Source organism: Sminthopsis crassicaudata, chromosome 2 (assembly GCF_048593235.1).
Source record: "Sminthopsis crassicaudata isolate SCR6 chromosome 2, ASM4859323v1, whole genome shotgun sequence".
NCBI classification, from domain to species: domain Eukaryota; kingdom Metazoa; phylum Chordata; class Mammalia; order Dasyuromorphia; family Dasyuridae; genus Sminthopsis; species Sminthopsis crassicaudata.
The window spans coordinates 494,547,823-494,661,304 of NC_133618.1; the positions used below are offsets into that span (position 1 = coordinate 494,547,823).

The 113,482-nt window shown below is 41.3% G+C and overlaps 8 protein-coding genes across 22 annotated transcripts; 4 read left to right on the forward strand and 4 right to left on the reverse strand.

Annotated features, from left to right (window-relative positions):
• The first annotated feature begins 20,503 nt into the window (after positions 1 to 20,503).
• On the forward strand, positions 20,504 to 26,248 carry SNX21 (sorting nexin family member 21). Of its 4 annotated transcripts, none has more exons than XM_074293556.1 (4): positions 20,504 to 20,766; positions 21,535 to 21,832; positions 22,281 to 22,438; positions 25,097 to 26,248. In XM_074293556.1, exons 2-4 carry the CDS (start codon positions 21,541 to 21,543, stop codon positions 25,769 to 25,771), a joined length of 1,125 nt encoding a protein of 374 aa, XP_074149657.1. In that variant the 5' UTR covers positions 20,504 to 20,766; positions 21,535 to 21,540; the 3' UTR covers positions 25,772 to 26,248. The 4 variants fall into 4 exon arrangements, with proteins under 4 accessions (XP_074149657.1, XP_074149656.1, XP_074149659.1 ...); XM_074293555.1 differs by having other exon boundaries at positions 20,514 to 20,766; positions 22,281 to 22,447; XM_074293558.1 differs by having other exon boundaries at positions 20,516 to 20,783.
• On the reverse strand, positions 26,246 to 31,603 carry ACOT8 (acyl-CoA thioesterase 8). Its single transcript, XM_074293559.1, has 6 exons — positions 31,329 to 31,603; positions 30,013 to 30,149; positions 29,040 to 29,265; positions 27,831 to 27,979; positions 27,315 to 27,509; positions 26,246 to 26,479 (listed from the first exon to the last, which is right to left on the reverse strand). The coding sequence occupies exons 1-6, from the start codon at positions 31,436 to 31,438 to the stop codon at positions 26,361 to 26,363; spliced, it is 936 nt and encodes a 311-aa protein (XP_074149660.1). The 5' UTR covers positions 31,439 to 31,603; the 3' UTR covers positions 26,246 to 26,360.
• A 287-nt stretch (positions 31,604 to 31,890) lies between these two features.
• Positions 31,891 to 51,723, forward strand: ZSWIM3 (zinc finger SWIM-type containing 3). Of its 5 annotated transcripts, XM_074293541.1 has the most exons (4): positions 32,059 to 32,191; positions 41,578 to 41,687; positions 44,690 to 44,754; positions 49,206 to 51,723. In XM_074293541.1, the coding sequence occupies exon 4, from the start codon at positions 49,210 to 49,212 to the stop codon at positions 51,196 to 51,198; it is 1,989 nt and encodes a 662-aa protein (XP_074149642.1). In that variant the 5' UTR covers positions 32,059 to 32,191; positions 41,578 to 41,687; positions 44,690 to 44,754; positions 49,206 to 49,209; the 3' UTR covers positions 51,199 to 51,723. The 5 variants fall into 5 exon arrangements, with proteins under 5 accessions (XP_074149641.1, XP_074149640.1, XP_074149642.1 ...); XM_074293540.1 differs by lacking the exons at positions 41,578 to 41,687; positions 44,690 to 44,754 and having other exon boundaries at positions 31,891 to 32,191; positions 49,206 to 49,423; positions 49,565 to 51,723; XM_074293542.1 differs by lacking the exon at positions 41,578 to 41,687.
• On the forward strand, positions 32,118 to 64,476 carry ZSWIM1 (zinc finger SWIM-type containing 1). 3 transcript variants are annotated; one of them, XM_074293553.1, is made up of 2 exons: positions 32,118 to 32,191; positions 62,357 to 64,476. In XM_074293553.1, exon 2 carries the CDS (start codon positions 62,441 to 62,443, stop codon positions 63,821 to 63,823), a length of 1,383 nt encoding a protein of 460 aa, XP_074149654.1. In that variant the 5' UTR covers positions 32,118 to 32,191; positions 62,357 to 62,440; the 3' UTR covers positions 63,824 to 64,476. The 3 variants fall into 3 exon arrangements, with proteins under 3 accessions (XP_074149654.1, XP_074149655.1, XP_074149652.1); XM_074293554.1 differs by lacking the exon at positions 32,118 to 32,191 and adding an exon at positions 61,051 to 61,250; XM_074293551.1 differs by lacking the exon at positions 32,118 to 32,191 and adding an exon at positions 61,898 to 62,056.
• A 270-nt stretch (positions 64,477 to 64,746) lies between these two features.
• SPATA25 (spermatogenesis associated 25) lies at positions 64,747 to 66,026 on the reverse strand. Its single transcript, XM_074293562.1, has 2 exons — positions 65,860 to 66,026; positions 64,747 to 65,414 (listed from the first exon to the last, which is right to left on the reverse strand). Exons 1-2 carry the CDS (start codon positions 65,912 to 65,914, stop codon positions 64,771 to 64,773), a joined length of 699 nt encoding a protein of 232 aa, XP_074149663.1. The 5' UTR covers positions 65,915 to 66,026; the 3' UTR covers positions 64,747 to 64,770.
• Positions 66,027 to 66,864: 838 nt separating this feature from the next.
• NEURL2 (neuralized E3 ubiquitin protein ligase 2) lies at positions 66,865 to 69,525 on the reverse strand. Its single transcript, XM_074293560.1, has 2 exons — positions 68,479 to 69,525; positions 66,865 to 67,179 (listed from the first exon to the last, which is right to left on the reverse strand). Exons 1-2 carry the CDS (start codon positions 69,206 to 69,208, stop codon positions 67,064 to 67,066), a joined length of 846 nt encoding a protein of 281 aa, XP_074149661.1. The 5' UTR covers positions 69,209 to 69,525; the 3' UTR covers positions 66,865 to 67,063.
• On the forward strand, positions 69,384 to 75,106 carry CTSA (cathepsin A). The gene is made up of 15 exons (XM_074293550.1): positions 69,384 to 69,651; positions 69,823 to 69,998; positions 70,172 to 70,283; positions 70,491 to 70,541; positions 70,639 to 70,725; positions 70,836 to 70,991; positions 71,263 to 71,354; positions 72,139 to 72,223; positions 72,510 to 72,601; positions 72,701 to 72,779; positions 73,040 to 73,179; positions 73,502 to 73,577; positions 73,838 to 73,927; positions 74,112 to 74,216; positions 74,558 to 75,106. Exons 2-15 carry the CDS (start codon positions 69,823 to 69,825, stop codon positions 74,639 to 74,641), a joined length of 1,425 nt encoding a protein of 474 aa, XP_074149651.1. The 5' UTR covers positions 69,384 to 69,651; the 3' UTR covers positions 74,642 to 75,106.
• A 1-nt stretch (position 75,107) lies between these two features.
• PLTP (phospholipid transfer protein) lies at positions 75,108 to 91,488 on the reverse strand. 6 transcript variants are annotated; one of them, XM_074293549.1, is made up of 18 exons: positions 90,532 to 91,488; positions 90,093 to 90,152; positions 89,072 to 89,180; positions 88,881 to 88,992; positions 88,549 to 88,648; positions 85,623 to 85,751; positions 85,127 to 85,282; positions 84,127 to 84,190; positions 83,895 to 83,958; positions 80,367 to 80,458; positions 80,063 to 80,239; positions 79,426 to 79,485; positions 76,562 to 76,726; positions 76,405 to 76,472; positions 76,279 to 76,321; positions 76,119 to 76,182; positions 75,490 to 75,566; positions 75,108 to 75,402 (listed from the first exon to the last, which is right to left on the reverse strand). In XM_074293549.1, exons 4-18 carry the CDS (start codon positions 88,978 to 88,980, stop codon positions 75,274 to 75,276), a joined length of 1,488 nt encoding a protein of 495 aa, XP_074149650.1. In that variant the 5' UTR covers positions 88,981 to 88,992; positions 89,072 to 89,180; positions 90,093 to 90,152; positions 90,532 to 91,488; the 3' UTR covers positions 75,108 to 75,273. The 6 variants fall into 6 exon arrangements, with proteins under 6 accessions (XP_074149650.1, XP_074149647.1, XP_074149645.1 ...); XM_074293546.1 differs by lacking the exon at positions 90,532 to 91,488 and having other exon boundaries at positions 90,093 to 90,280; XM_074293544.1 differs by lacking the exon at positions 90,532 to 91,488 and having other exon boundaries at positions 89,072 to 89,183; positions 90,093 to 90,280.
• Positions 91,489 to 113,482: the final 21,994 nt, after the last annotated feature.

The window sequence follows — 113,482 nt, forward strand, 5'->3', positions numbered from 1 at the left end:
CCTCATGAAAGCAATGCTGGCAATCGTGCGCCGAGGGTACAGAACAGACTGAAAAGAATCTTTGCCAATCTAGGCTATCCTCTCCTGTAAAAGGAATTGGGATTAAAGCCCTGCCAGCTCCATGGTTATATGACACTCCACAAATAGCCACCTCTTCCAGAATTAGTTCCTAAGAACAGCCTCTGCCGCACCCAGTCCAAGAGAATGCAGAGCAGATACCATCAGAGCCAGGGCAGACTTCTATAAAGGAAACTCCTCATAACCAGCCCCTTCCTACCTTTCCAGTCTTCACACACTTTACTCTCTACCACATCTTGTAAGTTTCAGCAAGATGTACATTCTTGCAGTTCAGTGATCTTGATACCGTTTCTCTGACTTTATACTGACTGTCCCTCGTTCCTGGTTCTTTGATTTTCCCAACTAACTTCAAAACCCAACTCACATCCCTGCTTCTTCAGGGCTTTGTCCCCTCAGTTGCTGAGATCTCCCTCTCAGATTGACTTCTGCTGCTTCTGCACATGCTGTTACCCACCTAATCCTTTGTATGTTGCTTCTCCCTTGAGAATACACAGTGGTTCCAGCGTCTTTTGCCTTTCTTTGTATCTTCAAGGATTAGAACTCTGTTTGATACATAGCAAAAAGCTTAACAATTATTATAAAGTGCCAAGAACTGTGCTAGGTGCTAGGGATACAAGAATATGAAACAGTGGACAAGGAACTTATATTCAGATAGGAGAGAACGTAAGGACACACAAACTGTATACAATACAGAGTCAGGCAATTAACAAGCATTTATTGTGAGCATTTACTACCCAGCAAAGCATTGTAAGAACTACCTGCAATAAAACAATGGATAGAATAGAGATAATTAACAGAGGGAAGATATTCACATTAAGGGAGATTGGGAAAGGCTTCTAGAAGGTAGAATTTTAACTGACATTTGAAAGAAGCCTGAGATGAGAGCTCCAGGTGTTGGGGATCCAGGCTTAGGGTGTATAAGACAAGGCGCAGGTCTAGTGAGAGCATTCACTCTCAGTCAATTCTCTGGCAAAGAAATAGAAAAGTTTATTTCCCAATAGCACTAAGAGAACAAGCCTCTTAGCGAACAAAAGCTCCCAAGATGAGATTAGGAGTTTTGCAAGGTGGTTCATCCAGAGTACTTAGTTTTATGATCAGAATTCAGGTCTTAGGGGCTATTAAAATAAGAGGAAAGTTTGGGTTGAATAGGCTTCAGTTCAACTCTATAAAAAGTCTGATTAGTTTTAGTTCAACTCTATAGAAAATTTCATTAGTGGTAGTTCAACTCTATAGAAGGTTTAATTAGTGGTAGTTAACATCAGTTCAGCTCTATAGAAAGTTTGATTAGTGTCAGCTAAACTCTATAGAAAGTCTAATTAGAGGTAGTTAACAGAAGTGGGGGGGTTGGTTTCTAGAGTGAGATAGGATTAAGGAATCTGGGTGGGATAGGAAGACAAAGTTCGAGGTGATTGACTTCTAGGAAGAGGAACCTACCAGCCTTAGGGTTTCTCAGGCCTTTCTCACACCTCATCATTCCCCCCTCAAGCAATCCAAACCCAAATTCTTTTTGGGCAAAAGGGACAGAGATCTCATCCTCTGGAGCTGCTTCAGGCTGATAAGGGGTATAGAGCTGGTCCTTCCTAGCTAAATTCAGATTGAGGAGGGGAGGCTCCATGGTGGCAGCAGCTGTTGAGTTTTAAGATTAGGAATCCGGTGGTAATTCAGGTTAGGAAGTTCATGGCCTGAAGTCTGGAAGATACAAAGTTCACCAGTGGTAGGGAAGAAAACAATTATCTCAGAGAAGGTAGAGGATAACAACACAAAGAAAGCTGGGATGAGGCAGATCTGTCTAATTGTTTGACCAGTGAAGATAACTTTGCCCAGGGATTGGGGATGTTCTTTCCCGAGTGAGTAGCATAGACCAGAAAGAAATTTCCCCTGTCTGACCTCTTCGATTAGAAGCTGGCCTGAGGGTGTTTGAAACCATCCAGAAGGAGAAAGGGTGTATTCTCTTTCTTTAGAACCACAGCTTATTCCTGGGAGCTTTGAGGGAGTACAGGAGTTGGGGAATCAAAGGTGCCATGGCCAGTGGTACTTGGGCAGCAGTAGGAGTGGCTGAATCTGCAAGCTTGTTTCCCTTGGAATGAAGTGATCCCCCTTTTGGTGTCCTTTACTGGAGAGGGACAGTATTGAATAAGTCCATGTCCAGGACAAGTCCAGTTTAGGTATTACTTGAAACTTGCTCTTTGTAAGGGCAAACAATTCAAAGCATTGCCTCACCACCTCCCTTAACAATGAATGAAAGACATACTCAAGATAAATTTAGGATTTTATATATATATATATATGTTTGTTTTTTTTTGTTTTGTTTTGCTGAGGCCACTGGGGTTAAGTAACTTGCCCATGGTCACACAGTTAGAAAGTGTTAGATGTCTGAAGCCATATTTGAACTCAGGTCCTCCTGACTTCAAGGCTGATGCTCTATCCACAAATTTAGGATAATTTTGATGGAGAATGCCTGTGACAGGAACAAAGAAGGATCACAAGTATGCTATTTACAACTCTGTTTTGACAAATACCTTGTTGTTAATAGTTTCTACTATTTGTGACTATGTTTTGTCAAAACACTTTATTATTGTTAGTTACCATTATTTATGACCCTATTAACAATGGATAAAGTAGAACTAAACTGTTAAAGTATAATGGTTTATGTATTAATCCTGGACTGTATTACCTGGAAGTAGCTGGTGTTAAAGCAATACTGACTAAAGAGTATATAAACCCTGACTTTCAGATTAATAAACAAAGATTGTAAATCATATCTTCCTCCCAGCCTCACATGGTCAATTCAAATTCATATTGTTGGTATTTATTGGAGCTGGACAAAACATAATGGAAATCTGTCTAGGTCCATGGACAGCTTGCAGTAATTGTTTCCCTGCATACTTAATGGGGGGAATGTTTGATTGTCAAAAATTCCCTTTCTTTCCATATACCCCCATAAGCACACAATCATGAAAGGCATATTTGGTGTCAGTATAGATGTTCACTCTCATTCATTTCCCCAATTCTAAAGCTCTGGTGAGCAGAGGTCCCAAGGTTTTGAGGATCACCACAAAATTATCTATTTTATTTTCCCTGTTTAAATAAGGTAGAGCTAACAGTGGGGCAGAGATCAGTTTAGGTTTCTTTGAGGTAGGTTCAGGGAGTGACAAGATCACCTGCTTCCTCTCTTAGAGTGAAGGGAAGGTGGGAATTAATTCATGGCCCAAATATCTAACAGACTAACAGACAATGTGGGCCTCAGCAGTCTAGAAAGTTAAGGGTTTTTATAGCAGTATAGTGAAGCCTCTCAGACTGGGCTGCAGATAATGAGGCTGCCATTAAGGAGCTCTAGGTTTCTTAAATCATTAGCCAATACCAGTCCAAATACACTGGAGGTCTGAGAAAAGAAATCTGGGTTCCCAATTTCACCACTGAATCACACCCCCAACTAGGGAGCAGGACATGATAAGAAAAGAATGTTTGAATAACAGGCCATCAAACTGGCAGAAAGGTCTAAAAATAGTTCCCTTCAATTCCTATTACCTTAAGTAAGAAGGGGTGGGTGGAGCTAGAATACAAGGACCGGACAGAAAAATAGGCTCCCATAAAGTCAAAGAGAAATTTAAGAGACTTATCTGCCACATCCAAAGTTACTTTGGGTTCAGCCATTTTGATAATGTAAGGGGGAACCTGGTCAAACCCTGAGCACCATTGCCTGGTCCTGAGTAGACCAGAGAACTGGGAAGAGATGGCTTGATCCCACCATGAGCAGTTTCTCTTCCTCTGCACTTGGGTATGGGTTTGGGGTTTTTTCCTCCAAGAACACTCATGAGACCAGTGGCTCTGGCTATGGTATCTGGGGGGGGGGGGAGGCAGCCACAATTTGATGGTACTTTCTGATCCTCACCTTGGCTCTGTCTTTGTTCTTTGCCTCAGTTTGTACCCTATTACTAAAACTGCAAAAGTTATGCCTGGGGAGTTTGAGTACCCAGAGCCAACTCTTTTTTTTTTTTTTAATAGTTTTTATTTATCAGATATTTGCATGGGTAATTTTACAACACTGACAACTGCCAAACCATTTGTTCCAATTTTCCCCTCCCCCCCAGATGGCAGGTCAACAAATACATGTTAAATATGTTAGCGTATAAATTAAATACAATATATGTATACATGACCAAACAGTTGTTTTGCTGAACAAAAAGAATCGGACTTTGAAATAGTGTACATTTAGCCTGTGAAGGAAAATGCAGGCGGACAAAATTAGAGGATTAGAAATTCTATGTAATGGTTCATAATCATCTCCCAGAGTTCTTTCACAGGGTGTAGCTGGCTCAGTTCATTACTGCTCTATTGGAACTGATTTGGTTCATCTCATTATTGAAGATTGTCAAGTCCATCAGAACTGATCCTCATATAGTATTGTTGTTGAAGTATACAATGATTCTGAAGTGTATAATGGCTTCCTGGTCCTGCTCATTTCACTCGGCCTCAGTTCCTGTAAGTCTCTCCAGGCCTTTCTGAAATCTTTCTGCTGGTCATTTCTTACAGAACAATAATATTCCATAACATTCATGTACCACAATTTATTCAGCCATTCCCCAATTAATGGGCATCCACTCAGTTTCCAGATTCTGGCCACTACAAAGAGGGCTGCCACAAACATTCTTGCACATACAGGTCCCTTTCCCTTCTTTAAGATCTCTTGGTGGGGGGCAGCTAGGTGGCGCAATGGATAGAGCACCAGTCTTGAATTCAGGAGGACCCGAGTTCAAATCTAGTCTCAGACACTTAACACTTCCTAGCTGTGTGACCCTGGGCAAATCACTTAACCCCAGCCTCAAAAAAAAAAAAAAAAAAAAATCTCCTTGTATCTTTTTGATCATAGTTCCAAATTGCTCTCCAGAACGGCTGGATGTGTTCACAGTTCCACCAACAATGTATCAGTGTCCCTATTTTCTCATATCCCCTCCAACATTCTGCATTACCTTTCCCTGTCATTCTAGCCAATCTGACAGGTGTGTAGTGGTATCTCAGAGTTGTCTTAATTTGTATTTCTCTGATTATTAATGATTTGGAACATCCTTTCATATGACTAGAAATTGTTTCAATTTCTTTATCCAAGAATTGTCTGTTCGTATCTTTTGACCATTTATCAATTGGAGATTGGCTTGATTTCTTATATATTAGAGTCAATTCTCTATATATTTTGGAAATGAGGCCTTTATCTGAACCTTTGACTATAAAAATGTTTTCCCAGTTTATTGTTTCCCTTCTAATCTTATCTGCATTGATTTTGTTTGTACAAAAACTTTTCTATTTGATATAATCAAAGCTTTCTATCTTGTGATCAATAATGAACTAGAGTTCTTCTTTGCTCATGAGTTCATTCCCAGAGCCAACTCTTAAACAGTTTTCTCTGAATGGCTGGGGCAGACTGACTAATAAAATACATGCTAAGGACAGTGGTATCTTTGGAGAAGTGGGGTCCAAGTTGTTATATTTCCTTAGAGCCTCTACAAGGCACCCCTGAAAGAGTATTTTCCTCAGTTCTTTGGGTAACTTCGTTAATTTTTTTCATAATTAACCCTGCTTCTTCATTCCCCTTTTCATGCCTTCAGTGAGGCAGATTAGAAAATGATCTCTTCTGTTTCTGCTTCCTTCCAGATAATCCTTCCTGAGGTCTGAGACTGCCACAACAATAGCCCCTGGCAGGGTATTTATCAGAGGAGGAAGATTTAGCTTTATTTCCACCAAACTTCTGGGCTAGATCCCAGATTCTCTTTCTCCTCTATGGTGCACCATAACAAGATACGCCTGGAAATAATGTTAGCATCTCACCAGATTAAAATAGATTCAAATTAGAAGGAAATAAAGCCCTCAATACATCTATAAGGTCCTCAAGAGTAACAGCCAAGTTTTTCCTTAATTTGGGAAAGGTCTGACACTGAAAAAGGCACATGCACACTGATTGTTCCACCCCAGGAATTTGTTAACAACAAAAAGAAAGCTACTTTTCTCAATGGGTTGTTTAGAAGGGGTGACTGAATCAGGATCCTAAGGGACAGAAAAAGAAATTCTGTTTTCTTAGTGTGGGAGGGACTAAGAAGCTAGGGCAGGGAGGTTTCAAACTCCAGCTGAAAAAGTGAGGGTTCAAAGGAAGGGTACTGAGTTGAAACATTGCTGAACATAGGGACCAGATCTTGATAAGGGGGTGGTCCCAGAAGGGACTCTTGCATTTCTAATTTCAATTGCCCTTCAGCATGTGTGGGACAGTGACCCTTACCCAAATTAAAATCAGAGACTCTCAAAGTAAAAAGAAATAAAGGATTTATTACTATCTCATGAGAAAGGGCAACTCCCAACAGACAAGGTGTCAGTAAAAGAGTTGTTGTAATGGGAAAGTGAGGACTTCTCAGTATAGTCACTTGATAATTCCAGACCCAGTTTCAAAGGTCTGTTTGTCATTAAGGCTCTGGGAAGAACAAAAGGCTTCCTCTTCTAGTAGAAATATCTGAGGTGATCTCCTGGACCTTTACTTAACTGCTTAGAAAAGAATCTAACTATTTAATAGCCTGGAGATATTCTGAGAGGTCTATAACCTGACTAATCTTTATTTGTTGATTGAGGAAGCCAGAGGTAAACTAAGTCTCCTTGGTTATTCTAGCTTACTACTTACCTCTAAACAAATCTCCTTAATGTGTGTGTGGGGGATTATATGTTGTTGTTGTTGTTTAAATATAAAATTATTAACTAAAGTGTTTTGCCACTGACTCAGTTTCCCTAAATTGTTCTGCCTCAGTTTATAATTGTTCTGCTCAATCCTGCCCAACCACCTCTCCCTCTTAATCATGATGATCCAGATAAGGAGAAGACCTTCTATCTTAAGCATCATCAGAATGTTGGGTGCCTCTCCCCACTCTGTAATTCCAATTATCAGATATCCCCCATGCCTCCCCTCACCCTGTCAGAACTGGATTGTTAGTCCTGTATCTGCCCCTGCCTCGATCTACCCCCTGTCTGAGCCACATGTATATAGGTCATTGAGAACTCACATTGTTTGCTGGATTCTTGGAGACTATAGTCTCATTCAGCTCTGGGACCAAACCATGGATCCATTTGTTCCCAGTACATCTCATCCTTTTAAATAAATTATTAAATACTCTCTAATCTGTTTCACTGTGTTTCTCTTTCCCATAAAGTTATCTTGCTTTTGCCCCTTTGCTAGATTCCCTAGGAACTTTAGCCCACTGTTAAGCAGCATAATAAATCTTTGCCCCTTAACTTGGAGACTGAATGTATGAATTCTTTCTCCAAACTCATGACACCAACCAGGGGGAACTCCAACCTTTTGGGGGTGTCTTTAACATTTTTGGCACCCAATGTGGGGCCCCAGGCCCCCAATTTTATGCCCTTTTTGTTAGAGTGAATCCTTTCACCCCAATTCTATAGTTGAAGGAATACCCCAAGTTCCTAGGAAGTTTACATAGGTTGTTTGAGCTTTGCAAATTCTCCTTGCCAGGGATACCTGACTTGGAATCTCTTGCCATTTCTCAGCAAAGTTTCTTCTTGCCTAAGGAACCTTTGCCACTTTTTTTCACCCTCTTTGGGATGCCAAGGAGGTGAAGAGGCTAAAGGCCTGGAATTCTAAGGCTTGTGGCAAAGATAAGACAGTTCACTTCTATCCCTAAATCTACTTTCCTTCACCCCTTTTCATTAGTATTTAAGTATCTAATAGTATATTCTGGGGTGGATTAAGTTGATTTGCTAATTTTAGGGTTTAGAAATACAATTGCAGAGTGATAGGGGTGGAGTAGTTCCTATCTTTGAGTTACAGACCAACAGAATCAGTATTGAATTATTGCGACTGGCCAGCATTGTTTGTGCTATTTCCAAGGCACAAGCCTTAGGGTTTTTCAGGCCTTGACACTTTTTCACGCCTCTTCAGGGTGACATTTTCCATTCTTAACCAATTTGGGACTTAGTTGAACAAGGGCAAAGTGTGCCTGAATTATTGTATTAATATGCTGAAGGGGGGAAAGAGGGAGAAAGGTCTTCCTGTCTCAAGTCTCTCCCAACTCCAATCCATCTTTCCCTCAGTGACTAAAGTGGTGTCCCTAAAGTCTAGTTTTGATCAAGTTAGCCCTCCCACTCAATAAACTCCAAAGGCTTCCTAATTTTTTCTGGAGCAAACCAAAATGCTTTGTTTGGCATTCAAAGCCATATTTAGCCCAGTCCCCTCCTACCTTTCCAGTTTCCTAACACCTCACTCCCTAATATATATTCTTTGATCCAGTGACCCTGAGCAGATTCTGGCCCAGGAACAAGACAATCCATCTCCTATTTCTAGGCATTTGATATGACTGTCCCCTATGCCTAGAATATTTTATCTCTTCTGCTGTGACTGACAAATCCCTTCCCCGATCCATCTTAATTATAATATTTTCTGTTAATTATTTCTATTTATCCTATTTATTCCTATTTGTTAATTATTCCCATTTATCCCATATATAGTTCACTGTATTTGTTTTTATGTTGTCTCCCCCATTAGATTGTAAGTTCCTTGAGGGCTTTTTGTATACTCAGGGCTTAGTTCAGTGCTCCTTATGTAATAGACACTTAATAAGTGTTGATTGGTAGGTACTGGGGATTCAAAGATGAAAATAAGACAGCCCCTGTCTTCAAGGTATTTACTATTATCCTGTAGTGTAAAAAAAAAATTTTTTTTTTAAAATCAACCTCTTTGTATATACAAAGTAAATACAAAGTAATTGATGCCTTTAGGGGAAAGAGTAACCAAGAGGATCAGTAATGATTTCATCATGTTAGAAACCAGTTGACACTGAAAGTCAGGTATCAGGGAAAATTTATTGAGAAAGTCCAAAGGTTCTGCCTATCTAACAGAAAGAGGGAGTGCTAAGCAAAAAAGCAGAGAAGCTTTATGCTGTTAGTTCCATCCCTCCAGAGAATGGATTATTCAATTACCTTTGGGGTTACATCATGTTACATGCTTCCCCTAAGCATGTTCCCCCTTCCCCATCATACATGCCATGTTCTGTTAATGAGGTTCTAATTCTGTGAAGGGTGTGTCAGTTTATGTGCATGAGGCTTATTAAACAAGTACAATAAGAAAAGCCTTTTCTAGATCATTGACCCTAGTGTCTAGCCTAGACACCTTTATCAAAAATTTGGAGCCACGTGAGTCTCTTCTTCTGAAAGTTCATTGATCAGTGATATTTATTATCTTACATTACCTTGAGGCTCTTGGCATTCTGTGAAAACTTAATTGTTCAGTATTCTCATTGTCTGCTCAAGGTTTCAGAGGAATCAAAATTTAACTGTTCTGTGGAAACTTGCCTTTAGGTTGTCTCTCACAATCAGAAACCATTTCACCTGGGCAAAGCCTTCAAAAAAGCTGAGGACTAATTCTAAGAGGAGAAAGCCAAGAAAGAATTCATGACCTTGATGAGGTTTGGCGCAGGGCAGAGTTGTGGGAACCCCTTCTGGTCAGCGCAGGTCAACATGAAAGAATTCACGAATCTGAAAAGTTAGACTGGCAAAAAGTTTATTGGCACTGAGAAGCTTTTGCTAGGAGGTTAATTTCCTCAGTGGCAAGATCCTGCTAGAGAAGTAAAGGACTAGCAGAGAAATCCTGGCAGGGAGAGATAAAGAGGGGTTAACGCTTAATCCCTTATAAATCAAGAAGCAAATATTTTATTGTGCTTCTGACAGTTAATTTTCATAAGGGTTTTTTTTTTTTTTTAGCAAAGAAATAGGCTACAAGTGGGAGTTTTTAATAGGAGAAAAATAACTTGGGGATTGACATCATAATTTGATTTTTTGATTACACTAAAGGTCCATTTAAGACAACAAAAATCCTACTTAAGAACAAAAGGCCAATTTAAGTACTAGATAATCCTGCCAGTACTCTTCTTGCTTACCTCAGGAAAGAGCTTAGACAGTAAAATTCAGTCCCTTTCTTATGACTGTCCCTCTCTATGGCCCATTCATCTACCAAAGAACTGGGATCTTTTCCCCAGGATCTTATTCACTTCATCATCCTCTCCAAAGATAAGAACAAATGAGAATATGAGAGGTAAAGAGAGATTTTGAAATTTAGAACAGGAGAGAAGAGAATAAGCATTTCTGTTATACCTACTATGTGCCCAAACTGTGAATTTGATTAAGGACAGGTAGCTCATTACAGATGGTCTCCATTTTCTCAGAAAATCAAATAGTAAGGCCTTCTGAGAACAGGACTGTTTGGGACAAAAAAGACCTACCCAAACTGACTACTCAGAGATCACTCATAAAGCAGAATTATTTATTAGACTCTCAAGAAGCCGACCTCATCCTGGTCTGTGAGCCAAATTCACAGCAGGAGAGAGCCACTCCCTTGAAAATGTTCACAATTTTTATACATTTCAGACAAAGAACCTCCCAAATCCAACCCTCTATATGTTGTGATTGGTCATGTGTCTGTATTCCCCTATTTGGTCAGTGAAATGTTGTAGACAAGTTGATATACAGCCTCTTTGGCCACCCCTTCTTTGGACAATGGAATGCCTTATCTAAAATCACATGACTAGGGCCTATAGGCCCTAACAGTTAACAGTCTAACAGTCTCTGATCAATATGTGCTTAATCTGTAAGTTCTTCACCTTTCCACATGGGACAGAAGTATGGGGATGATGTTTGAAGAGAGAAAAAAATTGGAATAGTCGTTATCAGAGTCTATCAAGAGCGGCATTTCTTGACAAGGATGAAGGGCCCATCAGAGATGAACTGACAAACCAACAGTGGAGCCCATAGGCCGGGGAGGGGGGGGAGAGGGAGAAAGGGGACTACAAAGTAGGAAAAAAAATAGGTCAGTATAGAGGTGATGGATGGACTAAGAGAACAAAGAGAGAGAAGATAGAGTGACTCAAGGTCACCATGAGGATGGGCAATAGGTAAAAGAAGTGAGACAGAATACAAGGCTGTGATGAGAGAAAATTTTGGAATTCTGACAGCACAGAGATAATGTTTAAAAAGCAGTCAGTGTTAAATGAGTTGCTCAATGTTGCACTGATAGTATCTGAGACTGGATTTGAATTCAGATGTTCCTGATTCCAAGGCAGGTGCTCTATCCACTGTGCAAACTAAGCGTCCCATTTATAAATGTTTAATAGCTCTCCCCTCTCTAAAAACAACAACAACAAGTATATATTTTTAAGTTTAATCTGAATTATTTTCTCCCAGTTTCTAAAGATCAGACCATCACTAACACAAGTGCTGATCTATAGATATTTTTGAGGTATAAATTCTCACACAGAAAATTTAGTAATTAACTCTGAAGAGTAGGCTCCAGCATAGTTATGCTCAAATTATCCTTGCCTCTATGTATGGCTAAATTGGAAGAAAGGTATAGGTCATGGTGATGTAATATAGCTTCTAGGGCAGACAGTAGTAGGGAGGTTCCCCTGACCTTTGGGTCTTCTGTTCTAACAATCTGTCAATGATTCAAAGTCCCCTGGCTTTGGAATCTGTAATCTCCTCTCCCTCCAACTCTGGAGTACTAATGTACTAGCAATCTGTCCATCAATGATTGTAAAAGTCCTCTGGTCTAGGAATATAATAATATTTCTTCCCTTAGAATTTAGGGAAGATATATTAGTAATGCTGAGGCCCTCTGACCTAAAAATGCTATTATTCTAACAATCTGTCAATGATTTTAAAGTCTTCTGGCCTTAGAATAGTCCTACAAACATTACTGCCTGTCAGATAATCTGTTGGTCAGTGATAACCAAGTTCCTGAGACAATAGTGAATAGACCATCCCTCAAACCTATTTGTAAACCATAAAATTAGCAAATAAGTAACATGAAGCTCTGATCAACTTTGTCCTATAAATCTATTTCTTTTCTCTTGGGTCCTTTGCTAAATTATTTTGGAACTTAGCCCGCTTCAATTAGTGTCACAATTCCAATAAACTTTGCTCCTTGACTTGGATATGGGTTTAAGTCTTCAAATTCTTTTAAGAAAGCTCGAAATAACTTTTCAGGATCTCTTTTCAACCTCAACATTGGGAACTAAGGAGACTGATGGAAATGGGAGGCAGGCTCATTTGACAGTCTGTCAACAAATATGAAATTAATAAACACAAATATACAAAATAACCAAATAAGAAAATTTGGGAGCAAAGGCACTAAATCTTAGGGGATCTGGAAATGCTTCATGAAAACACTGGTGCTTGAACTCATGAGGGAAAAGAGCATCTCTATGAAGTAAATTAGAGGAAAGATAATCAATTAGTAAACTAAAGCAATGAGGTAAAGGGGGCCTGAAATAAAGTGGTAGACATGTAAATAGAGAAGGAGTTGCATTAGAAAGGTTATGAAGGGGGAAATGGCAAGGTTTGACGATTAGTGAATATGTGGGCTAGATATGAAGTTGGGAATTGAAAGATAGTGCTAGTTCAACAGAAATAGGGAAATTTGGAAAAGGGGATCGTTTAGGGGGAAAGATAATAAATTCACTTTAAACATATTGAATTTAAGATATCTACAAAGTATCCAATTTGAAATGATCAATAGGAAACTGGTGATATGGGATGGAAGCTCAGGGGAGAGAATGGGATTGGACATATAGATTTGAGAATTATTTGCATAAAGTTGATTATTAAGCCTATGGGACATAGATTGCCCAGATTAAAAGTCCAGAGTGAGAGAGTAAGGTAGAATCTTGGGGAACAGCCACAGGTAGGAGGCAGTGTGAGAACATTCAGGGTTCTTGCCAGCCACTGCACAACCAGTGGGTAAAGGATATATGCATCTCATAACTTTGGAAATTACTTATATTCTTTACTTTTGAGCTACAAGACTAAGAATAACTGACGAGATGAAAAAATGATGAGAAAATGTTACAAAACAGTTTTGGCAGGAAAAAGATACTAATTAGTATCCTCCAATTGTTACATAAGAATGTGTTCTTATGACAAAGCCATTTACTCTAGATCAAAAAAAAAAAAAAAAAAAGGTTTGGATGGTGGAGTAAATGGAGCAGTGAGAGCACTGAGTCTGGACTTGGGAAGATAGGAGTTCAAATCTGACCTCTGATATGTGTTACCTTTGTGACCCTGAACAAGTCAGTTAGCCCTTCTAATATACATAAATTGCTCATCTATAAAATGGGGACACATTAGAGACAGAAATTGCAAACAAGGCCAGTATTTTTGTCAAAAAACAAAAAACAAAACAAAAAAAATCCATACAATTCCAACACACTTGTGATGGAAAGTGCCATCCACCTCCAGAAAGAACTATGGAGACTAAATGTGGATCAAAGGATAGCATTTCAACATTTCTTTTTATTGTTTATTTGCTTGCTTTTTTTTTCTTATTTTTTTTCCCTTTTGATCCAATTTTTTTTTGATACAGCATGACAAATATGGAAATATGTTTAGAAGAATTGCACATATTTAGCCTATATAAGATTGCTTGCTATCTTGGGGATAGGGGAAGGGAGAGGGGATGAAGAGAAGAAAAATTTGGAATACAAAGAATGCAAAAATAAAATACTATTGAAATAAATTTAAAAAAAAAAAAAAACAAACTTCATGGACTTTGTCCATGGGGTCATACAGAGTCTGATACCACTGAACGACAACAGAGAAAACTTTATTTTCTTTTAGTCATTTAGTAAGTTCATATTTATTAAGTTCCTACTAGGTAGGAACTGGCTTTCCTTTGGCTTTCATTGATTGATCAATAAAAAATTCCAGGCCAAGCCCACTTAGTCTTTGTTTTGTTCTAATACCTCACCTTTGCTGTTTTGGCCAGAAAACCTGAAAATCTTCCCTTGCCAGATTGATTTTTTTTTTTTTTCGGACTAGATAAAAAAAGCCATTCTTTGCCTCATTTCTTTCTTATCTAGCTTTAGTTACTGATTGAGTATTGTTTCAAACTAAAAGCTGTTAAAGACCTTTAGCTTAAAAAGGCCAAAGTCTCCTACTGCATCCATGGCTATCTCCAGTCATCCTAATCTATATCTGGCCATTGGACTCAGATGGCTCTGGAGGGAAAAATGAGGCTAGTGACCTTGCAGAGCCCTCCCTCACTTAAATCCAATCACTTTAAGTCATGACACCATCTCCCTGATGTCATGGTCCTCCTAGAGAACAAAGGACAAACAACTACTACTACACTTTATTAGACTTGGGGGTGAGTTCCTGGAATTATTCAAAATCTTATGAATTTTCTTTTGTAATCATAAAATTAATGAGGAAATGGAGAAGCTAGGTAGAGCAGAAGATAGGGCAGGGGCCCTAGGGTCAGAAGGATCTGTGTTCAAAATCAGCCTCAGACACTGAACCGAGGAAGCCACTTAACCCTGATTGCCTCTCCAAAAAATAAAATAAAATATAATAAAGGAACGAGGGAAGAAAGGTAAGGAAGGAGACATTCAGTATCTGCCAAAGAGGCATCATGCAGAAAGGGGAAAAAATGAATGGCAGCAAATAAAGGATAAAATGAAGTTAGCTAATCCCTAAAACCTTTCAACAGTGTGTGCTGTCAATGATGGCCCAGAAAAGGAGACATATAGGAAACGAACCAAGATGAGATGTGTCACAAAAAGCCAAAATAGCACTAGGAATCAGGAACACATGAGCTCAAGTCCTGCTTCAGCTACTGTGAAACCGAGACGGTTAATAATTCTTACTAACCACTTTGATTTGCTCAAATTCCCCTACCATCCAGAAGAGGTCACACTGACCTGGGAATCAGAAGCTGTAGACAAATGAGCATTCCATAAGTTGGAGCACTTCAAAAATTCCTTGCAGTATTTGTGTGTTGACCCTTGAACTCTCCCTACTATGCCACAGAACTCAGCCCAATGGCTAAACCTGACACTATTAAAATATGTCTTCTGAAAAAACAGCCCAGCCCAGGGATAACCTGATAAGACTATTACTCCCAGCCTCAGATCTGTATTTTTGTCTTGATAACTTTATTATATCACTATGTAATTATACCTGTCCTTTGTTATTTTTGTTTTATAACCCTTGCTCTGAGCTCAGTACTATGTTCCCATGCATATATGCCCACCTTCTTGGGAGGAATAAAGCCAGGATACAAGCCAAATCTGTCTTTCTTGGATTATCTTAATATTTGTATTTTCCTCAGTTACATGTAAACCAATTTTTTAATATTTGTTTTCAAAATTTTGAATTCTATGTTCTTCCCTCTTCCTTCCTATATCCTTTCCCATTGAGAAGACCCATGTGAAATTGTGCAAAATATTTTTATAAAAGTCACATTGCAAAAGAAAACATAGATCTCCAATCTCTCCCCCCCTCAAAAAAAAAAGTTTAAAAAAAAAGTATGCTTCAGTCTGTATTCAGATACAATCAATTCTTTCTCTGGATATGGACAGCATTTTTTTTTTATCATAATTCCTTCAGTTGTCTTGGATCATTTGCTAAGAAGAGCAAAATTAGACCAAAATCTGAAAAAAATGTTGACAATATTTACTTGCTTTATAACCATACAAGTTTCTCTGAACCCTTATTTCCTCACCTGTAAAATGGGAGATTTTGATTCCCTTGGCTTCTAAGATTTCTTCCTGCAATAAAGCTAAGATCTTATCATGGTGTCTTCAAGAGCAATAGGGAAATCTGGAAGAACCAGATAGGTTTAGGTCACTTTATGACCCATAAATAAATCTTGACCTCTCTGAATCTGTTTTCCCATCTGTAAAATAAACATATTCCTCTGCCTCTTCTCTGTGACCCTTGGCAAAGTCAACAAAAGCCTACTTGTCCAGCCTTATCTCATGATATTACTATCTTTTACATATTCCAACTTTTATTAAACTTTCTTCCCCACCCCAACTTCCATTCCTTTTTTCCAAAAGCATACATTTTTCCCCTTGAGCCTTTGACTCCTCTTTGACACAGAATCCCTAATCTTTAAAAGTCCAACTTAAATGCCACCTTTTTCATTAAATCTTCTCTTAGACCCCCAATTAGTAAAGACTTTCTCTGGATCTTTCATAATACTGCTTTCCATCTTTGTACTTAAACTTTACTTAATAAGATATGTATTATATGTATATATTATATGTATAATATGTGTATATATATATATGTATATATCTTATCTCTATTGTTTCTATCCTATTACTAATGTGAAACGATTTTTAAAAAACTTTTTTATTTCTCTAGAAATACAAAGAAATAACATTTCTCAGCTCTAAAAAGCTCTTTATGGATTCCTTGGATTCCTTGGAAAAGACCCTAGGAAAGGTGAATTGTAGGTCTAGGATAAAAAAAACTTTTAAGGAAAAAGCTTAGCTTCCCAAGAAAGAACCCACCTCTTTTCATAAGAAAAGGATTTAGATATATAGCTGAGAATTTTTCCTTGTTGGCAGAAATTAATCTGGGACTGAGAGTATGTCTCAAGACATGTGTCAATTTAATCATCTTTCTGTCTCCAAACTGGAAATGTTTGACTATTAATATTAAATAAAATTATTTCTGGCTGAAGAGCTTAAAATGTATAATATAGTGTGCGTATTAATAGGTTTTTTCCTACATTATATATAGTAAACTCCAAGAGGGTAGGAATTGCCTCATTTAAATTTGACACTCTCTGGTAATCTAGCCTTTCATGGAGGACACTGTATGAAATTGTTGAATAAATGAATGAATAAAGTGAAAAATATTGTTCAACTGAAGGAAATAAGTGTTTCAAGAGACAAAGTCATACAATTTGGCAGCCAAATCCAAGTTTTCTAACTTCTGTTTAGGACTCTTTCCACTACATGCTAGACAATGCAACATCTAGTTACCAATACTGTCGAAATCCACGGGGACAGTTCCATAAATACTAAGTATTTAGGAAAAAAATACTAAGTACTTATGGAAAAAAGAAAAAAGATTAAAGCTTACGAAGAACTTCCTAGGGGCTAATTAAAACCTCAGATTTATTAAATTTCATATAGCTAATGTACTGAATAGTCGGTAAAGCATTTATTAAACAGCTACTATGTGCCAGGCACTATGCTAAGTTCCAGGCTGACCCTTTAACTTCTGTGCCATGTAGCTAGCTGCTCTAGGAGACTGGGAGGACAGTGTAGGAGGGGGAAAGTTTAGAGGAAAGGTCGTGGGTTGGGGTGAGAAATTAGTTCAATGTTGGTAATGCTGAAATTAAGATGTCTAGAGGTTATCCAACTTGAAATGTCTGCTAGACATTTGTAGATGAGAGACAGGAATTCAGTGGAGAGGTTAAAACTGTATAAACAGACTTGTGTTAAGATCAAGTTAAATAATATAAAAGGAAGAGAGAAAGCCCTAGATAGCACTGTGGGAAACCGGTAGTTAGCAGACCAGATCTAAGACCTGGGGGAAGATCCAGCAAAGAGGACTTGATCAGGAAACTTCAGACATGCTGGAGAATACTAGAGAGCACTGTTTTGAAAACAGAGGGAAAAAAAGAGATGATGAAGAAGAAAGAATATCAAGAGCTGCAGAGTCAAGGATAAGGAAAGGCCATTGGATATAGCAACTTTAGAGATAGCAGTTTGACTTGAATGATGAGGTTGGAAGCCAGACTGAAGAGAAGGAAAGGAAAAAAAGTACAAGTACCTATTGCACATAACTTTCTCAAGGAGTTAGCTATAAAAGGCAGGAGAAATATGGGACTGTAATTAGCAGGGGATAAAAGGATAAATGAAGGTTTTTTGAGGAAAGGGAAGAAATGGACATGTTTCTAGACAATAGGAATACAGCTAGGGCATGGAGAACATTTAAAATAAGTGAGAGTAGAAATGTCAGAGGGAACAATCTGTTGAAGAAGATAGAATGAATGCATTAAACACATGGAGGGGTTAACCTTGAAAAGAGAAGGGCTACCTCATCATGTGAGACAGGAAAAGGAGACAAAGAATTTGAATAATATGAAATCGGAAGGGGAGAAAGCTCTCTGTAAAGGCCTCACATTTTTTTTTTTTCTTTTCCAAACAATATGAGTCAAGATTCTTATCAGGAAGAGTGTTAGGAGAGGGAACCAATTAAGGCCTGAGAAGGGGTGAAAAGATTTGGAGGGGATACTGTAATAAATGGGATTTTGAGGTAATTAATAATAGCTGAAGTGTTTTTTAAAAAAGAGGAGTGGTAATATGAAATAGATTTGGGAGAACATAATTGTAAAGAATTTTATGAAAATAGTATGATAGGAATTAAGTTCATGACATGGAGCAACTGTGACAATTGTGAAAATCAATTCAAAATTTGTGATTTCACAAATTGTGAAATCACCAACTGTGATTTCTCAGTTCTCTTTCCGTTCTGATTCTAATATTGCAACTATGTGTTTTTGTCCCCATTAGACAGGGAAACAGATCAAGAGAACGAATTAGAAACTGAGCAGAGTCTGATCGAAAAGATCTCCTGGCTCTCAGCCCATTGTTTTTTCCACTAGACCACAATTCACTGACATGGCTTAACTGGTTTCTGGGGTATTCTCATCCAAATTGTGCATTTGATTGCCCCTTCTAGTCCCTGGAGAATATACCGAAAGCCAGAGAGTGGGACACAAAGGTCAAAGACTTGTCTTTAACTCCTTATCAAATGCTATTTCTTTTAGTTTAAAGCTGCCCAGAGAAAAATAGGCTTTCTGAGGTCACATGTCTCCAGAGATTTCTCCCATGATGTCCTATCTGATAGATGTTCTATAAAATTGGGAGATAATGGAGATGGAACTAGAACTAGAGGGGAAGTCTCCTTTTTGATGATGCTACCTACTAACATCCTTCCTCCAGATCAGATAGGACCCTCCCTAGGCTGAGATTGCCAGGGAAAAAGTCAGAAATTTAGAGGGAAGCTTGTGTTCTGGCTGTCAAGGACTAGAAACATTATTCAGTCAAGTCATTTCACAATTCACTCTCTACTCCCACAGGGATCAGAAATCATGCCCTGAAGATTTTTGATTATTTTTTTTAACCCTTTCAGCTCTAGAACTTCTGCCCAGAAGCTTCAGAGGTCCTCTTTGGTGAAGTTTCACCTGGCCCACTATTGTAAGAAGGCTTTATACCCCCAATTGCTTCTTGCTGGTGGTGTTCCTCTTCCTCCAATTCTGAATTCAACTGTTTCTGGAAGAAGTAGATCATTTAATTCTTCTATGGCCCCCACTCATAACTCAAACTGACCCTCCCTAATCACCACTTTTCCCATGTTAGAATTAAAACTTTTTGAGGACTTGGATTGTTTTTGCTTTTGTATTTTGCATTAATGCTCAGTAAAATTTTGGCATATATTAAATGCTTAACAAATGCTTAAACAAACAAATGTTCATTTTTTTCAGACTCATAGAATGTCAAAACTGAAAAAGGGTTTAGAAAAAAAAAGCATCACAGCTGGAAGAAAAAGACTCCAGAAGCCACCCAATATAAACTTAAATTTTATAAGGAAAGAAAATAAAGATCAGAAATGTAGACAACGACTTCATCAAAGTAAAAAACAAAACAAAACAAAAAACTAAGTGACAGAACAGGGCTGGAACCTGAGGCTTCTATCTTTTAAAATCTTGCAGACACTCATGTCTTCTGAAGTTTCTACCCTTGTGGGGGATTAGGCTTACTCACAAGAGGTATTGAAATAATAGCCAAGAAAATGCTATCAAAGAATTAAAACAAAGCAAAACAGCAAACTACTTAACATCCATGTGAGGGATTATAGGATTTTTACTTTGTTAGAAACAGCTTCAGAGAGACTGCTCTTCAGTCTCTGGAGACTGGAAACCCCTTCAAACTATTTCCAATGAAACTGGCTTTCTTGTTCTTCACATGATACAGTCCATGTCCTCTCAGTGTCTTTTTATATAGTTTATATCTGGATGTTTTTCTCATCTCTACCTCACAGAATCCCTAGTTTTCTACAAAACCAAGCTCGAAATGATGCTTTTCTTGATTTTCATCCCTCCTTCCCCCATTCCTTTCGTTCACACTTTGTATTTATTCTGTTCTAACACGAATGTTCATGTCTGTCCCCCAAAAACATAAGCTCCATGAGGCCAGACTAATTCATTTTGACTGTACTTAGTGTAAAGTCCGTGCTTAGTAAAAGTTAACGATTGGTCGCTCTCAGGAGAGAGAACAGGTACTTGAGCTTTGTCTCCGAGGTGGATTCCCGGGTGAGTGCCCATCCGGAAGAGACAGATAGATGTAGGTCAGTCTAAGTAGATAGATCCCAAATTCCAAGAGATCGAGATTTTGGATTTGGCTTTTCACACCTATCATAGGTTCAGGATTCCAGGATTTACACTGCAAGATCCCACATTCGCAAACTCATTATAACCGTTTTCCCATCTACACTAAAGAGGCCCAGGCCCAGGGAGTCCGGTGTCTGACCCGGCCAGTGGTTTTCGCTCCTGGGCTTCCAAGGCCAGTAAGCCCGGAGCAGGCGGAGTCGGGGGCGGGGCCGTGGCAGGAAGAGACCGGAGGGAGCCGCGGAGCCCAGCCGGGAGGCCATCCCGTCGCTCGGGTTTCGGTGAGCAGCTGTGGGCCGGGCCGAGCCGAGCCGAGCCGGACCGGGCCACCGGGCTGGAAGGGCCGGGAAGGAGGCCGCCTGCCTTCGGACCTCTGACCTCCAACCATCCTAGACTGCTGGACAGACAGACTGTCGGGTTGAGAGCACTGCAGCCCGCAGCCCCATTCCCAGACTCTCGGGGTGAGAGACGCTCCCAGGTCGGACGTCTGGGACCCATCATAATCTCGGGCTCCCGGGGAGGGGCGGGGTGGGTGGCCGCCTCGGCTGCCCCTATAACTCTCCCGCCCTACTCGGGCTGGGACGCCTGCTCGCCTCTCCCTCCCTCTGCAAGCGTCTCCTTCCAGTTTTGGGGAGCGCTTCACCCTTTCTTCTAACTAGGCTGCGTCCCACCTCCCATCCCCACCCAGATGAGCTGGGCGAGGACTCCGGACTACTTCCTTTCTCCCCATCCTTTTCTCCCCCCGCATGGGGATACCCTCAGCTTCCAAACCGAAAAGACCACGGTCCTTCCCTTCCCGCTGGCTGCATCTGCCCCGCCTACCCTTTCACACCCTCAGCCCTCAGTCACCCCTACCCACCCAAAGTGGAGATCGCCTCCGGCCAGACTGAGGTTTTCCCCTTATTTTTTCTCCTGAGCCAGGCTGGGCCCTAGAACCACTCCTCCCCACCCTATTCCCGCCCTCAGCTAGAGTCACTTTCTCCGCCTCCCCTTTAAAACATTCCTTACTCCCCCTCCCCAATTCTGACAGACCCCGACTCCCTTCACTCTACTAGAGCTTCCCTCCCCGCATTCTCAATCGATTGCCCTTCACTCGTTTTCCTCAGAGAAGCCCTCGCCCTCTCCAATTCTCTGTCTTCATGCTAAGGCCTCTCCTGGGTGGCCAGTCCCCTCCCCCAACCCCATATTTCCCCAGCCCCAACCGTGCGCCCCCGACTGCTTTCTCCCAGGGTACCATGGCCTCTCGTCTTCTGCATCGCCTGCGGCACGCGCTGGCCCTAACTGGAGAGGGCTCGGGAGAGCCGGCCCCTGGCGCGGAGGCCGAGGAATTCCCGGAGAGTTCGGAGCTCGAAGAGGATGATACGGAGGGCTTATCCACTCGCCTCAGTGGCACCTTGAGCTTCACCAGTACCGAAGATGATGAGGACGAGGAGGAAGAGGAAGAAAACGCAGATCCTCTAGGATCAGGGGCCGCCCTGGGACGAAGACTTAAAAATCCTGGAGAGGATGGCGCTGGGGAGGACGGAGGCAAGCCCTGGGAAATGAGGTGGGAGGGCAGTCCTTAACCCCTTAAACCTGACTTTTATTCCCAGATTAGATAAACATATATAAAATCATTCAGTTAAATGTCCTAGGGTTTCAAATAATAATTTAAAGCTTTCTTAAAAGATCAGTTCTGCATTTGGTCCACTCCTATCCTGGGCTCACAGTCAACACAGCCCTTTTCACTTCATAGGTTTTAGGAATGAGTCTTCTAGATTGAGTAATCTGCATCTTTTCGGTTTTCAGAACTCTACCTTGGGGATCTAATCTAATCAGTTGGTTGCCAGATTTAGAGCTGGTAGGGACCTTAGAAACCATTTAGACTAACTACCTCATTACTGAAAAGGAAACAGGCTTAGAAGGAGCAAGTGATTTGATCACCTGCACAAAGCTAGCCAAATAAAAGCTGTGATCCCACCCTATCCCTAAACAGACCGGAATTCCCCATCAGATGGTCCCCGGAGCAGTAACCTCTTGACCCGACAACTACAGGACTTCTGGAAAAAGTCAAAAAGTAACCTGGTACCCCAGCGACTGCTCTTTGAAGTGACCAGTGCCAATGTCATCAATGAGCCACCCTCCAAGTACGTGGTGAGTGAGGCCCACCCTCCACTGGCTGGGTCCTGCTCTCTCCGGCCTGGGCCCTCAAAGTTCTGGGGGAGTGAGGTGATGGATGTGCCCCAAAAAGTCTAAAAGGCAGACAATAGTCTTCCTCTCTGCCACTCCACCCTCTCCAATTGAGTATGACATTTAGGAGACTGGAAGGCCAGTACCTCCCCACAGCTATTCCAAGGAACCTTGCTCAAGCTTGGGAAGAGTGGTCTAGATGGGAGTAATACTGTAGAAGAAAGGAAAAGGATTCAGGCTGTGAAGCTGAAGAGAAATGGCATGTATCAAGGGCAAACCATAAACAGTTTAACAAATGCTTTTAATTTAACTGAAGCAACTAAGGAAGAAGGGTGATAGCTGCAGCAGGTAGAGGGAGTAGCTAGAGGAGCCACTAGAATCTGCTCTGTAGGAAGGAGGAGGGGCTGAATAGAAGAGATATGAGTGAGTGAAACTTGACATGGAACTGAGAAACTGCTCATGAAGGAAGCTAATCCTATCTTAGAAGCAGTCCTAGAACTTGCTAGCTCTACATAGTTCCACTCCAGCCTATCCAGTCAGTAACATACTCACAAACACACACCCCACCCCTCTGGCTGCAATGAGGCCATGGGGACCTCCTCCCACATCTCCAGGTTCCCTCCCTTCCCTTCTGTTGTTGTAAATTACAGAACTCCCACCTGGAGACCTTCCAGAGCACCAGACTTTTTTGACTTTAGATCAGTAAGAATAAGCAAGCCCAGTGTAGATAAAGAACTGGGCTCAGATCAGTAGTATAGAAAGGCTCCGGGATGTAGCTGAATCAAGGAAGAATTGAGGAACTGGAAAGATAAAAAAAGTTTCTTTTGCATCAGGGAGAAGCAGTTTTGGTGGCTCCAGTGCTGGACCTGAGAATCTGAATGCTAGGACTAGTCATATAACCCTGGCCAAGTCCTAACTTCTAGGTTCCCCCATCTATAAAATGGGTTATAGATACTTCTTAGGGCTATTGTGAAGTAAATAAGCCTTCAAATTCTATTCAGCTTTTTATTAGAGTTGCTTCCTCTATCAAATGGCAATAGCATTTAAGTACAGGCATTATGTTGGCTCATTTGACTCTTGAGTCAGGTATTATCTCCCTAAATGAAATTAAGTGACTTGTCAGAAGTCATGCAGCTAATTAATATCTGACAGAATTTGAACTCAAATCTTGTAACTCAACCCCCCTGTTCTATCTACTGGGCCACTTAGCTGCCTCACTAGAATGAAAGACTCGGAGGCCATCTAAATCCAAACTACTTTTAATGTCCTCCCAAAATGGTCATTCACTTGTGATCTCAACTGTCCCATGATTTACTGGCCTCCAAGAGACAATTTAATATCTCCTGAAGCAGCCTATTCCCATTTTTTGATAGCTCTCTTGTTAGGGAACCTTGCTTTCTATCATGAGCACCTTGCCTATGGTCACCCAACTAGTAAATATCAGACTTTAGAATTAAGCCATTGTACAATTTATGTGAAATTTATATTATAAAGCATAACAGTGGATCCCAGGTGCCATGTTGACTGTGACCAGAATCATGCTGTTTCATGTCTACCATTGGCTGTCTGATTATCAGAGTGAGGAAGGGAAGAAGACTGTAATAAGCAGTTAAGCACCTGCTATGTCAGAGGCACTAGGTCTAAACCTTTATAAATATTATCTCATTTAATCCTCTCAACATTCCTGGAAGATAAGTAATTATCATTCCCTTTTTGTAGTAAGGGGATGTTAAAAATGTTAAAATGACTTTCCCAAGATCACCTAGGTACTGAGTTTGATTGAATTTGAACCTAGGTTTTCCTGACTACAAGCCCAGGGCTCTATCTACTGTGCTACCAGTTGCCTAGGTGCAACTTCCATCAGTGGAAGGCAAATTTTATGGTATAAGGAAACCTGAATTTGTTTTTTATCCATTATTAAATTATTATACTATTAAAAATGAAAAGGCCAGGAGGTCCAGAATGGAGTGGCTTAAGAGTTAAGAGTGGAGCCAGAGCCCCAATTCTGACACTTACTAGCAATAGGACCTAGGGCAAAGTGATTTCTTCTACCTGCATTCCAGCTTCCCCATGGACAAGATCAAGGATTCTAATGCTTTTGGGTCACAGACATACTCCCTTCCCCTTTGGCAGTCTGGTAAGGTCTGTGAACATCTTAAAAAATGTTTTTAAGTCCATAAAATACATAAAATTACAACTATCAAGATTTCTTTTAAAAACAAATTGATTGCTTTCTTGACATTCTGGACTCTAGGGTTAAGAACTCTTTGGATTAGATGGTATTTAGAGTTCCTTCTAGCTTCAGAGACCTAGTATTCTGCAATGCTAAGAAATTGGACTTGAGAGGGGGTGAGCACCATGAGCTGCCAGCTCTGAATCTCATCTCTGTCTCTTTCTCTCTGTGCTGCTATGTGACCCTGGGCAATTCAGAGGAGCCTCAGGTAAGTTGGGTCTGCAGGTCCCCTTGGTTGGGCCCCTTTTTCCAGGTCCTGTTAACTCTCTGGGGTGGAAAAGGAGATGAGGTGATAAAGCTGAAAGTGAGGGAGGTGGGCAAAGGGGATCTGGTTGGATAAAGACACTTTCCAGACAAATTGCCCTTTGGTTCCCCCTTTACTTCAACAGCTCTACACCATCGCCCTGATAGGCCCTGGGCCACAGGAACACATGCCAGCTCAGATTTCTCGGCGCTACTCTGACTTTGAACGACTACACCGCCAACTTCGGCAGCAGTTTCGTGGTCCTATGGCTGCAGTTTCTTTTCCCCGAAAACGCCTGCGGAGGAATTTTACTGCTGAGACTATTGCTCGGCGTAGCCGGGCTTTTGAACAATTTCTGGGGCACTTGCAGGCTGTGCCTGAGCTTCGTCAGGCACCTGACCTCCAGGACTTCTTCATTCTACCTGAGCTTCGACAGGCACAGAGACTTACCTGCACTGGTCTCTACCAGGAGGCCTTGAGGCTCTGGACTAATGCCTGGCGCCTACAGACACAACTGGGCACTACAGTAGGCACCCAAAGGACACTGTTGACTCTGGTAGGCTTGGCTGTGTGCCACCAAGAGCTGGAACAACCCAGTGAAGCGAGGCTGAGCTGTGAGCAGTCTCTGCAGATGCTGGGGACTAGTGATTCTCATCCTCTGCTGGGACCTTTTCTTGAGGCTCACGTTCGCCTCTCCTGGAGACTTGGCATTGACAAGCGCCAGTCAGAAGCCCAGCTCCAGGCCCTACAAGAAGCTGGTCTCACCCCTACTCCACCCCCCAGCCTCAAGGAACTGCTTATCAGAGAGGCCCTGGACTAAAAGAGCTTCTTTCCATCCTGACAGGATGTTGGGGGAGAAGCTAGGAGGACAAGGACTAACAGGAATCCAATAAAGGGTGGTAGGAACTAGAAAGATCATAGAATTCAGAAGAGATTTTAGAGATTCTCTAGAATAACCTCTCTGGATCTGCTTGCTTCTCTGTAAAATGGTCATATAACTTGCCCACGGGTCACAGCAGTTGCAGATCTTGAGATCCTCATTTCTTTTCTGCCCCTTTCTCCATTTTGCTGTGCCCTTGACCAGCCTGTGCTATGGTCAGTATTACCTGCAGGTGGCAGTCATGGTAAAGGAGCAAATCTAGCTTCTTCCTCTAGTTGCAATGGCCTCCTCCCCAGGCGAAGTTCATATCTCTGTTCCACCCTTTCCCATATGACTGAGGGACAGTCTCCTCAAAAGGCCAAGAGTAATGGAGCAATTGCTCTAGCCCAGGGGAATAAAAAGGCTGAAACCTCCAAATGGTACCTATCTTTATTATGTGCAAAGAATGGAAGGGGCACAGCCCCTGCCAACAGTTCTTGGTAGAAAAGAATACAGGGATGGATTCGAGAAGTCTAGGAGCAGCTTCTTTCTACAGCTTACTCTCCAGCTCCTGATGCTTCAGCCGGATCATACCCTCCTGGGCACATGTTACAGCCAGGACCCCGTCTCGCCGCCACAGACGCCCATGAACCAGTCCTCGAGAGCCACCTGTGGGTTGGCAAGGAAAGTGAGCATCTGGCTCGTATACCCTTTCAAAACCTCACTATTCTCCACCCTTGGAAAGACTGGGGAAAGAGTACATTATCCCATGGGTTTGGAGGCTAGAAATGGCAACAAATGGGCCTAAGTTTGCCTGAATAGTAAGAGTAGCTGACGTTTATGTAGTGCTTTTATATAACCTTTTTTATCCTCAACAGTCCTGTATGATATTAAAGGCCTACCAATATACAGGTATTATTGTCCAGGTTTTCAAATAAGGAAACTTTTTAATCACAGAGATTAGTTCTTCCAAGCTCCTAGTTCTTCCAAGTCAGAGAGCTCTTTCTATCACATGACATTCTTTCTCAATAATCTCCTATAGACCTGAAATCCAGCAATATCTCTCAAACTATTTCCACTTGCACTACCTCTCTTGTGTAAGCAGTTTTATGAGGTCTAGATTTGATGCAGTGGAAAAAGCCTTGTGTCTCTTATTAACTACTGGCATGATCTTAGATAAGTCACTTCTTTATGATCCTTGGTTTCCTCAAGTTTAAAATGAGAAGGTTGAAAACTAGATGAATCCCAAAGGCTGTTTCCAGCTCTGGATCCTGTGACTTCCCTGTTTCTTCATCTGGAGATATCCGTGCCACTTCCAAATGAGACAATAACACTAGATAAAGATGAGGTAACACTGCTGGAATTCCAAAAGTGCTTTTCCCCTACTTGATCAGAGCTACTCCGGTACTCCACTCAGCATTCATTTTTCCAAATGATCTTAATAACCGTGGTAGTTGTTTGTGAACCAGACCTCCCACCATCTTTCCTTTTCTTCTGAACTCACCAGCCCAGGGGCTTTCACACTCATACAGCATCCAATGGTCAGCTCGGAAAGGGGCATGGAACCACATGGAGTGATCAAGGGAGACCATAACCCGGACCTGGTGGCGATGCTGGTGGGGAAGCATGGCAGTGCCCAGAAAGGCATAGTCGGAGATGTAGGCAGCCACACAGCAATGCATCTTCATGTCTCCTTCCCCTGAAATGTTATCATTAGCTAGTGAGCCCACAGAAGCCTCAGGTTCACAGAGGAATGTAGGAGAGGAAAGAGATGGCAGCTGCTAAGCCACGGCACAGTGCAACAGAGAGGCAGAAGACCTGGATCTGAAATAGGTTCTTCTACCTACTCATGTTAACCTTTCTTGTACTTTCTGGGTCTCGTTTTCCTCTCATGTACAGTGAGGGTTTCTCCCAGTTCTAAAATGGGTGATCTTATAATTACCTATGAAGATCTACTCTGAAATTTCTGACTTTAGCTGCTCCTATCCATCGCCCCTTGGGAGGGGGAAACAACTCTTACCGATGTAGCCCCGAGCCCGAACCCAGAACATCTGTTTGGCCTTCTGTTGACCCAGGATGGGTAGGTCCACCAGCTTGATTTCAATGGGCACTTCTTGGGCAGCAATTCGGTTCAATCCTATTTGATACTTCTTCCGTAGCTCAGGGTCCCTAAAAAGAGTGAAAGGAGGCATTTAGTACATGTGCAGTCTAGAGAGCAAGCCTTAGAGATCATCCAGCCCAACTCCTTAATTTTATAGATGAGGAAACTGATCCCCAGAGAGATGTGATTTGCCCAAAGTTAGACAGCCTAAGTGGCAGAATTGGTGTCTCATAGCTCCATGCCCCAGGTTCAAAAGAGCTGTTGAAGTTCCTCTATCCTTTCACATCTATTCAAAATCAAAGTAATACAGAAGGGAAGAGATTTCTTCTGCTTGGTTACAAGGATCATGAGTAGGAAACATGTGGTAAAAGCTTCAGAGAAGATATATTTTGACCAAATATGAGGGCAAAAAAGTATTAACTGCCGGAACTGTCCAACAGTAAACTGGAACCCAAAGGAAGTACTCATCAAGGGAGGTTAATCAAGAAACTTCAACTTCCTTTTCAGATATAAATTTGAAAAGATGACCTCAAATGCCTTTCAACTGAGATTCTATATGTAATTTCCTTCCTACCTGGCCTTCTTTCACCCCCAACCAATGAATTACCATTGTCCTATGTGAATGAAAGCAGCCAGACACCTCTGGCAGTTTGTATTGCATTTGACAATCCTCTAGATAAGGGAGAAAATCCTCTGATAACTGTAGCCTTTCCTCCTTCCCTCAGCCTCATTTCTGTTCTTCTCCCAAGGCTGTCCAACACTGCATGAGTAGATAAAAGAGCTAGAGGTCCCAGTCACTAGAAGGTTTTAAGCATACTAAATGAGACAATAGACTGTTGTTCAGACAAGAGGTGGATTAGATAATGTGAGTTCCTAACTCTGAGATTCTAGAGTGAAGCTTGCCTTCAACCACAAAGTCCAATATCCCTGAGCCTCAGACTTCAGGATGCCCCACTTCCTAAAGTTTCTATCACTAATCTTTCCAAAATAAATGTCCACAACCTTGCCTTGGTCCTACAAGGTAGGTAGGGCAGAGGCTATTTCCATCTCAAAAGAAAAAGAGGACATAGTCTAAGGTCCCAGAGAAGAGCCCAGCAGTTAGATGTGCTTCCTAGGCCAACGCCTCACCTTATGCATTTGTCTATGAGCTCCTCATGGGTAAGAAGCTCCTCTGGTGGGGGGATGGGCGGCATAGAGAACTGATGCTGGACCGGGCTGGGCTGGGCCTGTTGGAATGAAGCCTGGCAGATGAAGATAGCCTTGCCATGCTGCACGGCTTTCACTGAGCGTACAGAGAAACTGGCTCCTGTGCGTGTCCGTTCCACCTGGTACAACACCGGCACCTTTGGGTCCCCTGCAGGGGACAAGGGAGCACTAGATGAGCCTGGGTGCAGCATTTCCAGTTGAGCCCAGAGAGTCACAGAATAGCTTTGCTGCCAAGGACCTCAGCACACTGAATGCTGGCACTACCAGGGACCTCAGAAACCATCTCTTGGTATAATGAAAAGAACACCGGTCTGGAATCAGGGCATCTAATACTGGCCCTAATATTTAGTACTTTATGGCCTGGCCAAGTGATTTTTCCTCCTTAGATTTTTCATCTGTAAAACAGAGTAATGCTCACAATACTTGCCTTATAGGGTGGTTGAAAAGCTCAAATTAGATAATGTGAAGTACTTTGTAAATCATAGAGGTAAATGTGAATCCAGTTATGATTGACCCTGCTCTTCTCCCCCCCAATTCTCACACTGTGGATGAGAGAACAGAGGCTTAGAAAGGAGAACTGACTTTTTCAACAAGTAGTAGCAGTGTGCAGACTAAAACTCAAGTCCCTGGATTCTTTTATACTTCAATGCCTCATAAAAATGGGTAGCAGAAGGCCTACCAGTCTCAGGGTCACCCATGCAGGAATGAAATCTTAAGTAATAATGTCCAAGTCTGTCTTAGCAATCTCTAGTTCTGCATTTAACACCAAATAGTTAACCATGTCCCCAGCATAGAGTACCGTATCCTTAGAATAGGAAGGCACAGATGGATGTGTGCTGTGTGCTGTTAATGGTTGAGGTAGTAGGAGGAAGTAGCAGTGAAAGAGGAAAGATACCTGCTCTCACAAAGTAGCAATGCAAGGAATGAACATGAACATCTTCGCTCACAGATTTGGCTGCAGCTACCAAGGCCTGGCCAACAATCTGACCTCCAAAGAGCCTTTTGGTTGTGGGTACCCAGTAATTCCTCCCCCTGTGAAGAGAGAAATAGAGGAAAAGGTCTACAATATAATTGCCTTAAGGATGCTTTCATCCCCTGCTTCTTATACTGTAATTCTCTATGTGAGAACTCCTAATTGAATGTAGAGATCGCAAAATATGAATTATTTAGATTTGTTTGATTTGTATGCCTACTTTATATAGTATCTACCTGGGTCATGTAAAAGTATTTTGGGCAAAAAAGGTTGTAAATAGAAAGTTTAAGAAATACTGATCTAGTCTAGTCTCATTTTACAGATGGAGAAACTAAAGCACAGAGAAAGGATGCAACTAGTATTAGCTCACACAAAGTCAGAAGCTTGTGCTAGTTCTCTTTTCACTGTGCGAACTAACTAAAGTTTGAGAAAAGTTACTAAGTCCCAGACTGTCTAAAATGAATAAACCTTGTCCTCCAGGTTTGTTAGAGCCTCTAGGTTTGGTCACCGGGTAACCCAGAGAGGGGTGAGGAAAGAATTCCATAAATATTAAGTGATTACTTATGTGCCTAGCACTGTGTTTGGAACTGGAAGGCCCTTGTGCCTTAAAGGAAACTTACTCTGAATTCAAGCCCAAGTCCTGTGGACTCTGGCCTCCGGGCTCTCGGAGTGAATTCAGAGCCAGCATTTAAGGCCTGGGCCTCTGGGTTGCTATGTAACTGCAGGTTTCACTCCGGGGAAGGAGCGTTAGTGATTAAGAAGTTCAGGACTCAGATCTGGGCCTCTTAAGTGCTTCAAACCAGAGAGCCGGGAGCCTTCCAGGTCACACTCTGAGGTTAGGGTCAATTACATTTTGTCTCAAAGAGCTTCAGCCCAGCCCAGGATCTTGCAACAGTAACCTTGTAGGTTGCTGGCCCGGAGGCCCATCTACTGAATACTGCAGCGCTCTAGGGGAAATCTCAAAGACGGCTGGGAAAGGTCTCGGCCCTGGGATCCCGGCCACCGCGTCCAGGGCTCCCCACCGCCGCCGAGCAGGTCCTTTTTAGAGCCGCTCATGGTCGTGACTCCCCCATCTCAAGGAGTAGGACGAGAATGAGAAGAGGGAACGGGAGAGGGAGGACGCTAGAGCTTTCCTGCCCCGCCGCTCCCCGGGCCCTCGCACCCGAGAAGGGCTCTACTCGTGATATAGGGGGGGACAAATGGAGACCTTGGGCGGAGTCCACCGCGGGCGCCACTACCTGTATAGATCTTCATCCAGCGGCTCCAGGTTGAGCACGCTGGTGACCAAGACGCTGCGGAGGTCCCCGGAGGGTTCCTCGGCGCTCCCCGAATCCAGCGGGGGCGACATCGCGCTAGCTCCGGAGCCGCAAGAGGGAGACAGAGCAGCCGCAGACGCTCCTAGCCCGCGCCACAGCGCCTCCAAACTCGACTCTCGGGCGGGGCTGCGGTGAAGAGCCTTAACCCGCCCACAGCCTTGCTCATCACCCCTTGTTTCCGGGATAAAAGGGGGAGGGCCTACGAATCCGGAAGTTGCCGGCAGGCTCGCTTGGAGGCGGGAGCCAGATTTACATTGGTCGACTCTTCCGTCCATCTTCAGTCATATTGCTCATGCTTCTTTTTGTAACAGGCTCAGGGAGAAGCCCATCTGAGGATCTAGTTTATGATTCGGTCTCCCAGCGAGGGGGCGGTGCCTTGGGTATGGATAATAAGCCCTGAGGGTCGTCTTCTCCCTCTCCTATTCCTCTCCAACAGCCAACCTTCCACGGCCCTAGCAAGACTCATTTTAACCCAGGTTTAGAGGAGCTTTGAGAGGCACCAGTTTAATGTCAAGTTCTTGGCCACAAGTACCCACAGAGTGCCATATATGGGTCTCTACCCCCTTCATAGCCTCTGGTGACCTCTGACCTCTTTGGTTGGGCCCCACTCATCTGGGGTAGAGGTTAGCAATGGAGCTGGGCAGCCACTTTAAGACCTTTGAGGACTTCAGAGAGTGCTTCAATGTCTACAAGAGGAAGAACAAATGCACCTTCGGTCTGAGGGACTGCAAATCCGTCCGCTTCCATAACATCAACCATGGCACCTCCATCCGTGAGGACATCACGTAAGAGTGCCTATCCTGCCTCCCCTGGGCCCGGGTGCAGAGGGTGGGGATGCCAGGGAAGGGAAGCAGCCTCAGCATCCCTTTGCCACTGACCATGGCACTTGCCCAGAACCCACCACCTACTGGGTTCCACAGAACTGAGGGTTGGAAAGGGGAACTTTGGACTTCGTTTAGGTCATACTGTCTGTTGAGCTGTAGAGCTTGGATGTGAGGCTCCCACAGCCCTCTGGTTGTAGAACCAGTGTTCTCTCCCTACACCACGTTGCTCATTGATGTGCTGACCACAGCACTCTTCCTGTTCTATAACCTGCCATAGCTCCCATGGTCTACACAATGAAATCCATAACCTTATTCCAATATACTTTTTACTATCTTAAATTCATTCTACTCCCTTTCAGGTATCCTAGTCTAGACAGAGGTAGCATGATGTGGACCAAATGCTAGATTTGTAATCTGCAGGACCTAAGCTCCTCTCCTACTTCAGATGCCCTCAGTTAGGCAGCCTGGACCAGGCAGTTACCCTTCCTGAACTTCCCGTTCTCCATCTGTAAAATTAGGAGGAGCCTGTCATCTATCTCAGAGTTTTGAGAAGAATGAATTTAAAGGGCTTCATAAATCTAATGTAGATCTATGTGAATTATTTTTATGGCCAAAGGAGATCACTTCCTGTTCAGGAATCATCCAGGTGGTGCTGTGAAATCAGGAAGCTCTGAGGTCAGTTACGTCCTCAGATTCTAGCCCTTCTTCCTTGGGCAATCAATTACATAGTACCTGCTTTGTGGGGATTGTGAGGCTACAATTTAGAGCACTGCCTGACACAGAACAGGTATTATATCAGTACTAGCTGTGCCAGCTCCCAGTTCATGCTCTCTTGCTGGCCATTTTCCTGTGCTTAGAGTATACTCTTCCTATGTCTTTTACTGTTGAAATTAGACTTATCCAAGATCCACTTAATGTTCCACTCATCATGAAAAACTTCCTTCATTCTTACATAATATACTTCTACAGCTGGGATTTGACTATAAATTAGTAATAGTCAGATTGACTTGAAATTGAACGGATTACTATCCTAATTCAATTCCCTTATAATGAAATCGACCAAACATTTGCTCTCCATTTTAAAGATGAGAAAACTGAAGCTTCACAAAAGGAAAAAAATTGCCTCAAACCTAAGTCTGTTTTTTTTTTAAATTAATTTTATAATTTTTTTTTGACAGTACATATGCATGGGTAATTTTTTTTTTTTTTTTACAACCTTATCCCTTGTATTCATTTTTCCAAATTGTCCCCTCCCTCCCTCTACTCCCTCCCCTAGATGACAGGCAATCCCATACATTTTACATGTGTTACAGTATATCCTAGATACAATATATGTGTGTAAATCCAATTTTCTTGTTGCACGGTAAGAATTGGATTCCAAAGGTATAAGTAACCTGGGTAGAAAGACAATTTTACACTCATTTCCCAGTGTTCCGTCTCTGGGTGTAGCTGTTTCTGTCCATCATTGATCAACTGGCACTGAATTAAATCTTCTTTATGTTGAAGATATCCACTTCAATCAGAATATATCTTCATACAGTATCGTTGAAATGTATAGTGATCGCCTGTCAAACCTAAGTCTTTAACTCAACTGAGACTTGAACTGAGGCTTCTTGACTTCATATCTCATTCACTTAGCATAATTAAGTACTACATCTCCCTTATATATGTTTTTGGAATCCTTAGTTTATAACCATATTAAAGCAAAAGTTCTTACTTTTCTTCTCTGTAAAATGAGGTTCTTGGGCTTCAGCTGGACCAGGAAATTTCTTGAGATCCTGTATAGGTCTGAAATCTACGATCCAATGAATTCTTAACTAGGGTACTCTGCACTGTGCTTCAGCATGCTGTGAAAGAAATGATCTATTCTCTGCTCTCTAGACTTATAGTTTGTCCCAAGGATCAAATGAATTACATAGTCAAGTTGTTTTCTCATCTGTAAGACTGAGATCTTAATATTTCTACCCATTTCATCAGGCTGTTGTGCAGAAATTACCTTCTAAAGTAGCATGGAAATATGACTCATAGTTTTACATCTACAGGAGCATGTTACTGTTTATATATCATTTCTTCATACATAGTTTCATTCAATCCCTGCAGCAGCATCATGATATGTAGGGTAGAGATTATTACTCCCTTTTTATGTAGGCAAGAAACTAAGATGGAGAAAAGCCTGGTAACTTGCCCAAATGAATGATAGACCAGAAAAAAAATCTGCATCTTCTGTGTTCCAGTTCAGTGTTCTTTAAGCCATGCTAGTAGCATGTTAAGGAAAGTGGTCAGGAAGTAGTATACAAGGGGAATCAGCAAAAGGAAAAACTATTGATTAATGCAAGGCATTAAACCATATTAACTAGTTGTGGCAAGGATACTGTCTAATGGAGAATTTATAGTCCAAGATTTCCTATCTTTTCTTCTTTTTTTTTCCCCTGAGGCAATTGGGGTTAAGTGACTTGCCTGGGGTCACACAGCTAGGAAGTGTTAAGTGTCTGAGATCAGTTTTGAATTCAGGTCCTTCTGACTTCAGGGCTAGTGCTTTATCCATTGTACCAACTAGCTGCCCCACGTTCCTACCTTTTCTAAGAAGGTAAATGGCTTTTTTTTTTTTTTTTTTTTTTTTAATGTCATGTATTTTTTGCTATCTTTGTCATCCATTGATAGAAAAGAAACTCCTTAGCACTTTAAAAATATTTGGATTTAATTCTTCACAAGTCTCCATACATTTGAAAGCTAGAAATATATATATATATATATATACACAAAGTAATCTTATTCCTGAAGGTGGTGTTTTCTTACTGGTCACATTCATTTAATTGAGCTTGCTATTGAGACTATTGCTGCTACTGTTTTGCCAGTTTATGAGACTGGTAAACTTGGTTGGAGTGATGAAAATTCCACTTATACAAACTTATGTTGACTTCAAAAACATCAGATAATTCACAGTTTGATTAGGCATGTCTGTCTACTTGGAAAGAATATATAGCTAGAAGTTGCTTGGGTTAATTTTAGGTTAATTTTAAAGAAGTTTTTTTTTCCTCCTTTTTGGCCAAAAATGAAGATTAGTTACATAAATCTGTGAACAGAAAGCAAAGAGTTTGCCCTGCTTATTTTGGTGGAACTAAAAATCTAACAATGCTTTTATGTGTTTGGGTTCACAGATCTTGCAACCAATCACTCTGATCCCCCACAAGTTAGGAAGCTCTTTTAATCAGCTGTGCACCTCAGTTTAAAAAAAAAAATTTCCCTACCTGATAGTATTTTATTTTTTCTAATCACATGTAAAAATAGTTTTCAACATTCACCTTCATGAGATTTTGAGTTATTTTTCTCCCTCCTCAAGCCCCTCCTTAAGATCAAACACAATCTTCCTGCTCATCATTTGTTATAGCACAATAGGATTCTATTACTTCGTATACCATAATTTGTTCAGCCATTACCCATTGAATGGGCATCTATTCAATTTCCAAATGTTGGCACCACAGAAAGAGCTACTATAAATATTTTTGTATATATGAGTCCTTTTCCCTTTTTTATTTCTTTGGGGTACAGACCTAGTAGTGGCAATGCTGGATCAAAGAGTAGGCATAAATTTGTAGCACTTTGGGCAGTTGCAAATTGTTCTCCATTATTAATCATTAATAATGATTGGATCAGTTTACAACTTTACCAACAATATATAAGTGTTCCAGTCTTCCCATATCCCATCCAACATTTATCATTTTCTTTTCCTGTTATCTTAGCCAATCTGATAGATGTGAGAGGGTACTTCAGAGTTTTAATTTTCATTTTTCTGATTAATTGTAATTAGAGCATTTTTTTCATATCACTATAGTTTGAGAACTGCCTGATAATATCTTTTGACTATTTATCAATTAGGGAATGAATTCTGTTATAAATCTATCTCAGTTCTCTGTATGTTTTAGAAATGCCGTTAACAAAAACACTGGCTAAAAGAAGATTCCCAGCATTCTGCTTTCTTTCTAATCTTAGCTGTGTTGGTTTTATTTGTGCAAAACCTTTTTAATTTAATGTTATCAAAATTGTCCATTTTGCATTTCTCTTGTATTGTCATATATATATAGATCTGACAGGTAAACTATTCCTTGCTCTCCTAATTTCCTTGTAATAACACCTTTTATGTCTAAATCCCAGCTTCTTAAACTTTGATTCAGGGCCCCATCTCAGTCTTGTAACTAAATGTGGGAGATGTCACAAAATTATTATTATCAGTAAATGTTTGATTTGTATACCTGTTTTATATATTTATATACCTGGGGTCATGTAAAAAGCCCTGGTCTAAATGATGTGCCCATTTTGACCCTTAGTATATGGTATGAGATGATGACAGTGCCTACTTTCTGGCATATTATTTTCCAGTTCTCCTAGCAGTTCTTGTCAAATAATAACTTCTCATCCCAGAAGCTGGAGTCTTTGGATTTATCAAACTACATTGTCTTATACTGGTACTGCTACTTGTGTACCTAATCTATTCTACTGAACCACCACTCTATTTCTTAGCCAGTATCAAATAGTTTTGATAATTTTTTTTCCCCTCGGTTACAGTAAAAACATTTTGGGGAGTTATACATATATTTCTTTTTTAACATATATCTTTATGAATCATGATGGGAGATAAAAATCATGAGGAAAAAAACAAGAAAAAAAAAAGGAAACATAGCAGCATGTGCTGATTTACATTCAATCTCCATAGTTCTATCTCTGGATGCAGATGATGTTTTTCATCCAGTTTATTGGATTTATCTTGGATCACTGAACCATTCAAAAGAAGGAAGACTATTACTGTTGATCATCACATAATCTTGTTGGCCATTGTTTTCCTGGTTCTGCTTACTTCACTCAATATCAGTTCACACAGTTCTTTTCAGGATTTTCTGAAGTCAGCCTTCTCATTTCTTATAAAATAAAAATATTAATATCCCATAACTTATTTATCCCTCAACTATTGGGTATACAATTTCCAATTCCTTGACACCACAAAAAGCTGCTACATACATTTTTTGTGTATATGGATCCTTTTTCCTTTTTTTATGATCTTTTAGAGATACAGACCCAGAATTGAGACTTCTGGGTCAAAGGTTTTATAGCAGAGTTTTATAGCTCTTTGGACATAGTTCCAAACTTCTCTGCAGAATGATTGGATCATTTCATAATTCCAACTATGTATGTTAAATGATGTAGTAATTGATTTAGTGTTCCAGTTTTTTTAGATATTCCAGTTTTCCCACATCCTCTTCAAATTTATCATTATCTTTTCCTCTCATCTGTTAGATGTGAGGTGGTTCCTTAGAGTTGTTTTAATATGTTAAAATATATCTACAGTTATTTTTAATGGAATTTCTCTTTCCATCTCTTGCTGTTAGGTTTTGTTAGTAATATGTAGAGATGCTTGTGATTTATATGAGTTTTTTAATGTCCTGCAACTTTACTAAAGATGTTAATTATTCCAAGTAATTTTTTAGTTGATTCTCTAAATATATTAAAACGTCATCTACAAAGAGTGATAGTTTTGTTTCCTCATTGCCTATTCTGATTACTTCAATTCCTTTTTCTTCTCTTATTGCTAAAATTAACATTTTCAGTATTACATTGAATAATAATGGTGATAATGAGTGTCCTTTCTTCACCTCTGATCTTATTAGGAAGGCTTCTAGCTTATCCCCATTAAATATAATGCTTAGATATTGCTACCATTTTAAGTTCCATTTATTCCTATTATCTTTAGCATTTTTAAGCTTTTTATTTTCAAAATATATGCATAGATAGTTTTTAGATTGTAATTAGTCTAAATCATTATCTTTTCATGTCATTTTAGCCAATCTAAGAGGTGTGTAGTGATACCTCAGTATTACCTTAATTTGCATTTCTCTGATCAATAGTGATTTAGAGCATTTTTCATATGACTAGAAATGATTTTAATTTCTTCATCTGAAATGTCTGTTCATGTCCTTTGACCATTTATCAACTAGAGAATGGCTTGTATTATAAATTTGAGTCATTTACTTATATATTTTAGAAATGAGTCTTTTATCAGAACCCTTGGATGTAAAATGTTTTCCCCAGTTTTCTGCTTCACTTTTAAATCTTGTCTGCATTTGATGGCTTTGATTATATAAAACCTTTTTAACTTAATATAATCAAAATGACCATTTTGCATTTCATAATGTACTCTAGTTTTCTTTGGCCACAAATTTCTTCCTTCTCCATGATCTTTAATACTTTTAATAGGAATAGGTGCTGTATCAGATTGGCTAAGATGACAGGAGTAGGTAATGATCAGTTTTGGAGGGGAAAACTGGGATATTAATGCATTGTTGGTAAAGTTGTGAAATGATCCAACCTGTCTGGAGAGCAGTTTGGAACTATGTCCAAAGAGTTATAATAAAACTCTGCATCCATTAGTCTCTGCCTGGTCTAGATCCCAAAGATATCTTAAAAGAGGAAAAACATGTGCAAAAATGTTTGTAGCTGCCCTTTGTATAGTGACAAAGAACTGGAAATTTAAATGGATCCCATCAATTAGGGAATGGCTGAATAAGTTAAGGTATATTAATATAATGGGATATTATTATTCTGTAAGAAATGATAAGCAGGCTGATTTCAGAAAAGCTTGTAGAAACATGAAATGATACTAAGTGAAGTGAGCAGAAACGAGAACATGGTACATAGTAACAAGATTATATAATGACCAACTGTGATAGAAAGTGCCATTCTCATCCAGAGAAAACTGTAAACTGAATGTGGATCAAAGCATAGTATTTTTACTTTTTTATAATTGCAGTTATTGTTTCTTTCTCATTGCTTTTGAGCAATTTTTTCTTGCACAATATATAGAATATGGAAATATGTTTAGAAGAATTATACTTACATAGGATTTAACTTACATTTTAACTTTATGTGTTTAACTTATATAGAATTGCTTGCTGTCTTGGTGGGGGGAAAAAAAAAAATTTGGAACATAAAGGTTTTTTTCAAAGGTAAATGTTGAAAACTATATTTGCCTGTATTTGGAAAAATAAAATAAAAATTTAAAAAGGAATGGATGCTGTATTTTGTCAAAGTTTTTTCTGTATCTACTGAGATAATCATATGATTTCTGTTAGTTTTTATTGATGTGGTCAATTATGCTGATAATTTTCCTACTATTGAACCAGTTCTGCATTGTTGAGGGGGTTTTTTAGTTTATTTTTAATAGTATTTTATTTTTCCAAATACATGCAAAAATACTTTTAAACATTCACCTTTGCAAAACCTTTTGTTCCAACCTTTTTTCCCCTCTCTGCTCCCTTTCCCTCTCCTGAAGATAGCAAGCAATCAGATATGGGTTAAATATGTATAATTTTTCTAAACATGTTTCCATGTTCATCATGCTGAGCAAGAAAATCAGATCAAAAGTTTAAAAAAAAACAACCCACAAGCAAACAAACAACAACAAAAGATGAAAATACTATGCTTTGATACACATTCAATCTCAATAATTCTCTCTCTAGATACAAATGGTACTTTCCATCTCAATATTGAAATTACTTGAATCACCTCAAAATTTTTTTTTTTTCCCCTTCTGAGGCTGGGGTTAAGTGACTTGCCCAGGGTCACACAGCTAAGAAGTGTTAAGTGTCTGAGAACAGATTTGAACTCAGGTCCTCCTGAATTCAGGGCTGGTGCTCTATCCACTGCGTCACCTAGCTGCCCCGAATCACTTCAATATTGAAAAGAACCAAGTCTATCACAGTTGATCACCACATAATCTTGTTACTGTGTATAATGCTCTCTTGGTTGTCCTTGCTTTAATTAGCATCAGTTCATGTAAGTCTTTCCAGGCTTTTCTGAAATCAGCCTGCTCATCATTTCTTATAGAACAATAATATTCCATTATTTTCATATACCATAACTTATTCAGCCATTTCCCAACTGATGAAACTCTGTATTCTTAATATAAATTTGACCTGGTCATAAATCATAGTAATCTCTTAGCTAATATTTTATTTTAAAATTTTTTGCATTGATATTCATTAGGGATATTGGTCTGTAATTTTCTTTCTCTGTTTTAACTCTTCCTGTTTTGGGCATCAGTATTGCATTTGTATTATAAGAATAACATAACAGGACTCTGCCTGTTTTTTCAAAAAGTTTGTATAGTATTGGAATTAATTGTTCTTTAAATTTTTGGTAGAATTGATTAGTAATTCCATCTGACCCTGGAGATTTTTTCTTAATAATTTCATTGATGGCCAGTTCAATTTCATTTTTTCAAATGGGGTTGTTTAAATATTTTGTTCTTTTCTTCAGTTAATCACGACAGTTTGCATTTTTGTAAATATTCATCCATTTTGCTTAGATTGTCAGGTTGTCAGTTGAGCAAAATAGTTCCTAATTATTGTTTTAATTTCCTTTTCATTGGGGTTGAATTCACTCTCTTCTCTTTCTATATTATTAATTTGTGTTTTTTAAATTTAATTAACCAAAGATTTATCAATTTTATTTTTTCTTAAAACAAGCTTAGTTTTATATATTAGCTCAAGAGTTTTCCTACTTTCAATTTTATTAATCTTTCCTTTGATTTACAGAATTTCTAATTTGATATTGAGGATTTTTTTCTAGCCTTTTTAATTGCATGCCCACTTCATTAATTTCTTTTTCTATTTCATTCAGCATTTAGAGAGATAAAATTTTTCCTAAAAACTGCTTTGGCTGCATCCCATAAATCATATCCTCAGTTTTGTAGATGAGGAACCTGAGGCTCAAAGAAATAGATTGATATGTCCAAGGTTATAAAGCTAGTAAGTTGAAGAGCAAGACTTGAACTTAGCTTTCCTGAGTCCAGTATTCTTTGCATTGTATCTTAAAACATTGTCTATAACCTTAAGGAAACTCATGACAATAATATTAATATAGAGATGTTGAAAGGAAATAACATTAATTAGTAGTGTTTTACCAATAGATCCAGTGAGGGATAAAAGAGTAGAAAATTAGTTATGAGGACTTTATTGTAAAACCATGAGATAAAAAGGTTGTTATTAAAACTAGTATTTAGGATTGCAGGAAATACTTCTATTACTATCACCACCACCACTTTCTCCTCCTTTTCCCCAATGTAGTAATGGAGTTAGAATTCAAGAGCAGTGCCTGACCATATAGTGTTTTCCAATATATCACCCTATGCATTAGAAATGGAAAAGGGACAAATCTGGGCAGGGGGTGAGGGAGGGAGTTATGAGAAGAATATTTAAAATGTGATGATGGGGAGGATTGTGGGAATATTGCAGAATAAGTCAGAAAATTTCAAGCTCCTCAGATTTCTCCCATAAACAGAATAAATTTGTGCCTAGACTGATGAAAAACAAAGAAGACTTGGGACAGAACAGGTGTCCAACCTGAGAAGACCAGAAGAAAGACCTCAGGACGGGGATTACCCAGTGTGAAGTGCAAACATCTCCAGGTTAGCTCCATAGAAACAGCAAGTGGAAAACTCTGCAGCTAGCTGGGTTCTACTTGATCCTCAGCTAAAATCACAAGAACTTTTACCTCCCAGGGTGGGGAATAAGGGTCTGAGTCTGGGAAGATGGAGGGAACTTCTGCAGAGATGTGGCCCTAGGTAGGCAGGAACCAGCACACCCGGTGAATGCAGAAGCAGGGGCAGAGATGCTCATGGCTGTGGGCTTTTGCAGGAGGGTGGAGCTTTTGCTTTGGGGCTCTAGGTCAGAGGGAAGTATTGAAGTGAAGCTAGGATTGGAGGTACTTACACTAGTAGTTCTTGTTAAAAAAAAGAAAAAGAAAAAAGTGAACAAGCAAAGAAGAAAGAACCCAACCATAGGGAATGGGAAAGAAAAGAATTCATCTTCAAAGGAGAATAGTTAAGTTTTTTTTTTTTTTTTTTTAATAGCCTCTTCTATCCCAAAGAGTAAGGTTAAATGGCTACCTTTCCGAAAAGAATTTATAGAAGAACTCAAAAAAGACTTTAAAAATCAAGTGACAGAGATTGAGGAAAAACTTAAAATCAAACAAACAAACAAACCAAAAAAAAAAAAAAAAATCCAAGAAAAGCAAGATTATGGAAAAAACTAGAAAAAGAGATAGATTTTTCCCCCTCCCCCCCAGGCTGGGGTTAAGTGACTTGCCCACAGCTAGGAAGTGTTAAGTGTTTGAGACCAGATTTGAACTCGGTCCTCCTGAATTCAAGGCTGGTGCTCTATCCACTGTACCACCTAGCTGCCCAAGAGATAGAATCTTAAAGAGGAAAAGAATTCTTTGAAAATTAATACTGCGCAAGGGGAAGCCAGTGAAGTAGAAGAGACCAAGAATTATTTAAAGAATGAAAAAATAGTACAGAATGTGAAACATAAGAAAAACAACAGATCTGGAGAACAGATCAAGAAAAGAAAATATAAGAATAATTAGATTACCTTGAAAGCTGTAATCAAAAAAAGAACCTTGACACAATGCAAGAAATCATCAAAGAAAATTGCCCTGGAGCGATAAAACACAAGGGGAAAGTGGAAATAGAAAAAAAATTCTGCTAATCACTCAAAGAGATCTTTTATGGAAAACACATAGGAACATTGTTGCCAAATTTCAAAACCCCAAGATCAAAAGGAAAATTTTGCAAGAAACAAAAAATTCAAATATGCTGAAGCTACAATTAGAATTGTACCGAATTTATTAACAGCCACAATAAAAGACTGCATGTGCCAGAAATAATATATATTGACAATCGAAAGAACTTGGCCTGTGGCCTAAACTATCATGTTCAGCAAATTATACATAACATTGAATGAAAAAAAATGGATATTCAATGAACTTTAGATTTTAGAACTTTGACTCAACTAAACTCAAACTTAATACAAAATTTAACACCTAAGAGCCAATATCAAAGACTAATTTAGAGGAACTCAACATGGTTTAAATTTGACATGAGTAATTGGGTTACTCAAAAGAAAGATTGGGACAGAGTTGGTATAATGATTCTAAAAGACAAAACTGTCTAGGAAAAGGTAAAAATTATAATTGTGTTATACAAATGAGGTGCAGAGGAAAAACGGAAATGAAGGCATTATGGGAGAGGGGAAGGAGGGCTCATAATTCTGAAAACCTACTTACACTGGGAATGGACTAAATAAGGAACACTACATATATATATATATATATATATATATATATATATATATATATATATATATACTACAAAAGGTATAGCACCTTCCAAAATCTATAAAGAAATAAGGGAAGAAGGAATAGATAAAATGGGGTATAGAAAAATATGTAAATTTATGCCAGTGGGACAAGGTGTATAGATAAATGGGCAAGGAAGAAAAAGGGAAGAAAGGGGAGCATTGGACAAGGGGTACAGGAGAATGTTTAGATTAACTGGAGTGGGATAAACTATGTAGCTTAATGGGAATCAGAATGGGAAGGAAAGGGTGGGGAGAGATTAAGTAGTTGCAAGGCAAGTTAAGGAGCAGAATTAAAGTAGAAGAGTTAGCAGTTATAAGAAGTTATACACTAACATTACAACAAAGATTAAGAATAGAATTTATTAGAAAAAATAGGGCTAGTAATGATTGATCTTAGACAAAGTCATACTTAAAGATTCAATCAAGAGATCTACATACTATGTCAGCTGTATTAATATTGCTTTAGATGCATATATCCATGCTTAACTGTAGCCTGCTTGGGGAGGGGAGAGGGGATGAAAAGGGTGGTGGTGGGGGGAGTAAAAGATTCATAGTATAGAACAAAAGAATAAGTACACGAAAATATGGACACTCATGAATGTAATTTCTCCTATTATTACATATGCTTTCTTGAAGTGGAAATTTATTAAATATTTGGAATCTTCCCTGATATTCTGCTGGGCACGTGGCAATGTTTTGTTTATTTTCTATTATTTTTCTATTCTGTTTTTTCTTATTTTGTATTTAGTTAAAAAAAAAATGTGATGACAGGTTAGCTGAAAAGGAGATGAAAGAAAAAGGAACTGAATGCTGTAGAATATTAGAACTGGATGGAATCATCATACATAAGGTGCTAGAGTTAGAAGGGATTTTAATGATCATCTATCCCAACTCCATCATTTTAAGAAGAAAAGAACTGAGACCCAAAGAGAGAAAGAGACTTAGTACTTCTCATACCTTTAAAAAAAAAATAAAAAAAAATTACTATCTTGTCTAACAAGGTCACATGATTTGGTAGTAAATAATTCCAAGGCTTTTAATTGGGGAGAACGGTGGTATCCTTCACAAACAGGGATCTTGGAAAGAGCCTTTGAGCTTATTTGATCAGTAATTTTGAGCATTTCTTCCTGGCTTTATCAATAGTCTCATCAACTATGTAGATGTCCATATATGGTATTTATAAGAGATGCAGTCATCTTTCAACTCTTGCTCTCTCCACCCTAGTGATGCCAACTTAGGCACATCCTGTTTTTCTTTGTTTTGTTTACAGCTAGTCTCAAAACCTGCCTTGCTGAGTGTCTGCAACTGGGAGGGTAAAATACTTCAGCCTTCATTGTAAGTAGTTGAGAGTATGTGTGGTAATAACATTCTCAAAAAGGGGGTGTGTGGCCAGCTCCACCCACCAATTAGTCTTTGATTCATAAGAATTGCAGGGGACCTCTGTTCTTGTTTAACCTGTACCCAAACAGGAATTCTCCTTACCTCATCCCTGACAAGTGATCATCTGACCTCCACCTGAAAGCTTCAAGTGAGGAAAGAATTAGCAACTTGCTAAGGCATCCCATCCTACTATTTAACAATTCAAATGGTTAGGAAAGTTTTCCTTACAGTAAACTGAAGTAGATCTATGACCCTGTTGATGTGGATATTCATAACTTTTTAATCTCTCAGGAATTCACCATTGAGGTCTAACATGGTAGGGACCTTTCCTACTTTCTCTTGACAACAAAAGGATACCAGTGGACAATGATTATTCTTTGCCATTGCTATGTGACAAGTCTACTTTTTAAATATTATGTTGTTTTTACAATGTTCTTAATCTTCTCCTTTTAATTCCATGTCCATGATGTATTTCTGCATTTCTTTTGCCTTCTGGGTGATCCTCATTTTCATTCTTCAGAAATGGTGGAGTTCACTAACTGAAACCCATACAACAGTACTCTTAATAATATTGAGATTTTAAAAATAGGCCTTTGTCCCAGGGGTCATTCCAAGTACTGTACAGTTTGTCAAAAATAATCTAGTCTACTCTTTTTCAGTTCTGGGCTCAACTTAAGATCCTTTTGTGATAGAAAAGATAGTACTTAGAAAGATAGAGGATGATAGCTGTAGAGCTGTCTAGAATGTTAAGAGGCCTTTCTTCAAGCCCAACCCCTTCATTTGAAATGTGAATAAACTGAGGGAACAAGATATTAAGTGCCTTACCCAGGGCACAAACGTGGTAAATATCTTAGGATTTGCCTGGATCTTTTTGACTCCAAGTTAAATGATTCTGTGTGTCATAGTGCTTCTCTATGTGTATGTACATATGTGTCTGCATGTATGTATTCATAAATACACTGAGGAATGAGCTATATCCATCTAACTAAATTGTTGAACTCTACCTCTTTGCAATTGATCCTTATTGTTTCTCATTCCAATCCGGTGCTTTTCCCCTGGCTATCCTCCATTCTTGGAATGTCCTTCCTTGTTTCCACTTCCTGACTTCCCTGGCTTCTTTCAAACTTAACTCAAATCCCACCTTCTGCAAGATACCGTATCTCCCTCCAGGTTAGTATCTTCTCTCTGAGATTATATCAAATTTACCCTGAATCTTTTGTGTACATAATTTGTATGTTATCTACCTGATTAGATCTTGAGCTCTTTGAGAGCAGAGTATAGGTTGAGATTTGTTTGTTTGGAGGAGGAGGGGTTGTCTTTCTAAAGGAATGTATACAAGAAATACATTTTAGTTCCTAAAGCCTGAATTCAGATATATAATTGCACTTTGTTTAGTACACAGTAGTCATCAATGCCTATGAAAATTGCTTCTTGAGACCTTTGAAAAATAGAATGTTAATTCAGCAAGCATTTACTATGAATGCCTGTAAGTATACCTTTGTTAGGTATTACAGAAAATGGGGCAGCTAGGTGGCGAGGTGGATAGAGCACCAGCCTTGAATTCAGGAGGACCCAAGTTCAAATCTGTCTCAGACACTTAACACTTCCTAGTTGTGTGTGACCCTGGACAAGTCACTTAACCCTAGCCTCAAAAAAAAAAAAAAAAAAAAAAAAAAAAGGTATTACAGAAAATACAAAGATGATTAAGACATTATCTGTATCCTCCTGATGTTTAGTCTAAGGTTATAGTATAGCTTAGTCTAGAGAGTGCTATGTAAACTTAAAAGGAAAAATATTTTTTGCTGGAGTTATCAAGAAAAGTTTCCTTGGAGAGTAAGCATTGGAACCAGAACTTGAAAGAAGAGTAATAGTTCAACAGACTTGGGAAGATGGTGCGTTAGTCATAGAAAACAGTAAAAGCAAAGGCACAAAGGTGGGAAAGTCCTAGATATTGTGAAAGGTAACAAGTACAGTCAGTCCTCAATATTCAAGGGCTTAACTTTTTCAACTTCAAACACTTAAAAAATTTTATTCATAACTTCATTTTCACTTTAGTATTAGCAACCCTAAACATTCCAGGCCATATATGGTAAAGGAAAATGAGAGGCAAAATGGATGAAAGTTTGTGGAGCAGCTGGTATTTTACTAGGTACTTCACTGATCTTTTTTGCCCTTCTGTTCTAAAGATAGCTCTTCACATTCATTATATATTTTCATTGTTTACCATTAAAACTCAAGTTTTGGGTTTTAATTATGCCTTCAAAGAGTAGTGCATGTTCTTTGGGCACTAAGTTAAAATGTGCAAAGTCACTGATATCACTTAGGAAGGGAAAAAAGGTGTTAGATAAACTTCTTGTCAGAATGTCTGCAGTTACCATTAGCCCTGAGTTTGGTGTTTGTTGTGATACCAGAGCCACTTGCCAGTGGCTGCTGGAGGTTTAACTCAGATCTGTAGAATGGATCTGTTCGTGTGAGAAGATGATGATTCACAGCTGTGGAGGCTCTCAAAGAATTGACCTGCCCCTTCACTTAGACATGATCCTTAACAGGTGTTAATGAATCAATAATTCATTATCTCCACAAAATGGAGAAAATGTTTATGGTATTATGGATTTCATGTGTTATATAAAGTGAATATTGTCAGAAGTCATTAGGTGTTTTTTGTTGTTGATGTTTTTTAAAGAATTGTATGCAGAAAGTATTTTCAGTGATTTGTAGTAAGAGATTACAGTTTTAGGTGGTCACCACAATTTTAACCTCCTGTTTCCCAAAGATTAAATTAATCAACATTCAAGTTTTTGACTTTCATACCATTTTCTAGCAAAACTTGCAAAAGTTGAGCATTGGCTATATTGCAGGTTAGCTAAAATGTAACAAAAGTGAAGTCATAGAGTAAGAGAAGGTGGAAAATGTAGCGGTTACCATATAGTAGAAGATCTTGAATACCATACTAAGGAGTTTGGACTTAGTCCTCTCTATAAAGAAAAACACATGAAAAGTTAAAGAATAAAACAGCAATTCAAGATATCAAAAGATAGTATATGATTAAATTATAAAAAGTATCCTTAATTCACAAAAAAGAAGAGTCTCCTTATAGCAAGGGTTTACTAAGGTTTACCAGGAGCCTGGTATTTGAAATAATTAGATAAGATCTGGATGTGTGGAAGAGGGAGTTTCTGTGATGACAATTGGGAGTCCTGTAATCTTTCTTATACAATAGTTTTCTATATTTAGAGAGGAAAGATGGTGACTCCAGAGGGAACTAAAGAGTGAGAAAATGGGCAGATAATTAATAGCATTGATCATAATACTTTACTTGTGCATTTTCCTTGATGCTATGATCCTCTGCTTTAGGCCTTGTGACCAAATCTTAAGTAGCCACAGATCAACAGAAATTAAATGAAGGATCCCATAGAAAATGAAAGATTGAGAATTGCTATATTCTATACTATATCAAGAGAATTAGAGATAGGTCCACACTGGGCTGAGTGGATTTTTTGTGGGAGATCATGAAAAAGAGGCATATATAACATTAGAAGGCTTGGATGGGATGGGCTCTGTACATCAAAAGGAAGAACTGAAATTTACAGCTAAAGAAGCTTAAGATCTAAATAGTAAAGTGACTTATCCACAGTGGCAGAGCTAATATGTGAAATATCAGAGCTGAGACTCAAAACTGGTTTAACATCTTTGAAAGGGATATGAGAGAAATGAATCAAATTCAGAGTTCTTGGCCTGGTTTTAGAATTCAGAACTAGAGCCAATGGATGGGAGACATAAGGAAAAAGATTTTAGCTTCATAGAAAAGAAAACCTTCCTTTCTATTTGAGCTGTCCCAAAGTAAAATCATCTGTCCCAGAAAGAATTAAGTTCCTTGTTCTAGAGGTCTATGAGCTATATAGCTCTCTGGCAGTGATGATGTTAAAGAAAATTGAGTCTTGGGGTAGGAAAATAACCTGGATGACCTATGAAGTCCTTCCTGCACTAAGTTTCTAGAATTATTTCTATCATAGCACATTAGATCATGCTAATAAGAACTAATAGACTTTACCTCTCTGTACCTCAGTGGTTTGTTTGGGTTTGTTTGTTTGGTTTTTGTTTTGGTTTTGGTGGGGTGCAGAATGGGGAAGCTTAGACTAACTTATCTCTAAGATTTCTTCTAGTTCCTAGCCTTCTGTATCATAACTTCATTAGCACTATTTGTTTATACTTTCTTTCAATGGCATTGACACTGCTTTAGCTGTGCCATCTCTCTTTATTTTCATATTGCTTGATATTGATATTCTTCAGTTCTTTGACTGCCCTCCTAGGATTTCCTAGGATGTTGCCTCCTTGGTCTTTAGATGTAAGGAAATCTAATCTGGCATTGTAGAATTCTTACTGTTTCTCTCTTCTTTCTTCCTCAGATATATGCAGGTGAAATTTGTTTGTACCCGGGCCCAATCATACAGAAAGCAGTCTCTAGAGCCCAACATGTGCCCAGCATACTTAGTCCTGCAATATGATGAGGAATTGGATAGACTATTTATCAGTGAACTGAACACGCAGCACATCCATGTTGAAACCAAAACTGCTACTGTCCCACAAGCTGGATCTTCTCCTGGACAAAGAACCTTAGAACTATGTAAGAAGTCCCAGGCAGATCCCTCTGCCAAATTTCAGTCAAAACTGTGGTGGGTAGACTCTGAGCAGGGGAAAAACACTTCTGAGGATGCTGGGATGGGCAAGAAATCCTTAGCTGAGTCTTCCTCTTTCTCCCATGAAGGCCCTGTTCTTCCTGAACTGAAGCAAGAAGGCATCACCTCTTTAGACTTGGCTCATGTGGCAGAAGTCATGAAGAATTTCCTCAAAGCAGACATGGGATCCATGGCCTCTCTCAGTGTGGGCAGCAACCAAGACCTTGACCGATTCAGTTTCCAGAGCAGCAAGATGCAGGACCTTTTTGTTCGCTTCCCAGAAAACCTCCTGCTGCACAGGGTAGAAAATGGTCATGGTCATGTGCTTTATGCCTTCCTGGTGGAAAGCAAGGAGCGGGAGGGACGGGTGGTACATTTTGCAGTGCTCAGGGAAGAGACAGCTTCCTCTGTAGCCAAGATGCTGAGTGTCTTCACTGAGTTCAATTCTGACTGGTCCAAAGTCAGGGTCATTTTTGTGGAACCATCCTTCCAGCACTGGGACGTGGTGCAGGATATGTTCCCATTAGCTCGTGTGCTGCTCTCCATTTACCACACAACCCGACTCCTAGAGAAGAAGCTGCAAAGGAGCCGGGCCAGTCAATCCTTTAAGCACCTGATGAAGGAGGCTTTGCGGGAAGCAGTTTTTGTTGCCTCAAGCCCTGGCCTACAGAAACTGTCTAAAATGGCAGAAACCCTTTTAGACAAGGATCTCTATAGCTACCTGCAAGTCCACTGGTTCTCTTGTGAGCTGCTTTGGTATATGCATGCCAGGAAGGGTCTTCATGCTTGTAGTACTTACATGGATAGCCTTGACCTAGTTACAAGTAAAGTATCTAGTCTCTTCAGGGAACAGCAGTCCCTAGTGGACTGCATTTTGCGTTTTGTGGATTATGTTGACTTTTTCAACACCAAACGACCGAAGAACTTGTCCCAATCTCTCCCTAGTGGGGAGAGGGCTAAGCCAAAGGGTTATGTTCCCTTGAGACCTAAGGGAACCAAAGATAGTTATGTATCTAACCTATCCAAGACCTCCAAGCTCCCTAATGAAGCTGCTCCCCTGCATCCTCAACAGCAGTCACTGCAAAAGCCACAGGCCTTTGGAGATAACATGCTAGAGGCCTTGCACAAGAATGGCTCTGATCTTGCCTACCAGCTCTGCCATAATGAGTGGGAAATTGTGCAGAATTCTACCCAGCTGGTAGAAGTGGCTAGCTGTGCAACAGAGGTCCAGTTACTAGAGGATTCCCACCAGGTTAGCAAAGATGGGTGCACTTGCAGTTGCTCCTTTCAGCAGCGCTATCACTTACCATGCCGCCACATCCTTGCGATGCTCCATACCAACAAGGAGGCTGTGAGGGAGGCCATGGTGTGTAGACGGTGGCAGAAGCGTTACCAGCACCTCCTTGGACCCAATGGGGAGCTTCAGGATCCTGTCAAAGACTTGAACATCAACCAGGCTTGGGAAGAGGGTAGAGAAGATGTGATCCAGAGCCTCAGCAGCGAGCTGGCCAATCTGCTAATGCAGAGTGAAGGGACAGAGCTGGAAGAACGCTGTTCCACTTTGGGGAAGATTGTAGACATATGGGCTGAGCCTTGTGAGCTGACAGAGATTGATCAGCAATTGGGAGACTATAATGATGTAGGGCATCTCCCTTTCCTCTGGGTAAAACAGGAGGAAGCTGAGAGGCTCCCTCTTTCTGGGACCACAATACTCCTAGACTGAGGCACCTAATAATGCCAAAGACCTCTTTAGAAAGGAGAACAGGAGTGGGACTAGCATACACCAAAGCCCCTCCTTTCTTCTTTTGTCTTGTTTCATCTCTATCTATCTCATGCCAGGCAAGGCAATTGATGAATTGGGAGATGAGACCCCACTTTTGTCCTTAGTTGGTCAGTACCACTGGTGTGTCTGTGCCCTTATACATGTGACTAGAAGTTGGGCTGGCCCTCAGGATTCGGAAAGGGCCTAAATGCCCTATTTCTTTTCTTGTCATCTTTCTTGTTCCCAAGGTTGAATGTGTTCAATGTTGTGTTCCTGTTGAGGGATTTCTTACACAGGTCTGTAACTACCCACTCTGAGGCTGAAACTCCTATCTCCTATCTGTCTCCACACAGATCTACTTTGGGACCTAGCAAGGGAGCTGTTCAGAAAAGGAGAAAAGGTAGTTTCTGGATGTTGCTGCTATACAGAGATTCTGTCACTATACCTGTCCTTTTTTGCAACATTAATAAAAGTTTTTTTTTTTTTTAATAACCCGTTTATTTGCTTTATAAATAGAAACAAGGAGGAGCCTTAGTGCTAATTAATTAGGATATCATTAGATCTTATGCAGAAAGAATTTTAGAAGTCCAATCCAATCTCATTTGAAGAATCACTAGTAGGAAAGGCCTGGTTTCTTAACTTTTAACACTTAATGTCGAGGGACTATGGGAAAATTATTTAACTTCTCTAAGTCTCAGGTTCCTTAACTATTAGACTAATAATTCCCCCCCCCTCTCCTGAGGCTGGGGTTAAGTGACTTGCCCAGGGTCACACAGCTAGGAAGTGTTACATTAGACTAATAATTCTTAAGGAGTTAGTAGGATTGACTAATGCTGCACTTGTATCCAGAAAGATCTGAAGCCTCCGACAATAGTTCTCTGAGCATGGACTCTAACCATAAATGATTCGTATTTAGAAGAATAGGTTTAGTAGGGCAGAAAGAGCTATGATGGTGGCTATTGTGATGTTACCATTGGTAATAAGTTCTTGCAGAATGAGTCATTTAGGCTTCACTTCTTAGGTAACTGAGAACTTAAGCTTCTAATAACTATTTAATATTCTGATGAGAGTCATACCAAGAAATCACAGCTTTTTGCCAGACCACACAGACTTGTTGGGAGAAGTTCTTGAAAATCTTCATGTGCTATAGAAATGTGAATAATTCACATGACACAGATCTGGGGAGGGAAAGTGGCTCAAAATTACTAATTCCTATCAGAAGACATGTAGATCTGATGGATCAGGCCATTTTTGGAGATCTTAATCACTTAGGAGCCATTGATTTATAAGACAGGATATGTGTGTAGTGGTCTCTTTGAAGTTTCTAATTCTCAGTCTTTAAATGGTGTAGAACAGCCTTTCACTCAGAGTTCAACAAAATCCTCATAGTTCGGATCACTACTTTATTATTTAGCTATTATCTCAGAATTATGAGATCCTGGCAACCTGGGAATCCGTGAGGTCTAGAACTTATTTCATGCTTTGTCATAAATGACTCTAAAGGTAGGTATCTACATAACACCATCAGTCTAACTAGTTCAGCTCCTGTTCCTTTTGTACTTATGCAGAGTTAATACCTATTTAAGCAAATATACTCTTTTCCCATCTTTCCCTACAATTTATCCTTGTCCTGTCCCTCTATAGCATCTTCTGCTTTCATTTGTCCCTCTGAAAGTCTTTGTAGTTGTTTTTGTTTTTCAAAGCAGTAGGGGTTAAGTGACTTGCCTAAGGTCACATAGCTAGTAATTATTAAGTATCTGAGACTGGATTTGAACTTGGATCCTATTGACTTCAGAGTCTGTTATCTATCCACTTTGCCACCTACCTGGCCCCAGTCTTGCAATTGTTAACTTGCTTCTCTTAATTCTGGTACTCTTCACTTTGGGCTTTCAGGAACTCCTTAGCTACCCTTTGCAGCAGATACTCCTTTCATTCATTGAACTAGACTAGTTAGTAGGAGATGGCATGTACTTTACTCCTCACTGCCACTTCCAGATCATTCCTTTGTCACCATCACTCAGCATCCTATTCAGAATGTTCATTCCATCCATGATTATCACCCAACTTGTTGCAGCTATTTGCTGACTTTCTGGTTATTCTCCCTGCTTTCTCTTGTTCAATAACTGGTTTTTAGTCTTCCTTTTCACTATAACCTCTACTTTCATATTTTTCTAATTAAAACATTTACAGTAATGTCTTCTCTAAGTACTGAGTTTATAGCCCTCCTAAAAATCTTTTCTCTAATTCATTCCATTGTCTCACCTCCATGATCCAGAATTCTGAAGTTCCTCTACCTAATCATAATGTATTCTTCCATTTCTCCTTGTGTATCTTTCCTAAACTTAATCTTCATTCTCATCACAACCTCATGTTAGTTGCTCCCTTAAAAGTTTTGACTTTCTAGTTGACCATATGCTGTCAGCTGCTTGTCTCCCACTTTATTGGGAATACAGGTAGAGAAGTAAATAGGTACAAAATATTATAAAGCAATTTTAAGGGGATGGGGTAAAGATGAGGCAGTGGCAGAAAAGACAGAGAGTAAATCAGAAAATACCAGTTAAATTTGACCAAATGCCAAATTTGTGTCATTCCGCTATTCTCTTAGATCATTCTCTTTCTCGCTTCCTGTATAAGCAGTACTTAGTTGGAGGAATTCATGCAATTGCTAATTATGTTCACTAAAAGTTATCTTAATATACACACAACTATATTTTTTCTCCCAATTGATAAATGAGCAAAGAAAAACAAAGTAAAACTAAGCTATATGGTAAAACAAATTTCTGCATTGACCATATCCAAAAATTACATGTCTCCACTTTCTGAGCCTTTTATCTCTCTCTGGAGGTAAGTAGTGTCATCTGGAATTGTGACTGGTGATTGCTGTAATAAGAGTTCTTAATTCCTTTTGTTTTGGGTTTTGTTTTTGTTTTTGTTTTTTTTTTAGATTTTAAAAATTCTTTCAGAATTGTTCATCTTTACCATATTGTCATATAAGTTGTTCTGGTTTTGTTTACTTCATTCTTCATCAGTTCATATAAAGTTTTCCCAGGTTTCTCAAAAACTATCCCCTTGATCATTCCCCCTATTTATGTATACCTTCCCTTAAGATTCCAATTTTCCACCTCAAAAAGAACTATTAATATTTTTGTAGAACTTGAGTTTATTTTTGCTTTTTTGTTTTCTTTTCCCCTTTAATTCTTCCCCTTTTTCTGCTTATTTTCCTGTTGAGTAAAATGCATTTATACCCAACTGTGTGTACATATGTATTTTCCCCTCCTTTGATTAGTTCAGATAAGAAATCTTTAACTTTCCAGTTTCCTATTCTTCCTTCAGCAAAGAATGTTGCCTCATTTACTGGAAAAATAAGTTTGTTGCCCTCATCTCCCTCACTCCAGGCTTTAGAAAACCCTGTTTATCCCACATTTTCATCTTTATTCCAGTCTCCTCTAGAGGCTGTGATGCTCAGAGGGGACTTCCACTCTTCCTTCACAAATCCCACAGTGGAGCCAGTTATTAATCATTACAAAATCACATACTGAACATGCTTCTAGCCTTCAAACAAGGTCCATGTGTCATCATTTTTTGTGTATATTCATTCCCTCCACCACAATCAAAGCTGGCTTTAGGATTTGAAGTTAAATCAGTACTATGATCTCTTCTGGAAAGAATCTATCAATTTGCTTTCTAATTGGTCAAGTCAATATGCCTGTGACTACTTTGATTGAAACTCCCCTATGTGTTGTCTTCCCCATCAGAAGATAAGCCAAAGGAGGGCAGGAACTATCCCAGTTTTGCATCTGCGCTTAATATAGGAGCACATAAGTGCTTAATTGTCTCCCTGGGTCTGACAAGGTGGGCTTCTACTATTTGTAATCTTGATTCTTCCCCATTGCCTTTTTAAAATTTTTTCTTTTTCTTTGCTTGTCTTTAGTCTCTCCTCTACTTTACTTTCTATAACCATGGCTAGATTCTTTACCTGCCCCCTTCTTTAAACCTCTACTTAATCCTACTATCCTAATCCTTTTAACTTAAACTTGGAGGTTCCCATTAGTGCAAATAGAGAATCCTCTGAAGTGGTTACATGCATTTGAATTCACACCATTTGAAATCATAATTATGTAAAACATCTTACCCAGTTCTAGCCTAGTAAAAATAGGCAAACTCCTATAAAGGGTTGCCTTTATCTTTTCACTGTGTAGTCACTACATAGTACCTTGAAATTTGGCTTCCGGAAAACACATCATTTAAAATTCCTCTCTCCATAATAATGATATATTTTTTCTTTTGTCCCTTCCACTCAATATTGATTTGGGGGGGGGGGTAGGGGGTGAAGAGTAGGTGGAGAAAAAAAAATATTCTATAATAAACTAGGAATTTCCAAATACGTAAATATAGTTTTCAACATTTTTGTAAAACAGTGTTCCAAATTTTTCTCCCTCCCCAAGACAGCAAGCAATCTGATGTAGGTTAAATATGGGCAATCCTTTTAAATATACTTCCATATTTGTCATGTTGTGTAAGAAAAACAAACAAACAGATGAAAATATCATGCTTTAATCCACATTCAGTCTCCATATTCTCTCTACATATAGCATCTTTCATCCCAAGTCTATTGAAATCATTTTCAATTACTTCATAGTTAAGAATAACCAAGCCTGTCACAATTGATCATTACATAATCTTGGTAGAATGTACAATGTTCTCCTGGTTCTGCTCAATTCATTCAATGTCAATTCATATAGGTCTTTCCAGGCCTTAACATTTACATACCATAATGTATTCAGCTATTCCCCAACTGATGGGCATCCATTCAGTTTCCAGTTCCTTGCCACTACAAAAAGAACACACACATTTTTGCACATATAGGTCCTGTTCCTTTTTTTATGATCTCTTAGGGATGCAATCCCAGAAGTGGGATTGCTAGGTCAAAAGATATGCACAGTTTTATAGTACTTTGGGCACAGTTCCAAATTGTTTTCCAGAATGGTGAGTCATTTCATAATTCCACCAAGAATGTATTAATGTTCCAGTTTTCCTACATCTTCTCCAACATTTATCATTATCTTTTCCTGTCATTTTAGCCAATCCGAGAGGTGTGAGGTTGAATTGTTTTAATTTATATTTTTTTAATAATAGTGATTTAGGGCATTTTTTCATTATGATTATAGATTACTTTAATTTCTCCATCTGCAAATTGTTCATAACTTTTGAACACTTATCAATTAGAAAATGACTTACATAAAATACTGAGTCAAATTTATAATATATTAGAAATGAGGTCTTTATCAGAAAACACTGGCTATATAAATTGTATCTCAGCTTTCTGCTTCCTTTCCAATCTTGGCTAACTTGGCTTTGTACAAAGTCTTTTGAATTTAATTTAAGCAAAATTATCCATTTTGCATTTCATAATGTTTTCTAGTTCTTTGGCCATAAATTCTTCCCTTCTCAACATATCAGACTTTTACTCTAATAATTTGTTTATGGTAATATTCTTTGTATAAATCATGAACCTATTTTGACCTCATTTTGGTTTAGGATGTTAGATGTTACTGCCTAATTTCTGTCATACTATTTTCCAATTTTCCCAGCAAGTTTTTTCAAATAGTGAGTTGGTATCCCAGAAGCTGGAGTCTTTTGGTTTGTCAAACACTAGATTACTATAGTTATTGACTATTGCAAATAATCTAATTCCTAATCTAAAACTTCTACCCCCAAAGAACATTTCCACCATAATGCTCCTTCCTGCCCCACTGAAGGATTCCTTCACCCCCATCCAAGGTTTCAGACCAGGTAAGAACAGTTCACACTCCTATCTTTACTTACTCAACCTCTTTGGGGTTCAGCTCCTGGGCCCTCTTCATTTTTAAATCTATTCACATATAGGCAGAGGAGCCACTGCACCATTATGTTGATCCGAGGAAGTTTTTCATCCCAAAGATTAATAGATCTATTCATATATTCAGAGAATAGCCATCTGGGTGCAGGGTTTGGAAATGCTTGATATGTATTGTGATTAGAAGTCCAGGTCCATCATATAGTCAATGGAAGAGCCAAAGAGGCCACCCAAGATGCCATGCTTTAGAAGTGGACACTTCCAGCTTGGTGAAGGCCGTCAAGATTTATAGCTCTCTAAGCAGCCGCAGGGCACAGGCAAAAAGAGAAGACAGGTGTTGACATCATAGACCATCGGGCATAAGATGCTGTGGTCCACTGCCAGCAGCACATTCTTGTTGTGCATGGCGCTTAGGGAGATGGTGAAGTTGACTGAACAGCATACTGAGACAAAATAGGTTTTGTGTAGAAGCAATGATACCCCAGACAGATTGAGCATAAAAAGAGTGGTCAGTTTGAACTACAGGGAAACAAGATATTGGAAGCAATGATAGCTAATGGCCCACCTTGCAGAAAGCTACCCCAGCATACTTTAGACAAAGGTTCTTGGAGGTGATCATGACAATGAAGATCATGGAGAACGATGTCCCAGAAAAACTTCATGTGCATCTGCACAGAGGGGCAATGCACAGTGCTGGCCACAGCTGGGAATTTTGCAAAGGAGGATGATCACCAGACAGTAGTAGAAAATGTCAAAGATCAAATAGTCCAGATGAAACTAGAGACGGTTCATCAGTTTTTTTCAAGAAGACCATGAACACAGAGGTGAACTAGTAAAGGGACAGCACCAGGTCAATCTGCATTGTCCTCAGTAAAAATAATTTCTACTCTGACTCTCCCTTTACTGATGGCTCTAAGGATCTTCTAAGGTCCAGGAACTTTTTTAGGGGAGGTTCTGTACATGGCAAAGATGAGAAAAATTAAAGTCATTTGTGCAGTCTAGAAAGTTGGGTCCAGGGACTGATCCTTAGGAGAGGTGGGTAAAGGGAGAGGCTGGTGAAAAAGGGCAGAAAGTCTTTGCATTATGGGAGAGATGATGGGACACCAATGTTAGAAATGAGTAATTTCATAAAATCATAGAATGTTAAAAGTGGAAGGAAATCTTAGAACAGAGAATACAATATTGGATCTGGAGGAGATTCTAGAATGGACATCACAAAATAGCATAGTGGAGACAGGGAATGTTAAAATCTTGGGGGATCCTTAGCTTGAAGAATGTTAAATAACAGGATGTTAGAGACTAATAGTTACCTTATAACAAAGAATATTAGAAAAATCAAGATCTTGGAATGTAGACTATTATAATTTAATTGTAGAATGTTAGAAATAGAAATAATCTTTTAAAAAATAGAATGTTTAGAGCTATAGTAAAGGAAATGTGTAATGTGCTGTTGTCTCCAGAAGCTGCCAATCGCTCTCTGGGGGGAGATCTGCTGTGTCAACTCAGATCTCTCGGACAGATTCTTTTTCCTGTAGAGAACCATTGTCTCCAGGCAGTTGCCGTTAACTCTCATCCAGAGAAGTGATTTCCCTTCCTGCAGAGAGCTGCCTCAAGTCTTGTCTAGAGCAGAGACTGACTTTTTCCTCCAGAGCTGCCCTCTTTATCCTCCCAAAGAATGGGCGTGGGATAATGCAAGGGCTTCTGGGAAGAACCACTTCAACCAATGAGCTTGCTCCTCCTAAGCATGCAAGCTCTTCCCCAGGAATTCACAAGTCAAACTCCCAGGAAAGGCCAGAACTAGAAAATTGTTAAGTACCGACTTAGCACTTAGTAAGAACCTAATATCTCATTATCTCATTAGCACTTAGTAAGAACCTAACAGAAATGTAATATTAATTTTCTTTTAAAAATATTTAATGGTATTTTATTTTTTCCAATTTCATGTGAAGTCAATTTTCAAAATTTTAAATCACTTAGTGCAGTGCCTGCTATATAGTTGTTCAGTTGTTTCCATCATGTCTGATTCATGACCCCATTTGGTGTTTTCTTAGCAAAGCTACTGAAGTGGTTTGCATTTCTTTTTTTGGCTTATTTTATAGATGGCGAAACTGAAGCAAGAAAGGTAAAGTGGCATGCTCAGGGTCACAAAACTAGTTAAGTGTCTGAAGTCAAATTTGAATTCAGGTCTCCTTGACTTCAGAAGCTGCTGCTCTATCCAGGTAATTAAATCCCTTGTTCCCTCCTTCTAGACACCTTATACCCTTTTCTTGTCTCATCTCCACGGTTCTGCTTTGATGTTCACGAATTCTGAAATTCTCTTATTTGATTACATTGTCATTTTACCTCCACCTTTGTCTTGCAAACCCAAATCCCATTCTTTGTTCTCCCTGAAACTTCTCATCTTAATCCTTCCACTCCTCAGGTCTTTTCCAGACCATCAGCTTCTACTGGCTACACTCATCAACCTTCCCCATCTTTATTCCTTGATGAACCAGTTCAATAGCAAACTTTCCTCTTTTGAATTTTACTTCCTTATATTGCCAATCTTGTCTTGCCTGGCCACAGCCTTGGATTTATGGCAAATTAAGAGCTCAAGAGACATAGTTTCTGTATAACTAATAATAAATTTAATTATGGTTAGCAAATAATCAATAAACTGAGTCCAGTGGCTCTGTAAAAACAGACACCCAATTACACTGACCTTGTTCCTCACACCTCTTGACTCTGACCATTTTCACTGACTGTCCCACATTCTTGGAACACTCTTCTTTCTTCATTCTGGTTTTCCTGGTTTCCTTCAAACCTCAATTAAAGTCCTTTCTTCAAAGCAACTTCTTTGAGAAGCCTTTCTTAATTTTAGTGCCTTTCTTCCAAGATTATCTTGTATATCTTATTTGTATATAACATATTTGGCTTTCCTATTAGATTGTAAGCTAATTGGAGTAGTTTCTGTGTTTTTGTTTTTGCCCTGTCTTTGAATCTCCAGCACTTAGTGCCTGGCACATGTAGGCACTTAAATGCTTATTTGCTTTTTTTTTGGGGGGGGTAGTGTGTGTGTGAATGATTATGAGCTGGGTGGTCCAGGCCTGGAGTCAAGAAGATCCAGACACAGACATTAGTTATGTGATCCTGTGGACCTCACTTAGACCTATTTGCTTCAGTTTCCCCACCTGTAAAATGAACTAAAGGAGATGGCGAACCCACTCCAGTATCTTTACCAAGAAAATCCTAAATGGGGTCATGAAGACTCAAACAGGACTGAAACTGAATAGCAACTATACATATCTATTTATATGTATATTATATATATATATATATATATATATATATATATTTTCTTGGTAGGTAATTTCATCTGTTCTCAAGGATTCAGCTATCTTTATGCAAACGAATCTCTAGATATTCAACTACCTTTACTCGATCCTAAATTTATCTGGTAGCCGGTTGGGCATTTCCATCCAGCCATCCTGAAAACATATCAAAATAAACATATCTAAAAAGGGAGCTTAGGTTTCCCCTCAAAGCCACTCTCTCTTCTAAAAGTTCTCATTTTTGTTTTTCCAAGATCCTTCCCCTTGTCTCATACAGCCTCTGCCCCACTTCAGACTTTTTTCAACTCTTATCTGAATCACTTGGTGGCTTTCTAATTGACTTCCCTGCCTTCAGTCAGTCATCATTAAATGCTTGTTGACTGACAGTAGTCTCTTTTCAATCAGTTCCCTGAGTAACTTCCAAACTGATACTAACGCAGATCTAAAACCATGTCATTCCCTTACAAAAAAAATGAATGGTTCCTAGTTGCCGCAAAGATAAAATATGAAATCCGCAGCCTGGGATTTAGGCCCTTAGATTTAGAGCTGGCCATATAGTCTGATAGCCTCTAAGAGATAAAGAATGAAGACTTTCAGTGATTGGGTAACTAAAGTCACATGGCTCTTTGAGAGAAGTTTCTGACTCGGGTCTTCTGAAGGCCAACTCCTGCATTGTATCCTTAGACCCAGGGGGCCTCACAGTCCGGCTCCCGCGCACCTTCCCAGTTTTATTCCCTCTGATCCCTCCCCTGCGCTCCCTTTGCACTGTACTTTTCCCAGGAACAACCCCGCGATTTGTCCCGGACACTTTTTTGGATTTCATTTCCTCTGATTTACACCTAGTTGAATCTTTCTTCAGAGTTCAGGTATTATCTCTTCCACTCCTCCCTTCAAAGTGCTTTTATTTTGTATTTTTAATGTATTTTGTATTTATATCATTAGTTTTTATTTTTGATCGATATTTTATTTTTATAGTAGTTTTTTACTCTTTGTACATGTTTTCTTGAATGCACCTACTCTGTAGCTGTTGTGATCCCCACTAGCACAAGCAGTTCATGGAGGTTTATTCTTACTTTTTGCATCCTCAGGGCCTAGCACATAGCAGGGGCTTCATATTTGACTTGAGGCCTTTTCAACTTGTTCATTCTTGGGGCCGACAGGCCCAGACGGGGAAGTGGGCTGTTAGAAAGAGAACGTGTCTTTGCGGCCCTAAGCTGCGGAGACGAGAGGCCTTCCCAGGTCCGAGAGGGTGCCGCTCCTAGCGCAGCATCTCCGCCCCCACCCCAAATACTACCAGAGACTCAGAGAGAGGGAGGAAGGATCTCGTGGGGCGAGAACTTTTACTTTTCTACAGATTTCCATGGCATAGCCGCCATCCGGCTGTTTCCATAGTAACGCACCCTTCCTTCCGGTGCGCCGGGTCTTAGACGCCCCGCCCCTACGGGTTTTGTCCCCTCCAAGAGCGCGAACCGCCGCTGGCGCTGCTTATAAGCCCGCCCTGAGGTGCGTCGGCGTACGCGCTGTCTACGTAGTGTAGCGAGGGGCCGTGGTTCTTCCGGAGCGGCTCTGCGGAGGGCGACCTGCGTGCTGATTGGTGGGCATGGGAGTCCGTCCGTGCTAGGGCGGCGTTCTGCTGTGAGCCCGGAAAGACGGTGGCCGAACGCCCCAGTGGGTAAGGAAAGCGTGAGGCCTCCCGGGCTCTGCCGTTCCCTCGCCCCTTGGGGTTAAAGAGTGGTAGCTCTCTGCCCTCTCTGGGAGGCCTTCGGGAGTCAGACCTGGGACCTTAAAAAAGGGGCCTGGATGCCTCTAATTCAGAGTTAGAGTAGGGTGTTCCTCGTTCCCTGCCCCGCCCCCTCCCGGGTGCCCTTATGGATTGGGGAGGAGGGGGTGGAGCTGGCCCTGGACCTCGCTAACCGTGCCCTTAAACAGCCCCCTTGGTGCTTCGCTTCAACTCCTGTACCTCCCCCCACAGGCGCCTTGGCGGAAACGCGGATTGAGCCCTTTCAGGCCGAAGCTGCCCCTATCCTTTCAGGCCTTCCAGACCCTCTGTTTGCACATGGCCCTTAGCGCCCTGAAGGAGCTCCAGGCTGGAGGCCATGAACCTTTACTAGTCTTTGAGGTGGGCAGGAACTCTCAGTTAGCCTCCCTGAGCTACCAGTCTGCCATCATGCGACGAGTCTTCATGAGGTTCCCTGAAGTGTTGTTCATACACCGGACCCCCAATCCCAGGGGCAAAATACTGTACACCTTCTTGGTGGATGGCCCCGGGGTGCAGCCTGAGTGCAGCCTGAGCAGGATCGTGTACTTCTCTGTCCCAATCAAGGAGAACATCGAGGGTTTGGTTCAGCTGTTCCAAACTTTCAAAAAGTTTAACCCTGAGTGGGAGAGAACTTGCACCATCCTAGTGGATCCCTATTTCTCTCTGTTGCCTGTTCTGGCTATGGAATTTCCATCCGCAGAGATCCTTCTGTCTGCCTTTCATGTATGTAAGTTTCTTCAGGGAAAATTCTGCCGCCTTGCCATTGAGCAGTCAGTGAAGCAGCTGCTGCTCACCAACCTGCAGCACACTATGTGTTCAGCCACAGCCAGTAACTTGAAGAAAATGCACACTCTCCTTAGTGACTCTGTCCCCCAAGACCTGCAGCCTGACCTTCACCTGAGCTGGCTGCTAGATGACAGGATCTGGCTGGCACACAGGTGGAGGAGCAAGGCGGAGAGCATCTGCTACTTTCGGGACCTAGAGATCACAACCCGTGTCATAAGCCAATTCTTTGGTATCGAATTGTCTTTGGAAAAGAGTATCCTTTCCCTGCTAGAGTATTTGAAGCAGAATACAGATAAAGAAGGGGCCTCCAACCTAGACCTGAGCACCCCAGCCAACTGTACCCCACCAGCACCTTCTGCAGAAATTAACAAGCTCCAAGAAGTAGAAGCCTGCATCCAACACTCCTTGCAAAACATTTGTGCTGAACCTGCTGCCCAGCTCTGCCTGGTAGAATTTGCTGTGGTTCAGAGGTCTATACAGTTGATTGGTTCAAGCACAGACAAGGTGAATGTTCAGATCCTAGAGGACATACATGAAGTACACCCTCAGGGCCCCAGCAGCTGTACCTGCCACTTCAGCCAGACATTTGGCCTGCCCTGCCGTCATATTCTGGCTGTCCTTAGCTCCCAACAGCAAGCGCTGCAGCCTGAAATGCTACCTGAACACTGGAAATCTGGCTGCAGAACACCCCCCAGAAGTGTGGCCAGCCTAGCCAGTATCCTGGGCAGCAGGTGGAATGTAGCTCTAGACAAGGAGCTATTGGTGGCATTCCTCACTGGGGAGGTGAGGCGGCTCTTACTTCAGTGCAGCCGGGAAGAATTTGAGCGACGCTACAACACCCTCCGTGAGCTGGCAGACAGCTGGATTGGGCCTTATTTTCAAGTGCAAGTGTAGGCTGTCTTCCTTTTTCCCTGCTGGGTGTGCTCTGTGCCATGACCCACCTAGCTGTCCTTCCTCAACCCAGCTAACAGGGGGTGATGAGTATTGCCTAAGACAATGATGATCTCCAAGCCTCAGTTTTCTCAGCTATTAAATGGAGATATCCGTCTTGCTACCTGCCTCACATGATTGTTGTGAAGAAAGCATTTTCTAAACTATAAAGTGACATAGAAACAAGATTTGTTCTTAACACAGTGGGGAAAAAGGGAAGGAGTAAAGTATCCCACTACATTCCAACTTTCTTTGCAAACATTTTGTACTCTCTTAAGGATCAGCTGACCCAATAGATGAAGAGAAAGGCTGAGACTAAATAACAGGTCAGCCCAGCTGCCCAGTCAGCTGATTCCATCCCCTCATCCCCTGTGACCAAAAAAATCTAAGAATTTTTGCAGCCTAGGTGAGGAACTTTGTTTAGTACCCATGGTCTATGTCTCATTGTCCTGCTTGGTCCTTGTGAGTGAATCTGAGTGCTGCTTATGTCAATATTGCTCATTTAGAATTTTAGCTCACCACCATTCCTGGAAAAAGAGTAATGTTTGCCATTCCTATTCTATTCCCTGCCCACTGCTAGCAGGGGGAATTTGTATTGAATAAAGGTTTATAACAAAGCTACTAAGTCAAATGATTGCTGCTACCGTAGAAATAGGAAAAGAGTATTATCCTTCCTCCTCCTCCTTCCCAATCAGTTTTTGTAATCTTAAGTTATTGCATTATTTTCTGGCCAAACTCATTTCCCTGGTAAAGTGAATAAGCTTCCCAGCCCTTGGTAGTATTGAAATGCTGATGTGTAGATATATACTCCCCAGATATTGTACCATCCCCTACAGAAATGGGTCCCCCATCTAGCTGCCCAATAACCATACAGAGAAGCCACCCAGTGAGTCTAGTGCAATTTCATCTGGCTACAAGCAGGAACCAGGACCCTGACTCCTTCTGGGCCCCACCAGTGGGGCCTGGCCAAGCATCATGTGAGACTGGGCCTGACCCCACCTCCCCTCAGTAGCCCCCTCAGGCTCTGGATGGGCCATCATGAAGGCCTGGGCAGCCCGGATCATGTCCTCTTCCCTCAGGCCTGGGACAGGCACAGTGGGGATGCCAGCAATCATCATAGCCAATGTGAGAATGCAGATGTCAGGCTGGGAACCAGGCTCTTTGCCCCCTGCCTCTTTGGGCATCAGCAGGGCCCCTGGAGATAGCCCACAGAGCAGCAGTGGCCCATGCCCCCCAAGGCTACCCATCTGCCCTCCAGCCAACTGAGGGACCCTGCCCCGTGGGCAACCATCTTCCCAGCCCAGGTTCTCAAGCTGCCTCACATGAGGAAATTTTCTGCAGTATCTGCCATGATACTCTTTCCGCCGAAGCGGCTCCCAGCCAGCCCCCCCTGGGCAGATCCCAGGCTCTGGTGTAGGTAGAGAGTGACCCCAGGACTGGGGAGCTGCCTGACGCTCAGCTTTCTGGCTTAGCGGACCTGGCCCTCCAGGGGCTACCACCACTGGCTCCATGGGACCATAGAGGCTGAGAGAGGAGTTTGGAGGGCCTGCCCCACCTGCAGAGACAGGAATGAGATAGAAAGTGATTTAAAACCCCTATGATACCTTGAGGGTGATGCAAAACTTTAAGAACTGGCTGGGATCCAGCAAAGGGGAAGTTCAGGTCATCAAACATTTTTAACATTTATATGGTCTAAAATTAGAAAGGGCCCTTAGAGATCATCTAGGCCAGTGCCCTCATTTTTCAGATAAGGCAGTCCAGAGACATTAAGTAAATTGCATTAGGGTACATAAATAAATGATAGAGCTGGGATTTGGTTAGGTATTCTCACTGTTCAAAAAAGTTTCAGTGTCTAGGTGCCACCTTGCCTTTACCTTTGGGAGAGCAGCTTTAAGGCTATACTTTCCCAGGAGGGATAGCAACATCCTGGGACACAGCATATAGGTGACAACATGCCAAGGTAGTCTTGTTCCTCTAATCCAAAGAAACCATCATCTTACCTTGGCCAGAAGTAAGGAGACCCGAATGAGCTCTCTGTGTCATGAAGTAGGACATGGCTCCCACAGGGGCCCCAGGTTGTGAGGGAACAGTAGGACAATTCCTTCATGTCCTACCCCACTCACCCTTCTAGAACCCACCTCACAACCCTAGGCTGTGTTAGCTGGAATCTACCTCATAGAACTGGCTTGTCCATTCTAGAACCAGTGTACCTCTCTGTGCTCAACCGAGGCAAAGGACTGCCTGTGGAACATTGACAGTGCTGTGTTGTGGAAAAAGTAGCATTTGGGGAGTCACACAACATGGGTTGTTCAAACCTATGCTCCTTATCTGTGTGACCCTGGCCAAGTCATTTAACCGTAGCCTAAGTATCCTTATTTTTAAAAGAAAAGTATTGGACTAGATCCCCAATGTGCTTCCCAGTTCTAAATCTTCTCATCTTTTGATTAGGAATCTAGAGATTTGAAGGGAAGGGGGGAGGGGTCTAGACCTGGTCCTACTACTAACCTGCTACTGAGTTTAGGCACAACACTAAGTCTGGCTCATCTAAAATGGGCTGTCAAAGGACCAAATCAGGCAATTGGCTGGCCTCAGGGCACATGAGCTAAGAATTTTTACATTTTTTGAAATGTAAAAACCATTCTAGATGGGGGTATAAAAAAAAAAAAAAGTTGACTCATAGTTATCAATGACTCCTGCTCCTAGAACTAGAGCTATGTATTATATTGTTTCCAGTCCTAAGATGTCTAGTAGAATAGAAACACTGAACCAAACCCTACTTCGCCCTCCCTCCCCCCAACTAGGAGATTTGGATTCTTGTCCTGGTTTTATAAAATAAATAGGTATTTTTGCCCAAATCATTTCAACTCCCCATCTTTTGATTTCACCATCTATATATTCACCCTTGCCTAGCCTACTTCACAGATGTTTTGAGAATTTATATGAAAATTTGAAAAATATGAGACACTGGGTGTACATTAGAAGATGTACCTAAGAATCATCCAAATGTGAAATCATCATTTCTTTTATTATATCTTTTAGCAGGGTGGCCCTGAAGGGCTAATTTTACAATAGGGCAAATTCTTTCAAAGATCTGGCCTTAAGTAAGGGCACTGGGGGTAGGCGTTCCTGAGGCTAAGACACCAGGCACTAGGGAATTTTATTGCTATCTGTACTCAGACCTGCCAACTGGAGGTCAAGAAGACCTCACTCATACTTGCAGAAATCCTTGAGGCCCGTGGGCAGGTACAGGCCATCTATGTCAAGTCGATGTATCACATTTCTCTGAATGACAATGCGGCACAGGGTCTGAAGGGAAGGCACTACAGAGAAAAAGAAAGATGAATTAGTGATAAGGATCCCAGGCTGGCCTTCATTTGCTTTGGAGATTGTCAGTTGTAGCCTGGGGAAAATGGATCTAAACTAGGAGTCTGGAGACCTGGATTCATGTTTCAATGTTTACTTGGTTGAATCATTTTATGGTTTTGCCCCTATTTCTCCAGGCATAAAACTGGAACATCTTCCAATCTACCTTACTAACTATGAAAGTACTTTGAAAAGTGGGGCACCACACAGGCATTCAAAGCTTTCACAACCAGGTATCTTATCAGCTTTCCAAATTCATCTTATTACTGCCCTCACAAAGGTGTATTGGATTCACTGATAAATTTATCATTTTCATTATTATGTATATACATATATAATGATAATATGTATATATAAATTATCAATAAAATGAAAAATTTATCATCATTATGATAACTTACCTTCTTTCATCTCTGGGCCTTTCCTCATATCATATCTCATACCTGAAGTAGCTTCTCTTTGAAATCCACACCATTTAAAGATCACACAAAGCCTTCTTTGATCTCCCTAGCTGGAAGTAATCTCTGCTTTTTGGGATCTCTCATTTTGTGTGCAAAATGTATTTATTATACATTATAATTTTCTGGGAATATATCAACTTCCTTCCCTATTCCCCCCCCCCCCCCCACTACTGGCTCCCTGAAAGCCAATGGTTCCTTTTTTATTTTTTTTTAATCATATTTAGTCCTATTCACTCAAGTTCTCTCTGATCATGGCATTAAGGTAACAGCTAAACCAAGCAGAGCAACAGCTGCTAATCTGCAAAAGATTCCATGGTACTATATCTAATAATAGTAATTCAAACAGCTCAGACCTATAGTATTGTTTTCCTAATGGTCATTCTATAAAGAATAAAAAGTATCTTAACTGCTTATTTTTCTAGCCCTTTAATGTTTAGAAAGTGCCCCTGTTACCTTGTATCACAGTGGATTGGGTTATAGCCATTTTACAGATGAGGAAACTGGGGCTTGGGTAAATTTCGTGATCATGATGTTGCTGGTCCTAGTCTTCCTCTAAGAAACTTACAATATACTGTCTGATTAGTGTAGTATTATGACTTTGGTTAAGTCTCAATTTCCTTAGCTATAAAAAGAGGAGCTTGGACTAGTGATCTCTAGGTTTCCCTTTTCAGTTTCATCTCCTATAATGCCCCTTTTACAAATGAGGAAAGGAAGAATTGGGGGGATGATAGACTGATCTGATAATTAGTAATTCCAACTCAGGCCTTCTGCAGCACTGGGCAATCCTATACCTACACCCATATTCCAGCTGGACCAGGCGAACGCTCTTGGTGGACGCGAAGACATCAACCACAGCATAGAGGGGCTGGGTGGTGGGTAGCCCTCGGGCGCTGGGGCCCATATCCTCCCCGTTAATGAGGATATGCATGTCGGCCGTGCCATCTGGCCGCGGGCAGAAGAGCACCCCGAGGCGGCTGCGCCGCGCCGTGGGTGGCAGTACGTTGAGCTCATACAGCTGGTCCAGAAGGTGACTGTAACGGCCCGGCCGGCTACGGCCCACCAGGCGGTCGCGGGGTATCCGCAGCTGTTCGATGTGCAAATAGGGCTCGTCCAGCAAACCGGGTGGACGGCTCGGCGCCTCTTCCTCTTGGCCCTCGGTGACCACGCGGTTGTGGTGGCGAGTGATGGCAAAGACCCAACTCCGGCCCAGACTGACCAGATCAGGCAACGAGTATTCTGGCACCGGGGCCAGACTGCCGGGGTCCAAGGCGGTCAGGCCCAGGCGCAGGTGGCCGCACCAGCCCAGCTCCTTTTCCTCAATTTCCACCAGGAATACCTGGCCCGGTGCCAGCGGCTCGCGGCTGAAACACAAGCCGTTCGCGAAGCTCTCCACGCGGGTGGCCCGCGTCCCCGACGGGTCCACGCGGATGTTAACCCCGTGGACCTCATGGAAACGGGTCGGGGGCGGCTCTCTGTACGGAGCGTCTCCGGCAGGGACCGGGACACCTTCTGGGGCCGCCGCCATCTGCCCGTTGCAGTGGGGTAGGCGGGCGCCAGGGGCTATTTTGAGCCCCGGGGCCGGGCCCGGATTTGGAGAGGGCCATGTAGGTTCCCGAGGGTCTCCCGACGGAGGCGGGACTGGCCTGGGGTCCTAGCGCCGCCCGCTACGTAGCCGACTCCGACCGAGGGCGGGCACAGACGGAACGCGACCCCTCCCCACCCCACTACCCTGGGCCTGGAGGAGGAGGAACTGTGCCTGCAAGCGCGGGAGGGGTGCGAGTTCACCCAAAAGCAAGCCGGGGAGGTGGGCTCTCCCTACTCGTGACTGTCGACCTGATTAGTGATCAGCTGATCCGGACAGATCATGTGATCGGGGCACATCACGTAATCTCACGTTCATGTGACAGCCGTCCTCACCTGTATGCCCGAGAGAGCCGCGGGACCGGCCAGACGTACTCGGAGAGCAAGGTGAGCGGAGCTCGCTACCGCTGCGGAATCGGAGCCTCTCTCCTCGCAGCCCCGGCGCGGGGAAGTCGGGAGGGGGTGGAGTGCAGTGGGAAGCCCGACCTCGATTTCTCGAGTGTTGCCGGCTTCTGCCGAGAGGAAGTGCCATCCTGTAAGCACCTCGTCTCCCCGCAGATGGGTCCGGCCGCGCTCCTGCTGCTGCTGCTGCCGCCTCTGTTCGGGCCACCCCCAAGCGAGGCAGCGCCCCAAAAGGACGAGATCTTCCGGCTTCCAGGGCTGGTGAAACAGCCATCCTTTCACCAGTACTCCGGCTACTTGAACGTCGGAGGCGGCAAGCACTTGCATTACTGGTCTGGCTCGGGGCTGGGCTGAGGAGGTTTCCCCGGGAGAGGGAGGCACGTTCCCCGGGGACGTAGGGAAGGATTAGGGGTCCTGACTGACCCAGGCCTGAGAGGGCTGGGGGTCTGGGAGACGGGGGTGGAGGTGTGGATGGACGTTCTCACTCAGCTGTCCTCCCTTGAAGGTTTGTGGAATCTCAGAAGGATCCTCAGCACAGCCCTGTCGTTCTGTGGCTCAATGGGGGCCCAGGGTGCAGCTCCCTAGATGGACTCCTCACTGAGCATGGCCCCTTCCTGGTTAGTTGGCCGACATTTTCATCTTCCTTTTTTTTCCAGCTCTCTGCCCTTTCACTTCCCCTTTCTCTCTAGCATCTGAAGATAACTGGAGAGAACTGAGTCTAAAAGGAAAGGAATGACTCAGGAAAAAAGGCTTTCTTCCAAGACCTTTCCTGCCATCCTTTTGGCCAGGGAGATACATCTCTAAGGCTGTCCTTTCTTCCTCAGATCCAACCAGATGGAAGTACCTTGGAATATAACCCTTATTCCTGGAACTTGGTAGGACCGGGGTTGACGAGGAGGGAAAGCAAAATATAAACCTTGGGAATTTGAAGCCAAGAACTTTCTACATCTGTCTTTCCTATACAATCCCCAGAATGCCAATGTTCTGTATCTTGAATCCCCTGCTGGAGTGGGCTTCTCCTATTCTGATGATAAGAACTATGTGACCAATGACACTGAGGTGAGTCTTGTTAGTTGTTCCTCTACCCTTCTCCGCCTTTCTCCACAAACTCAAACCCCCATGCATTCTGCACAGAATTACTTATCAGCTCTCTTATTCTCCTTGCTCAGGTTGCCCAAAACAACTATAAAGCGCTCCAAGAATTCTTCCGCCTCTTTCCTGAGTACCGAAGCAATCAGCTGTTTCTCACCGGGGAAAGTTATGCTGGCATCTACATCCCTACATTGGCTGTGCTAGTCATGCAAGATCCCAGCATGAATCTGCAGGTATGAGAAAGGAGGAAAGCCTGGAAGGGGAAGAATCTGGGAAGGGGGAAGGTCAGGGAACCATGGGGTAAGTGATAGACCAGGAAGCTTCACTTTTAATTGGGCCATAGTCCCTCTGAAACACAGGGAGCCAAAGTTTGGTGCTGTTTTCCGGTTCTTGGGTTTTTCTGGGTTTTGGCAGGCGTGATCTTAAGAAGAGGAGGGTACGTATTCTGGCTCCTTGGAAAAGCCTAATCATACTGAGTTCTTTTTATATGTATGTGTGTCACAGGGTCTGGCTGTGGGCAACGGACTTTCTTGCTATGAACAGAATGATAATTCTTTGGTCTACTTTGCCTATTACCATGGGCTCTTAGGCAACAGGTGAGGGGAAGGGTAGGGTTGCTGAGAATATGGTAAAGAAATGAGGACTGTGGAGTAATAGATAAGTCATAAGTCTGGGTGGGGAAGGATCTTACTTGGCTAAGATCCTGAAGGTATAGTATAAATAATTGATCTGGGTCTGGCCCTGGCCCTTGGCTCCAACCTCATATTGAGGTTGGAGAAGGTGGGGAGAGCAAGGTGTCATCACTCCAATAGAATGTAAACTCCTTGAGGTCAGGGACAGGGTTTGTTTCCTTCTTGCATACTTGGCTCTGAGCACAGGGCCCTTCACATCAGATCCTAGGATTTAGAGCTGAGAGGGAACTTAAAGATCCTTCATCTAGCACCTTCACTTTACAGAGGAGGAAACTAAGACTTTAAGAGGGAAGTGATTTTTGTTAAGTCACACATATTATGTAGCACACCCCGTGGTAGATGTTTACTGAATTGAATTAGGGTGATGTCAGTTGGATTTTTAAAGCTGATAAAGGAAATGGGTGGAGGGTAGCAAAAACTGCTGGGTTAAAATATTAAATGATTAATGAATACTCGACATCTTGCCCAGCAATAGAAAAGATTAAAAATATAGACAATAGGTTTTTTTGTGTGGCTACTTTTTCTCTCCAAAACTGCCATTGGGGTTCATCATCAGTTCATCAGGACTTCCCTGGAATATGAATGTTGAGGGGGAATGATAGATATCCAATATCCAGATTCTGCTAAATGAGGAAAAGAGTTTTTTCCCATGTCTGCCTTTTGGGTCACCCACTTTAATTTTGTTCAGGTTATGGTCTGCCCTTCAGATTCACTGCTGCAACCAGGGAAGGTGCAATTTCCATGACAACAAAGACCCAACTTGTACAACTAATGTGAGATTCCCTCTTTTCTTATCTTCTCATCTATCCAGTCCCTACGGTCCTCTTGGACTAAATCTTCTAAGCTTCCATTCTGTGGGTGTTTCCACATGGATTTGTCTACCAAACCTCCATAGAGATTCTGTTGCTTCTTTCTGGTTGGTTGAGACCAGAAGTGTCCATATAGGTATTTACCAACCCTTCCTTTGGTATTAAAACACCCATTCCCTCCCCCTCCATTCTCCCTCCCATTTGTACTTAATCCCCCCCAAAAAAAATACATATATACACTTTCTTGTAGCTGTTGGAGGTGTCTCGTATCATAAGCAATTCAGGGCTTAACATCTATAATCTCTATGCTCCCTGTGCTGGTGGAGTTCCTGGCCATGTCAGGTATGTGCTGCCATGGGGAAGACCTGGGATCTCTACCTTCAGAGATTTGATCCTACACCACCCCCATACCAGGACTTATGGTTACTCTCTTGCCCACAGGTATGACAAGGATACATTTGTAGTACAGAATATGGGGAATCTCTTCACTCGATTGCCAGTCAAGCAGATGTGGAACCAGGTAAGTTGGGCAGAACTGTAGCTTAAGACCCTTCCCCAAATTGTCTCAGACTCATCAGAATCATACAGGTAGCAGAGCCAGAATTGGAATTTTAGTTTTCTGACTCCAAATGTACATTTCTTTCTATTAAAGCTGAGATAACTGCTTATAGCCCATCTCTTCTCTGTCTCGCTCTGTGCCATCACTCCACTTATGTCCTTCTTGCTGACCACCTGAGATGGAAGGCCAAAGCAATGGCAGGAGCTGTTTTTTCTCACCAGGCACAGCTGAGAACTGGAATTAAAGTGCGGCTGGACCCCCCCTGTACCAACACCACAGCACCCTCTACCTACCTAAACAACCTCTATGTGCGAAAGGCTCTACATATACCTGAATCTGTACCACGCTGGGACATGTGCAAGTGAGCACCCAGGACTGGGGGATAATTCATGTCACTAAGGTGGGGGGGGGGAAGATGGGGAGAGCAGAGTGGTAAGGACAGGGAAACCCTTGTTGAGTGTGAAAGCAAAGTGACCCTAGAAGGTATAGAGTGAAAGGAACTTTAGTGAGACCATCTACTCCAACTCTCTTACTGTACTGATCGGGCAGCTGTGCCCCAGAATAGCCCACTTCTTCAGTGTTATGCAGTATTAGTAGTAGAGCTGAGACTAGACTAACATGGGCTTTTACTCTGCCTTTCTGACTGTTGCCCTTCTTGCCCTGCCCCCTTTTCTCTTTGCCAGCTTTGTGGTGAACATTAACTATCAGCGCCTCTATCAGACCATGAATGAGCACTACCTCAAACTTCTCAGTGCCCAGGTGAGTGGGGAGTGGAGATCTTGAGAGCTTTTATCCTGTCTGTTAGAAACAGAGAGGAAACAGGCTCAGAAAGGGGAAGTTTTCCTTCAAGGCCATCTTAGATATTGGTGGCACTTCAGAGACCAGAGCTAGAGTCTCAAGACTCCTTTAGTTTCCTCTTCTGTTCCACCTTGTGTTAAGAGTGTCTTTTAAAGGGGGAAGCAGAGAAGGTAGCATTAGACCCGAGTTATAACTTGGTATTCTCCCTGTTCCTCTTACAGAAATATCGGATCCTGGTCTACAATGGAGATGTAGACATGGCTTGTAACTTCATGGGAGATGAGTGGTTTGTGGATTCCTTGAACCAGAAGGTGGGGAAGTTGGGCAAGGAGGGAGAGTGGGGTGAGCAGTGTGGCCAGTGGGAGGCAAGCAATGGGACAGCCAAGCAGAAAACTGGATGACAGTTGCCTTGAGTTTGGTTCTTGGGTAGAAGACTTGCAGGGTGGGCCCTTGTGCTTACTGACCACATCCTTCCTGGGCTGGGGCTGGAGGCAGATGGAGGTAGAGCGTCGGCCATGGCTAGTGTCTGACAGTAGTAATGGAGAGCAAGTTGCTGGCTTTGTGAAGGAGTTCGCCAATATCGCCTTCCTCACTATCAAGGTACCTCCTGAAGTTTTAGGGTGAAAAACACTGGGAATGGGGTCAAAAATCTGCTGGGTTGTGGTATGAGGGGGAGACATCAGTGTCTAAGCAGGGCAAAGCCTGTCTGTGAGAATGGAGAGATGGAGTGAGGGCAGTTTAGAGGGTTTGGGTGGAAGTGGCAGTGCCTTCAGTTTGGCATCTGCTATTTTGTTAGCTGTCTGGGAGGCAGTGAACAGGACACTCCACAGATCTCAATTCCAGGTCTCTTTAAGCTGGGATACTTGCAACTCAGTCATGTGATTAGCTCTTTAAGGTTTGTAGAGTGAACTTTTACTATATCTCTGTCCTTTGTCCTCTAGGGAGCTGGCCACATGGTGCCTACCGATAAGCCCCTGGCAGCTTTAACCATGTTCACAAGATTCTTGAGCAAGGAGCCCTACTAAGTCCCATCTTACCCTGCAGTGGAAGATGGAGAGCCAGCCAACCAGCAACCCTTCCCTTCTGCCTAGGGATGAGGCCTGGTCCTGCTTGGCTGAAGTCTCTCTGGCTGGCCAAACTAAGTCTCTTAGTTGGTCAGAATCAGGCCCAGGCCTGCAGGGGTTGGGATTCAAATTGTATCCAAATTTCCCACGTGGAATTAATCAGGGTTTTGAGTAGGGGGATTAATTTGAGCTATTTGAAGGGGTGAGTTGACACTGGTTTATTCTTTAGGGTAGACCTTTCTGGGGTATGGGGTACTAGGGTATCCCCTGAATGTCACCACTCATCATGCACTATTCCCTACCCAATGTTGAGCTCAGGACTATGCACATATCACCTATATAGGAACCGGAGTTGGGGATGGGAGGGAGAGGGGAGAGAAGGGCAGGGCTTGACTGTGATTGTGGGAATAAAAGTCCAAAGCCCAACTTCTGTCTCTGAGTCCTGACTGGGAAAAGGGGGTGGGGAGGGCTTTATTGAAAGAGCAGGGATTGATTCCAGTACATTTTGAAAGAGAAAAAGGGGAGGTTGAACTTTTCATGAATCAAAGCGTGGACTTGCTTGAATAAATGTTTGGCACCTCCTGGAAACCTGTTCAGGAGGTAGGGGCAACAGACTGAGATGGAGATGAAGTGGGCCCGTGGTCACCAGCCGGCTGGTTCTTTTCAATCACCTCGCGAAGGCCCTTGCTAAAGTGGAGATCAGCCCCAATGGTCAGGAATCCCTATGGTTCACAAGAGGAGAGAGGACTTAAAAAGAAGCCACCAAAGTTCCCTTTCTTCCCCAGCACTTCTGTGTACCCTTCACTCACTGCCTGGTTGGTCACCACCTCTTTGACAAAGTCGATTCCCTCAGGGAGTGGTATCTGCACTCCACGTTTGGTTCGATCTGTAGCAAAGAAAAGCAGGACAACAGATTCTTGCTCGGATCCAAAGGATTAGAGCCTCAGTTGTTAGAGGAAGGCCCAGGCCTGCACCACTCTCTTTGGGGATGGGCCTCTGGCCCAAGAGGTAAAGGCTGGATAGTGGAGCTCAGGGAAGCTGTGAAGTGATCCCTGTTTTGGAAGGTGCGCTGGGGAGCCTTTCCAGCTCCTAAAGAGTTTAAGGATGATGTAGAGGCTAGAGAGCAGCCTCTGTTCTTAGCTGGTCTCAGGAGGAGTGAATAAACCATTTCCTGGCTCTATGAACATGAGGCACTTACCTTTTCTGGGACTCCTGTGAAATGAGGAAGGTTTTCACTTAGTTCCTCCCTTACCAGTCTTCAGAAGTGGAGACAATCATTTGATGCAGTAAAGGGCATTCCTATTCCGGGTGGGCTGGCCAGGATGACTTGGGCACCCTTCTAACTCTTCAGGCTCTGACTCTGGGACTTGCCCAGCCCAGGAGTCTCCCCAGTGTGCAGGCCCCCCATCCCAGCCTCCACCCTGAGAGATCGGCCTACCATTGAGCAGGGGCATGACTGCGATCTGGAGCAGCGTCTTCAGTGGAGCCTGCAGGGGAATCAGCTGGGAGGGGGAGAGAGGGGCACGTTAGGGAGGGGCTGTTGGGAGGCTTTTCTCCCCAGCTTCTTTCTCTGTCCCATCCAACTTCCCATTACTCACTGCCAAGGACTCTAAAGCAGACTGGTTTGAATAGATGCGAAACCTTTGGAAAAACGGAAGACAGTCTTGGGGCCTGCTTGGTGGGCCTGTGCTTCCTCCCAACCCCCAGCCCCTCACCTCTGCTACCTGCGTAAATCCATCTGCGCCTGAAGTACCTTCCCTCGAAGAGCCATTTTTGCACTGAGACGGGCATCCTAAAAGGAAAGGAGGGGGCAGTGACGTTTGTGATCGGGCCCCCTCCCCAATTAGCAGTTCTGCCCCTCGCCCTCTCCCGGGACCGAACCATGGTCATGCTGGAAAGTTGCACTTGGGGCAGGTCGGGGGGCGCCAGGGCGATGACGAGGCCGGCAGTGACGGAGATGGTGGTACCCGAAGGCTTAATGGTGCATCGCGGGGGGGCCAGGACCTGCAGCTCCAGCTTCAGAGGTGCGTTGATCACTGCCGGGCTCTTCAGAAAAAGAAGGGGACACGAGTTAGGAAGGATAACCATGAAGGAAAGAAGCACAGTGACGGGAAGCTAGGTATCGGACATTCGAATTCTGCTTGTTACCACTGCCTCTGAGACCTCAGACAAGACACCGGGTTTTCTGTCTGCATCCACAGGGACTTAGACTAAGTGACTGCTAAAGTCCCTTACAGCTCTAGTCCATGGATTCGTGACAGTCTCATAATGGATTCTGATTGTTGCCCCGGCCCCAGGCCCCACAGAAATAATCATGGGCATCTTTAGAACCAGGAGCAGGCCAGCACATTTTGGACCTAGGTTACCAGTGATGCTCACTACAAAACGTAACAGAAATCAGCCAGCAAGAAAGTTGCACTGACAAGATGCAGAACAGGACGCTGGATTGTAAACCTCCACAATCTTTCCCCCAGCCTGGCGCCCGAGCAGTTCCTTCTTTGCTGTCCTTGGATAAACCTATGCTAGTTATAATATCATTACCATACATTACTACCCCCAAGTGGAGTTTTCTGTATGCATTCTGGGTAACCCTGTGAGAGTGTAGGACCTTCCCATGTTAGCAGACTCATTCCCTAACCTCAAATTTTACATATCTTGGAATGTAATCAGCACTACTTCCTTCATAAAAATCCTCCTTTTGCTTAGCTGGGCTGCTGACTGATATTGGGGAGCTTGATCCACTCACTGAATGTTTAAATCTCATTAAAATGCTTTTCCTTGGAGTGAACACTGAGCCTGAATTCTTTCAGAGGTTACACCACATCACATAGCTGATATTCAACATGCTGAAAGGATGAAAAAGAATCATGGCAGCCATGGGAGGACCACCAATCAACAAAGGCTAGCTCAGTGTCTGTTATTTGCTATCCAACCGGGGCATGTCATCACTACCAAAGCCTGTCTGTCAGTCAACAAGCATTTACAAAGTACTTTCTAAGGGCCAGGCACCTTACTAAGTGCTGGGAATACAAAGAAATATGGTCCTTGCCCACCAGCAACTCACATTCTAATACAAGTAGGTACATACATGTGAGATATTTAGAAGAAAAGGTAGTGATGGGGGGAGGGGAAGCAAGGTCTCCTGCAGAAGGAGAGGTTTGACCTGAATCCTGAAGGGAGCCAGGGAAGACAGGACCTAGAAGTAAGGAGGGAATGTTGCAGAGGTGAGGGACAGGCAGGGCACAGAGAGTGGGGACTCAGGATGATTGTGCAAGGAACAGCAAGGGATGCTGGATCATGGAGGACTTGAGGAGGAGGGTTGTGCGATGAGACCAGAAAGGCAGGAAGAGGCCAGATGGTGTAGAAGCTTGAAGGCCAAACAGATGAACGGATCTCTCTGTCAGGATAGCAGCCCCGTAGCAAGGCCATTCAGAAGTGCCTGTGAATTCCACACTTTAGGAAGATCACTTTGGCCCCTGAGCGCGGGATGGATGGGGGTGATTCTTGTGCCAGGTCGTGGCTCTGTGCAGTAGGGCAAAGGCTTGTACACAAGAGGGGCAAGGGCAAAGGGGTCTATGGGTGAATACCACAGAAAAGTTGTGAGCCCAGGAGAACGGCACTGCTCTCAACAGAAAGGAAAGTTGCAAAGGAGGTGGGTTTTGGGGAAATGACTGTGAGGTCTGTTCTGGATAGGCTGAACCAGACAATTAGTTGGAGATGTCCAAAAGGCAGCAGACCATTCAGGCCTGAACTTGGGAAGTGGTTAGGGCTGGATAATCAGGGAATCTTCTGCATGACAAGTGACCCATGGGGACAGAGATCACCAAGGGAGGCAGTAGGGAAGGAGAAGAGGTGATGGCCCAGTGCAGAGCCTTGAAGAACAAACCACTGTTAAAGACTGGGGAGAAGTGGGAGAAAGAGGAGGGAGCAATGTCACAGAAACTTCGGAAGGACAGAAGAGGGTGAGCAGTGGGGTCCCAAATTTCAGAAAGATCGAGGACAACGAAAAGAGATTGGGTGATGATGAAAACTTTGGTAACTCAAGGGAGCAGTTTCAGCTCAATGATGAGGTCAGAAACCAGACAGAACAGTTAAGAAGAGAGTGAAAGGAAAGGAGGTGGAGGTGCCTTGTGTAGACACCTGTGGCATTGTGGAAGTGACCTTTGGTTTTCCAGGTCAGGCCTCTCAAGAGGGAAAGGATCCTTATCTACTGCAGGGATAGGTTGTGTAACCAAGCTGACTAACTTCAGGGAGTCTTATCACCAGGGTTTTTGGTTTTTGCTCTCAACAATTCTTGAAGAGCATTTTCCAAGTTATAGAGGGGTCTCAATCTGCATGGACAGAGGAAGCACCCGCATTAAAATGACAGATCTTTGAAATATCTGTCTTGTGGCAAGGACCAAGAATACTTATGGGACCTCATAGATCATCTGATCCTCCCCTGTTATTGTATAAAGAAATTGGGGCCAGAGAAGTAAAATGACTTCCCTAAAGTCACACATTAAGTAATAGAGTCAGAACTTAAACTCAAGTTTTCTTATTCCAGATGTTGCACTCTTACTTCATCCATCTAGAGATAGGGCTCTGGGTTTCCTCTTGAGCCCCTCAACTGGAGCACACACTTCCCAGGGTAGGAGTATATACCTAAACTTCCATATGGAAGTATGTTGTTATATCCATTCCCTTCTCAGAGTGAATTTTCCCTCCCTCACATACAGGCAATTCCATCCTCCCATGCCTCTCACCAACAAGATGATGCTTCCGAAGAAAGTGGCCCTCAGTACCATGTCCAAGTCTTTGGGCACCTGAGTCAAGAAAAGAAAGAGAGAGAGAGAGGAGGGGATAAACTTGTAAGTTAGACTTGAGAAGTCAAGTAGGCCAGTTCTCTACCTGTGAATTTTCTCAGTATCATCTTTATTTTTTAAATAATAGCTTTTTATTCTCAAAATATATGCAAAGATAGTCTTCAACATTGACCCTTGCAAAACTTTGTGTTCCAAAGGCAAAACTTTGCATTCCAAATTTTTCTCCCTCCCTTCCCCTCCTTCCCCCTAGTCAGCAAGTAATCCAATATATGTTAACTATGTGCAATTCTTCTATTTCCACATTTATCATGCTGCATCTCTCCATCACAAGTCTATTGGAATTGGCCTGAATCACCTTATTATTGAAAAGAGCCCTATCTATCAGAGTTAGTCATCACATAATTTTGTTGTTGCTGTGTACAATATCATCCTTATTTTTGAACACTTCCAGTGACAGGGAGCTCGCCACTTCACGAGGTGGAAAGAGTCTTCTATCTGATTCACTCCTTCACTCTGTGTCCTCCCACTCCCATGCTGACCCCAGCCTCTCGGTGGATCAAGTGCCACATCATCTCACCTTGTCTCCAACAAGCTCCAACCGAAGCACTCCAGCCCGAAAATAACTATCCATGGCAGAGTCAAAGAAGAACTCAGAAAAGGCCACATAGACCATTCTTTCCTCTTCCTGAAGCTGAGGCTCCACAGCCTGGTTAGGGAAGCTGGTGTTGGCCTCCGAGAGAGGGAAGAAGGCTCCCTAGAGACAGGAGCAGAAAGGTCTGAAGTCTCTGCCTGAGCATCTCAGAGAGGGATGTTTAGATAGGAGAACACTTGGATGGGGTTGAGAGTCAGGCTCGGCCCTGGACCCCAAGCTGGAAACTCACCCGGAAATCCATGTCCAGGTTGCTGGCTGAGGTCACTGGATCACTCAGGAGGGAATAGTCAATACCAACATGCTGGTCCACTGCACTGCGCACTGTAGGGGAGGGAAGGTTTGTTTAGCACTTATTCAATCACCATCCAACTCAATGACTTTTAATGAGGCAGCCTATATAGAATTATGCTTCCTGGAGAAGGCTATACAGTGATCAGAAATGGCACTCGAAGTCTGAAGAGAAACGGTTTCTTTACCTAAGACTTGAGCTCTAGTCTGACCTCTTAAAAGTAAGTTTTTCATAACACTTGCACTAACTTGTTCAGTTGTTTTCAATCCTGTCCTCTGTCTGTAACACCATTTGCAGTTTTCTTGGCAGAGACACTGCAGTGTTTTGCCATTTCCTTCTCCAGCTTATTTTACAGATGAGGAAACTGAGGTAAACAGTTAAATGACTTGTCCAGGATCACACAGCCAGGAAGTGTCTGAGACTGGATTTGAACTCAGAAGGACTCTAGGCCAGGGACTCTCTATTGTGCTACCTACCTGCCCTTGCACTGTCTACCTCTCTTCATATGAGACTGTGGTGATGAGTTTGCAGTCAGTCAGTGGTTCTGGGTCTGAATCTGCTGTCTGCCTCTGCTCTTTACTGCAGTGTTTGAGCCTATGCATATGATACCCCTCTTTAGTTTGTTTCCTTTTTATTTCATTTTATATTGGAGGTAGATGAGGCGATCAGAATTAAGTGACTTGCCCAGGGCCACATGGCTAGTAAGTGTCTGTAGCCCCATTTGAACTCGGGCTGTTGCTCTGTCATCACTTTGCTACCCCTGGGCCTCAGTTTCCTAATCTATAAAAAGTAAAATCTGTAAAATGACTGGATGACTGAGGTAGAAAGGTGGGAATCCCTTCCAGCTCTAAATGCCAAGATCCTGTAACTGTGAAATGTCTTCTAGCTAGTGTGAGCTGCTATTCCATAAAAGAAGCCCATAATTACTTTATTTAAAGCTCTTATTTCTACAGTACTTTACAATTTACAAAGTACTTTCCTTATGACAACATTCCATAAGAAGCAGAGCAAATACAAGGTACTGCTCATCTTCGAGAAAGAAAATCAAGCAACAGAAGCATTAAACTAGCTGTCCAGCATCACCCAGATAAGGGATGCACAGAGGCCAGTCCTCATTTCCTGGCTGTTCCTCAAGATTCCTTCCCCTCACCATCCTGACTCAAACTCCTGGTCAGCGGGTACTACGTCTTCGCCTTCCTACATATTAAGGGGCAGCAAGACCCACTGAAAGTAGCCAGGAACTCATATCAGCAAGTGCAAGGTTCAAATCTCTCCTCAGATGCTCACCAGGGTATGTGAGCATGGAAAAGTCATGAAAACTTTGAGTCTAGTTACTCCAACTATAAAATGGGAATTAAAAAAACAGCACCTACTTTACAGGATTGTTGTGAGGGTCAGTGAGTTAATGGACAGAGGCAGTGTGGTATAATGTACAAAATGCTGTACTTAGAATCCAAGGGCTGTGGGTCGAATCCTGGATTAGTTATTATCTGAATGAACTTAGAACCTTAGATAAGCTGTTTAATCCCTCTGGGTCTCAGTTCTTCCTCTACCAATTTAACCTCTCTGGGTCTCAATTCCTCCTCTGTCGAATGACGAGGTCAGATTAAATCTTAGTTTCCTTCTAGCCTGAAATCTATGAAAAATAAATGTACATGTATTACTCTCTCCCCCCAAAAATGTTTTACATGTATTGAGGAAAGTAAAAATAGAAAAATAAAATTAAAAAACATCATTTCCACTGAGGAGATCATATGTTTCTGATGTGGAAACATTTGCCACCAAAAACCAAAATAGAACAAAACAAAAAACTTATGAAAAAGAGTAAAGTATTTTGGAAACCCTGAAAAATTATGTAAATGTCAGCTATGATAGTTATTCTCTATAATATTATCTATACACAAGATTGTTATGAGGCTCACATAAGATAGTTCATGTTGAGCATTGCCTGAAAACTCCAGAGAGACAAGAGCTGTGCTGAATGCCTACTGAAAGGCAGACTAGGATAGGCCAGAGGAAAGGACACCAGGATCTCAATCCCAAGGCCTTCACCTGGCCAGAGACCATTTCTGTCTAATGGGTGACAGTTTTTACTCAGGGAAAAGAAAATCTAGATTTGAGCCTTAAAATTTTGTGCCCTCTTTCCCAGAGCTATCAACAATGGGTAAGTTTTTATGAGGGGCAAGGCAGGTCCTGCTCACCAGCAAGTTGAGATAAGACAGTAATAATAATTATAATTAGGGCAGCTAGGTGGTGCAGTGGTTAGAGCACTGGGCATGCAATCAGGAGCACTCATCTTCCTGAGTTCAAATCCAGCCTCAGATACTTTTCTGTGTGATCCTGAGCAAGTGCCTTAACTCTGTTTGCCTGTTTCCTCATCTGTAAAATCAGTTGGAGAAGGAAATGTCAGACAATTCCAGTGTCTTTGCCAAAAGAACCCCAAATGAGTGACAAAGAGTCAGACAGGACTGAAAATGACCAAATAACAACAACAAATAACCATTACACATTTCTAGAGTTTACAAAAGCACTGGTTCCACATTTATCTTGTGGGTTAAGGAAAGTATCATTGTTTCTACTTTATCTATGAGGAAAAACTATGGCTCAGAAGAGTGACTTGCCCAAAGTGATAAAGCTGGTAAGTTCTGGCTGTAGCCAGGACCTGAGTCCTCCAGATTGCCTCATGCTTATTTGTTATGTATTCTGTATGTATTTATGTGCCTGCCTATTGTCTCTACCAATAAAATACACTTTTATTGAAGGTAGGGACAGTTTCATTTCTGTTTTTACATTTTTACCACCTGGCACAACACCTGCCTAGTTATTGTTCGGTCACGTCTGACTTCATGAACCCATTTGGGGTTTTCTTGAAGGCACTGGTGCTTTCCAGATCATCTTACAGGTGAGAAAACTGCTGCAAACAGAGCTAAGTGACTTGCTCAGGATCACAGCTAGTAAGAAGAGTCTTCCTGATTCCAAGCCCAATGCTCTATCCACTGCATCACCTGGCTGCCCCATAAAAAGTGACTTACCCAGGGTCAATGACTGGTAAAGAGTAAGTAAAAGGGTAGAGTATTCACTCTTTCTCTCCCTACTCCTTCCTCTCTTTCCTGTTTATCTGCCTGTCATTTACTTATATATAAATGGATCACAGACATACACATATATTCAACTCCACCTTATAACAAAAAACCTGTTAAGCAAAGACATAGAACCACTGTATGTGCTGTATATAACATTCTGCACCCATGATCCTTCATGTCCCTCAAATGTTCACCTCACCCTACCATGCTTCCTCAGCTTGTGGAGTTTTGGAGATAACAATGAATTTGCTAAACTTCTGGAGAGACACTCCCAACTTTTGGGCTTCTCATTCCCCACAGACCTAATGGGAGTGGGTGGAAGAGGGGACCAGGAGAGAAGGCAAAAGTACTTGCATTCCAACCTTCTCTCGTTTCCGTGACTTACCTGGGACTGTGTCCAGAAGGGAATTGAGCAGGACCAGCCCTGCATGGTGTAGCACGGGACAGATCTGAAGATCAAAATATGGGCATCAGCACCAGATCCCCCTCTGTGCATTTTCCCACATCACCCCCTCCTTCACACTCCTACCTGATCCAGCCAACTCTCATGCTCCCACCCCCTTGCTATGCCCTGCTTCCTGGTCCCTCCAAGACCCTGCCCCTGACTCCCGCATCACCTGTTGGTTGAGAAGGAAGCGCATGCCTGAGATGATGAAAGTGGAGAGGAACTCATAGACCTTCCTGCAAGAAGGGAGGGAGTAGAGAACAGCCCATTAAACCATGTCCCAGCTTGGCCTTAGACCTAATAGGAGTAGAGGGGACTGACTAGGGGAGTCTGGAGTATGAGAAGGGATAAAGTTTGGTACCACAAGCAGGGACAAACCTGATGGGGGTGGGTAAAAGGCAGAGCTCAAGACACATTTCATCATTTCCCTCTCACCCTCAACATCTGTATTCCAATGGATACAGTGAAGAGGGGAAAAGAGATCAGCCTTGCAGGAGTGGAGAGGGGGAATCCTAGACAGCCTGGCATTCCAGGTCCTCCACAGCCTGGTCTGGACTTCTACCTCATCCTTGTCTCCCAGGGTTCCCCTTCACAGCAGAGTCGCTTCCCAACAAGGTCCTCCTTATCTTATCCCCGAACAGGCTGAATCCTATGCCTCTGCTACACTGCTCCCTCTCTGGAAATGCCCTCTTCCAAATCCACCTGTCAGTCCTGGCTTCCAGGACCAATGTCAGCTCATCCAAGAAGCCTTCCTTGACCCCCACCCACCACTAAAAGTGATAGCTCCCTTTTCTGTACTTTTGTGAAACTTCCCATCCTTAATGTATTCTACCTTGAATATGTCTTGTCCTTTACCCAATTCCATTAGATAGTAAACTCTATGGGGACAGGGAACGCGTCTCATTTATTTTCCATCAATGCCTAAGATGGAGCCAAGAGCACAGCAGACACTCAATGGCTTTTATTCTAGCCTAGTACTTTCTTCCCCACCCACAATAGGGCTAAACTGAATAAAGCCCCCTTACATCCAAGACCTGGAACAACTAACTATGCTGTGGGCTGAGGAATGACCGGACCCCTCTAGGAGCCTCCTCCCCCTCAGGATGAGGAATGAAAGTCCACATGAAGAATGTCAGCAGGAATGGGGCTCTGGAGCCAAGGAGAAGCCTCACTTGAAGGTCCCCCCAAAGGCAGCATGCATCTTGGAGACAGAGGCTCCACAGGAGACATTGGAAACTTTCATTCGACCACCAGGGTCTCTGGCCAACTGCAGGGCTGTATGGATGGACACACCTTCGGCCGAGGCATCCACATAGCCCCCGTCATAACTGCAGAAAGGAACACCCAGAAGGAAATCAGCATAGAGCACCTACTGTGTGTCGGGCACTTTACAAACATTGTTTCAATAGATCCTCACAACAACCCTGGGAGGTAGGTGCTACTATAATTCTCATTAAGCAGTTGAAGAAACTAAGGCACACCGCCAGCAATGTCTAAAGCAAGATTTGAACTCGGGTTCTTCCTGACCCACTGCACCACTTGGCTGCCTTCAAGAGATAGGGTGCAAAGAAGAGGCTTAGACAAGCAAACCACCCCCACCGTCCTGGTCCTCTGCCCATTCCATCCCTTCCCCCACCCCTCCTGGTCCCATCCCCGCCCTGCTCTCACAGGAACCAGTAGAGCAGCTGTCTGCGGAAGCTGAGGCTGATGGAGGCATTGCTGATGTACAGGATCAGATCATGGTTTGGCTGGAAGTACAGTTCTGACTGGACCAGCTGCAGTTTGGTCACCTTCACCCTAGAGGGACAGAGAGCATGGGATGCTCAGAGCCAGGCTGCCCCAGCCTTAGATCCCTGTTCAGAGCTAAGTTTCCTCAGGACAAAAACAGGATAGCTGGAATGATCCCTAGTAACTTTGGAGTGGGTCAGCAGGTGGCTCTGTAGAGAGAGTACTGGCTCTGGAGACAGGAGGATTTGAGTCCTATCCAGCCTCAGACACTTACTAACTGTATGACCCTGGACAAGTCACTTAACCCTATTTGCCTCATTTCCTTAACTGTAAAGAGAGCTGGAGGAGGAAATGGCAAGTCATTATAATGTCTTTGCCAAGAAAATCCCAAAATGGAGTCATGAAGAGTCGAACATGAGTGACTGACAAAACCATTTTAGATTCCTTTCCTTTTCCTGTAAGCGTTATAAGAGGAGGGCCACCTCACTGCTCATTCAACTTGATCTGAGAAGAAAGACAATACATGGCCTAGCTCTCCCAGGGAAGGTTCCTTGTTCTCCTGACTTCAGGGCCATGCTCTCTCCACCAAGCCATTTGGCTGCCCAACATATAGGATGTCAAAGTTGGATGGACCCTAGCTTGTTTTACAGGGAAAAACCTAAGGCATAGAATCTCAAAATTGGAAAGGAACCCAGACATCCTCTAGTTCAACCCACCCCTGAGAAGGAATCCCTTCTACCACTTCCATGATAATTGATTATTCAGTCTCCATTTGAATAAATAATAATAGCTAATATTTATGTGGTTCTTTAAAATATGTAAAGCACCTCACAAATATCTCATTTGATGAATTCCATTTAAGGGAAACTACTATCTTCCCTAGCAACTCATTCCTCTTTTGGACAAATGGAAGGTTTTCCTTTCATCCAACAAAAATTAATCTTCCTGAATCTACCCCCTATTTGTTTCCCATTCTGTTTTCTGGAGTCAAACAGAAAAAATCTTTCCCATGAAAGCATACCTCAAAGATTTGAAGACAGTAATTGCTACCTTCTTTTAATCTTCTCCTCTCAAAAAAAACCCAAAACAAACAAACAAAAAACATTCCCAGTTTCTTTGCCTTGGGTGACAACTTATCCAAGTTTATCCACTGAGTTAATGACAGAAATGTGACCCAAACTTATTGTTTGAATTAATATGACTCAAATTAAACTTTTTTTTTCCCCCCCTGAGGCTGGGGTTAAGTGACTTGCCCAGGATCACACAGCCAGGAAGTGTTAAGTGTCTACGACCAGATTTGAACTCGGGTCCTCCTGAATTCAGGGCTCTATCCACTTCACCACCTAGCTGCCCCCTCCTAAACTCTTTCTATTCCTTCCATGACTTAACCTCAGAACCTTTTCCTGACCCAGCCTTGGGAGGATGTAGAAAGTGAGTTCAAAGGTGTTACTTCCTTATATGAAACCATTATTTGAGATGAGGAAGTATGTCCAGGATTCCTTGTAGGTAGGATTCTGTTACAGGCAATGCTGTAAGGTGAAAACTGTACTGGCCTAGTAGTCAAGAGGCTTGGATTAGAGTCCTAGCTCTGCTACTACTCAGCTGTGTGACTGAATAAATCACATCCCCCTCTCCTGTTTGGAAGTGGGGGGAGGCTGTGGATTCAATTTCTCTGCTCTGAACATTTTTTCTGATTGTCTCCCATGCTTGAAATAATCTCCCTCTTAAATTCTTCTTACTGCCTTCCTTGGTTTCTTTTAAATCCCAACTAAAATCCTTTTACAAGAAGTCTTCCCCAATCCCTCATAATTCCAGTACCTTCCCTCTGTTAATTATTTTCTATTTATCCTGTATATATCTAGCCTCTATATTCTTGATTGCTTATTGTCTCTCTCACTAGATCACAAGTTCCTAGATGATTTTTGCTGCTTTTTTGTATCGTAAGCACTTAGTACAGTGTCTAGTGCATGGTAGGTGCTTAATAAGTGTTATTTATTAGACTTGATCAGTTCTTAACCTTTTTTAGGTCATAGATCTTTTTAGCAGTCTGGCGAAGCCTCTAGATCCTTTCTCAGAATGATGTTTTTTAAATGGGTGAGCAAGCATATACATAAATTGACACATACAAGATAAATACAGAATAGAGGAAAGATAACCTCAGAAGGGATGCAACTCCTTAGCTGGGAGGTTCTAAAATGTCTTCTGCAGTTGGTGGTCTCAAATGGAGCCAGAGATTATAAAAGGGGGAGATTAGGATTTGAGAACATTCCAGGGAGGAGGAACAGATGCAAAGGCAATGAAATGGGAGATAGAAAAACCTTCCTGTGTAATTTCTCAGTCCCAAATGCTAATATCTCCTATACAAATTACTTTGCATATTTTATTTATTTCTTTATTTTTTGCATCTGAAGGCACACTGAAGGCAGTGTGCCCTTCCCAAGAGAGTATAGGGTCATTCCAGGATTAGCACTCTGCCTGTCACATAGTAGGCACTTGCTTATGGAATGCTTGTGGATTGCTAAGTGATCTCCAAAAGTTCCTTCCACCTCTAAATCTCACAAGCTTATAAAGCTACAAACACTGACTTACTAGACCTCTGGCAAAGATGGGCTGCCAAAGTTGAGAAACACTGTGGCACAAAAACCTCTCTGGGCCTCAAGTTTCTCATCTATAAAATGAGACAGTTAAACTAAAGGGCTTCTAAGGTCTTTTCCAGCTCTATACTTGTATGTTAATGGACTATGTCCAAGTAAAGAAATTCTGCCTTGAATTCAGACATAGCTCAGACATGGCACAGTCCCATTCCCCACTGCACCCCACTCCCAGATTTTTAGTCTGAGCTCCCCAAATCCCAGGCCCCACTCACTCAGAGATGTTGTAAGAGAATGGGCCCTCACTGCCCCGAAGGTCTGGGATGGTAATGGTTTCTAGCTCCTGCTCCAAGAACTTCAGTCCTTCTTGCTTTACTGAGACAGTAAGACCCTTCCTTAGAACTGGTAAGTTTCCACCAAGTATTCTCCCTCCTCTTTTCCCCCTCCCCCCATTCATCCTCCCACCTTCACAAAGCACAGGCTTTTTTTGTGGGAAGGAAAGGAGAAGTGACCCCAGGGCTTTCTCCTGAACAGAGAATTTCTCATTTCCCAACTCCCCCACAGCCCAGGAGCCAAAGAAAAGCTGGCTCCTGTCTCATATTCTTACCCAGCTCCAGGGCTTTGGAAGTCACCCGGATCTTGCACCCTGGAGTCTCAGCATAAGTGACTGCTACAAGTGCTAGGAAGAGGGCCCAGAGGAGAGTCATGGCTGGGCTGACCTGAGGAAAAGGCAGTCACAGGATTCATTCTCCCATTATAGGGTGCAATCCCTCCCCTGGGCCTCAGGGTTTCCCGTACCTGTGTGGAGTGGAGGTCAGTTCTGGCTCTGGTGGAGAAGGCAACTCAAGCCTCAGGATTCAGGTGCAGCTCCCCGAGTAGCCAGGTCCCTGAGAGAATCCAACTAGTACTGCTGGACAGGAGAACAAGAGGAAGGGACCTCCACCTTCCTTCCCATCCTTGATAGCCAGGCCTTTTCTGGAGATGTCAGTCTGTCTTACAGTACAGAGATTTGTCCTGGGAGCCCATCTTCTAACTCCACATTCCACCACCCATAGGATTTGGGGGAGGAGGAGAATGATGGGGGGGTCAAAGCTTCTTTCACAGCAACCACATGACAGGCTAAGACTAGTGGGGTGACCGACCCCATCCCCCCACCCCTTTAGCTGCCTGGCAACAGGAGGCCTGCAACTCAGCCTCACTCCATGGTAACAGGAGCAAACACATTCCTGGGGACAGTCTGTGGTATCCTGGGCACCACTTAGGGAAGGGGGCAGCCCAATACAGAGTGGGATTTAAAAAGCTGAGCTCCTTGGCCAAATGGAATCCCCTTGTGCCTTTTTCCATCTCTTACATCTAGAGAATCAGAGAATGACAGCTGTTATTCTTAGAATGCAGAATGTTAGAAAAAGTAGGGACCTTTATAAGAGAGAATGTCATAGATGGATAGAATACTAGAATGAAGAAAAATAGAAAATTAGAAATGGAAGAAACTTGAAGATACAAAAAAAGCAACTGGAAGGTCAGCTTGAGATATTACCTGAGCTTGCTCAACAGCCTGAGCTCCCCCAACCCCAGTGATGCTAGCCCCAGTCCAGACCTGGTGATCCTCTGCCCATCGCCCTCCCCACAGTGTATTCAGACGTTTTCTGCGCATCCCCGGAGTCTCCTTAATTCCTCCCCCAGCTCAGATTCTGGGCAAGGTCTAGGCTTCCGGCCAGGGGGAGCGGATGCTGAGGATGGGGGTGGGGGGAGAAGGCGGAGAGAGGGGGAGGGGGGCGAAGATGAGGGGAGTAGGGGTGGGATATGTGCTGAGACTCACGAGGCTGGGCCAAGGGGACGGGGGTCAGCTGCAGTCTCGTCTCGCCTGCAATGCCTTGATCTGAGGAGAGAAGCGGGGCCAGGGTCTGTGAGGGCTACTTCGGATACTGCCGCCTTTATAGAGCGCTAGCCGCCACTCGTTTCCCCACCACACACATACACACACGCCCCTCTCCTCCCCTCCTGAGTAGGGAGGGATCGGGGCGGGCTGACTAATGTGGAGGAATGGTGGGGGGAGGGCCAAGCAGCCCGTGACTGATCCAGCCCAGGCAGACTAGTTGCTCCCAGAGACCTAGGAATGGGGCAAGGAAGCTCCTTCATCCATGGAGATTCATATTCATTTCATTCTCAGGACATCCTGTCTGGGGAAGTATGTCTCAGGAGGCCATTGTCCCCATTTTACAGATGAGAAAATTGTGCCTGAGAGACTAGTGACTTACCCAGTGGCAGAATTAGTAAATGGTAGAGCTGGGACTCCCAGGAGTTCATCGGAGTCCAGCCCAGGACGATTTCCCCGGCTTCAGGCTTTGTCCAGTTCCCTTAGCTCCTGATTCTTACTTCCTCAAAATTCTCTTCTCATCTGATGTCCTCAGGTCCTGCCCTACTCCCCCCACTAAGTGTTGTCCCTTTTAGGTTTTTCCAAGCCAGACTTCCAGCTCATTCAAAACTTTGCTGTGGAAACCCAGGCTAGTTACATTCTGAATTACTGTAGGATTTTAAATAGGAAAGGACCTTGGAAAGCATCACACACACACATATACACACGCATTCAATTTCACAGCAGAGGAAACTGAGAGGGTCAGAGCGGTGACATAATGTGCCTAACAATCACACAAACGGTAATTATCAAATCCAGGTCCTCTGATTCCAAATCCAGCCCCCTTTCCACTACTCATTCTCCTCTGGCCATTCACTACTCTTAAGCCAGTAGATACCTATTAGCTCAGCTTCCCCTCCACTTCCAACCCAGATACCAGAAGTCTCCCTTAGGAAAGTTTGTTCTCCTAGAAACATGCCCAGAGGTTTTATCAGATGCTGGAAAATGCCCAGGCTCATGTAGCAACCTGTCCACCTGGCTCAGGTCTTCCACAGTCCTCTCCAATTTGCTCTATGGGGTAACAGGGAGACTCAGAATCACTGGTTCCTTCTGATGACCTGATCTGATGCATAGTACAGGTTATTCAGCTGGGGTCCTCAGGCCAATCAAGCACCTTTCTATGCCATCTCTTTCCCCTCAGTCTCCTCCTCCTTCTCAGTTTCCACTGGAAATGTTAGCTGGCTTTTAGATGCTTGAAGCTGGTTCCCTTCCCCCACTCCCTTTGGTATTCCCCATCTGTCCACTGTTTTAGGATTCTAGCTTGGCTTGGGGAAGCTGCATCGTCAGTATCTTTCCCAAAGACTCTCCCTTCTTCCCTTTATATTTGCATTCATGCACATACTTATCAGCTTCCCTTCCCTGAAACCCAAGAGCTTGTTGCATGTGACTTTGTTAGGGTTTGGGTGTGTGAGGGTGAGCAGGGGAGACCCACGTAAAGGGGGAGAAGCTCCCAGAAGTATAGACCTTGATTCATTCTGTGTACCAATAGGCCAAGTATTTCCACAAGCCTGCTCCAAGAATTCAGAGAACCACAGTGGGAAAATAATGAGGCTGCTGACTCTCCAGAGTTAAGTTTGTAGAGTTAGGAGAGGAGAAAGCACAATTGTTTAATGCTTTGGGTCGTGTGCAAAGATCTGAATTAAATTTCATTTTGATCTGTCCTCGTGCTTTGGTCTGGTAAAAAAATATATATATATAAATACTTGTATCTTTTTAAAATTTGTGGGTTTTTTTTCTTTTTATCCCTTTTAAAAATCCATGAAACTCTTCCTGACATCTATTTGCTCATCTTTAAAATGAGAAAATTGGACCAGAAAATCTCTGAGGTCCCTCCCAGCCTTGATACTTTGCATTCATTCTACTCAGGTCTCATTGATATCTGCATTCTACCTTTAACATGGACTGCTTTATATTAGAATCAGACTATTTCATAAAAGGAGGGTGGTTGAACCAGATTATTGTTATTGTGACTTTCCAGGACTAACATTCTAAGATTCCAAGTGTGTTAATATTCCCTGGGACACAACATAGGCTCTTTGAAGAGTTGAATTCATGTCTTATTTTATCTCCCATAGTGCCAAATACAGAAATAGTACATAGTAGGTATTAAAAAAAATAACTAGTACTAAAGAAAGTATTGTTCTTATTAGGGTGGAGAGTTCATCAGTCAGTCTCTCTCTCTATATACTAACTGTATATGTGAGGATGCATGCACACATTTCATGATTGTAAAAGGACTTTGAGCCTACAGGATGGCTTTCATGGATGGCCACTACAAAGTAAGGACTCTAGTAACCTGGAGGCCTGGGACTCCTCAAAGTTATGAAAGCCTTAAAGTTTATTTTGCTCTGTCCTGACAGGAACCAGCCTTGTCCATATTTTTCCAGAAGATCTGGAGCTGGCTATCAGCCATGCATTCTTTCTATTCCTAATCTCTTAAGATTGAGTAATTCCCCATAAACAAAGAAAGTAAACTCTTTTAACCTCTTGACCTCTTTTAATGCTTTAGTCCTTCTTGTACCCCTTTCTTTACAGGGGGGTCTTCATTGCTTTCCAACAGCCCAATTCCTTCTTGATGTTTAATAAATCCCAGTTTCCGTTGCAGCTTTCCTTTCCTGCAACCTTCCCTGTCCCTGTGTCCTCCCCCTAGCCCCCACCCCCGCCCAATCCCTTCCTGATCTGTAAGATTTTTTATTTTTTTTTTTTACTTTAAGAAAAACTAATATCTTAGAATTGAGAATGACCTCAGAAGTTCATTCCCTACAGGAATCCTGTGCACATTCCCATAAGAAATCATGCAGGCTCTGCTTGGAGACCTTCAACTAACTGGAGACAGTTTGTTTTTCAGTCTCATCTGACTCTTTGGGATCCCACTGCGGTTTTCTTGGCAAAAATATTGAACTAGTTTGCTCTTTCCTTTTCTAGTTCATTTTACAGATGAGGAATCAGAGGCGAACAGGGTTAAATGATTTGCCCAGAGTTACCCAGTTAAGAAGCATCTGAGGCTGCACCTGAACTCAGGTCCTTCTGACTCCAGGGCCAGTGCTGTATCCACTGAGCAACCTAGCTACCTCACTGGAGACACAATGGTTCAACTAGATAGTTTAATTGTTATGAATCACTCAAAACCTTAGGTTTTACAGTTAGATTAATTGTAGCTGTGAATCAGGGATACATCCCCTCTTTCCATTCTGTCTTACTACCCCACTGAAAACTATAAAGATAAATTTATTTTTTCTCAGTGTCAATTTATAAATAGAAGGAGCCTTAGACAATATTTAGGCTAATTCCTGCTTTTTACAGATGATAAAATAAAGAGTTCTGGTATAATTCATTCATATTATAATAGGAAAATAATTCTTCCCTCCCCTCTTAATCTTTCTGTGGAATACCCTCCCTCTTAGAAGACTATCAAACTAGTAGGCAGTTTGTGAAGAAATAGATTTCTTGGGAGTAGCTGGATAGCTCAGGATATAGAGAGCTGGAAAGCATAGTCAGAAAGCCCCTGAGTTCAAATCCAGCCTCAGACATTAGCTATGTGATTCTTGAGCAAGTCATTTCACCCCATTTGCCTTAGTTTCCTCATCTATAAAGTGAGATAGAGAAGGAAATGAAAAATCACTCTAGTGTCTCTGCCAAGAAAACTCCACATGGGGTCAAAAAGAATTAGATATGACTGAAATAATTGAACAACAAGAAGATTTCTTGTTTTTCAACATCATAGAATAGCAGATTTGGAAGAACATCAAATGTCAGAGCCAGAAAAGACATTAGAACATTAAAATAAGTGGGACTTAAAAACACAGTTTTAGAAATGGAAAGGACTTTAGAAATGATTTGATCCAACCCTCTTATTTTATAGCTGAAAAAACTAAGGTCCTAAAACCATAGTTCAGGAGTCTTCCTACTATTGTATTTACCTTGTCTCATAATTAGCTCAATTGTAAAGGACTACACTGAAACGGCACAATAAGAAAAGCAGCAGAAAAATACATGTCCCCCACAAATTTTGGGTGTACTCTATCACAAATATATCATTGGGAAGAATGGCCATAGATAAGAATTCAGAAGTGGAAAGGTACACTTTGGTATGTGACCAAGGTCATTTATAGCCCCACTGCTCAAGAATCCCTTTTTATCCAATGTCTTCTCCTGATATCTTTGCTATACATGGCAAGGCCTCCTCAGAATATGGTGTCTCTGTTTGATCACTCACTCTTTTGGGCCTCCTAAGCCTGCTGCTTAGACTGGGTGTGGTAAGTCATGGTCTCCACTGCCTCTCCTTTGGGTTCAATTCATATCCTGCCTATGCACTTTTGGAAGGAATAGGCGCCCCCAACCTAGGACCAACAAATGCTTTGGCTCTGGGGCTTTCTATCACCTGAGCAAAATGCCAGCCCTAGACCCTCTGCGCCTCTTTCACACAGAATTTCTTTCCCAGACCAGGACTAAATAACAAAACTATATATCATTTCTCCATTTTTGAGAACCAAGTCATTGCCTTTGTTGACTTCCAGATGTAATTCTCCAGAATGGCCTTGGTATTATTCATAATTGCTCCTCAGGGAAATTATAGGCAACTCTCAACCACAACTTGGAGGGAGGAAGTAGAAAAGACTTAGTGGACTGTTTCTTCTCCAGCTCTAAGGCTCTCTGGTGGGTGGTACACACTTCCTCCTTTCTAATACCTCACTGGGACAGTGGGCAGAAAGGAGCAGGATAAGGGGTTAGGAAATAAATCATACACTGGCTATTCTATATCAAGATTTAAAAGGTCACGTATAATCAATGGAGTGTGTGTTTTGGATTTTCAGAGCAGACAGTAAATGAAACCTGAATCTTAAGATACCAGATATCAAACTCAGGGTGCCTCAGAGATATTCAAACTAGTCATTGTTTTTTTTGTTTGTTTGTTTTTTTGTTTTTTTAATCTCATCTCACAGTCAAGATACTGAAGCTGGACAGTTTTTCATTTTGAGATGGCAGCTAGGGGATTTCAAAGCCTCAGACTCTTTCTCCTGATATACTCACCTCTAAGCCCTTCTTATGCCTACAGGACTTTGCATAACTGGTACAATTCTCAAATTTCTTCAGCAGCCCAAAAAGAGAAAGATCTGAGGGGAGTGTGGATGGGAACCAGTGGGAGGGCCCTTTAGGAAGATTCTGGGTAGAAGGCACATTAGAGATCATCTTATTTTAGAGAGGAGTAAACTGAATCTTGGAAAGGGAACTTGCCCAAGATCAAAAAGCAATTTTATATCAGAGAAAAGCCTCATACCCAGTCTCCTGGTCATAAGATTAGGAGTTGAAAGAATCTTAGAATATAGGATACATAACAGCCCTTAAGCGGAGGACTTGAATTCAAATACAACCTCAGACACTTGTGTGATAGAGGGAGGTCACTTAACCTCAATTACCTTGGAAGGAAGGAAGGAAGGAAGGAAGGAAGGAAGGAAGGAAGGAAGGAAGGAAGGAAGGAAGGAAGGAAGGAAGGAAGGAAGGAAGGAAGGAAGGAAGGAAGGAAGGAAGGAAGGAAGGAAGGAAGGAAGGAAGGAAGGAAGGAAGGAAGGAAGGAAGGAAGGAAGGAAGGAAGGAAGGAAGGAGGGAAGGAAGGAAGGAAGGAAGGAGGGAAGGAGGGAAGGAGGGAAGGAGGGAAGGAGGGAAGGAGGGAAGGAGGGAAGGAGGGAAGGAGGGAAGGAGGGAAGGAAGGAAGGAGGGAAGGAGGGAAGGAGGGAAGGAGGGAAGGAGGGAAGGAGGGAAGGAAGGAAGGAGGGAAGGAGGGAAGGAGGGAAGGAAAGAAGGGAGGAAGGGAGGGAGGGAGGGAGAGAGGATGCAGAGCTAAAATAGGTCTTGGAAATCATGTAATCTTGGGGGTTCAAGGATATAGACAGATTCCTCTTCCTGGATTTTCCTATAAGGATAACAGAAGGCAGGCACCCTTTCCCCCACTGCAGTAGAAAGAGCAAACTACTTGCATACAAGAGTCAGCACATGTATTGACTTATGTGAGTTTGAGACTATATCTCAAAGCCCTTCCTGCTTCTTTTGCTGTACTTCTGTCATGAGCATCAGTGATTAAACTTTGATCCTGTGGTAAACATTTTTAGCCTTGACATTTTTGTGGTTCTGAAAGGGTGGGTACTCTTGGGTCCTAAGTTGGTATAATCTGTACATCAGGCCTGGCAAAGTTATTCTAGTACTAGTTGAAGAAGATGATTCTTGACAGGGGAATGAGAACTTTAGGTTAGGATGAAATGAGAATTCAAAAGTTGTTCAAAATATTTTATGGGTTTCTTTTTTTTTAACCAGTTGCATACTTGTGAATATTTTGTATTCTGCATTTCTTTTGTTGTAGAAGAAATAGATGGTGGTTGATACATTATTATATGTCATACATTGTACATTATACATTGAATACCTTCTTTTGTTGAGACCTTAGACATGAATCAAATCTAAACTTTAAGTGCTTTTCCTTTGACTATTTTGGGTGGAATGTAAAGAGTCAATGAATATAAGAAAAAAAGAGAATCTGATCCTTACCTTCCAGGGCCAGACTTCCCCAGGATTGAACCCAGTCCTCATGCATAAATCTAGCAACTCTTAGTGGAATATAAAAAATAGTTAAGTTCTTCAGTCTAACAGACAACAATATCTAACATATATATATATATATATATATATATATATATATAATTTTAACATTTATAAAATGCTTTACAAATACTATTTCATCTGATCCCCATATCAGCTCTAGGAGGTAGATGCTATAATTATTCCCATTTTATAGATGAAAAAACAGATAGAAATTAGGGGACTTGCTTAGGATCACACAACTAATAAGTCTGAGGCTAGATTTGAAATCAAATTTCCCTAATTCCAGGCCCAATGCTCTATCTACTTTGCCTTTCAGCAGTATTACATATAATGTATATATGTATATAGAATAAATATAAAGAGAATAAATAAAAATAAATTCAAAGCATTTACATTTAGAAGGTTAAATACAGAATGGTCAAGGTAGGAAGACACTAACACTTGGGAGAGCCAGAAAAATTTCATGTGATACTTAAATTATGTCTTCAAGGAAGAGAGAGATTTTATGAGGCAGAAGTGAGGAGGAAGTGAATTCCAGTCCCAGGGGAAAACCAATGCAGAGGTATGGAGATGGGAAATGGAGTATTATGAATGAGGGACAGACAGAAGGACAGTTTGACTGAAATCAAAATGAGAGTAAAATTAAACTGAAAAGATTAGTTGCACTGGTTTGTGAAAAGTTTTAAAAGATGAGTGACATCATCAAATATGAGCTTAAGGAAAATTATCTTAACAGGAGTATGGAGGATGACTTGTTAATAGATAAGTTCTTAAGACAGGGAGACTGATTAAAAAGAAATTTGTTGCAATACTAAAGTGAGGTGATAAGGGTCTGAAATAAGAGGATGGCTATGGACAGAGAGAGTAGGATATAGGATGGTGTGATGTTAAAAATGGCAAGATATGGAAACTGATTATTTATGTGGAGTGAAAGAGGGTGAAGAATTGAGGATTAGGCCAAGGTTTTGAACCTGGGAAACTGGAATGGTAGTACCTTTGTCAGAAATAGGGATGTTTGTAACACTTCCTTGTGTGACTGGGCAAGTCACTTAATCCCAATTGTCTCAGCAAAAAAGAAAGAAAGAAAGAAATAGGGATGTTTGGAGGAGGGAAGGTTTTGGAGAGAGTGATAATAAGTTCTCTTTAGCTATGGAAGTGCCAATTTTATTTGGTGTTAAGTTCAGAATAAAAAAATACAACTAAATAACAAAAGAAGTTAATGTATTATATTTTGGACATGTTGAGTTCAAGTAGCTCTGTGCTCTGTGGCAGCCAATTTGAAACATCCAAATAATCTAAAACCTTCAGTCTATAATGGGGATAAGCTAGAAACCTTCCAAATAAAATCAGAAGTAAAGTAAGAATGTCCATTATCATTCAAGATTGTACTAGAATTGCTAGTTATAGCAATAAGAGAAGAAACAAATTGAAAGAGTTATAATGAGGCAATGAAGAAGTAAAACTATCACTTTTTACAGATGATATGATGGTAGACTTACAGAATCCTAGATAACCAATTAAAAAACTAGTTGAAATAACTGGCAATTTAGAAAGGTCATAAGATACAAAATAAACCCACATAAATCATCAGAATTTATATTACTATTAAAGTTCAGGAGCAAGAGATAATGAAATTCCACTTAAAAATCATTGTAGACAATATAAACTACTTAGAAGTTTACCTGCCAAGATAAATCCAGAAACTATATGAACACAATTACAAAATACTTTTCACAAAAATACAGTTCCAAAAACTGGGAAAATATTAATTGCTGAGACAAAATAATAAAAATGGTAATTCTACCTAAATTAATTTGTTTATTCAGTGTATTATCAATCAAACTTACAAAAAGTTATTTATTCCCTTTGAACCACCAATAGCACTACTAGGTCTGAATCCCAAACAGGTTTAAAATAAAAAAGGTAATGAACCTATAAGGATGTATATGTATAAAAATATTCATAGCAACTCTTTTTTTTTTTTTTTTTGTGGTAGCAAAGAATTTAGAAGTGAGGATATGCTTGACAACTGGGGAATGGCTGAACAAGTTGATTATCATAGAATACTATTGTGCTGTAAGGAATGATGAGCAGACAATGGGAAATTAATGTAAACTGTTATTTTTACCTTCTGAATCCAATTCTTCCTGTGCAACAAAAAATTCGGTTCTACACACATATATTGTATCTAAATTATACTGTAATATATTTAACATATATAAGACTGCTTGCCATCTGGGGGAGGGGTTTGGGGGAGGAAGGGAAAAAATCTGAATAGAAGAAGTGCAAGGGATAATGTTGTAAAAAATTACCCATGCATATGTACTGTCAAAAAATGTTATAATTATAAAATAAAATAAAAATAAAAATTAAAAAAAAAAAAAAAAAAAAAAAAAAAAAAGGAATGATGAGCAGGATGGTTTTAGAAAAACCTGTAAAGACTTACAGAACTGCAAAGTAAAATAAGCAGAATGAGTAGAACATTGGTACACAGTAACAGCAATGTTATACAATTATCAACTGTGATTGTACTAGAACATTGGTACACAGTAACAGCAATGTTATACAATTATCAACTGTGATTGTACTACCTAACTATAGTGATCTAAGAATTCTGAAAGACTTATGATGAAAAATGCTATCCACTTCTAGAGAAAGAATTGATAAAATCTGAATGCAGATTGAAAAATACTTTTTTAAAACTTTATTTTTTAGGAAAACATTTTTGCAGTCAAAGGATCTGATAAAGGCTTCATTTTCAAAATGTATAGAGAATTTACTCTAATTTATAAGAAATCAAGTCATTCTCCAATTGATAAATGGTCAAAGGATATGAACAGACAATTCTCAGAAAAAGAAATTGAAACTGTTTCTAGCCATGTGAAAAGATGCTCCAAGTCATTATTAATCAGAGAAATCCAAATTAAGACAACTCTGAGATACCACTGCACACCTGTCCAGATTGGCTAGAATGACAGGGAAAGATAATGCAGAATGTTGGAGGGGATGTGGGAAAACTGGGACACTGATACATTGTTGGTGGAATTGTGAATACATCCAGCCATTCTGGAGAGCAATTTGGAATTATGCTCAAAAAGTTATCAAACTGTGCATACCCTTTGATCTAGCAGTGTTATTACTGGGCTTGTATCCCAGAGATTTTAAAGAAGGGAAAGGGGCCTGTATGTGCTAGAATGTTTGTGGCAGCCCTCTTTGTAGTGGCCAGAAACTGGAAACTACGTGGATGCCCATCAATTGGAGAATGGCTGAATAAATTGTGGTATATGAATGTTATGGAATATTATTGTTCTGTAAGAAATGACCAGCAGGATGATTTCAGTGAGGCCTGGAGAGATGTACATGCGCTAATGCTGAATGAAATGAGCAGGATCAGGAGATCATTATATATTTCAACAACCAAACTGTATGATGATCAATTCTGATGGACATGGCCCTCTTCAACAATGAGATGAACCAAATCAGTTCCAATAGAGCAGTAATGAATTGAACCAGCTACACCTAGTGAAAGAACTCTGGAAAATGACAATGAACCACTACATAGAATTCCTAATCCCTACATTTTTTTTGGTCTACATTTTTGATTTCCTTTACAGGCTAATTGTACACTATTTCAAAGTCTGATTCTTTTTGTACAGCAAAATAACTGTTTGGACATGTGTACATATATTGTATTTAATTTATATTTTAACATATTTAACATGTATTGGTCAACCTGCCATCTGGGGGAAGGGTGGGGGCAAGGAGGGGAAAAGTTGGAACAAAAGGTTTTGCAATTGTCAATGCTGAAAAATTACCTATGCATATATCTTGTAAATAAAAAGCTATAATAATAAAAAACTTTTAAATAGTATTTTATTTTTCAAATTACTGTAAAAGATAATTTTCAACATTAAATTTTGTAAGATTTTGAGTTTCAAAAAAAACTTTATTTTTTCTTTCTTTTTTTGTTTGTTTTATTTTACAATATGATTAACATGAAAATATTTTGTATGACTACAAATGTATAATTTAATTTTTAGTAAAGCTTTTTAATTTTTAAAACATGTGCAGATAATTTTTCAACATTGCCCCTTGTAAAACCTCGTGTTTCAATTCCACCCCCCTTTCTCCCTACCCTATTCCTTAGATGGCAAGTAATCTAATATATGTATAACCTATTTTAAATGACTTGCTATCTCATGAAGGGGTTGAGGGAAGGAATGATGAAGTGAGAGAATTTAAAACTCAAAATTAAAAAAAATAAGATACAAAAATTTTAAAAATTTAGATGTAAAAAAAATTGAAAGAATATTTGTATAAAGGAAAAGCTAATAGCTTATGCAGGACTTAAGCTCAGGGGAAATCCTAAGACTAGATATACACAGATACATGCATATACATATATGTGTGTGCATCTATCTGTGAATCATACTCAGAGAGATGATAATTAAATTCATGGAGCTTGATAGTATCATTAAGAGAGAGAATATGAATCAAGACAAAGATATGAGGAATATTCAGTTAGGGGACATGATATTGATGATAATAAGTAATTAGACAGGTAAAGGATAAGCAGGTGATAGTAACATCAAAAAAAGAGAGAAAAGAGTATTTTGAAAATTAAGATGACCAACAGTTTTATTTGAAGCAAACAGATTGAGAAAGAAGTGAACTTATACATGACCATTGTATTCAGCATTAAGAGATCATTGATAACACTAGTGAGAATTGTTCAGTTAATGAAGTCAGAAGCCAGAATGCAAAGGGATGAGATTTGAATGAAAAGAGAGGAAAAGAAAGCAGCGAGTATAGAGCATCATCCTGACGGGGTGAACCCTAAAACTGTCCTTGATTTTTGGGATGAGCCCTGAAACTCTCCTGATAGGGACCCATCCTTTGGGGCAGTTAAGTGGTTTCATTAAGATTGGCCCAGGAGCACTCCCTACTTAGCTCAAATTTAAGTGATCTCTTTTTGGAGATCTGGACCTGATATTTCTATTGAGTAGCTGCACCTTCTCGTGAGCTGAAAATTAGTCTAGGACCACTCCTGTTTAGCTCCAACTTAAGAGGTCTCATTCTACTGGAAATCTAGACCTGGGGGCAGTGACAACATTGAAGTAATTTCATTCAATTGAAACTTCAGTCTCAGATTTCCTATTAAAGAGCAATTTTGGGGTTATTTCTTTGCAGAAGCCTGAAGTAGGAATCATGCCATGCCAAAGGACCTCTCTCCCCTTGGCACAGCTGCCTACTAGGACCCCTGCCTGCGGTGAAGATACATTCTCTTTTCGGTATAAACCTTTTGTTATCTCTCTGCCAGGATTTTTCTGCTAGGACCTTTATCTCTCTTCCAGGACTGAGAAGTCAGTCTTCCTAGCAAAAGCTGGCTTCTGTAGTGCCAACAATAAACTTCCTTTTTTGCCAGTCTAATATTTTGGGTTCGTGAATTCTTTCACGTTGAACTTGTGCCGACCAAAGAGGGGGTCCTACAACTCTTTGCACTGCCACTAACCTCATCATTTGGTTCCCTGTTCCTGTTCTTGTTCTCCCTGTTCTTCTTTTCCTTCTTGTTCTTCTTTTTTTGTTGTTTTTGTTATACTTGCTCTTGTTCTTTCCTGATAAATGGAGAAGTGATATAAGACAATATTTTGAAGAGATGATAGGGCCAAGAGAAGGTTTTTAAAATGTGGGAGATAAGCATATTTGAAGGCAGGGAGGAACCAATAGATTGGGAGATTACATCAAAAAGGGATTTTTGAGATTGCAGCATGAGAGGGAATGGTATTTGTCAATCTGAATTAAACAGCCAATACAGCAAAATTGAGATCTTTAATTGGGGCAGGTGAGTTGCTGATTTAGTTTAGCAAGCTCTGGAATACTCAAGGAATGATTGGAAACAGGGTTTATATCAGGTAGTAGTAAGGCAGAGGGGACGCCAAGCTGCTGGTGGGAAATTTACAAAATAATCAGAGACTGGGAGTGAAAATGTCTGTTCAGACCCAGGCAATTCATTGACCTTGAGAATGGAGACTAGGTCTCCATTTATTGATGTCAAGGGTATATGTAGAGCAAAGAGAAGGGTCCTCTTTATCAGGGAGGCTGAGGGAAAGAGAGTGGGAGATGATGTCAAAAAGTTTTGAGATGAAGAGAAAGGCAAAAGGGTGAATTCATGTTAAATGGCCTGGTTTTTCATCTGAGAGAGAGAAGAAAGGAAGAATAAAGTACAGGATAAATGAAGAGAGAAGAGAAGCTTTGGAATAGTTTCTATGGAGAGGGAAATATGAAGTCAATTAGAGTAGAATGAAAGGTTGGCCTTGCTGTGTAGTGAGGACCCAGTTCAAGTTAGTGTGAATTTGTAAAGTGCTCAGTCTGTGTGGTTGTTTGACTTCCTTCGGCACTTTTCAGCACCCTGTGACTATGAGAAGAGGAGTAATGCAGGACTGAGGTTTGTCAAGAAAGGAGTGGCAGTAAGATGGTGGGCATGGAATTCAAGAATAAAGTTGAAGTGGCTAATTGTAGGATAGAGATTAGAAAGGGAGGAGGAAAGTAGGATCAGAACAAAAAGAAATGGCTTGAGAAAGAACTGAGTAGGGAGTGTATATAAGGTAAAAAAGAAGGGTAAAGAGTTAAAGTTGGAATGAGGCAGAGGAAGAGATAAGAGATTGAAGTTAAGAGAATGAGAGATTATGGTCAGATAGAGGAACATCAGCATTTCTGATTAAGAAACAATACTTGTGGGAAATTATAAGATTCATAAAGTGGGGTTGAAGTGTAGTGAAGGAGAATGAATAATTGGGAGATTAGGGTGACTGAGGATGACAAAATTTAGTATAATTGCTCATAGAATGACAGAAATGTAGTATGGACTACCATTCTTTTAATGATCCCAGTAATGTCAGAATTTCAATAATGTCTTTATATTCATACTCCTAAGATATTTACTCTTGATTAGTTGAAGATAAACCCCACCCTAAGTGGTGATTCAGGGATTTTAACCTTGTAAAGGAACCCAGTTCAGGCTGGATCTAAGTTTCTGATATCTGTCTCCTTTGCATTGGGACAAAGCATCCAGATTGGAGTAGTTTTTCTTGCTCAGACTGCCATAGTCCACTGGGGTCTTATGTCCATGCTGCCTCATTCTTCTCCCTCCCCTCCCCCAATTCCTTTATTTCCAAAGGTGTAAGAAGCTTTTGCATGGGTCTTGGAGCTAGAAAAATCCACTGTGCTCTGTACCCAGGAGACATCTCCCAGCATGGCAGGTTTGTTACCCTGTTGTCTCCATTTAAAGGTATTTTATTCCTCAACTGAAAAAGGGTTTGATTTAAATCAGGGCTTGACAAGGGAATGTCACTGTAGATGCTGAGGCCTCTTAGTGTAAGGAGCAAGATTTGGGGACAAAAGGAAGATGGGGAAGCCAGGAACTGGGAGAGGAGTAAGAGTCACCTGGGGGCTGGTTAGTACACGGTGGCCACTAGGATCTGAAGGGGGGGCAAATTCTGACTGAGGCGACTTCAAAGGAGAAGTTGCTGAGGGAGGTGTCACATAAATGGGAGAAATGAAGTCCGGTGCAGAGAGGAAGGGCAGCTTGTGGAGCTGACCCTCACAGAAGGCCTGCTATTATTGTTCAGTCTCCGGCAGCCAACTGCCACTTATCCCTCTGAGCTGTGGGAACCAGTAGAACTTACAAGGTCACCTTCAGGCCTGGGCATGCTGGGTCAAGGCTGATGTTTGGTCACCTACTCAGAAAACAAAAGGAAGAAAAGGCAACCGAGGCCTAGCAAGCAGCAAGTGCGTGGAGTTGAGTGCCCTTGTTTCCCCGGATGGGGGGGGAAGGGGAGGACAGAGGACCAGAACTTTTCAGTCTTCAGTGGAGGTAAGTAGGTTACCATCTGGCGCCATCTGGTGGCTCAAAGGCAGCCGGTGTCAGAACAAAGTCATTGCAGGATTGAGCTACCACATGATTGACCAGAAGCAGGCAGGAAGTGTGTTGTCCCCGTAGGACCCAAATGCTGAATCACGTAGGCAAGGATTTTATGTGCTCATATGATGAACAATCCATGTTAGCAACGTTTTCTTTGGTACTTGCTGGCTTCATCTTAAAGGTGGGCATAAAGTTAGCATGGTTTATGCCTCCCTATTACAAATGCCTTTTTTGGAGAAGAGTTGGGGAGCTCCATGACTACAAACGACCAAAACTGAAATTTCAACAGAAAACAAAGGCTTGCTGAGTCGGCTGAGACTCAACAAGCACATATTAAGTGCCTATTGCGTTCCAGGCACCATGCTAGGCTCACAAAAGACCAGTATTCATATACACACACAGCATTCTACTCAAGACATTTATTTGCCATCAAATTGGAGTAAGAATAAAGGGAAACATAGAATCCCTCTATTTTGTCCACCTGCATTTTTTATTTCCTTCACAGGCTAATTGTTCACTATTTCAAAGTCTGATTCTTTTTGTGCAACAAAATAACTGTTTGGACATGTATACATATGTTGTGTTTCACTTGTACTTTAATATATTTAACGTGTATTGATCAATCTGCCATCTGGGGAAAGGGGTGAGGGGAAGGAGGGGAAAAGTTGGAACAGAAAGTTTTGCAATTGTCAATGCCGAAAAATTACCCATGCATATATCTGGTAAATAAAAATCTATTAAAAAAAAAAAAAGAATAAAGTGAGATGTGCCACACATCTAAGACCAACCTGTCCTACTTAAGTTGTTGATGAAAAAAATGAACAGAAAAGGGGATAGGCAGTGTATATAATAAGAGATTTTTAAAAATATTTTTTTAATTATATCTTTTTATTGACAGAACATATGCATGGGTAATTTTTCAACATTGACTTCCCCCTCCCCTGAGGCGGGGGTTAAATGACTTGCCCAGGGTCACACCGCTAGGAAGTATTAAGTGTCTGAGATCACATTTGAACTCAGGTCCTCTTGAATTCAGCGCTGGTGCTCTATCCACTGCGCCACCTAGGAAGGTAAATGGATGTAAATAATTGGCCATCTTTCATCATGGCAAGTTAGCCAAAGGAACTCAGAAAGTGCCTTGATTAGGAAACATTAGAATGCTTTGATACTTCAGTCAAAAATTTCACTGGTTTAAATGCAGAATCATTTGAGGCAGATTCAATGGACAGAGTATTAGACTTGGAGTCATATTCTAGCTTAAATAATTATAAGTGAACCTGGACAAATCACCTGTTTCCCTCAGTTTCTTCATTTAGAAAATGGGGATACATACTTCATGAGAATTAGAAAGATCAAATCAATTAGTATATGCAAAGCATTTGGTGAATCTTAAAATACTTTTGTATCTTATATAAAATTCTTAAAATATCTTAAAATGATAATTATGTCTAAAATCTTACAGAGAAACATGGTGGAAGATTTATATTAAATACCATTTGATAAAAATGTTGAAAACCCATGAAAGGTTAAATAAGTTCTAGAAAACTTGTCAGAATATCTGATTTAGACAAATGATTGGCCATATATTGATCTGTGGATATTTTTAATATTACTTTTCCTTTACAATTCTTCATTTGTAATATGTGTTACAAGTCTACTCATAATTTATCCAGATTATCATGTGCAAATGGATAGATAACCCAGAAAATTTATTCTTCAGTACATTTATCTTTGACAAAATAAATTGACAATGATCTGGGTCAGAACTAAAGCCAGGATAAAAAGGGGCTTAGTTAACCTTTTCCATATTATATAGTTTTTTCAATGACCCCCAGGATTTTCCTTGAAATAACATTCTCATCTCTTCTTTTTTTTTTAATTAAAGCTTTTTATTTTTCAAATATATGCATAGACAATTCTTCAACATTAGCCCTTGCAAAACCCTGTATTCCAATCCCCCCCTTTCCCTACACCCTCTCTTAGATGGCAAGTAGTCTAATATATGTTAAACATGGTAGAAATATACGTTAAATCTAATATATACATACATATTTATACAATTATCATGCCACACAAGAAAAAGAGAGAAGCAAAATAAAATACAACCATCTTCTCAATATCAATTATTTTTCTAGTGAAGTTTTATGCCTATGAGTCATGGAATACTAGAGTCTCTGAAGAATTGAAGTTGAAGTTCATCCAAACTTAAAAAACAAAAACATTTCAATCCACAAAGAACAAAAAAAGATTTTATGTGAAACTCAGAGCTTGTTCTGTTTGTTCCTAAAAATTAAATTTAATAAGATAGTAACCAAATCACCTGTTTCTTCATTTCTCTTCTGAACTTTCTGTTCTCTTCTGTGTATTTTTTGGCATGTCTGTTACTACCCAAGAACCCTCTTCTAATAGTAAGTCCCTTATAATAGTGAGTACAATGTTATGAAACAAAATCAATGCATTGGGCATACATGAAAATTCATATTTTATTCTATACTTCTAGTTCATCACCTGTCTGCTAAATAGTGAGAAGCATGTTTCATCAACAATCTCCTGAAGTTATGGCTGAGACTGGTCACTGCTTTGATCAGAATTCCCAGACTTTCAAAGCTGTTATCTTTCATGTAATTGTGCATTGTGCACATTTTTTTTTTTTTTTGGCTGTTCACTTTATTCAGCATCAGTTCATATTTTTATTCCCCAATTTCTCTGAATTTGTTGTAGCATTTCTTTTGACACAAAAACATTTAATTACATGAGTATATCATAATTTGCTCAGCTACTTCCAAATTTATGAGTACCTATTTTGTTTGTTTCTTTGCTATCACAAAAAGAACAGCTATAAATATTTTTAGACACATGGGTCTTTTCCTTCTGTTCCATGTTTTTAATGTCAATAGTCTTCCACAGAGCAATAGCAAATTCAAATTAACATTCATCAAGTACCTACTATTTGCAAGACACACACACACACACACACACACACATATATACATATGGGCAGTTATGTGGCACAGTGGACAGGTTGTGGGACCTGGAATTAACAAGACAACTTCCTGATGATGGGGTGTAGCTTCTAGGAGAGATGTAGCAATAACCCTAAGACCACCTGGCCTTGGGAGTAATATAGGTATATTTCTTCCCCTAGCTTATAGGGTAGATGTAGCAGTAACCCTGAGGTCTCCTGGCATTGGGAGTGCTATAGTTTTACAAACATTGCTGGCTGTCAGATAACCATCTGTTGGTCAATAATCCTAAAATCCCCAGGCTTTGGGAATGTTATAGTTCCACAAACACAGCTACTCTCAGATAACAATCTGTTGGTCAGTGATAAAGTTTCTGAGACAATAATGAAGTATATAGCAGACTCCTCCTTAAATCCACCAGTAAGCCATAAAATTAGCATATTAGTGACATAAAGCATCTGCTCTCTCTTTCCTATGAATATATCTTTTTGCTCATGGTTCTTTGCTAAATTCTTTTGGAACTTAGCCTGCTGTAATTGGCATTACAATGACAAACTTTGCTCTTTGACTTAGAGATGGGTCCAAGCCTACAAATTCTTTTGAGACATCTCATGACACTGGTCTGCGACCCCCACCTTTTGGGGGTCTCCTTTGAACCTCAATAGTGACTTCAAATCTGGTCTCAGACATTTACCAGCTGTATGACACTGGGCAAGTCACTTCTGTTTGCCTCAGTTTCCACATCTGCAAAATGAGCCAGACAAGGAAATGCAAACCACTGCAGTATCTTTGTCAGGAAAAACCCAGACAAAATCACAAAAAGTCAGACTCAACTGAAATGAACAATAATATGCAAGAAACTGTGATGGGTGGTAGGGATACAAAGACTAGACAATTCCTATTTTAAGGACTTAAGGTCTGCTGGAGAAATACATGTATCCAAGGGAGCAAAGTATATACAAAATAATACATAGTAATTTCTCAAAGGAAAGGGTACTATTAGCTGGTGGGAGAGGGCAAGGAAGAGTAATGGCCTCATGCTATAGTGATACATAGACTATTTTGAAGCAAAATAGTGATTCTAAGAGGAGAGGAGAAGGGAGTCTATGCCAGATACTGGACATAGTAAGAACTTAGTTTTGTTTTTCATTGCTAGTGATGGTAAGAGCAATGGCAGAGTCCCAGCACTAGTTACCAAGATTGAATCCACACTGAGACCAGAGCTGTGTCTTCCTCCCTTCTGTCCCAGACCCCTCCTTCTCCCTTTGTCTTTCTCTTTAGCCCCCCCTCCCACAACCCTACTTCTCTGGCACTGACTCCAGCATGTGGATTCTTTAAGTCCCTCAAAGGGACTTTGGCCATTAGCTTCCTAGTTGCTGAAGCAATGTAGCCTGGCAAGCAAAATGGGAGTTGCCACAAATGTTATTTGAGCTGCTTTTGACAGAGAACGCTTTCCTGACCTGCTATGGCATGTCACCAAAGTTGCTGTAGTGGGGAAAGCAGTGTGAGGTGTAGGCTTTTGTATCTTTTTTTAACTTTTAAAGTTATACATTTTGAACTATCATTACTGCATTTAAAGATCCATAAATTCTTTGTTGCATTTTAACCCCTAAACCTGAATGCTTGGGTTGGCCTAGATTAAGCCTGACTCAGCACATCATCTATACAAAGACAAAAAGACAGAGGCTGTCCCATCTTGCACACCATGAATCTTATTCTCATCATATTTGTTCAAAGAGAGACTATCAGACACATTTAACTTCACAGAGAAGCCTGTTTCAACCTATAGGGGAATAGGAAAGGAAGGGGAAAATAAAGGGAAGGCTAATAGAAAGTAGAAGAGAAATAAAAGGGGAAAGGTATAAAAAAGGTGGGACTGCAAAAGAGAAGGGCTGTTTTGAGGAAGGGGGTGATAGGTGACAAAATACTGGGGAGAAGGAAAAGGAGAAATGGGAAAAGAAAAATATAACTGGGAATAAACATGATGGTAGGAAATAGTAATTTTATTTGTGAATGTGAATGGGATGAACTGTCCCATAAAACGGAAGCAGATAGCAGACTGGATTAAAAGCCAGAATCCTACAATTTGTTTACAAGAAACTCATTTAAAGCAGATTGATACATACAGAGTAAAAGGCTGGAGCAAAATCTATTATGCTTCAGGTGAAGTAAAAAAAAAAAAAACAGGGGTAGCAATCCTGATCTCAGATCAAGCAAAAGCAAAAATAGATTATTTTAAAAGAGAATTACTTAAAGGTACCTTTATCCTACTTAAAGTTACCCTATATAATGAAGTAATATCAGTCCTAAACATATGCACCAAGTGGTATAGCATCCAAATTCCTAGAAAAGTTGAAAGCTGCAAAAAAGAAACAGCAAGTCTGAGATCTCAATCTTGCTCTTTCAGAACTAGATAAATTGAACCACAAAATAAGTTAAGGATGTAAATAGAATTTTAGAAATGTTAGGGATGATAGATCTTTGGAGAAAATTGAATGGAGAAAGGAATATACTTTTTTCTTGATAGTACATGAAACCTATACAAAAATTGATCATGTATTAGGGCATACAAACCTCAAAATCAAATACAGAAAGGCAGAGACAGTAAATACAATTTTCTCAGATCATTATGCAATAAAAAGCCAAGGAAAAATAGACCAAAAATCTAAAACTAAATAATCTAATCCTAAAGAATGAGTGGGCGAAACAAATCAGACACACACACACAAAATCTTGCCCAGTATATAGCTGGAAGACCAATGTGACTGGATTAGAGGCACCTGAAACAATCAACAAGCACATTTTAAATAAAAAAATTTTTATTCAATAAACACAATTTTAAAATTTCCCTTCTCACTTTTCACCCTAACTTGAGGAGGAAAAATGTGTACTTATGTGGAGTGTCAAGCAAAATAAACCTCTGAATTCAACGTGTCCAAACAATGTTTTATTTTTCACTATTATCTGTCAATGAACAGCACACTTTATGATCAGTATGGAATCAAGGTTGATCACTGTGATCATCAGGGACTTAGGCCATTGTTTCAACTTTTCAACTCTTTCAAAGTTTTTGGGTTTTACATTTAAATTCTTTATTATTTCACTCTGTACCATCAGTTCATAAGTCTTCCCAGTTTTCTCTGAAATAATTATTTCTACCCCTGCTTATTTTGGCTGTAAGGGCTTCACCTTTACAGTCATGTTCTCTAATTGAATTCTGTTCTAGAATTTTCATTTGAAGTATCCACTCCAATCACTTCTAACCTTCAGCCCTTGACTCTAAAGATTACTTTTCCATCTCATTTCTAGCCAGATGCTCTCCCCTTCCCTTTCAACTCCATTATGTGTTGTCTTTTTTTGTACTGAGGATAGGGACTGCTTTTTGTATTTTTAGTTTTTAAAACAGTGCCCAATATATTTTATTTTTTATGGCATAGTATTTCATTACATTAAATTGCCATAATTTTTTTTAGCCATTCCTCAAATGATTAATACTCTCCTAGTTTCTAATTCTTTGCCACTACCAAAAAAACCTGTATTTTTTTGTACATTATCCATTTCCACTTTCTTTTGCTCTTTAGAGCATGCCTATGAGTGGTATTTCTGGGCCAGAGGGTATGGAGTTTAGTGATTTTTAACATAGCTACAAATTGCTTACTAGAATAACCAATAAAGCCTTATCACTGGTTCATTAATGTAAGTTTTCTTGTAGTTACTCAAACACGTGTCATTTCCCACTTTTTCTCAACTTTCTCAATGTGAAGAGAGAACTCTGTTGTAGCCATCAAGTTGCCCTAGCAAGCACTTATATTTCAAACCTATTGATATAAACACAATTATCTGCCCCTAAGCACTTTGCATTCAGGTTAGAGAGATAAAAATATTAAGAGATGATGGCATTCAGGATATATACAAAATAAAATGTGTGTGTATACAACTACATCAGGAAAGACATCTTGTAAAGAATGGTGTCAAAAAATTATAACATATTAAATACAAGTACATTATGGATCCACCTATGAGTTTAAAATGTGGAATTCCTGATGTAGGTATTCTTTCCACCAACAAGAGATCAAGACTTTCCTATTTAGTTGACTACATTCTTGGGAGTCAGAGGCATTTGGAGATTAAACAACTTGCTAAAGGTTATACAATTTAGAGTCAGGATTTAAATCCAGGTCTTGGCTTTTAAGCCTGTGTATTGTATTATGCTACTTCCCTGCAATATATTACAATATAAATTGTGCAGCAGAAATGGTATAAATGATGTAATCAGAGAGATGTTTAACTGAAAATAAGGGATAATAACCTTTGCCCTACTTAATCTATATCAGAATGGTTGTTGGATGAGTATTTAAGTGCTCTAAAATTTATCATAGGATTCATGAATGATTCTGAGTTTGCAGGGTTGTGTATTTGAAAGGGCTGTAGTGCTTTCAGCAGAACAGCCAAGTTTGGAAGAGGAATTAAGTTTGAGGGAAAAACAAGTTTTCATTTAGACTTGTGGAGTCTGAGATGCCTATGGTTGGATATATAGAATTGGGAGTCTGATATGTAGGAATAATTGAGCCTATGGGTAGAAATGGAACCATCTTGAGTGCACTGAAAAAGGACGCAGGACAAAGTTTTGGGAGCCTAAAGCTATCAAGCTTTAGGACAATTATCCTAAAAGAGATTGACAAGCATTCAGACACATAAGGATCATATACATATATGGAATTGGTATAAAATGGCATAAATTCCATTAAGAAAATGGAGGGCTCAGAGAGTACAGACATGACATCACAGACATCCTTCAGAAGAGCCAGCTTTTTGATATCACCCTCTATTGAGCTTATTATCACTCTGCAAAGCTTTTTCTGATAGACAGTAGGCAGCACACTTGCCCTACTCTTTTCAGCAACTCCTTGGAAGCTGACAAGAGAAATAACTGGAGGGAGGGGAAGGAGCAATCATTACTGAAGTGATAACCCAGGAGGGCAGCACCAGTCATCTGCAACATCCTGTGCCTAGAGAGAATCAAGACAGGCAATACAAACACAAGGTGCAGCATAAAGGTGGGCTATTTTTGCAGAATCTTCTCCAGACAGGTTTCCTGAACAACTGGGGAAGGTTGATTTAGGTCCTCTCTAGTCTTACTCAATTTTGTTAATGTTGTAAATTTCACTCATGGCCATATGGGCCTTGGAAATCGGGGAGTCCAATCTCTTCACTTCAGAGCAGAGAAACTAAAGGGTAGAGTGGTTATTAGCCTAAGATCAATTAAGATCTGATTTAAGTCTAGTGCTCACTAGTCTGCTGTCTAACTAAAGAGGGTAGTGAACAGAGAGAGCTTTTGGTATACTGCCTGTAATGGTAGGCGAGCCCTTTGACCTCTTCGGGCCTGTTTCATCATCATTACCATGGTTAACATTCATATCCTGCTGTTAAATCTTCCATGCCTTTTCCCATCATCTCATCTGATAATCATAGCCCCATTTAAAAAGTGTCTATCCTTTCCCAAGATTTCCTAGAGGCTGGTGGCCTTTTACAGCGGAGTAAACTGAGCCTCAGAGATTAAATGACTTGTCCAAAATGGCAGAAGGGAAAAGGTCACCTCTCATTTCCTAGGTGAGAACCAGTAAGCTCACTGAGTTGCCCCTATTCCTTTGAAATCAAGGTCACACTTAAGGGAAACATCTAGGTCATTAGCAATGCAGAGGGTGGATGGCTGAAATCAGTGAGACTCTGGGTTTACCTCAGTTTCCTCATCTGTAAGATGGGGACAAACAGTCCCTAATTCCCAGGGTCACCATGAGGATCAAATGCCCTAACTG

What these genes read in the sequence shown, in the direction of transcription:
- SNX21 (XM_074293555.1), top strand. Translation starts at nt 21,541, where the DNA reads ATGGCCTCTCGTCTTCTGCATCGCCTGCGGCACGCGCTGGCCCTAACT. An exon ending in TGGCGCTGGGGAGGACGGAG is followed by an intron (nt 21,833 to 22,280) that starts GCAAGCCCTGGG and finishes ATCCCTAAACAG; the next exon opens with ACCGGAATTCCCCATCAGAT. An exon ending in CCAAGTACGTGGTGAGTGAG is followed by an intron (nt 22,448 to 25,096) that starts GCCCACCCTCCA and finishes TTACTTCAACAG; the next exon opens with CTCTACACCATCGCCCTGAT.
- ACOT8 (XM_074293559.1), bottom strand. Translation starts at nt 31,438, where the DNA reads ATGTCGCCCCCGCTGGATTCGGGGAGCGCCGAGGAACCCTCCGGGGAC. An exon ending in TTGCTACTTTGTGAGAGCAG is followed by an intron (nt 29,266 to 30,012) that starts GTATCTTTCCTC and finishes TGTCCCCTGCAG; the next exon opens with GGGACCCAAAGGTGCCGGTG. An exon ending in GTGTGAAAGCCCCTGGGCTG is followed by an intron (nt 26,480 to 27,314) that starts GTGAGTTCAGAA and finishes GCCAACCCACAG; the next exon opens with GTGGCTCTCGAGGACTGGTT.
- ZSWIM3 (XM_074293539.1), top strand. Translation starts at nt 32,037, where the DNA reads ATGGAGCTGGGCAGCCACTTTAAGACCTTTGAGGACTTCAGAGAGTGC. An exon ending in TCCATCCGTGAGGACATCAC is followed by an intron (nt 32,192 to 49,205) that starts GTAAGAGTGCCT and finishes TTTCTTCCTCAG; the next exon opens with ATATATGCAGGTGAAATTTG.
- ZSWIM1 (XM_074293553.1), top strand. Translation starts at nt 62,441, where the DNA reads ATGGCCCTTAGCGCCCTGAAGGAGCTCCAGGCTGGAGGCCATGAACCT.
- SPATA25 (XM_074293562.1), bottom strand. Translation starts at nt 65,914, where the DNA reads ATGTCCTACTTCATGACACAGAGAGCTCATTCGGGTCTCCTTACTTCT. An exon ending in TCTCCTTACTTCTGGCCAAG is followed by an intron (nt 65,415 to 65,859) that starts GTAAGATGATGG and finishes CTGTCTCTGCAG; the next exon opens with GTGGGGCAGGCCCTCCAAAC.
- NEURL2 (XM_074293560.1), bottom strand. Translation starts at nt 69,208, where the DNA reads ATGGCGGCGGCCCCAGAAGGTGTCCCGGTCCCTGCCGGAGACGCTCCG. An exon ending in GGTCCAGCTGGAATATGGGT is followed by an intron (nt 67,180 to 68,478) that starts GTAGGTATAGGA and finishes TTTTCTCTGTAG; the next exon opens with TGCCTTCCCTTCAGACCCTG.
- CTSA (XM_074293550.1), top strand. Translation starts at nt 69,823, where the DNA reads ATGGGTCCGGCCGCGCTCCTGCTGCTGCTGCTGCCGCCTCTGTTCGGG. An exon ending in CCACGCTGGGACATGTGCAA is followed by an intron (nt 73,180 to 73,501) that starts GTGAGCACCCAG and finishes TCTCTTTGCCAG; the next exon opens with CTTTGTGGTGAACATTAACT. An exon ending in TCAAACTTCTCAGTGCCCAG is followed by an intron (nt 73,578 to 73,837) that starts GTGAGTGGGGAG and finishes TTCCTCTTACAG; the next exon opens with AAATATCGGATCCTGGTCTA.
- PLTP (XM_074293549.1), bottom strand. Translation starts at nt 88,980, where the DNA reads ATGACTCTCCTCTGGGCCCTCTTCCTAGCACTTGTAGCAGTCACTTAT. An exon ending in GCCTTTGGGGGGACCTTCAA is followed by an intron (nt 84,191 to 85,126) that starts GTGAGGCTTCTC and finishes CCCTTCTTGCAG; the next exon opens with GAAGGTCTATGAGTTCCTCT. An exon ending in CCTTCTGGACACAGTCCCAG is followed by an intron (nt 80,459 to 83,894) that starts GTAAGTCACGGA and finishes CCTCCCCTACAG; the next exon opens with TGCGCAGTGCAGTGGACCAG.